This window comes from Aulostomus chinensis, chromosome 18, assembly GCF_037954235.1.
Source record: "Aulostomus chinensis isolate RoL2024-O1b breed Wild chromosome 18, RoL_Achi_v1.0, whole genome shotgun sequence".
NCBI classification, from domain to species: Eukaryota; Metazoa; Chordata; class Actinopteri; order Syngnathiformes; family Aulostomidae; genus Aulostomus; species Aulostomus chinensis.
In genome coordinates, this window is record NC_141337.1 from 20701718 (window position 1) to 20809217 (window position 107500).

The following is a 107500-nucleotide window of genomic DNA, read 5'->3' on the forward strand; positions in this document are numbered from 1 at the left end:
ATGTGTGTATTTGTATGTATGTGTATAGATGTATGTATATGTATGTGTGTGTATTTGTGTTTATGTGTGTGTATGTGTGAATGTATGTATGTGTATGTCTGTGTTTATGTGTGTCTGTGTGTGCACATGTATGTGTGTTTGTGTGTTTGTGTGTCTGTGTGTGTGTTTGTGTGGATATGTGTGTGTCTGTGTGTGTTTGTGTGTGTACGTGTGTGCATGTGTATATGTGTGTGTGCATTTTTGTATGTGTGTGTGTATGTGTATGTGTCTGTATGTGTGTATGTGTATGTGTGTACGTGTGAATTGTGTAAGTGTATGTGTGTATTTGTGTGTATGTTTATGTGTGTACGTGTATGTTTGTACATTTATGTGTGTATGTATGTGCATGTGTGTGCACGTGCGCGTACGTGTGTGCATGTGTATGTGCGCGTGCATTTGTGTGTATGTGCATGTGTATACATGTGTGTATGTATGTGTATGTGTATGTGTGTGCATGTGCGTGTACGTGTGTGCGCTTGTATTTGTGTGTGCATGTATGTGTGTATGTGTGAAAGTGTATGTATGTGTATGTGTATGTACGTGTGTGTATTTGTGTGTACGTGTGTCTGTGTGTGTATTTGTGTGTCTGTGTGAATGTGTGTGAATATGAGTGTGTATGTGCGTGTGTGTGTATGTATGTGTGTGTCAGTGTGTATGTGTGTATGTGTTTATTTATGTGTGTGTGTTTGTTTGTGTATGTATGTGAATGTGTGTGTATGCGTGTATGTACAGTATGTGTGTGTATGTACGTGTGTCTGTCTTTGTATGTGTGTATGTGTATGTGTGTATGTTTGTGTTTATGTGTATGTGTGTGTATATGTGTGTATGTATGTGTATGTTTATGTGTGTATGTGTGTATGTATGTGTGTGTATGTGTGTATGTATGTGTGTGTATGTTTATGTGTGTGTATGTATGTATGTGTGTGTATGTTTATGTGTGTGTATGTGTGTATGTGTGTGTATGTGCATGCTGCAGACTGTTCTCAACAGACCAAACAGCACATCAGTGCTGCGCTAGTGGGGGGGGGGGGGGGGGGGGGCAGCAGAGATGACAGGGGAAGGTGGAGGGAGAAATGAAGTGAATCTACGTGTGGGAGAAAGAGGGAGAAAAATGGGAGAGCACTAATGATCTGATGGTCTGCAGTCTTTTCCCCCATTTTGTGGAGCTCAGCAAATACTTGTTCTGCTCCTGGCTTCTCTCTTCCCTCTCTCGCCGGTGTTGGAGGGGCGATCTTGGAAAGGAAAGGAAAGGAAAGGAAAGGAGAGAGAGAATGGACGTGGGCGTGAAACACTTTATCATATCCCTCCTGCTCTGCTCTAATTGAGCCAAGTGTTTTAGCAGATTGAAAGACGGTGTGGAGGAAGGGAGTGATGCTGCGTTGGGGGGTCAAAGAGGACAGAGGAGAGCTTTCGTGAAGGAGACTCGTTTTCATGCAGGACACCAAAACATCCTTAAATACAGCGTTGAGGTCCTGAGCTGGCAGTACAGAAGGAATTCACAGTTACTCTTCAGTCCATCTTTACTCACAAAACAGGATTTTCCCTGTCGTGTTGTGACACATCAATAGAGCGGAATGAGTCCTGGAACCCGGAGACACGTGACGGTCACGGATCGTCTCCCGCCGCCATGGCAACGGGTCTGACGTTAGACACCTCTGATAAGGTGTACCTGTTCACACAGGTCACAGATAAATTTAATATGTTGTTGTGTAGCATTGGCTCCACCAGTAAACACCAGACCCGTGGGTGTCGGAGGTTCAGTTCTACATCAGATCCACCAGTAAACACCAGACCCGTGGGTGTCGGAGGTTCAGTTCTACATCAGATCCACCAGTAAACACCAGACCCATGGGTGTCGGAGGTTCAGTTCTACATCAGATCCACCAGTAAACACCAGACCGGTGGATGTCGGAGGTTCAGTTCTACATCAGATCCACCAGTAAACACCAGACTGGTGGAGGTTGGAGGTTCAGTTCTACATCAGATCCACCAGTAAACACCAGAGCAGTAGATGTTGGAGGTTCAGTTCTACATCAGATCCACCAGTAAACACCAGACTGGTGGAGGGTGGAGGTTCAGTTCTACATCAGATTCACCAGTAAACACAAGACTAGTGGATGTTGGAGGTTCAGTTCTACATCAGATCCACCGGCAAAAACCAGACTAGTGGATGTTGGAGGTTCAGTTCTACATCAGATCCACCAGTAAACACCAGACTGGTGGATGTTGGAGTGGTGGAGTCTTAAAAACCTGGGTTGCTAACAAGAGTCTAGAGGAGCCTACAGAGGTCATGGAGGTCATTAAAGGTCATCAGGGGAAACACAAGAAGCCTGAAGCTTATGAGTGGTGACCTTGAAGTCATGTGACCATGGTGTAGCTCCTTCACAGGCTAATGTTAGCTTAGCACTGCTAACCGTAGCATCCAGGCTTCCAGCATCATCAGGGGTTTCATTAGTGAAGATGATCCTGATGAACTACACCTGGAAGATCATCAACTTTTGTTCACCAGAGCTGATTTACTGATTCAATCACATGGAACGATCCTATTGGCTGCTGGGAGGAACCAGGAGATGCCCACTTCCTGTTGGTGGAGGAACCAGGAGATGACCACCTCCTGTTGGTGGAGGAACCAGATGATGCCCACTTCCTGTTGGTGGAGGAACCAGGAGATGACCACTTCCCGTTGGTGGAGGAACCGGGTGATGCCCACTTCCTGTTGGTGGAGGAACCAGGAGATGACCACTTCCTGTTGGTGGAGGAACCAGGTGATGCCCACTTCCTGTTGGTGGAGGAACAGGAGATGACAACTTCCTGTTAGACTACAAACACACCTCATCCCTGACATGACCACTTCCTGTTGGACTATGCAAATACCTCATCCGTGCTATACTAACTTTCCATTGGACAACAACAGGAAGTTACCACTGTTCGTTTGGTATGTGTAGTATAAAGTACTAGCATGTTCAGGATTTACAGATTGTGACTTTAATCTGAACTATATGTCGTGATAATCCAGTCAGGTCCAAAGTGATGGTGGTGGTTGGGGGAGACCAGGCTGTGTGTGAAGCCAGCAAAGGATGCTGTTCCTACCTGAACCTGTCTTCCTGCAGTCACTACTGGTTGCCTGGCAACCTCACAGCAATGACAAGGCTCCAAAGCAACCCTTGTATGCAGGTTACACGGTTAGCTTGGTTGCTGCTCCAGGCCAGATGTCCCCTCTTGTCTGCTGTCTTCTTACCACGCTAAGCTAACCAGCTGCTGTCTGGAGGTTGCAGTCAAGCCATCAGCAAGGAAGTAAAGTTGACAAGATGTCAGACTCTTCCTTGAGTCACAGCCGCGGATCATGAGCTGCACTGCTGCCTGCCGCGTTGCGGTGATGATGTGATGTTGATGAAGGTGACACATGTTTGGGTCATGTGCCAGGGCAGGGACCCGTCCTGTCAGCTGCTCTCAGAGGACACTCACTGTCTCTACCTATATTTCATGTACAGTTACTGGCGTACAGCTGCCGCACTGGAGGGTGAAGGCACTTCTCCCTGCTGCAGTGAGTCCCCCCTTTTCCCCCCTCCTCGCTCCATCTCTCGTCCCCTTCCTCCTCCCTCTCTCCCTCCCTCCGTTCTTACCCTCTCATCTATTTTTCTCTTCTTCCTCCTCATGCCAATCAGTGATAACGAGATCAAATGTTGGGATCAGCTGAACTCTTTTCCCTCCTCATCACTCTCTCTCTCACCTCCTCTCCCCCCTCGATCGGTACCCCTCTCCCCGTCTCCTCCCTCCACTGCACGCGGTCATCCAGTCAGCCATGTTGCTGCTGATGCTCTCCTCTTCAACAACCTTTTATCTCTTTCTGGCCCTCCTCTTGAATACGGACGTGTGTGTGTCTGCGTGTGTGTGGGCGAGAGAGAGCGAGAAAGAGAGTGTGTATGTGTTTGTGTGTGTGTGTGTGTGTGTGTGTGTGTGTGTGTGTGTGCGAGAGAGAGAGTGTGTATGTGTTCATGTGTCTCTGTGTGTGTGCGAGAGAGAGAGATAGAGTGTGTATGTGTTCGTGTGTGTATCTGTGAAATGAAACATGATGAAAGAAAATAAGTTTTCATTACTTTTATGTCAACTTCATATTGCATGAGTACTCAGTAGTAATTACTACTTTATGACCTTAGTACTTGGTATTATTGCTTCATTACTGCCTAAGTATTCAGCATTCATTTTTACAATATTGCTTGACGATGCTGTCTCGTTACTACAGTTTCATCTGAGTACGCAGCATTCATTACAATGTTACGATGTGTGTACTTCTCTGTCATTATTACAATATTAAATGAGTACTCAGAATTAATGATGAGATTATTACTTGCACAAACACCTGTGCAGACACACACACACACACACACACACACACACACACACACACACACACAGGCAGACACACACACCTATGCAGACACACACACATTTGTGCTGACACACACACACACACTCAGCTGTGAGCACACACCAGACACACCTGTGCAGACACACACACAGACGGGCAGACACACACACATTTGTGCTGACACAGACACACACACACCTGTGCAGACACACACACACCTGTGCTGAGACACACACACACACACACCTGTGAGGACACACACACACACACATACCTGTGAGGACACACACACACTCTTCTGTGCTGACACACACACACACTTGTGAGGACACACACACACACCTGTGCAGACACACACAAACACACACATGTGCAGACACACACACACACCTGTGCAGACACACACACCTGTGCTTACACACACTCACATACCTGTGCTGACACACACACACTTGTGCAGACACACACACATACCTGTGAGGACACATACACACACCTGTACACACACACACTTGTGCAGACACACACACACATCTGTGCAGACACACACACACACACACAAACCTGAGGACACACACACACACACACACCTGTAAGGACACACACACACACCTGTGCAGACACACACAAACACACACACCTGTAAGGACACACACACACAACTGTGCAGACACACACAAACCTGAGGACACACACACACACACCTGTAAGGACACACACACACATACCTGAGCAGACACACACACCTGTGCAGACACACAAACACCTGTGCAGACGCACACACACCTGTGCACACACACACACACACACACACACCTGTGCACACACACACACATACCTGTGAGGACACACACACACCTGTACACACACAGACACTTGTGCAGACACACACACAAACACCTGTGAGGACACACACACACACCTGTGAGGACACACACACAAACACCTGTGAGGACACACACACACACACACACCTGTGAGGACACACACACACACACACACACCTGTGCAGACACACACACACACCTGTGCAGACACACACAAACACGTGTGAGGACACACACACACTCACCTGTGCAGACACACACACACTCATCTGTGCAGACACACACACAAACACCTGTGAGGACACACACTCACCTGTGCTCACACACACACACACACACACCTGTGAGGACACGCACACACACCTGAAGACACACGCACACACACACAACTGAGGACACACACCTGTGCAGACACACACAAACACACACCTGTGCAGACACACACACACATCTGTGCAGACACACACACACCTGAGGACACACACACACCTGTGCAGACACACACACACACCTGTGCAGACACACACACACCGTGTGTTTGCATGCACATCGACACGTCTCCATAAATATACAAATATAAAAAATGTGGTTATAAATTTCAGCACATGCACCCATACATGTACATGTGAGGCATTTAACATGATCTTAGTATGAAGAGTGTGTCCGGTCCATGTGAGTCAATTGTCAAGTGTGTGTTGTCGGTTTGGTGAACGATGACGTCACGATGCGACCTCGAAGCCATCGACGCTGCGTTCGACCGTCAGCCAGAGCAGTTTTAACAGGAAACACTTCTGGAAAAGAGTGTAGAACAGCAAACGATGTGGAACCACAGAAACGGTGAATGTTCTTGATTCTAGGAGAGGACACAGAACACACCAGCTGGTCGTGGAACAGGAACGCTCCCATGTCATGTGACGAGTGTTGGTTGAGAAACCTTCAACGGCTGGTGATGAAAGTCGTTTCCTCTTTTCTCCTGTAAGTCCTCTTTTTTTTGACTGACGGGTTTGTGGTTGCAGTTTGTTCTTCTAAGCAGGAATGCACATGGATGGACAATGCATTAGCACATGAACACACACACACACACACACACTCAGTTAATTAAGTGAACATGCTGACTAAGGAGCTCGTGAGCTCTTTTCTGTATGAGAGTGATGGAGGAAGGGACACATGGACAGACATGAGCAGGATGAGACAAAGTCATCCTAGAGAGACATGCCAGCATGCACGCGTACACGCATGTGTGTGTGTGTGTGTGTGTGTGTGTGTGTGTGTGTGTGTGTGTGTGTGTGTGAGATCATCATGACAATCATGACCATCCTGTAGCTGATGACCATCATCTGCCCCTGTGATGGAGGCTGCACAGGTCAGACGAGGACGCGAGGTGAGAAAATGTTTCAGGCTTTCATAATCAACTACACCCTCAGCTGTAAATAAAAACACCTGAAGTCCTGAAGTGAGACGCCATGTTTTCACAGAGGCTACAAACATGGCGTCACTCATGTTTGCATGTTATGCAGAGGCTTTAGGACACTTGGACACTGCTGGTATGCACGCTTTTTATGATTTTATTACACATTTTCTTTACATCGGAAGAACAAAGGTCTGTACTGACTTTAATATCTCTGGAGACGATCAATCACCACCTTTCCTGTGGAAGTCCAGCAAAGTTTTGCAAAAAAAAAACTTCTTATACTATTTGTCCATCCATCCATCCATGTTCCCCCTCTTCTTCTGTTCAGGGTGGTGGGGGTGGAGCCTATCCCAGCAGCCTTCCCCCTGGACAGGTCACCAGTCCATGGCAGGGCCAACACATAGAGACAGACAACCATTGGCTCTCCCAGCCACGCCTACGGTCAATTTAGAGTCTGGATTAACCTGGTCCCCTCTTGATGTCTTTGGACTGTGGAGGAAGCTGGAGTACCAGAGAGAACCCAGCAGGAACAGGGAGAACATGGAGACTCACCCAGAAAGACCCTGTGCTGCAGCCGGGGCTCCACCCACAACCTTCTTGCTGGGGGCCACAGGGAGGACCACTGCTCCACCGGGACGCCTGATACTCGTTGTAATTTGGCCTGAACTCATTCATTTTTTCTTGCTCCCAGTTGCCATCACACCACACGTGCCAGGGTTTTCACAGCAGTGACAGTGAGGTGTGCAGGGTGTGTTGACCGGAGCCTCCTCTGGCGCAGCTCCTCACTGGGGCAGGACTCAGGATTGGGACGGTGTAAGAGTGCAGTGCTCCAACATGGACTCAACATGGACTCTATCAGTTGCATGTTTCCACTGTTGGAGATTCCAGTGATGACAGTGACAGTTGTTACTGGGAACCACCAGAGGTCACACATGGACATGTGACATCCAGCTTGACTCTCAAGACTGAATTACTTTCCGTTCCACGTCATTCCTCCATCTGAACTGGCTCCCAACGCAGCTGCTTCCTCAGGTGAGCTCCACTGGTAACCAGTCACACCTCACTGGTCAGTGAGCATAAACCAATCAGCAGAGAGAATGAGTATGGCCAGTCTGGAGCAGACATCCAGACCAGCAGTCCTCCGGGACCTTCACGTAATTCAGGAATCTGAATTACAATAATCAAGTTTTCATAGCATTCTTAGGCAACATGGACCCTGAGCAGTTCCTGTGGTCCCAGTGGATGGAGAACACAGAACCAGTGTTGAACAGAACTCTGACCAGGACAGACCAAACAAACCAGGACTCTTCCCATGGTGTGGTGATCCACGAGCCACAGGAGACTGACAGCGAATTCCGAAACAATTATTACTCTCAGCACTTGAGGTAAATGAAGGTCTGAGCCAGCATCTGAGGAAATAAGGAGAACATATTTAACAGCGGTTCTCAAAGAAAGGTTCTAAAAGACTGAACTAAATAGAAGTTGAGTTTTCCTGCTATGAGGAACTGCTGGCGGATGAAGAAAAGTCCAAGTATCTGAGACGCTGTCAGGGACAAACAAGCTGCTTGACGGTTTGGGGTTCGTGAAGAGGGTGACGGAGGACAGGCCTGGTAGCGCCAGATGATGATAACCTGCGTAGCGATTTAGCTGACACCATCTTCTGATGGTGTCAGCTGATACCATCAGAAGATGGTGTCAGCTGATACCATCAGAAGATGGTGTCAGCTGATCTGCTGCTGCTTGGCTCTATTTGATCACCTCTTCATGGGAATTGTGCGGTGGTTGTGGCTGTGGAAATGCTCTTTTAGAAATATGATAGCACCGATGAAAGCGCCAGCATCATAGTTTGAAACTGTCAAACAGTGACAAAAGAAAGGATGTGAAACTGTGAGGGAGAGAGAGGGGGAGGAGGGAGGGAGAGAGGCAGGGAGAGGAGGGAGGGAGAGAGGCAGGGAGAGGAGGGAGGGAGAGAGGCAGGGAGAGGGAGCAGGCCTCTGGTCTTTTACACTCTAGTGCATGGAGACCTCTACAGGCCAACGGAGAGAAATGCAGGAGACCAAACCACTGCAGTCCCCCACCTCCCTCTCTACCCCGCTGACCTCCTCCCCTCCTGGTTTTGTTTCTCACAAGGGCAGCTTCAGGGATGTGACCACAATCTATGGCAGAGAGGGGTGGGGTCGTCAGTGTCCATCTCTTGCAGAGAGAGGATGGTCCTGCATTGCCTTAGTCCAGACCCCCAGACCCCCTCAGAGAATCAGGGATGGTAGTGGAGGGCTGCAGGGCTGCAGGCTGCGTGGTGCCTGCTGCCTGGTTCCTACCGGTGGGAAGCCAAAGGTCAGCAGCCCGGTTTGTCCCCGAATACTGGGTGACCTGCTGGTTGTGCTAGCAGTCATTTAATCAAGAAGCCCAGTGAGACAGGTGGGACATGTCCCACAAACCACTACACCAACCAACAGTGTGGACACACACCACTGGGTCTCCACGCCATGATATCATGATGAGCATGGAAATCTAGCTTGAGGAGAAAGGATTTCCAAGATGGCTGCTGGGGGGTGGGGCATACTCTCTCTCTCTCTCACACACACACACACACACACTCTCTCCAGATAATCTTCAGCTGGGTGGGAACTCACCCCAGGGGAAGCAGAGTTGGTCAGTCAGGCCTGACCCCACCAGGGTTCATCCTGCCTGGTTCCTCAGTGCTGCGCCGGTGTGTCTCATCTCATAGAGGGAACCCCAGACACAGCACAGCCGCGACTTGTGTGTGTGCTCGGTACAACAAGCCAGAGACGGCTGCAGAGGTTTCTGGAGAGGTTCTGTTCAGTACCGGTCCAGCCGGGAGAAGTCATGTCCTCATGAAGGGTAGAGGGATGCCTACATTCTGTCATCGCTCAGTTTTTATTTTTAAAATTCCCCTGCATTGTGAGGTGTGAACGGGATTTGAACACACACCTCCATTGACTCCCAGTATCACCAGTTATTGCTGACATTCTGGATCTGACATGTTCTAATGCTTTTCCCACAAATACCTAATAAATCCAAGCCTCTACCATCAAAATACAGGAAAAACAGGTTTTAGGTGCAATGACCACCCTACACCACCAGGGGCAACAGAGCCTCATCAGATAAGGTCTTGATGGAGTCCAGGTTCTCTTACCTGGAAGAACTCAACAACATGAAAGAGCTGACCACCAGAAACGTGTGTGTGTGTGTGTCCTCTCTCCTACTGGATGCTGGTGTGTGTGTGTCCCCTCTCTCCTACTGGATGCTGGTGTGTGTGTGTGTGTCCTCTCTCCTACTGGATGCTGGTGTGTGTGTGTGTGTCCTCTCTCCTACTGGATGCTGGTGTGTGTGTGTGTGTGTGTGTCCTCTCTCCTACTGGATGCTGGTGTGTGTGTGTGTGTGTGTCCTCTCTCCTACTGGATGCTGGTGTGTGTGTGTGTGTCCTCTCTCCTACTAGATGCTGGTGTGTGTGTGTGTGTGTGTGTGTCCTCTCTCCTACTGGATGCTGGTGTGCGTGTGTGTCCTCTCTCCTACTGGATGCTGGTGTGTGTCTGTCCTCTCTCCTACTGGATGCTGGTGTGTGTGTGTCCCCTCTCTCCTACTGGATGCTGGTGTGTGTGTGTCCTCTCTCCTACTGGATGCTGGTGTGTGTGTGTGTGTGTGTGTGTCCTCTCTCCTACTGGATGCTGGTGTGTGTGTGTGTGTGTGTGTGTGTGTCCTCTCTCCTACTGGATGCTGGTGTGTGTGTGTCCTCTCTCCTACTGGATGCTGGTGTGTGTGTGTGTGTCCTCTCTCCTACTCGATGCTGGTGTGTGTGTGTGTCCTCTCTCCTACTGGATGCTGGTGTGTGTGTCCTCTCTCCTACTGGATGCTGGTGTGTGTGTCTGTCCTCTCTCCTACTGGATGCTGGTGTGTGTGTGTCCTCTCTCCTACTGGATGCTGGTGTGTGTGTGTGTCCTCTCTCCTACTGGATGCTGGTGTGTGTCCCCTCTCTCCTACTGGATGCTGGTGTGTGTCTGTCCTCTCTCCTACTGGATGCTGGTGTGTGTCTGTCCTCTCTCCTACTGGATGCTGGTGTGTGTGTCTGTCCTCTCTCCTACTGGATGCTGGTGTGTGTGTCTGTCCTCTCTCCTACTGGATGCTGGTGTGTGTGTCTGTCCTCTCTCCTACTGGATGCTGGTGTGTGTGTGTCCCCTCTCTCCTACTGGATGCTGGTGTGTGTGTGTCCCCTCTCTCCTACTGGATGCTGGTGTGTGTGTGTCCTCTCTCCTACTGGATGCTGGTGTGTGTGTGTGTGTGTGTCCTCTCTCCTACTGGATCCAGCATCCAGTAGGAGAGAGGGGACACACACACACACACCAGCATCCAGTAGGAGAGAGGGGACACACACAGAAAGTGCACCAAAATAAAGATGCATCAAAACCAGTGCTGTTATCCATCCCGGGCCGAGTCACGGCTGTAACACGTGGGGGGGGGGGGGGGGGGGGGGGGGACGACACTTACACCTCAGCTCTGGAAAATATTGCATATTTTGTTTTTCCTGTTGAGGGAAAAATCAGGGTTTCTTCTGACAAAAAGGGCATAAAAACACTTGAAAATAAATACATTTCTCCAGAGGTCCTCTTGAAAGCCTCACATTCCCACATGGAAACACTGAAGGAAATCAAGGGTTTTACCAGAATAAAGACAAAACTTTATTCAAACAATTCCACTGAACAGCAGAGGTGACATCACCAGGGCTCAGTGCTGATGGGAGGGAGGCTCACCCGCAGCACTACAAACACGAGGCACCTGAGTGAAGCGGGAACCCTGGCATGGCCGGTCCTCCAGCGCTGGCCAGCTTCCACTTTCACTTTCCATTTCATTACTTTTGAAAAAAAATTAAAACTGATATTTTAAATAAAACCCATTGGAAAATACCCGAAATGGCAAAACCTGATCCACACATCATGTCCACTTACTGCTTAAAGCCTCATCAAGGTTTCTGACTCCAGGAGGTAAACACCAGTGTCCGATCGCCATCGAGTGGCGGCTCTCATGTTGACGGCCCTGACGAGCCCACCAGTCGCCATTGGTTCCAAATGTTCCTGTTTAAACAGCAGCAAACACGCGTGTTGTGCATACCTGCCCTGATCTCTTCGCTCAGTAAAAATGTAGAAGACATGATTGAACAGGATGGCACCAGCTGGGGCGGAGAGGACAGAGGTCGGCGCCAGCGGCTGTTTCTCTTGATCATGATGACACAGAACTGCAAGTATGACACTGCCATGTAGGCAAAATGGTGACTATAAGAGTGAGAGAGGGCCTCCAGCAGCTGAGGGCTGAGGACGGGACGCCACGCCCGGCAGCATCCATCCATCTCAGCTGTGCTGCCTTCTTCCTCCTCCATGTTTTAGAGAGACTTTTTTAAATTTCCACTGTTAAAAACTCGTCAGAGCTGCTTCAACTGCTGTGATACCACGAAGAGCTCAAACCCCTGCAACCCTGGTCATGTCCGACTCCACATACCAGTGACCAGAGTGTGTGATTGGGTGTGTGTGAATGTGTTTCAGAGGCCTCTGCTACACCTCCAGGTGATGAAGCTTCCTAAAACCACGCCAGCCAGGAATATGATCGTGAGGTTGGCATAGACGTGGGAGCTGATCATGGACACCTGCTGCACGGATGATGTGGCCAGCTCAGAGAAGCTGTTGATCTGTGGACACACACACACACACACACACACACACACACACACACACACACACCGGAGTCATCATCACAGGAACCTGAATCCACACTGAACTGAGAATCAACAACCCTGCTGCCCTCCGACCCAAAACCTGGGGCTGTGAGGGGGAGGTTCTGCTGCAACAGGCACCCATAAAAGGCAGTGTGTGTGTGTGTGTGTGTGTGTGTGTGTTTTAAATCCATACATCTAGCGGTCCGTGATTTGCCATGTGTTGTATCAAACTTGTTTTCATAACCTTGTAACATTCCCTACCAACCATCAGTGAGGAGTCAGGTGACCACGTACCCATCCTCCATGCTCCCGGATCCAGCCCAGCAGGTTGTTTCTGAAGAAATCCACTGTCCACCTCAGGATCTCCTTCACCGACTGAGGGAGGTGGATCTCCACCATCTGATGGACACACGGATGAAGGACAGCACACGTGAAGCCGCACCCGATGTTCATATTAGAGCAGAACCCCTGATTACTGATGTGTGCAGTGGATGGCAGAGCTGGAACGAAAACCCCTTCCGGGTTCAGCCCCTAACGCCCTGGCCTTGTCAGGACCGGAGACCTAACAAGGCCTACCTACTGCTCCTGATGTGGTAGGGAGCATCAAACCTGCCGGGGAGGCCGGTGGCGAGCGCTCACACTCACCCGGACAGCCAGTTTGCCAGCGACGTAGAAGAGCACAGCGATCCTCTCCCACGTGATGCCGTGTTCAAACACTTCGGCGGCCACCTTGTTGAACCGGTCCCACTTGGAGCCGCCGCCGCGAGCCACGCCGTCTATCGCACTGTGACCACAGGCAGAGGCGGACATGTCCATGATGAGAAATCAGAGAGAACTTTCTATCTTGTCAGGGTAAAGAAGGGGTTTTCAAAGTGTTGGTCCGAGGCCCTCCTGGGGTTCTCAAGGGTCCTCAGCTAACGAGATGCAGCTTAGTTTCACTCTTGTTGGAACACATCTACTGAGCACAATCAGACAGTCCACCGCTCAGGCGCAGGCCACGCCCCCTACGGGTCTGACATCCCACACAACAAACTCACTCTTGGAAGGCTTTGTCGCCTCGGACCCGGTCACCGATGATGCGGATCATTATGCCCAGCTGGGTCACAATCTTCTGCTCCTGCTCATTCTGCACCTCCTCAGCCAGCGGAGTGAGAGGAGGGACTTCCTCCGAGGACACCTCCCGTAACTCCTCCTCTATGACCCTGGAGGGGAGGGACAACTGATGAATGTCCAACAAAGGACCAAGGAAACAGCAGGACCACGCATGTTCCAGATCTGAGCTGGACCCGACTGAAGTCTTACAGCAGCAGTAGTGCAGAGATGTTGGAGAACACACACACACACACACACACACACACACACACACACACACACGCACAGAGGAGCCGCCGCCATTCGCCAGAGGCCATAATGACTCTGTCACACATTGAAATGACCACTTTATTAGCGTGGTTAGTTGATGGGCCACCATGGAACGGTCACTCCCTAAACAGCCGGCACCTGAGAGGAGGAACGGATCACCTCTGCTGGAAAGTGGGAATTCAGAAGACCGCCAAGGGACAGTGGCTGTGACATCACACATCTGTCAGCTGTTCCCCAGCAACAGAGAGTTGGGCTGCAGTCATTAACCTGCGTGCCTGCGTGTGTGTGTGTGTGTGCGTGCGTGCGTGTTGAAAGGACAGAAAGACCCTGAAACAAAATGAAAAAGTCTAGTCGAAAGTGACGCAGACTGATGACATCACCGCACAATGAATCATAATGCAAGCAACTGATCCAGGATCAGGGCTCACACGCTCTTCACACCGACAGTCACGTTCCTTAATAGCGACACCCAACCATCTTTCAAGTCTGGTCTTATACAGCCAGCACGACACCCTCACGGACTGATGACATCATCAGAGGGGAGGAGCCGACACCAGACGGCGCTGGAATGGTAACTCTGACTGGACTCGACTGACCAGGGTGAGACTGGCAGGTCTGCTCCTGCAACACAACAACCAGCCTCTCACCTGGAGGAACCCCGAAGAGTACCTGTGAGAAACACGCCGTTTGCTTGAAGATGGGTTCTGGACGCGACTTTATCCGGACTGAGACCATGGACGCGTCGCACTGCTGACGGATTAGAACGATCTCAACTTGAATCAAGAGAAATGTAAACTTACTCTTTGATCAGGGCTTCTCCGATTCTTTCATCTGAGGAAGGAAACAGCAGACAAGGATGAATTCCGCCACGTCAGAAGCGTCAAGCGTGTGGACGCTAACTTTCCTAAACTTAGCCGCAGAGCAGCTTCACCTCGTTAGCTTACCGGAGGAGCCGTTCCCGCCACACGCCATCCGTAGAACACGGTCGCTTCAGCTCCGGTCACGGAAAACAGAACCTCGGCAGATGTTTCCAGTCGGTTCTTCCTCCAAGTGAACCTTTGAACGCCGACAATCAGCGAAACTGAAGAGTTACAGTCGCCTCCAACTTCGTTTTCTTCCTCGTCTTCGTGTAAGTAGCGACTCGCTGACGGGCGGAGCGCTATCGCCCCCTGGTGGCATTACGTTGAATCCCTACGGTGAGACTAGGGCTTTGCAGGTTAACTTAATTTACTCTGCAAATAATCGAATATTGAAGTGCAATGTTGGTGATAATTCAAACACAAGCAAAGTGGAATTACTGCACATTTAACAAACACAGTAAAAGTGTATTACACAGGACCTGGAAGTAAATATACTTTTCATAGTTATACTGAAATACAGGTGAAAAGAATATATGCATTGGAATATCAAAAATATGAAAGATATAAAACGTATAATATAAAAGTGTAGCTACGAATTCAATAGACAGAGGTACAGGTGCAGACCAGCCCAGCGCTGGAAGAGCTCAGGCCAGGCGTCCATGGGAACCTGGTAAGAACGGACGCCCCCCTGCCAGGAAACAAAGTTATTTTACATTCTTCTAGAAATGGCCCTGACGTTCTGGCATTCGCCCCGGATTGGTCAATTTTGGTTTTGATGTGTTCTGCCAGAGTGTGCAGATGATGTATTAAAATGTTGTGATTCAAACAAAGGTGTGTGTGTGTGTGTGTGTGTGTGTGTGTGTGTATATGTGTGTGTGTGTGTGTGTGTCTGGTTAGTGCTGGCTACACTCAAGGACATCAGCAACGTTAGTAAGATAACGGAAGGAGAATTGGAGAAATGCAGCTAGGAGCTTCACTCCTTCGGCCCATCGCTAATGGGACTTCAAAAAGTGCGCTTTAATTAAATATACAAAAATGAAAATAAGGAGGCCCGGTGGAGCAGTGGTCCTCCCTGTGGCCCCCAGCAAGAAGGTTGTGGGTGGAGCCCCGGCTGCAGCACAGGGTCTTTCTGGGTGAGTCTCCATGTTCTCCCTGTTCCTGCTGGGTTCTCTCTGGTACTCCAGCTTCCTCCACAGTCCAAAGACATCAAGAGGGACCAGGTTAATCCAGACTCTAAATTGACCGTAGGCGTGGCTGGGAGAGCCAATGGTTGTCTGTCTCTATGTGTTGGCCCTGCCATGGACTGGTGACCTGTCCAGGGGGAAGGCTGCTGGGATAGGCTCCACCCACTCATGGCAGTGACCACCTCTAAGTGTGTGTGGTTGGTGAGTTCAATGTTCCTCATTCCTCCATGAGGGCCTTTACTCAAACAAACCTTGTAAATGTCAGTTTTCATCGTCTCTGTTAGACGCCTCCATAAACTGACAGATGGGGTGAGAGTTTTCACAGCCACAGATAAACTGGTGTGTTTGGTGTCGTCTGATTGGCCCTCATAGAAACGACCCATCACATTATTTAGAGCCAGTATTGGTCGATTATAATCAGCAGCCAATCGATTGGAGAACCCTTAATTCTTGGTTCTATCTTCTCACAGCTCTATTTCTGATACCTGACAAGCAAGAACATTGATCCCTATCAGAAGTTAGAAATGGATGGTGGTGGTGAGAGAAGTCTCTGAATGTTGGAACGCTTGCCTTTGTCAGCATCAGCAACCTTCGTTTTCACAAAACATCAGAAGTGTTGCCTTCTGTGTGAAACACAGGAATTCTCAAACTGTGGGGATGCCCCCTGTGTGTGTGTGTGGGGGGGGGGGGGGGGCGTACAGCAAATCTTGGAGGACCGTTGGCCACCTGGCAGGTTAAGGTGGGACCACATTAATGATGTCATCAGGATCTGATCATAACCTAACAGCTGGAGCGCTGCAGTGGGACCAACCAGATCAAAGAGCTCTGGGTTACGTTCTACCTGCCATCCAGTACCAGAGAGAACACCTGCATGAGGACCCCCCCCCCCCCCCCCCCCCCCCATAAACGTACCTGCAGGAGGCATCAAATCTACTCCGGAGAGACACACGAGAGCCATGACGGCTAACGAGCAGCTTATTTTCAGGTAAATCTTAACTGAAATAGTTTGACTGGTTTGAAATATCTTGTAAATCCATTTTATTGAGGACAAGCATGTAAAATCCTTTAAAATAATAAAGGCCGTGCATGTGTTTGTGATGAGCTAGCTAACATGGAGTTACTCTAATAAGTAGTTAAGATGGAGTTACTTGAATAACTAGTTAAGGTGGAGTTACTCTAATAAGTAGTTAAGGTGGAGTTACTTTAATAACTAGTTAAGGTGGAGTTACTCTAATAAGTAGTTAAGGTGGAGTTACTTTAATAACTAGCCAACATGGAGTTACTCTAATAAGTAGTTAAGATGGAGTTACTTTAATAACTAGCTAACGTGGAGTTACTCTAATAAGTAGTTAAGGTGGAGTTACTTTAATAACTAGTTAAGGTGGAGTTACTCTAATAAGTAGTTAAGGTGGAGTTACTTTAATAACTAGCCAACATGGAGTTACTCTAATAAGTAGTTAAGATGGAGTTACTTTAATAACTAGCTAACGTGGAGTTACTTTAATGACTAGTTAAGGTGGAGTTACTTTAATAACTAGTTAAGGTGGAGTTACTTTAATAACTTTAAAACACCCACAGCTAAGTCTCTGAACTTGGAATTTTCACCGTTTTTCTTTCTTTTTTCTACAAATTTGCTCAGTTAAAAACAAGCAAATCTTTGAGTTTTACAATCAAGGTGATCTGTGGTGATGCGCTGTCTTTTTCCTAAAATGAGAACATTGCTACAAGACTACAATTCTGGCTGGAAAGCAGTGGCATGGCCTCGGAAGGCAGCAGGCCTAGTGCATTGTGGTTGTTGTAAGTTTTCTTCATTAAGAGAGAAAAAGATCCAGAAGGTGCCGATTTCAAAGATTACACCTCTGCTATCAGGTGACCCATGTTCACTGGAAGGATTAATGTCACGAGACACATTTTGACAGTCGCTGCTCGCAAGATCACGAGGTCCACCATGATCCACCAAGGTCACCATGTCAGAGGGAGCTCCACGCTCTCCATCCCTCCATCATCCCTCCATCCCTCCATGTTCCCCCTCTTCTCCTGTTCGGGTTGGTGGGGGTGGAGCCTATCCCAGCAGCCTTCCCCCTGGACAGGTCACCAGTCCATGGCAGGGCCAACACATAGAGACAGACAACCATTGGCTCTCCCAGCCACGCCTACGGTCAATTTAGAGTCTGGATTAACCTGGTCCCCTCTTGATGTCTTTGGACTGTGGAGGAAGCTGGAGTACCAGAGAGAACCCAGCAGGAACAGGGAGAACATGGAGACTCACCCAGAAAGACCCCGTGCTGCATCCGGGGCTCCACCCACAACCTTCTTGCTGGGGGGCCACAGTGAGGACCACTGCTCCACCGGGCCGCTCTCCCACGCTGTCCAGAGCACGGATGATTAGCAGGTCTGTAACTTTTTGTAGTTCATCTCAGAAAATGTTTGTTGGCACACATAAGTGGCAGGAAACCAAACCTTCATGTACAATCCAGGTTCTGAACCTCTGAACCCTGACATGTTGGTGATGGAGTCGGCTGTAACAGTGGTAGGAAACATACCGACCTTGGACTGGCACTTGTGAAAAAAATATTTATGTCCATGCTCGATTAAGAGGCTGACATTCAGAGTCAATTTCTTCTCTTTTTTTTTGAGGGTTCTTATTAACGCCCGGTGTGTCATGACAACCACTCGCTCACGTGTGTAGAATCACTCTGAGGCATTGCATCCACTCTAAATGTAGATGGCGTCCTCTGCTGGAATCAGGTGTAATTGCAGTACTGACTTGTGGTCATTGCCAGAGGGCCTGGTCATGCTGTACTGTGCTTATGTTTTCCATGTCTTAATATTTTGTGAATATTTTAGTTCGATCAACAACAAAGAAAGACCTTGTGATGGACTGGCAACCTGTCAAGTGACACCGCCTCTCGCCATTGACAATTGGGATAGGCTCCACCCATGACACTAGTGGATGGATGGATACATTTTAAAAACACCTCGAAATTTTAGTCCAAGATGGCGGCAGCGTTCCAATGACAGCGTCAAGAGGCAGTTGTCAACAATGCTCCAGACCATCCCTGCTGTCTAAGTCTCATCAACCCCGAGCTCCGCCCTCACCGATTTAGATGGTTTTAAAAGTTGTTGAAGAAGAAGTTTGTTGTGAAACAAGGGCTTGGTGGGGGTGTTGTCATGTTGTCATGTTTCTCCCTCCCCCCTGACATGATGGCTTCTCTTGTTATTATAATGAAGGTCTGGTTATGATGACCGTCAGGGACTCTCCTCAATACGTCCAAACCACGAAGACTTTTCTGATGATCTGAGGAATTCATGAGCAAAACTATGAGAGCAAAACAGGAGAAAGCATCATTTTATTCAAGTAGTGTTGAGGAGGAACACTGCTGGTTTCCAGACTTCCGTCCAGAGTCGTTTACAGAATTTCCCTGAAGCAACACAAGTAATTTTACTGTCTGTCATGTCGATGCAGCAGATAACGGAAGCCTGACGCAGACTCTGGAGTGGCTGTGGCCTGCAGCCTTCAGTGAGCAGGAGTGTCGTCAGGGGTGTGTCTGCTGCAGACGCACACCTGTATATGATTATGCTGCAAAGAAATGTTGCTCTTATGCTATTCTAATTCATTTAGTATAAGTAGAGCAAGTTTGTTCTGCAGTGCACCTGTGTGATACCTAAACCAGGACTCTATATGCTGGGAGAGCCAGGCCCAGCAGCGTGGTGCTGAAGCTGGTGCTCCAAGGTGCTCCACAGGTGATCTGAGCGTTTTCACCAAACACAGCCTCATGTATGATGGTGTTGCTGCAGAGGTTTTTGGAGACGCAGCCGAGCTCCAACATCGTACTGGAGCCTGATGTCGCTGGAGAGGGGGGGAGGAAGGAACACAGCACACACATGGTTTCAGCCCAGGAGAACATGTGATGATTCCAACATGTTTAACAGCCTCGTCACAGCTTCACGGTTACTGCTGCAGGTCAGGTGGGTCAGGTTTTACTTGTGGTGGCTGACACGGATCCTCTCCAACAACAAGCACTAATTACTGGGACCACAACAGGACACTGAAGATGAGAATTTAAGATTTAGAAGATCTCATTGTCGACACAGCAACCTGTGACAGGCGCTGTGTCGTAGGTTTAACCTCCCTAGTAACTCTGTCACTGTGTTTTCTAACATTGACTGTAAGGTACATTTCCTTGGAGTACTTGTTGCCTGAAAGATTAATAACCACGGTAATAAACAGGACAAGGACATGACGCCAGTAAATCAGAATGCAAATCATCAATGTTAACAGTGGAGGAGTAAATGTTTACTGTAGTTTACCTATGAATGTTGCTCTTCTACCCGAACGCTACTAAGTTTGATCATGTTACTGCAGGAACTCACTGGTGCCATTGAAGCAAATGTCCTCTGATCCCACACAGGCCACCGTGCTGTTGCAGGTCCCCGCCAGGCTGTCCTCAGAGGTGGCACACGAGGTGCACTGTTTCCCGTTGAGTGAAGGGTTGGGGACTGAAGACAAATAAAAGGTTATTTAAAGGGATTAAAGAACAGAGTCCTTCTGCATCTCTAATGTGACGGAACCAGAAACTGTTTACACGCAGTCTCTGTCAGAATCTGACATTGTAGTCCCACTTTGGTCCAAATATTCACTGGTGCTTGACATTGTGGACTGGAGTGTCCTAGAGGACATTTCACTGCTTGTCCAAGTGGCTTCTTGGTTCAGGTGGATCACTTCTGGATCCACCTGAACCAGTATTCATGTTGGTCGCAAGAGCCAGGTGGATCCAGCTGAGAATTCACACTTGGACCCAGCTGGCGTTGCTGCGACCAACATGTAAACTCTGGTTTACAGAGTTGTTAGGGTTACATGAGACTGGTTGACTCAGCCAGTATTCATCTACAGCATCTGAACCCCACATACGATGGGAAGCCTGTGAAGGGTTGGTGCTGGCTGTGACTTCCCACCAGTTAGCTAGAACTGAAGCCTTTTGGATTGGGGGTGAAACATCATCAAGACAACTGCAAAAAAAGATCCAGTTGCCTACAACACAGTACTTAAAACACACACACACACACACACACACCTGGTTGACTGACTGAGGCGTGGCTGCAGTACCAGAGGCAGGGGTAAACACAGGACCTACCTGGCATAGACCGGAGGTTGCAGTTGTCAGTGGCGCAGCACATTTGAACGTGGGATTCTTTCAAGTACCCTTTGTTGACAGACCACTCAGTCACAGCGTCGAGAGGAGTGAAACAGTTCAGCAGGGATGAACAGTTCTTCTCCACCATGATGCTGGCGTCGGGCGTGGAACCCTTCACTGGCAGGACGGATGAATGATGTTTTCATTTTACTTTCATAGAATATGACTATGATGGGGTAGAACACCAGCATCGGTGACAACCAACCTGAAACCTTGGTCTTGCAAACTGTACTCGTGACAGGACACTCGATTGAAGTCGCATTAGAGCAATGTGAGTTGGTACACTCGTAGCAGCGCAGCGACGTAGCTGAAAGTGAACAAGGTCATTAAAAGCATTTATCAACCAAGATTCAGGTCTGAGCCACATACCCACAGTGACCTCTGGGCGTCACGAGGCATCGCTGTGACCGGCCCTGTCCCCCTGCCCTGCACCTCCAGTGTCACACTCGCTAACACTGACGCTGCTCCTTGTTAAGAGGCTGAGGTCAAAGCTTTGGGACACACTTGGTGACATCCTGTCCACTGGAAGGTGTTGTCACCTTGGCTACAGTATGAAGGATCTAAGGCACTTGTGAATTGTTGGCTCTGGGAATGTGAGTGAAACGATGGCATCTCTGGATGGTCTTCTATGACTGCACGCACCTCTGTTGACGACTGTTCATCTGACTGACGTCAAGCATAGCGTGCGCAGTGCTGGTCCCCTGAGGAACAATGAGCTTGAATTCTGGGATCTGACACGACAGTCAGATAATAAACAGATGACAGTCTGTTTATTATCTTTCAGATGACAGACAAAGATAACAGACACGATTTGGGTTCGCTCTGATGCTTCCTGTCTTTCCTCTTCAGACGTTGCAAGAGTGATGTTTCTCTTGTTTGCCAGCAGTGTTTAGCACGTTGGCAACAAGACACTCAACCTTACCTTGTCAATCTGTTTCACATTAGCCTCTGATTTAGCCTTTTTTTGGATCATCTGGTGTCCTGGTTACCATCAAATGACTTAAAACCTTTTTGGCCCAAGGCCAGACTTCCTTGCCTGACTTAAACCCAGACTTAAAGGAACATTCCAAGTTTTGAGGAACTGGGCCTCTCATCCAATGTTCCCTCTAAACTGCACACTTGCGCAATCGCGCAACGCTCGCACATTCTCAGCGCACAAGAAAATCTCTGCAGCGCGTCGACTCAGTGAGTGACAGGTGTCCAGCCAATGATACGATACAGTTCACTTAGGATACGCAGCCAATCATAGCATTGGCAGCTCCTGCGTATGTGCCCTGCTGGTACGCGGCGTGATCGTGCAGTTTAGCTAGCCAACAACAGTGCAGCAGAGATAAGAGACGGCGACGGGCCAGAGCTGGTAGCTCAGCAGTCGAGAGGTAAACCATGGAAAATATTACAAGTAAACTAATAGAGACTGCTGCTGTAATTTGATTCTTTTAATAAGCCCAGTACCTCCCAGGTGTTGGACAGGTGTGTGCGAAGCCTGCACGACTCATGTTGATCACCGTGATCCTCAGTGTGCTCAGGGAGCTTCAGTGTGTGCCCAGACACACGTTAGAGGGAAAATTGCTCTCATCCATCATGTTCAGAGCCTGACAAGCAGGTAGACACCTCCCAGAACTCTTGGGTGGGTCACAGAACTCCCCCGAGGGCTGACAGCTGAAGTGGTCTAACACAGGACCAGTTAATGACGTCTCGTTACACCCAGTTGTGAAAGAGGCTGATGGAGCTCTCTGACACACGAACAGCTACCAAACAACATGTAGCAGGGTGCAGTTACCAGTCCCCCCCCCCCAAAAAAAAACTTGACAATTTCATGCATTTTCGAAACAAATCATGTAAACGGGGTTTTTGCTAGATGTTGATAAAAAAATACGGTTTGAGAACTTAACAAAGCTCTCACCTTATTAAAAAAAATCACTCTAAAAAGCTTGCAAACATGAAATAACTACAGAGAAGACACACACTAGTTTCAGTGATACCTGTGTGTATGTTTCAGAGGACTGGGATGAGTAGAGAGCGCACCTGTGCAGATGAGAGTCCAGGTGAGGCAGAGACGAAGCAGCAGATGCATGATGAACCGATGGAGCAGCAGTCTGATGCTTCCAGGTAGAAAGTTCAGCACTGAACTAGAGTTGCAGAACCTCCTGGGCTGGACAGGAACACTGGACCATGTGCTATCTATCTCTTATTGTCACTTGATCTCTGCTAACATGCAGTCCGACTGGTTCTATGAGATATCATCTTTGCAGTTCTGAAGCCTTGCAGATGCCATACCATCGTGCCCATGACTCACCTGACACAGATGCACATTAGAACAACACATCTAAGTTTCAGTCAGCATTCCTATTGGCCAATTTCCTCAAATTATGGAGCCAAGAGAGGGTTCCACCCACTTTGACTACAAAGGTAATGTAGTATAGAGGAGTCCAGGTCTGCACTCCTCTGAGGCCTGAGTGTTGGTCTGGTCCAGATAAGGGTGTGGAATAACCCCCATGGTGTCGGAGTCTCTAAGTGGCCCAGACATGACGCTGAACAACAGATCTGTTGTTTTTGTTTTTTTTAATCAACCTGAAAATTATATTTGAATCTATTTCCTGATGGTAAACTGGAAATGGGTGTGGCTGGAGCAAAAGGTGTTTGTTATTTTAAACCAAACAAAGGTTGAAGAGCCTTCATGGCCCCCATGTTCATGGAGAGTTGAACCCTAAACAAGCAGAAACTCTCTTTTTTTCCTCACTTTCTCCTATTTATTTGTAACTGAAATCAGTTTTTGTTGGGTGTTTGTGTCAAACAACGTTCTCAGCCTGTCAGTCACACAACCAGCAACCCCCCCCCCCCCACACACACACACACACACATTTTGTTTCATTCATACTCCGTCTGAAACTCCGAGTTTATTTATTTTGTGTTTAGACTGAGTGATGTTGAGCGTTATGTGTCTGGCAGTGACGCTGAACCAGCAGCCACGTCGGTGGCAGCAGAAGCTCCATCTGAGCTGTCCTGGTGAGAGTTGGTTTGGTCCTCTGATCAAAGACATCTGGAACCTAATCTGAGGGCTTCAAAATGATTGTCAAATAAATAATAAATATAGCAACTTCTGATCATTCCCCTTTAATTTCTCATAACAATTAAAAATTTGACACACACTTCACTGTTGAGCCACACCCACTTTTGGTTTACATCCCACCCACTTCTGTATAAGACCCACCCCCTCATCATGTCAGTGACTGTACAGACAGCGGTACTTGCTCATCTCTGGTGGCTTGGCCAGATGGAGGTGTCCACCTAAGGTGCCTCAGACAGGACACATAGCGGCACTGTGGAAGGGTGGATGAGTCATAACCTGGCCAGTTTGAAGCTGTGTGCTGTGACCACTCCAAACCAGTACATTACCACCATCAAAATCCAAACCAGAAAAAGAAGAACGCAGAGAGGAGCCGTTCCTCAATCTCTCTTTTCAGCTTGTCAAGAGTTCTCCCAAATGCTCCTCACACTGTCCTAGATCATTAAGATTATGGGACCACACTGACCAAATGGAAAGAATGAATGAACTGAAATGGAAAATTGTCGTCGTCGTCCTCCTCATCCTCTTATCTGGTTGGTCCAGGTCGTGGGGGCAGCAGCCTCAGCAAGGAAGCCCAGACTGTCCTCTCCCAGCCATGTCCACCAGCTCTTCTGGGGGAATCCTGAGGCGTTCCCTGGCCAGCCGAGAGATATAATCCCTCCAGCGTGTTCTGGGTCGGCCCCAAGGCCTCCTCACGGTCGGACATGCCTGGAACACCTCCTGAGGGAGGTGTCAAGGAGGCGTCCTCACCAGATGCCCGAACCACCTCCACTGACTCCTCTACATGGAGGAGCAGCAGCTCTACTCTGAGTCCCTCCTGAAGGACTGAGCCTCTCACCCTGTCTCTCAGGGAGAGCCCAGCCTCCCTGAGGAGGAAACTCATTTCAGCCGCTGGTATTCAGGATCTTGTTCTTTCAGTCATTACCCAAAGCTCATGACCACAGGTGAGGGTTGGAACGTAGATTGACAGGTAAACTGAGAGCCTCACCTTCTGGCTAAGCTCCCTCTTCACCACAGTGGACTGGTTTAGCACCCCCATCACTGAGGACGCAGCCCCAATCCATCTGTCAATCTCCTGCTCCATCCTACCCTCACTTGTGAACAAGATCCCAAGATACTTAAACTCCTCCACCTGAGGCAGGACCTCCCCCCGACCTGGAGTTGGCAAACCACCCTTTTCCTGCTGAGGACCAGGGCCTCAGACTTGGAGGTGCTGATGTAACATTGTATTCAAGCATTTTATTACACAAAAGTGTTGCACTCCAAAAATAAACTTCACATTGTACAGATAAAATATCTGAGGGGCTGACAAAGATGTAGGTCTGCTGGGACAGCAGCCAGCCGGCAGAGGGCTGAGGGGGGGGGTCGGCCAGCAGAGGTCTGCTGTAACAACCAGTGAGGGTTCGGGTGTGTCTTCCCCCAATCGACCCCCCCTTTGGGACCATTCCCTCTTCAATTTCCCTGCTGTCCAGATATGTTTGCGTTCTTTTGGTCCATCAATTCTTTGTAGTTATCTAACAATATTAACAAACAAGACATGTATATTGCACTGTATTAATTTAAGGGAAACTAACAGTTTGGTCAAAGATCATATTATGGCCAGATAAAATGAACCTAATTCAGTGTAATAATAAAATAAGAAGTGGACACAGGAGTCAGCTAACATTTTTAATCTACAATTGACAGGCAGCCTGCAGGGGCTGGGACTGCTTGCTGACAACCTTGCTAATGGTGGCTAACGCTTTACATCTCTAAGTTGCTTAAGTTTCTTCATGTCTCTGTGGTCTTAGCCTCGGGAATAACAGAAGTCTGTATGAACGCTCCTGTCACCCCAGCCTCAGTTCATTCACCTCATGTGAAGCTCAGACAGAGCAGAGTTTAACTCTCAGATAGGAGGTCAATGTTTGCTGGAGCTGCCGCTCCCCTCAACCCGATGACTCTTATGTGGTTGAAGATGGCTGGATGGATATGTCAATATTTCCTTTATTTATTTTACAAATGGTGAATAATGGTAAAATATAAAGATACAATAATAATTGAGAAAAAAAGCGATAAATAAGTTAAATATGAACCGTGCTGATTTGAACAACCTTAGAAAAGACTGAGAATTTTACCAGGTGCAAGTGAAAGCACAATGTGTGCTGGAGACCCCCTGGAATCCTCAGGCCCAGGACCCTCAGATTCAAGGCAGACCCCACCTTGAGAACTACTGCCATACAATAGAGGACTCATTAAAATCACAGGATTTTTAGTTCAGTTTTTTATTGTCACAAAGTTTTAAGTATGGAAAGAACACTTGATCCAGCAGTACAGCCCCCCCTCAGGCTGGGTCAGGGAGGCCTGACGATTAGGGCCACTATGACTACAGGGATCAAGGTCAATTCCAGACAGATGCTGGCTGTTTTCCACAGGGACCTTGTCTTATCTTCCGGCACTGCAGAGTCCACCTGCGGTTCAGGGGCTGGTGGAACAAGTTCCGCTCCTCTTTAAAGATTGAGGTCTGTTGCGGCTTCTCAGTCTCCAGATTCTTCTCCCTTACTTCAACTTCGTGAATCCCCATCTTTGCACGAGGCCTCACCTGGAGGGTGTCCGCCACCTCAAGAGCATATTTACACCAATTCCTCAACTCCTGATGGGGCCCTTTGACCTGTCCCAGCTGTTGTTCCAGGAGCTGCCCCCCTGTAGCTGTGGAGCTGGAACAGAGAACAGCCCGGAGCCCAGAGATCAGCAGTATGATCATATGGCTCCCCCCTCATCTGCTCAGGGGACATGAAGGCTGGGGTTCCCCTCTGAGACATCAGCTTGGAGGTGGGCTTCCTCATGACCCTGGCAAACCTGAGACAGAATGGCATCACATAGACTTATACTTGTAGATGAGGACGCTCACAGCCATGTTTCCTTCAACTTCTGAATCGACTTACCCAAAGTCACACGGCTTCGTCACGCCGTCGTCCCCCAACACCCTATTGTTCGTCTTCGCGACTCAAGGAATAATAGGACATGAGTGTAAATAGTGGGGAGCTGAGAGTAGCTGGCAGGTGAACTTCTGGACCTTGGAAGAGGGAGAGAAATGCAAATGTTGATGGGGTGAAGTCTCAGTGAGTGTAATGTCCAGCGTGACTGTGTAATGAAGGGGTACCTGGTCCTCTGGGAAGTTCCCGCAATCGTGAAGGGCCTGGAGCAGGTTGGAGCCTCCGGCGTACTTCATCACAAAAACAAGCTGCTGAAACAGTGGAGAGATTTGGTCACACAATGAGACGATGGTGCAGCAGATCCAAGGATCCGCCTGAGAGCAGGAGGCACTTAGAGGGAAGAGTAATCGCTATCTTACCCATTTTTTCATTTGAAAGCTGCTGAACGATGTCACGATGTTGGGATGGGGGATTTTCCTCATGATAATCACTTCCCTGTGGAGGATTCGCATCTCCTGATCTGAGCGACCATCTTTCTCTATGAACTTCAGAGCCACAATCTGAGGGACGCATTAGAGCGGATGCTGCCACGTGGAAACTCAGTCAATAACAACAGTGCGTCTAATCCTATTCCAGCTAAAGATACTTACTCTGCCAGTTTCTGTTTCCTTGGCCCTGAAAACTTGGCCGAATGCGCCCTCTCCCAGCTTAACCAGCTCCTGACAGGGAACCATTCTCAGTAGTTGGTAGTTAGTAAGTGGAGACTGAAGCTGATCACAGGCTGTTGTCTCTGACGTTGTCATCGCTACTGAACACTGAGATCTGGTTCTGACTGTCACCTCTGGATGAGACCTGGATCTCTGGGTTCTGGCAGAATGAAACCACTCTCCAGAACACCTCCAGGAAAGCTGCTTCCCCCAACACTGGATACAAACCCTCTCTTCTGGCCTGCAGAACCAGAACCACTAATTCCTGAGTAGTGAAGGTCATTATCCTGCTTACATCACAGTCACTCCCCAAAGAAAAGACAATGACGTCATCCTTTTATATTTCCAGGTGTTTCAGAGTCAGATTAGCATGATCACATGTTAGCATTAGCTACGCTGTAAACAGAGTGCTGCTGCTTCCTCCAGAGTGGGCGGAGCTCCATTATCCATATTAACTGGATGAATCAATCAAATATTGATCATCTAAATGGTTAAATTCCCGAGAGAAGTTTCAGAACTGACAAAAGAGACATTTTACAGCACCAGGTGATCGTTAAATCATTAATGGTTCCGAAATTCCAGTACGTCCATTAAGAAAGAGGACATGCGCTTTGGAACTACTCAGTCGGTGTCCAGTTATCAGGAACTAATTTACACCCAGCTGACAGCCAGCAGCCAATCAGATTCCAGCATTCACCCAGACCAGTTTCATTAAAGCAGTCAGAAACACATGGGGTTATATTCTTGTATATTTTTTATTATTATTTTTCACTTTGTTTTCTTCCATCGCAGTAAACGAGCTCTCTCTCTCTCTCTCTCTCTCTCTCTCTCTCTCTCTCTCTCTCTCTCTCACACACACACACACACACACACACCCCAGCATCGAGGGCTCATGCTTCTGTCAGACTCCAGTCATGTCGACCCTCCTCAGCACCACCATCTTCACGGCTGCCCTTCGCACTTGTAAGTACACACCGTGCCGTTACAACTTGTCCCTCCGCCGTCGGTGAGACGGAGGGCTTGTCCGGGATGTTGGGCTGAGGTGGCGGGTGCCGACTGAAAGGTACCAGGCGAATATCAGCGATGCAGCTCGTGGTTCACCTCGGCCATCCAGCAGAGGCGGTGCGGTGTATTGGGATTGTAACGGCCGTCATAGGCGCCGTTCACTTGTGTACCGACTTCCTCCTCAGTCTGTAGCATAAGGAAGGTTTTCATCGAGTGGCGAAGCTTACTTCTATCGTTTTAACGAGGGCATAACAGGGATGCAAGTGTTGCGTTCAGGGGCTGTCAGATTTCATGAAGACTGATGAGATGGTGGGATTTACACGCTGTTATTGATCCTGACGCTCTCTGGGGGGGAGGCCGCCGTCCCCGGCGGGTCCATGCCTTCCAATCCTTATCTGGGTCAGAGTCATGCGCCCAAGACAGGAATACCTGAGTGTATATCTGAAATCTGTACAGACCCCTCCAAATGTAGTGTGTGTGTGTGTGTGTGTGTGTGTGTGTGTGTGTGTGTGTGTGTGTGTGTGTGTGTGTGTGGCAGCCTCGGTTCTCTGAACCATAGAACTGCTTTCCTTTTTAGCCCCAAGTGGTTCAACTGATTGATGACTCCGGCCCCTGATACTTCTCCAGTAGTCAGCACTTTGATATTGAGGTTCATGTTTTTCTCGAAGCAGCATGGACACACGTGTCACCTGTCCAACACCTGGACCAGGCACACGCGATCAGGATGTATTTGTGTGTTTGAGAAGCCCATGAGGATCAAACCAAATCCCGAGTGTGTGAACATGTCCGTACACACCGCGGTGGGAGCCAGGAGGACGTTAGCGGTGCTCACCGCCATGTGTAGCGTGTGCTGACGTTAGCCAGAAAGAAGAATTCAATCAAGCTAGCACCTTAATACTAACACGGTATAGTACTACACTGTGGCAGACAGTCACTCAACAGTACTACTCATGCACCTTACCTAAGTACAAGGTATCTGTACTTTACTTGAGTATTTATATTTATGGACACCTTGTACTTTTACTCCATTACATTAATCAGTTTTGTAATCTTGACATCATGAGGACAAAATCAGAGCAGCACAACTGGAACACAGATGTTTTAACTTGACCTTTAGAGGTCAGAGGTTAGAGAACTGAACACTCCCAAGTACCAAGAGTACAAAAGTATCATGTAGAATGTGTAATTTTACTTTTGATACTTAAGTTTTTAAACTTTAGTTTTTCAAGCTGCTTCAGTGTGTACTTCTGTGTACTGGCAGCAGTCCCAGTTCCTACCACCTCTGTTCTTGAGCAGGTAACGTTTTAGCAGCGCTCAGACACCATGTGCTGCTGCTGCTGGCTAACTGCCTGCTAACTGCCGGCTAGCAAACGGCTAGCAAATGGCTAGCTGACACGCTTCATTATGAAGGAGGTGCTGCTGCTGAATGTTTCACTGCAATGTGGTTGAAATTACAGTCGAGTCCAAAGGCCTGTACACACACACACACACACACACACACACACACACACTCACACTCACACTCACACTCACAAGCCTCTGAATTGTAAATGAGAGGTCCTCTTGATACTGGAAACAGCATCATGTTTTGCTTAGTAATACAGTCAAAGTACCACAGGACGACTGCTGTTACTGTTGCTGTACTCCTGTTGGTAGAATATCCTGCCACACAGAACTGTTGCAGCTTTGGTCCTGGTTCTACCCCCTTTCTAACTCCATCTTGGTGATGGTAGTAGAGGGTCCAGATCTCCTTCACCAGTGTCTGCTGCCTGGAGCCAGCTCTCCTCCCCCCGCGTCCTCTGTGTGTCCTCATACGTCCGCTGTGGCGGCGGCCATGACAGCCAGCTAGCTTCAGCCTGATCAGCTGGTCTCTGGTGTGTTACTGTGCAAAGACATTCAGCAGAAAATGGAACCAAATGAAAAGGAGCAAAACCTCAGGAGCAAAAGAGGAGAAGAATCAGTTCGCTGGTTTCGAATGGGCTACCTCTTGTCAACATGCAGGTTCCAGAACAAAACAGAGGCTCTTGGAATTGTTGGAGCATCAAAAATATGGCTGTTTACTTTTCAGCCTGAAGAGTTGTGAGGACGAGGACTTGCTCCCTATGAAGGTATCAACGCCAGAATGAGTTCCAGATGATCTCACGCGGAGGATTCAGTTCCATATTTGAGTCCTGACAATGAACCATCCAGTTTAGCAAAAGAAGTGGGCAGGTCAGCAAAGTTGAACTACTTCAGTGTCAGTGTTCAGGTAACTGTCTGTCACCGCCGTGCAGCGTTCATACATGTGCTATTAAACATGTGGCCATCCTGAGTCACGTGGGAGTTTCAATGATGAGAGCAGCTGACCTGCCCCCCCCCCCCCCCATCCGTCCGTCTCCGTCCGTCCCTCGCTGACCTTTTCCCCCTCGCCTCCGCCTTCATCTGTATTAAGTGTGATTGGTTAGTGGTCACGTAACTTTGTGCCGCGACCCTCATGCTGCAGCATAGACACATTTTCTCTCACACACACACACACACACACAAACTGACTTTTCATTTCTGTGTTTTCCATTAAGCCATTCTCGTCCTAACGAGCTGAGGAGCAAAGCTACCTGGTAATTACCTGTCATCTCCCGTGCTGCACCCCGGAGGAGTCGAGCTCACGGCGGTGGGTGGGTGGTCTGCTCCCTGGTTCTGGTCCAGCAGGGTCAAGAGCAGCACAGAGCTTTGTTTTACAGCTGCAGAGCTCGTTCAGAAGGTACACAAGGATAAAGGGGTTTTGAAAGTACATTGTGAGAGTATTTGTGTGTACAGGTGTGGGAGGAGAGGGCAGAAGATGACCCACAAATACAGAGAAATCAGGGAAAACCTGGCCTGTGTGCAGCGATGCAGCGCGGCTGCTGCCAGAAGTGGAAGAATTTCAGTTGCTTCTTACAGAAATGATAAAAAGCCTGAGACTTCAGAGAAAAGCCTTACTAACCCTTTGTGTCAGGTCCTGTAGTTGCTGAATCTGTCCACGTGTCTGTTTCACCTTCTCCTGAGTTTGGCTCGCTGCCAGCTGCGACCTTTGTTACTGGGCATTTACAGTGAGAAATAAGCTGCCGCTCTCCCCCGGTGAGGCCTCGTTTGCCCGAACCGGACCAATCCACCCCCCCCCCCCACACACACACACACACACCCAGATGTTCATCTGACCTGAGCAGGATGATCCAGTCCCAACTGTCATGTAATGAGCAGAAGTGGAAATGTTCATCTGTGCTCACCTGTCACAAGGTCATTCATACGGAGGTACTCGACTTGGTCATGTGATCGGCCGACTTTAGCTTAACAGTTATTAGCAGAATCACAAAACTAATTACAGAGAGTTTTCTCAAGGAGTGGGAACGTGTCCCAGCTTATGGGATGATTCTCTTTAACACATCTGACCTTGTGAGAAATGTGTGTGTGTGTTTGTGTGTGGGGGTGCAGCCTCAAAGTTGATGTGTTCGTAGCCAGAAAGTGGGCTGGCTCAAGGCCCTGAGTGACTGCAGGTCTTCTTGTGTGGTTCTGGGCTGCCGTGGTCGGTACCAACCTGAAGTGGTCAGAGGCAGGACAGCTGGTGACAGGGTCTCTGCTAACAACCCTCCACTCTGGAACTGCAGGTTTGAATGAAATGCAAGGAAAGCACGCTAATGCTAACTACCCACTAGCAGGGGCTGCTAGCTACATTAGCTTTTGGTTTGTCTGACATGATCCTGTTTGACAGGACTCATCTTAGTTGGCGGGGAATTTCTGGATGATTTACCCACGTGAGGCTATGACTTACACAGCTATCAACCCTGCAACAGGCCTCGCTAACTGGGCCTCGCCGCTCGCCTGCAACCAGGTGTTGGGTGCTGTGATTGGTTACTGATGAGGACTCCCTCTTCAGTTACGCCCACGAGGAGCAGGAGCCTGGTGAGACTGGGTAATGACGTGAAACCAAATGCAGTTGCGTGTGAGTAACAGGCTCGATGTAGCGGCGACTGCTCCTGACAGGCTGGTCTCACAGAAAGGCGTCTGAGTAGCACGCCACTCCTGAAGTCATTTGGTGAGCTATTTTGATGCGTTTTGTGTTTTCCTGGTGTCACTGTTTACTTAAAGCCCTGATCTTTTCCTGAGCCTTCCCAAGTGATTTTGTGCCTGGACCTTCAACACAGCGCTGTCAAGCCCATCGTGAGCTCCTGGGTTTTCCCCTAAAAGACAAACGATATCTTTGATTGGCCGGTTTCTTGCATTGAACCTCTTTGGAAACACACTTCAGTGGACTGTTTGTTTGAACAAAAAAATGCGTGGACACGGCACGCCCAAAGTCCTGAGCAGTGGCGTGCTGTTTATACGCTCCATAACGAGGTCCCGTGGCTCCTCCACGCCAGGAGTAGCAGCTGGTGCTCCAAGCTGGTGAAGGAGGAAAGTAACAGTTTTACTGAGCATCTGTGGATACACTTTACAGTAAAGCTTCGAGTAGAAATGAAGCATGATTATAAACGCCCTTCGTGGACATTCACAGCCTCCGTAAATGATCACTAGACACGTCAAGTGACTGCTAACGAACACTTGATAATAAGAATAATAAACTTAAAATGCTTTACAACCAAGAGTCAAGAACATTGAAACCATGTTAAAGGAGAATATCAAGAAGAGAATAAAACCAAAGTTTATATCATGAGACGAAAAAAGATTAAAAAGAGTAAAATACATAAAATCGACAAAACAACAAAGTAAAAGCTACAGTAAAGTCATTTAAGTTTGGTCTTTGTGTTGAGAAAATCCAGCCAGCTGCTTCCCTGATGTCTGCTGCCCAGTGGTGGGGTGTGAAGTCAGAAGCTGACACATTCGTCCTCCTGCTGCTCTCAGGTCAGCAAGTCACCCTCAGAGGTCTACTCAAAGGTGGTAGAGACCACATGAAGTGCTGGAGTGGTGGATGAATGGTGCGATAAGAAAGAGCCTGGACGAAAAGTTCACTGTGAATATTTGAAGGTTTCACTCCAGAGGAATTAGCGCTTCATCCGTCTGTCTGGAATACTGACAAGAACTTTTGGGATATTTAGAAATAAATGGAGCAGAACACCAGTTGAAGCAGGCCACACTGTCCAGCTCAGCTGGCCTGACTGTCAGCTGACTGTCAGCTGTTCCAAGCCAGAAAGCTGCAGCTGGTGACCCACTTCCTTCAATTATTGGCAAACATCATTGAAGGCACCTTGTTTCAACCCTTTCAGAGGGTTCACACCAGGAATGTTCCTGTGAGAGGCAGCATCAGTCACCCAGTGTGGATTGATAGATGGGTGGATGGATGGGTGGATGGATGGATGATTGATGGATGGATGGATGATGGGTGGATGGATGGATGGATGGATGGATGGGTGTGTGGATGGATTGATGATGGATGGATGGGTGGGTGGATTGATGGATGGATGGATGATGGGTGGGTGGATGGATGGATGATGGATGGGTGGGTGGATGGATGGGTGGATGGATGGATGTGTGGATGGGTGGATGGATGGGTGGGTGGATTGATGGATGGGTGGGTGGATGGATGGGTGGCTATATGGGTGGGTGGATGGATGGATGGGTGGGTGGGTGGATGGATTGATAGATGGATGAATGGGTGGATGGATTGATAGATGGGTGGATGGATAGGTGGGTGGGTGGATGGATGGGTGGGTGAATGGATGGATGGATGGGTGGATGATGGATGAGTGGATGGATGGATGATGGGTGGATGGATGGATGATGGATGGGTGGTTGGATGGATGGGTGGATGGATGGGTGGGTGGATGGATGGATGGGTGGATGGATAGATGGGTGGGTGGATGGATGGATGATGGATGGGTGGATGGATGGATGGGTGGGAGGATGGATGGGTGGGTGGATGGGTGGATGGATTGATAGATGGATGGATGGATGGGTGGGTGGATGGATTGATAGATGGATGGATGGATGGATGGATGGATGGTTGGATGATGGGTGGGTGGATGGATGGGTGGGTGGATGGATTGATAGATGGGTGGTTGGATGGGTGGATGGATGAGTGGATGGGTGGATGATGGATGGATGGATGGATGATGGGTGGATGGATTGATAGATGGATGGGTGGATGGATGGTTGGATAATGGGTGGATGGATGGATTGATAGATGGATGGATGGGTGGGTGGATTGATGGATGATGGATGGGTGGGTGGATGGATGGGTGGATGGATGGATGGATGGGTGGATGATTGATGGATGGGTGGATGATGGATGGGTGGGTGGATGGATTGATAGATGGATGGATGGGTGGATGGATGGATGGATGGATGGGTGGGTGGATTGATGGATGGATGGGTGGATATATGGGTGGATGGATGGATGGGTGGATGGATTGATAGATGGATGGATGGGTGGGTGGATTGATGGATGATGGGTGGATGGATTGATAGATGGGTGGATGGATGGGTGGGTGAATGGATGGATGGATGGATGGATGGGTGGATGATGGATGGATGGATGATGGGTGGATGGAGTGATGGATGGGTGGGTGGATGGATAGATGGGTGGGTGGATGGGTGAATGGATGGATGGATGATGGGTGGATGGATTGATAGATGGATGGATGGATGGATGGATGGATTGATGGTTGGATGATGGGTGGGTGGATGGATGGGTGGGTGGATGAATTGATAGATGGGTGGTTGGATGGATGGGTGGATGGATGGATGGATGAGTGGATGGATGGATGGATGGTTGGATGATGGGTGGATGGATTGATAGATGGATGGATGGATGGTTGGATGATGGGTGGATGGATGGGTGGGTGGATGGATTGATGGATGGATGGATGGATGGGTGGATGGATGGATGATGGATGGATGGGTGGATGGATGGATGATGGATGTATGGGTGGATGGATGGATGGGTGGGTGAATGGAGGTTCATGTCCAGCGGCTGCAGGCAGGGACGTTGGTGCCCCCAGTGACTGCATCAGTGAAGGTATGTAAATCACGAAGTGCCACCCCAGCGAAGGATTGGCAGCCGACTAAATGCAGTCTCTCTCTCTCTCTCCTCGTCGTATGCTGTCGTCCTCAGTTCTTTCCAGCCCTTCTCCCTTCTCTCTGTATCTCTCTCACCCCATCCCCTCTCACTGAATTAGCCCTCAGCTGTGCTCACAGACACGGTGTTGTGTCCTCAAGGGTTCTCCTCTGACCTCTTTTCTCTTCAGTTCTCTTCAATTAAAGCAGAACGCTCGGCTCCTCTCTGACAGCAATGACGCTCTTAATCCTTAACAATATTTCACCCAAGTGGCTCAGACCTTCTTCGGTGTAAACGGCTCCTGCTGATGTTGCTGCAGGATCCCAGTTAGATAATGTCAGGAACGTGTCAGTGTTCTGTGGAGGCATCGAGGAGATCAGCTCCAACTGCAAAGCAGGTCAAACTAGAACATCTGAAGGCTGCAGATGCCAGTTGAACCGTTCATGCTTGGGCCTGTGGTGCCAGGTAGCTCTCAGGGCTCGTGATCACTCGAACACCAGTGGAAATGTTTGAGTGTCTTTCCCACACAAACGATGAAGGAAGGCTGTGGGGCTCTGTGCTAAACAAGACGGATTGTAAAAACCATACGACTGCTTGAGGTTTGGCAGTACAGCTACGACGCTGCGTGGTATTTCCTGTTGTCCTGACTTAGGCAGCCAGGCAGAATCCACCATGGCGGAGAACCTCAAATGCCTGGAAACTCTAAAGTTGATGATTGGAGGCAATTTGGCTTCAAACTGAAAAGATGGAATTAAAAAAAGAGGTTTAAATTTGCAAATCTCGTCTTGCTGCCATTAAATGTTCAGGGAACGCAATCAACCTGCACACTCGCCTCGAACGACACCACACCTGTTCCTGTAGGATGTCGCAGTTGATCTGGATATCGTGAAGCCTGTTCATTCTCTCAACTGGTTCCTTCAGCTGGTTCCTTCAGCTGGTTCATTCAGCTGGTTCCTTCAGCTGGTTCCTTAAGCTGGTTCCTTCAGCTGGTTCATTCAGCTGGTTCATTCAGCTGGTTCCTTCAGCTGGTTCCTTCAGCTGGTTCATTCAGCTGGTTCCTTCAGCTGGTTCATTCAGCTGGTTCATTCAGCTGGTTCATTCAGCTGGTTCCTTCAGCTGGTTCATTCAGCTGGTTCATTCAGCTGGTTCCTTGAGCTGGTTCATTCAGCTGGTTCATTCAGCTGGTTCCTTGAGCTGGTTCCTTCAGCTGGTTCCTTGAGCTGGTTCATTCAGCTGGTTTCATTCAGCTGGTTCCTTGAGCTGGTTCCTTGAGCTGGTTCCTTCAGCTGGTTCCTTCAGCTGGTTCCTTCAGCTGGTTCATTCAGCTGGTTCCTTCAGCTGGTTCATTCAGCTGGTTCCTTCAGCTGGTTCATTCAGCTGGTTCCTTCAGCTGGTTCCTTAAGCTGGTTCCTTAAGCTGGTTCCTTCAGCTGGTTCCTTCAGCTGGTTCAATCAGCTGGATGATTCAGCTGGTTCCTTCAGCTGGTTCATTCAGCTGGTTCCTTCAGCTGGTTCCTTCAGCTGGTTCCTTCAGCTGGTTCCTTCAGCTGTTTCTTTAAGCTGGTTCCTTCAGCTGGTTCCTTCAGCTGGTTCCTTCAGCTGGTTCCTCTGTTCTCATGCAGCGGCAACAGCGACAGGTCAGTATGGGTTCAACTCTGTAGTTGTGTTACTCTCTGGTCCTTGAATCGATCACCTACACTATCCTAGGAACTATATTACTGGAATCTCTCCTCCAGACGTCACCAACAGGTTCAGTGGATCTGGAGAAATCCTGAACAGATTCAGAACCTTTGATGAAAGAACTTCCTTTATTATGTATTTTCCTGATTTGTCATCTGAGCTGGTTTTGGACATTGAGCAGAAGAAATGAAACGAGACGTTTGCATCAACACTTCTGCTGCTCTGTGGTCAGCTTGGATCCTACTCACACTATGAGGATGATAAGCCAGCCCACGAGGCTTTGTGTTTAACCGCAGGGGATTGTGGGTAGTCCATTAATAAATGAAACTACCATGTGATGAAGACATATGGTCCTGGTCTGATCTGCCCTTGGCTGGCACCCTGCTGCTCTGTGAAAACGAAGAGGAAGTTCGAGAGAAAGAGACGATAGACACAAGCAGGACGTGGGCTCAGTGTGTGTGTGTGTGTGTGTGTGTGTGTGTGTGTGTATGATAGAGTTTGAGTATGTGTGTTTGTGTTAGAGAGAGAGACAGTGTGGGCTATGTGAGTGGGAGTTATCTGTGGAGAAATGCTTTGACCTCTCTCCCTCGAAGACTGCAGCTGTGTTTAGGCTCTACTTTTACACACACTAACATACACTAACACACACACACACACACACACACACACACACACACACACTTTTGAAGTCAGGTGCTGCACCATGATCTGTTGTTCTTTAACACTCAGGATTTGTCTGCTTGACACATATCGCTTGTATTTCAGACTGGTTCCATCTGGGTTCCTGGAGAACGTTCTTCGTACAGATCAGTACCCAGAGGTTCTGTCACACTAGCACTGATAGTCTTTATTTTACCTCCCAACATGAACAAACATTGGCCAGTAAAAGTGCACTGATATATTAGCTCATAGGCTTGTTAGCTGATTAGCTGCAGCACAATAACCAGAATGGGACCTCCTCCGTGTCGCTACTTGCAGGTTCCACTGTTAGAACATGCCGGCAGCCTTCATGTCTCCTTAGGCTTCTATTGTACTCATCATTATTTCACCCTGAAGACACACAGAGAACTGAAAGAAAAGGTATGTGTGACATCACAAACGTGTTGTGAACGGTCAGGCACTGAGTGAGAGACAGACGCTCTTGCCTGGAGCCAAAATCCCGTCTGATAGTATCGACACATGGGGACTTCAGTGCATCCAAAACACACATGGCCGACATGTCATCAATTTGACCATCTGGACAGATGTTCCTGTACAACATGCACACGATTATGTGGCTGTTCTGTCTGTGCTCTTCCACTTCCAGTAAGTGGAAACATATCATGTTCTTATGGGTGTGACTTCTCCTCCATTTAGCCCTCCAGGGTGAATACGTGATGAAACGCTGTGGACTGGAGTCAGGCGACGTGTGCATGCTGTGTGCTGCTATAACGGGCCAGAGCGGTCCTTGTAAAACCGGGTGGAGTTCATGCGTGAAATGTTAATGTACTGCAGAGCTGCTTCCTCCTGCTCTCATCTGCCTCGTCTCACGCTTCGCACTCCTGCAAATGGCAGAACACCAACGATCTGAAGAGGCCATCCATGCCCGTCTAGGATTACATGCCGTCAATCAAAAAATAAAAGCCTCGTGATGTCCATAGCTGCAGCTCTTCTGTTTCCCCCTCCGCTGGAAGCACTCTGTTTTAGCTCTTGTATAAGCTCCGCCTCCTGAGATCTCAGTCCGCTCTAATTGTTCAGTTCACAAGCACCGTCCACAACTCCATCACCTTCATATTATTAGCTACAGAACAACAGCTGCTTCAGAACCAAAACTAATCAGTAATAATTGTGATCAATCGAGGCAGCGCCCCTGACCACATTCCCTGTGCTGGACAAGTCCGTTGCCCCGCCACAGATCTCTTTCCCGTGGCAGGTCTCTTTGTGTTTCCTCATCACTTAGCAGAGATGCTGTAGAACTGGTTCTGTTTGTAAAGGGTTAAGCATCGCAGACAAATCCAGTGAAGCAGACAGTTAGCAAAACAGAATAACTGGTAGTAAGAACATAAATGTCAGAAGCAAAAAAAGCATTGCTTGGAAGTTTGAAACAGGCTGCCGATCCTGAGCCATCATTGAGCCGGTCCTGTAAAATGTCTTCCAGCTTTCTGGTCCTAGTGAGGGAATGTCCATCAAAGGTGAAGTGATCCCACTGGATGAGACTCTTAGCAGGCAACAGTAAGTTGGTCTGCTCAGGCAGGCGGCTCCAGTGGAGCTGAGACAGTCCTGACCTGAATCTTTGGTGTGACCTGGCCTTTACAGGCGTCAGCTGTCAGGTGCAATGGCAGCAGGCTCACTAGCAGGCGCCGGAATGTTGCCCATCGGCTCACTGGAAGCAGGTTCAGCTGTGTGTTTGGTGCAAACACGTCTTCATTCTACACCCAGCGAGAGGAAGAGGCTGCGCTCCCCATTTGTTCACATCTCAAGCCTTGACTTTTGTCTGGAGTCAACAGCCATTTTGACCCGTGATTGCTGATGTCACTGACAACATTACGTACCTGCAGCCTGTAGGTGGGCGAGCGTCCTGTGGTTGGCCGTGTAACGAGATCTTAATTCAGACTGGATCAGTTAGGCCTGTGATGTGTGGTGGTGCTAGCAACTGTCAGGTGGACAGCTAAAGGTGTAAAGCTGCCCTAAAGAACTACTTGAGCAAATGAGGGTCATAAGACAGAAGCCCCATCAGCTCACTGGTCTTTGGTGTCCAGCACACCGTCGTTGTTTATTTAGAAAGTTGGCACAAAGATTTACAGGTGTAAGAGGCACCATGAAGGACGCGTCGATGCCTTCAGTCCTGACTGTTGGAAGGCATTTCATTGGACGGGAAATGGATGATTGATCAGTTTCGAACGGCCCTCTGTGCCTTGTGTGACAGCCCCCCCCCCCCCCCCCCCGACACAGCAGATGCGTCATGATGTCGTCACTGGTGGTTTCTGGGAATTGTGTACCTTTGTAATTGTTCACTGATTCCTCACAGAAGCGTACACACGATGTTATGATCCTATATTTTACAGTAGTGTTGAAATCTCCCTCTGTCCTTGTGGTGGTTTCCCCTGTAACCATGGAAACCAGTAAGAGGCACAGGGCAGCAGGGAGGAAGTATGCAGCAGATGGAAAAGAGCAGAGCTGATGGCTGGTCGAGCCTCTGCTGCAGTTTAAGAACACACGCACACGCAAACACACACACACACACACACACACACACACACACACACACTGGCTTGGCTGAGCATGCTAACGGGGCTCTCAGTCTCTCTGCTCTGACTCCAGTCCAGGTTTTCTGGACTACATTTCCCAGAGAAGCAAACTGCAACTCTTCATTTCTGTCCCTCTCCCTCAGCTAACTGATGATGGATGTATTCGGCAGAGGAGAGCTCGGGTTGCTGGGAGCGGGAGAGGGGCTGAGAGATGACGTAGGTGTATCTGGGATCAGCTGGTCGGCCACTCAGCTGCCAGATGACATGTACCCGCCGACTGGATTGGCCTTCGCCGCTGCCTATCATGACATCAAGACCCGGCTGGCCAGTCTGGAGAGGGAGAACAGCAGCATCAAGAGGAAACTCAAACACTACGAGTTCAAGGTGGAGAGCAGTGTGCGCACGCACACACACACACAGACACACATACACACACACACACAGACACACATACACACACACACACACACACACACGTACACTCATCTCCTCTCCTCTCCTCCAGTTTCCTATGATCAGTAAATTTGGAGATGAGAGGACGCTGTGTTGTTCTTGTGAGCCCGTCATCAAGGATACCAGCGTCATCCAATCAGAGACCACCAACCTCCAACAGAGGATCAACTGTCTCAGTCAGGAGGTACAAACGTCACCCATTCACAACCAGAAACTGTGTTCATCCCACTGCTCTCGACTGTGTTGCACCTTTATGAGAAGATGAAGTGCAGTGTTGTAGTCTGAGTAATAACTGTTAATCTGGTCTGAGTGGTGGGGGGCTCTACCCTACTGCTATACCTGATGTAGGTGACCTTGTGATTGGTCAGAGAATCAATGATCACCTAACAAAATGTTGGTGAAGGTCCTCAGTCATCCAGGTCGTGGTCGTCTCAGCTGTTGGTGGAGCAGGCGCTTCACCTCTGGGTTATAGGTGAATCGTCTTCTACAGCAAACAAAATGGATGCCAGATATCCATGAAAAATAATTCAATAATTAGCCACAATTATAAACAACCTCTCAATCAGTCTAAGATCAAATACAACTCCAGCAACGTTGCCAAAGGACGTGGAGTTCTGTTACTCTGGGCTGTTGCCACTCACATGTTCAGTCCAAAATGGCGACCGCCCTGTTGTCCAGTCAGCACCAGAGTTTCCCTGCTTACGACTCATTCGGGTGGACTTCAACATCTCCGTCATGCTGGCTGACGAGACTCGTGTCCTCGACTGGTGGGCTCATGAAGGTTGGACCCTCCAAAAACAAGGTTTCAGCTCAGCTTTACCAAACCACGGGTCTAACTTGAGCCAGAACTATTCAGTGTTTGTGCTATGATAGAAGCTCTCGACCCAGGAGCACAGAAGTCACCCTGCTGCTAACACGCATGTCTGTCCTCAACTCGTCAGCTGATTGAAGCCACTCCTAAGCTGTGACTTTTTCTCTTTGTATTATTCATGAGTGGAAGTTTGAGATGATGCTTGTTTTGTGTGTGTGTGTGTGTGTGTGTGTGTGTGTGTGTGTGTGTGTGTCTCAGCTCCAGAAGAGCAAGGAGAGAGAGGAGCGGTTGGAGGAAGTCATCCAGGCCTATGAGAAGATTCACTTGGAGAAGAGCAACGTCCAGAGAGATCTTGACAAAATGGTGAAAGCGCACACACGCACACACACGCACACACACACACACACACACACACAAAGGCATCATAAACATAAAATGTTTTTGTGTGTGTGTGCATGGATGCGTGTGTGTGTGTGTGTGTGTCAGACCTCTCTAGCAGAGCAGCATGTGGAGCGGATCTGCAGTCTGGAATCGGCTCTCAGGCAGAGAGACACCACTCTTCAGAAGCTCAGCGCTCAACTGTGTAACAAAGTGGTTCATCAGCCTCACGCCAGCCTGGACGTGCCCAGAGGTGAGTCACCAGGCTGGCTATCATCAGCAGACAGGCTCCATTTTACCAGCAACCCCAGTTTGTTTGCTTGAATCAGCTAGAAAGCAACTTCTTTAGACCAGTGGCATTAGTGTTCAGAGGGAATCTGGTGTGGCAGCAGCTTGTAGCATGATGAGTAATCCTCAAACACTCTCACTAATGTTCTAGAGAGTTAGCACAAACACCAGATCGACACACGAAGCTGCGCCTAGAGGGAGGCTGTGTGATGATGTTTGGAGCCTGGTGTAGCCTGCATCCAGCTGCCGGCAGCTAGGGGGGCTCAGAGGACACCTTGGAGGACAGGCAGGTGTGAGTGATAGTAGTCCTTGAACTCCCTACCAGACAACTCTGGAGAAGATCAGCCTGTCAGTGTTTGCCATCAACCTCCTGAAAGTGACAGTAAAACCCAGCTCAGATGGCGGTACCTCCTACTGCTTGTACTTCGCTAGTGCTCCTAGTGGTGGACAAGCAAACAGACCAAACCCTTAAGTTGAACTCAGAAATGTCTCATATTTCATTACATGTTGGAGTGATTTATCAAATTAAAGCTGTCAAACACCAAACTGGTGTTTCCTCCATGGGTGGATACCATTGTGGAGCGCAGACGTGGCTCACTCTAAAGCTGTGGTCTGTGGTGTTGTCAGAGGGCCGCGGGCCGACGCTCCAGAGCTCCCGTAGTCTGGACGCGCTGTCTGATCTGAAGCTGCAGCGGCTGGAGGCGGAGCTGGAGGGGGCGCTGCAGCAGGCTGAGGGAGCCTGTCAGAGGGAGAAGGAGCTGAGGGTGGAGCTTCAGAGGCTGCAGCAGGAAGTAGCCCAGCTACAGGAGACACAGCGGCAGGTGAGCCTGAAGCCAGTGATGACATGTACAGTTTTCACACGAGTCCACCTCCCAAATAAACTCTAGCTGCCATCTTGGTGGCGGTGGTGGGGTAGGGGGGGTCCTCAACTATGCTAAAGATGTGTTCTTTACTGTTTTCCCTCATGATGGAAACAGTGAAAAAACAAGGCGCTGCATGGAAGTGAGATACTTTAATGTCTTTGTTGGGAGGGAAAATTCTGTCGAAACAAAAAGGTAATCACATGATGCACTATGACACGTTGCAGCATGTAGTCTTCATCCATGTGATCACCATCGCCAACTCCTGCCTGCCCTGATTGGCCTCTGACCTACTAGCTGGTCATGTGACTTGCTTTTTTGATTATGGTGTTTTTTGCATTTTTATGGACTGATATTGTGATGGTGATATGATTTTTACACTTTTGAGGGAATAGTAGGTTTTAACATAATGACTCTGATTATCCTTGAGGGACCCACTTCACCACTAAGTGGTGTTTTTGTGGGGATCCTGAATCAAACATGTTCTCCTCCATCTGTAGAACATGATGTGTTGGCACCACGTCTCTGCAGAACAACAATATTGAACTAAATCGGTATTTTGACTCACAATTGACCTTTAACTAATCTTGCTGTGGTATACATTTTGCACAACATCATACAGCGATTGTTGATTGATTCTGATTAATTTTGCTGCTGTACAATTTCCCATCAATAAGCTGTTGATGTTCCTGTGTTGCTCTTTTGTGTGATGTGGGTTTTAATCTATGTGTCATGTGATCTGCACTGTCATTGAGAGGATGTCCATCACCCAACCACACATACAGAAGCTGAATGGCTACTGTTGTGCTGTTATACTGGGAGGATGTGACCATAGTCCTTCACTCTAACTAACCGCAGCTCTAACTAACCACAGCTCTGACTAACCACAGCTCTGACTAACCACAGCTCTAACTAACCACAGCTCTGACTAACCACAGCTCTGACTAGCCACAGCTCTGACTAACTACAGTTCTGACTAACCACTGCTCTAACTAACCACAGCTCTGACTAACCACAGCTCTGACTAACCACTGCTCTAATTAACCACAGCTCTGACTAACCACAGCTCTAACTAGCCACAGCTCTGACTAACTATAGCTCTGACTAACCACCGCTCTAACTAACCACAACTCTGACTAACCACAGCTCTGACTAACCACAGCTCTAACTAACCACAGCTCTGACTAACCACAGCTCTAACTAACCACAGCTCTGACTAACCACTGCTCTAATTAACCACAGCTCTAACTAACCACTGCTCTAATTAACCACAGCTCTGACTAACCACAGCTCTAACTAACCACAGCTCTGACTAACCACAGCTCTGACTAACCACTGCTCTAATTAACCACAGCTCTGACTAACTACAGTTCTACCTAACCACAGCTCTGACTAACCACAGCTCTAACTAACCACAGCTCTGACTAACCACTGCTCTAATTAACCACAGCTCTGACTAACCACTGCTCTAATTAACCACAGCTCTAACTAACCACAGCTCTGACTAACCACAGCTCTAATTAACCACAGCTCTAACTAGCCACAGCTCTAACTAACCACAGCTCTAACTAACCACAGCTCTAACTAGCCACAGCTCTGACTAACTACAGTTCTGACTAACCACTGCTCTAACTAGCCACAGCTCTGACTAACTATAGCTCTGACTAACCACAGCTCTGACTAACCACAGCTCTAACTAACCACAGCTCTAACTAGCCACAGCTCTGACTAACCACAGTTCTGACTAACCACAGCTTTGACTAACAACTGCTCGAACTAACCACAGCTCCGACTAACCACAGCTCTGACTAACCACAACCCTAAATAACTACAGCGGTTGCTAACCAAAGCTCTAACTAATCTCAGCTCTAGTTAACCTCAGCTCTCTGTCATTGCAGGGGTTACCGCCTCATTGTGAGCATTGTGATGTCGAATGGATAAAGAAGGCTGGAGACGAACAGTAAGTCTTGTTTCGAAGAGCAGAATCATAGTAGCAGTCACATGTATGTATGTATTTCAGTGTATATTTATGTATTTGTTTACTCTGTCAGTGGCTCTGTGTGTTGCAGGGTGAACCTAGCGTTAGCCTACACTGAGCTAACAGAGGAGTTGGGTCGTGTTCGCAGCCTGACGGTGAAACAGAGCGAACTGCTGCGACAGTCCTCACAGGAGCCTGGTAGGTCATCCTACACAGGTTCTACCCAGAACGTGATGAGGTTCTAGCACTGCCAGCGCCTCAGATCCACTAGAAAAAACATGCTCAGCTCTGCTTCTGCCAGATAGCATTTCTGACTGGAGTTAGCTTCTTTACACTGTGAATGCTAATCTACTCTAATCTGTTGTGTAAGATGTCGTGTATTCTCTGGAGGGCTAGCATTTATTTACCCACAGTTGCATGATGGATGCGTGCTGGACTGGTTTATGATACTTTTGACAAACAGATTAGGATCACTTAGAAGACCAGTAGCCTCTTGTAAGGCATCTCCAGGCTAGAATGTTCCCAGTAGAACGCTTCTCGTAGAACATTCCCAGTAGAACAACAGTGGAATGACTTTTTGTAAACAAGCCCGTTCATCTTAAAACCCATAAATGGTGACTAAAACCTCCCCGTTAGCCTCTATAATTCTCTTTATTTCCTCGCCTGACATCCATTCTGGAAGTAGTATCTTCATTTTTGTGTCCGTTGCTCATCAATTCGACATAAATACTCGAAGAATGGGATACTGGACCTGCTTGAGTTCGTCCCCGAGCGATACGTCATTTGTCACACAGCATCTTATTCTTATTGATATAGGCCTTCTTATTTTTACTTATTTATTTTGAATAACCACATATTCCTATTTTGGCGGCCCGGGGGAGCAGTGGTCCTCACTGTGGCCCCCAGCAAGAAGGTTGTGGGTGGAGCCCCGGCTGCAGCACGGGGTCTTTCTGTGTGAGTCTCCATGTTCCTGCTGGGTTCTCTCTGGTACTCCAGCTTCCTCCCACAGTCCAAAGACATCAAGAGGGACCAGGTTAATCCAGGATGTCCCTATTTCATTTATATTTGTTGTATTGTTTTTCTCTTTTGTTATCTGAAGCTGTCAATTATCTAAAGATTAGTTCATGTTTGCTCTTGATTTGAGAGCATCTCTGTACTTCAAGCCCCCCCCCCCCCAAAAGTTTACATTCTGAATAAATGAAACATAAATGAAAAGAGGCGGGTCAGCACCATGAATCTTGGGTGGCGGGGATGTTCCAGGAAAGATTACATCACAAAAACACAATAGAAGTCCTGTTTTTTTTATATTTCGTATTTATTATAAAGGGATATCTGTTCAGCTGAACTACTGCTGTCTCTCTCTCTCTCACTCCCTCTCTCTCTCTCTCTGTCCTGAGTGTGTGAGGACGTGTGTAGCATGGTAGTGGGTGATGAGCGTTGAGGCTGTGCTGGGTCGTAGGAATGTACCAGTTTTCCTTCTGTCTTCAAACGTCCCATCGATGATTCTCTTCTCTCTTGCTTCCAGTTCCTCGTCCTCCCCCAGCTTCTCAGCGGTTTTCCCCCACCTCCCCCCAGCGCACCTGCCTCACCCCTGACAGGCTCCTCCCCACCCCCTCCCCTCCACTGTCCTCAAGTGATGGCCCCGCCTCCTACACCCATCAGCCAACCAGCAGCCTTCTACGAGCGAAGTTCAAGGGTCGCCGTAGTTACTCGGAGGTGAGGATGTTCAAGTGTGTTGGGATGGAAATGCGGACGTGTTCTTTTTTTCTGTAAACTTGCTGTGAAAGTCTTCTGACCAGCTGGCCCTCCCCCCTCAGGTGTCTGACCCCTCAGCCATCCAGAGACCCCAGGCCCGTGTGATGAGAGACCCCGTGTCTACGCTCCCCAAGCCCAGACCCCTCTTAGGGGAGACACAGGGTTACAGCCAGACCAAGTCTCAGCTCCGTACCACCTTGGTGGGCCTGGTCAGACCGGCATCAGCTCATGGAGCTGGAGGGGACAGAGGCGCCGGGGGAGGGGAGAGGGGAGGGGGCAGCAGTCTGAGCAGCAGCCCTCATCATTGTGCGCTGGATCTGGGCTTCCCCCTGGCTGCTGAGGTACCGGTGGAGTGCTGCTGTCTCACCTTGTAATGCTGGCGCGAGTTTCCTGTTCGATCACTTGTGTTCATTCATATTAAAAACATATAAAAACAGGTAATCAACCCACACGCATGTTGACAGCTGCTGTCTGTCCGTCCCTGGCGTGTAGAAAGAGTCACACTCATCCTGCCGAAGTCCACAGGGTGTCTGATGAAAAATGCCTTCAGCACTCAGAATAATCTGCACAACTTTCACAGGTTCCGCAGGGTCACGCCACTTTCCCCGAGAGTTGTTCAGCACAGAAAAACAGAAGGCAGAGCCGAAGCTCGCAGGCTCCTGTCAGCAGCATGAAGTCTGATGACTGGCGAGCGCCACGCGAGCGTTCTGGAGGTTTGACCTGTTTTGTCAGTGTCTCCTTGGTAGCAGGTGACATTGCTGCAGCTGGTGGCTGCCGTGGGAGGAGAAGACAGTTGTTTGACCTGGACGAGGACAGAATAGACAGAGGAAGTTCCACTGGTGTGAACAGCTACAGTTGGACCTCATCTACCAGGGTGAAGGTCTTTGAATTCCCACACAAACATCTTCATCATGTGGGAGCCTGAACAAGGTCTTGGTCCCTCCAGCCAGGACCAGCGTTCATAGAAGCAGGTGTGGAGCAAGACGGCTTCAGCGTGCGACTGGCCGTAAGTGAGCTGACGTAGACGAGTGGAAGGCGTCACGACTGTAATATGAGCGGAGCCAAGAGATGCAGATGGAGGGACGACTGGACTCAGGAGCTGCTGGCTTCTAAACATCAGGTGGCTTCCTGCAGTCCTGGAATCATGAGGAGGAAGAGGACGAAGATGATGAAGATGATGACGGTCTCCCTGTAGTCATGCGTGACAATGGCAGTGCTCAGACACCTGAGCTGTGGACTGATGGTCTGACCCGGAGCCGTCGGCCGCTGTCTGTTCCATTACTGGAACATCAGCAGTGCTAGCTGCATCAAAAACCAGAGTCCTCACCAGATCACGTCGACATCACCTGATGTTTCACCACGCCTGAACAGTGTGTGACACGTTCAGGATAACACACTCAGTCTCCTTCCACACGCGTGTTGCGACCCACAGTGAGAGACAACAGCTCCCATCACTTCCACTCAGCCATTGTCTGGCTGCTGTGCAGCTGTGTGTGATTGGTCTGAGCTCAGCGATCAGAAACCGATAAATCAATTGATCTTCTTCCTGCTGCAGGTCCATCACTTCTGTCGTCTCGATGACCGACCTGAGCCCACCCCCCTGGTGACACCCCCCCAGTCCTCTGACGATGAGGAGGTGCTGACTGGTTAATTGGTCTATGTGCCTCCCCAGCTTCACAGCTGTGGTTCATGTTGAGTCTGTCTGTTACAGGATGGGTGTACGTATCTCTCGCCGGCGGCCAGCCCCCCTCAGACCATCGGGGCCACTGGGATTGGCTCCTCGCTGAGGGAGCAGCCCCTCCACCCCTCGTTCCCGTCTCCGAGGAAACAGCCCCACCATCCTCCCTTCTCCGCCCCCGAGGGCCACGCCACCCGCTCCTGCCATCTGCCTCCCTACATCAACACTGAGCATGCTCAGTCATGGCCTTCCATTAACGTGAGTAGAAACACGGTAAAGAACCGACTCCATCACACATATGCAGTACATGTACATCAAAGAGTACTAATATCAGGGTGAGGACTAGCTTAGAACAAAATAAATGCGCCTTAGAACAAAGGGTTATTAGTTTTGGGTCATTGGGGGCAGAAGAACAAGCCAGACACAACGCTGGAATACTTCAGTGTTCTGAGGTGCAACAGGGAGTGTCCGTTCTAACAGGTTCTAGGATGAGGTGTCACGAGCCTGAGGGACACACGGAGACGTCTCAGGTCCTACAAGATGCATCATACGTGTGCTCATCATCGCCACACTCAAACTAGTTTATCGGTACATGAAATACCATTTAGAAGCCAGCAGCCAGATAGCATAGTTTAGCATAAAAGCTGTAGCTAGCTGCTAGCTGCTAGCTTGGCCCTGTCCAAAGATGGGTTGTTTTATTTTATCTTAAATTTCCTGGATGTGGAGAGCCAGCAGACCAAAGCTGAGCTGGTGAGTGTTGAGCTGAAGCAAGATCTTCCTCCAGTTATTAGAACGTGCATGAGACTGTTGTAGATTTACATGTCCTGATGGGTTGGATCAAGGAAGCGCTGCCTCTACCGATCGACTCCGAACCTTCAAGTACTGTCGACTTGTGATGGCAGAAGACTCGATTGCAGTTAGCAACATCAGTTCTACGTAGCTGCACTTCTCTACAGGCAGGTGGAACTCACCGTAGGCCCTGCTGGGTCGACGGTGCAGGTTGTCAGACAGCGGTAATAATGTGTCCCACGTGGCTGATCCCTGAGGCTGGATGCAGCAACAACACTGATACCTGCACCGACCCGGACACAGATTCAGGTGTGACCAGATTCACGGGACATGTTTGTCCCGGGTCGTGTCTGTGTACCTCTGACGGGTCCCGTTAGCTTCAGCGGCTAGGTGCCTGCAGCTGACCCAGTTAACCAGCTGAGTATTTCCCACGTCCACCAGTATAACTTGGTGCTGAGCAGCTGGTTTACAGCCAGGCAGAGAGAGGATGAAACTAATCAAAAGGTTCAGGAGGGTTTATGGTTCCCGGCAGCGCCTGCGGTTCAGAGATGACGCTGCGGTCTTCCTCTCTCTGCAGTTGTGGATGGAGTCTGAAGAGAATGCCGTGCGCAGCTGTCCTCTGTGTCAGCTGACCTTCCCAACCGGTTACCCTGACGATGCCCTCATCAAACACATCGACTCCCACTTGGAGAACAGCAAGATCTGACTCTTCTATCCGGCTCCAGCTGGACCAGTCCAACCATCTTGATGTAACCACCGCCAGTCCTCCGCTCTTCCCCGATCCCTCCATCCTCTCTGTGGGGTTGAACCGCCGACCTTCCAGTGACAGGGTGCATCTCTCTCCTGTCCCCAGGCTGATTTCCAGGTCTGGTTGCTATGTTCATCAATGACGCACCAACAACAGTCAGAGTGGCTGGCAACTTCTCCTCTGCAGAACTCGATGGAACAGATTGTTAATGCATGACTCAGATACGCTGATGAGCAGACTCCAGCGGCTGAACTGATGACATCACATCCTGTGAGAGAAGCAGCAGAGACACTCAAGCAAAAAGATCTCTTGACCTGTGATCAGTGGTTAAATAGTAGAAGAGTAGCGTAAATAAGTCAGGAGCGTGTGTGTGTGTGTGTGTGTGTGTGTGTGTGTGTGTGTGCGCGCAGGCTGAGGGAGATCCACAGCAAACACACTTCACCACTGATGTGTGCCAGGTACAAAGGTAAACAGCTGATCAAAGGACAACAGCAGCAAAAACTCCTCCTACTGCCATCTGCTGGTGAGTTGGTGAAAGTGCAGAACCTCGATCAGGCGTTTCCCAGGAGCAGGGCTGACGGCTCATGACCATGACACTCAGCTTAGCATCTCATAGTAAGAAAAAGCCTCACCGTTGTTTTGTAACATTTCATTCTGATCATTTGGATTTTGTGCTCATCATAAATGCATCAACCAGAACATTCATTTTCATAGAGAATATATTGTTGGTATCCCATGATGAAGAGGGAAGTATTTTGCACTTATGATGTACGTAGGATTGCTACTAATGCAGACTTTTACTTCATGATGACTCTCAATCACGAGAATGTTCCTCAGCACCCTGGGAAACCCAGTGCACTGACCAGGACGATAATTGTGATGAAAGCGAGTATGAGGCAAGAGAAAGACCTCCCAGTTTTCCTCTCAGGGTGGTCCTGCTCTGCTCTGTGACCCTGAGACCACGCCGTTGCATCACCGCCCTCCCGGGTCACTTCCTGGCCCTGCAGCCACTGGACCCCGGTCCTGGACCCTCAACTGTGGACGGCTATTCAAAGAGACTGAACGTGTCTTGTTAGTGTTTTCAGGATATAAGCCAAACTGCTGAAGCAAAAAAAAGTGACATTTCAGAAGCAAAAACAATGAGACTCCTCAAACCAGCCGGCGAGGGACTCCTGGGACGGCTGGGATTGTCGCGGGGTGTGTACAGCGTGATGGGCGGCTGGGAGGGCGAGACCTGCATGAGACGTCTTCCCAGGAATCCCTGGAGTTTGTACTTCTCGCCAATTCTGCATTCAGTATATTCCTGAGAATGCACGTGGTAACTGTAGTGGAAGTACTGCTAATGTGTACATTGTAACATGTATGTACCATGTAACACCAATTAAAAAGCTATGATGTGCACCCAGCACAAATACTCGGGTGGAACTGCAGTACAAGACATAAATACCGGATACTCTTTACTTTGTAGTACACACTGTCATGAACTGGCTCAACGATCACAGCTAAAAGGGGAACATTACAAACAAAGGATTCATGAAACCAAATGAGAGCCAATGAGGATCAAAGGAACGAATGACAAAATGAGAGGTGGCTCATCAGTAGGGTCAGTGGTGTGTGTGTGTGTGTGTGTGTGTGTGTGTGAGTGTGTGTGTGTGAGTGTGTGTGAGTGAGTGTGAGTGAGTGAGTGTGTGTGTGTGAGTGAGTGTGTGTGAGTGTGTGTGAGTGAGTGAGTGAGTGAGTGTGTGTGTGTGAGTGTGTGTGTGTGAGTGAGTGAGTGTGTGTGTGAGAGTGAGTGTGTGTGAGTGAGTGAGTGTGTGTGTGTGAGTGAGTGTGTGTGAGAGTGAGTGTGTGTGAGTGAGTGAGTGTGTGTGTGTGAGTGAGTGTGTGTGAGTGAGTGTGTACGTGTGTGTGAGTGTGTACGTGTGTGTGAGTGTGTACGTGTGATTGGGTGTGTGTGGGTACGTGTGTGTGTGGGTACGTGTGTGTGTGAGTGAGTGGGTATGTGTGTGTGTGTGGGGGTATGTGTGGGTACGTGAGTGTGGGTGTGTGTGTGGGTACGTGAGTGTGTGTTGGTACATGTGTGCTGGTGTGTGTGTGGGTACGTGTGTGCTTGTGTGTGTGTGTGGGTACGTGTGTGTGAGTGTGTGGGTACATGGGTGTGTGTGAATTGTGTGTGTGGGTACGTGTGTGCTGGTGTATGTGTGTGAGTACGTGTGTGCTGGTGTGTGTGTGGGTACGTGTGTGCTGGTGTGTGTGTGGGTACGTGTGTGGGTATATGTGTGCTGGTGTGTGTGTGTGGGTACGTGTGTGTGTGTGGGTACGTGTGTGCTGGTGTGGGTGTTTGTGTGTGTGTGTGGGTACGTGTGTGCTGGTGTGTGTGTGTGGCTGTGTGCTGGTGTGTGTGTGAACAAAACAAAAGGGAAAATCCAACCAGCAGAACCCACGCGGTGCCTGGAGGAGAAGAGAGAGAGAAGCTGAGTGACTGCTGGGGGTTAAATCCCCTCAGCGTCTCAGGGCCCAGGTGTGCTGAGGAGATCACTGCACCTGCAGGAGAGAGACACAAGGACACGCCCACCAGCCTACACACACGGCACAGATGAGGGACCCGGGCCATCGCAACACTTGTAACTTGAGTCTGAAGATGCAGTCGGAGCCCTGAACTGGCCAGAGAGAAAAATAATGTGTTGATGCCACAACATACAACCCGTTCCCTCAGTTTAATTATTTTGAGGCCACAAGATGTTGAGATACTGTAACTTGCTTGCAGCTTTGGTTAATTTGAGGGAACAAGTTATATCTGGTGGCCCCAAAGTTTGTGTTTCCTGCAGGGACAGGGGGTCGTGGTCTGGACCGGCTCCCTCCATGTTGGGACGTGCCTGTCAGTAATTGAGCAGATGAACGTTTTTGTCTCTGTAGCAGTGTCACGGTGGGAGCTCTCCACCTGTGACGGTGTTCTAACCCACCTGACCCGGGTCAGCAGCTGTGGGCCCCTCCCTTTAGAATTACACCTGTAACAGGACCTCAGTGCTGCCTGATACACGCCGGCCTCAGCGAGCTATGGCCTCAGGAGACGTCAGTGTTGCAGCATCAGTAATTGATTACTTTCTAGAAACTTCCTTGCTTCCAACCCTCCTGAGATACTCACAGGCTGCCGTGTACTTCTACTTCTCTTGTATCTTGATGCCACTGGAACTGATCTGTAGTTTCCTCTTGGGAACAGGTCATTCTGACACAAATACACCTGACACACTCGAACTGATGTTTAAAATGAACGGTACTTCCGTAGGCGTTCAGAGACCATGTGGAAGTGCCGCCATGTGGGTGGAGCCTAAACCTGCTCTTGTGCACGTCTGTCAGCAGAAGCATGACTCCCACTTACAAATAACCGTCTTTGGTTGTTTATCAGCTATAACCTCAATATTAATGCACTTTTATTAAGGATTTGAATGGAGGGCTGAAAACCTCACCATTACGTCACCGTTTACAGCACAAACATGGGGGCGGGGCTTAAACGACCCTGAAACCAAGAAGAGTAAAGCCTTTCTACACCTCAGTGGAGCTCTGACCTCCAGCAGAACCACACACAAACGTGATGAACCCGAACGTTTCTACCGCACTCTTATTGTTGCTGTACTTTAAGGAATCAGACGTCTGGACCAGAATCTCAACACAGGAAGATCTTCTGTTAGTCGAGCGGCTGGGACGAAGACGGCGGTCTGATGAGGTCACTGGTCCACGTGGAATCACAATTTACCTGCAGATGCAGCCTTTGTTTGTGAGCAGAACCTCAATGGGATCATTTTGGTTACGTGGAGCTTTCTGGAAAAATTAAGACATCGATGTCACGTTCTATACTCCACTATGAAGAACAGGAAGAGGTCGGGCCTGTTCCTGATGACATCACTGCACGCCGGCTGCTGTCACGAGACCAAACTCAAGACGTGATGATTGAACCTTTTATTCAAAACAAAACCATTGAGAAAAAAAAAACATGACTGGCTTTTTACAGAAGTCTCTTTTCCTTATTAAAATCTACTGTTGAAACATCAATAAAAATACGTCATCGCATCAACTGAAAGAATAAAACAGGACGTGGCGGTCGACTCGCGTCAGACAGCGACACCTGCAGGCCAGAGCGGGGGCTGGTAGAAGTGCTCGATTCACCCTCGACCAAAGTGACACCAACATCTAAAAATACCAAACCAGTAAGACCCGAGTGAGGAAAGAAGCAGGACCGCAGCAGCTCCCCAGCCCACCAACACCTGGCAGCACGCCGTCGCCGACACGTTTACATCGTCGCAGCCATCATAAAAATGAAGTTTACATATTTTTGGTCACAAACATTAGAATTCACATTCATCCCACAAGTATTACAAACTGCTTTATATACAGAGGAGCCTGACTGACCTCAAAGATTCTGATACAATTTTCTAAACAGCGAGTGGGGTTCTGGTCGTGGCTGCTGGATCAAGAGGTTCCGGTCCGGTGAGAGGTAGGCGGCAGGTTTGGGTCGGTCATCGTGTAGCGGCACTTCACCTCGGCTGTGGTGCCAAAAAGCCACACAAGGTTCATGTATGCCTCATGGTATTACCGTGTGCTTGGCCCCCACCTGGAGGGTTCTACCACAGGTCCAGGTTCTCCATGTTAGCAAAGCCTGGGTCCTGACGCAGCTTCCAGTAGGTTCCATTGAACAGCCAGACCTCCAGGCCGCTCTCATCCACCGCTTTCCTGGAAACGGAGAGGAACCTGTTTACCACCGTTTCAAAGGTAAAGACCGCCTGATGACCACTTGGACCCAGAGGCCACTTCCCTCGCCGTGGGCTCCAAGGTCCCATTCCACCTCCTCTGCTGCTCAGGCAGGCACCAGGCTGCTGGGAGGCCTCCCGCCGGCTACCAGAGCTTCTAACATTCAGGAGGTGACTGATCCCTTCAGCATCAACGTGTCAGTGACCCACTGAGGTGATCCACATGATCCTCAGCGGCTAATAAACCCATTTCATCTCAGTCACACAAACTATCTGGTAAACATGTTGATCAGAGACGCTGCTAGGAGAAGAACGTGTGTGTGTGTGTCAGGTCCCATCACCCGTCTGGGTGATCCGTCAGGGATGCTGTGAAAGGTCAATTGTGTGTCAGTAGTTTCCCGCTGTGGTGCTGCAGAGACGCCACTGTCATCATCACAGCTCAGGTGAGAACAGACAACAAGGTTACCTGCATCATCACCTAGGACGGAGGGGGAGAGAGAGAATCCTCCCCCTATGACTACGTCACTGAGGCACTCCCGAGGTTCCAAAGAACTTCTCACCTGAAGAACCGGGGACTGTGCTCCTCCCCACTCTTGGCCATCTCCTTCCTCCGGTCCCTCTGCTTCTCCTCCACCTCATCCTTCTTTTTATCGGCCTCTGCCACCTTGCCCTCCTCCAGCAGCCTGATGGCGAGAGCAGCAAGGGCTGGTCAACACAGAGGGCGGTGCACCAACCTGAGGTTCTAATGAAGGCTGGTGAGTTACCTCTGGTCTGGCCTGAAGCGCGTGTCTGTAGGCGGGAGAACCTCCCTCAGCTCAGCCAGCAGCTCGTTCTGTTCCCTGGCGTAACGAGAGAAGCCGTAGAACTGGAAGCTGTCGTCGGGCTGCACGTCTGAAAGAGGAACCGAGGGAGAACGTCACAGCCCAGCCTACTGGAGCTAGTCTCCTTAACCCTCAGCACACCATCAAAGCTTCAAACTCAAAGATGGAGCCAAAGCCTAAATCAACCCCAACTACCACGCATGACCTGCTTTACAAACACGGCAGCATCACACATGACCAAGAACACGGGTCGTCCCGGTCCAGTCAGGTGACTAAAACTCACAGTCTGAATGTATAAACGAGTCAAATGGCACGGCAAAGAAAAACAATGCTGAAATGAAGTTCAAAAGCATGGAACTTTAATAATTTGACAGCTTTCTACTGCCATTCAGGTTTGTGGTTGTTGGGTATCAATACATGTCTTTACTCAGACGAGGGGAGCCCCTGGGACAGGGAACCTTCCAGTAAACACGTCTGTCGGCCTGCTGCTTCAAACCCGGTCGTTGGGTATCTCAGGACCAGGGGTGGAAAGTAACGAATTACATTTCTCTCGTTACTGTAATTGAGTAGCTTTTTTGTGTACTTTTTAAAATCTGTAATTTTACTTTTACTTAAGTAATTTTTTTTCAAGCAACAGTACTTCGCTAGCGCGAGCCTCAGCCCAGGTGCACGTCGGTGACGTCAGCTGCTAACCGTGAGACATTGGAGACTAAACGTGTGACACAGAAACTTCAAAAATGAATTCAGCGGAAACGGTTGAAGTTGCTGAGGAGGAAGGCGAAGATGAACAAAACAAAATGAATCCCTGGCCATGTTGGACGGACATTTTTGAGTTCAAGAACAGAGGCGGGAGCAGCTTGGTGATGCAGGGTCAGCTTTGTGATCTGCGTTTAAAAACTCGGCATCAAACCTGCGCGAGCACGTACAGGTAAGTTAACGTTCCGTTAGATCAATCACTCAGTACAGGAGCTAGCATTGCCATTAACTTGGATGTTAGCAATGCTAGCTTACAGGTGGCAAACAGTTTGCCACACACACTCCTACCCCCCACCCCCCAAAGTAACTAAGTAACTTTTACTCTGAGAACATTTTAAGTGAGCTACTTTTTACTTTTACTTGGGTAAATTTTTACACCAGTGCTTTTACTTCTACTTCAGTAAAATTTCATCAAAGTAACAGTACTTCTACTAAAGTAGATTTTTTCTGTACTCCTTCCACCCCTGCTCAGGACTCACTGGGCTTCCAGATGCACTTTGGCGTCGGCAGTGTGTCACAGAATATGCCCTCGTGCCAGAGACCGCCAAAACGATGGACCACCTCTCCGGCCCGGTCCAGAACCACACCCTGGACCTCGTTCTTGCTGTTGTCAGAGCTCCAGTAGCGAGACTAGAGGACAGGGGACAGAGTCAGGACCAGGTCCAGGGGGAGGAGCGAGGAAGACTCCCACCAATGAGTGCCCTGACCTTGACAAAGGTGATCTTGCAGGTGCAGATGTCGCTCTCCTTGTTCCTGATGACCACCTCGCCATAGTGCTCCAGCCAGCGCTGCTGACTCAGCACATTGTGAATGCAGGTCACGGCCTTGTTCCATTCGTAGTGATCGCCGTACCTGCCAGCAGAGTCACAGCGACCCACTTCATCCCTGATACCTTCAAAACTGACCTGGATTATAAATCTAATTAATCTGAATTGAGTGGATTATAATCCAGGCACAGAGGCACAAACCAAACCTGGGTCCACTTCAAGAGGTGCTCACGAGACTCAGGTGCACTTGGAGCAGGTACACATGATACTGCACTGAAAGTACACTAGAGTATTGCCTCCATCGTGTACTCGCTACAGGACAACTGAGCAGGTGTTCAGGGACTGTGCGTACGGTTGGACGGCTCACCTGGGCAGGGTAACGTTGACCAGTCCACTGGAGATGATCTCCACCGACTTCCCCCAAAACTTGTTCTTCCATCTTTGATCTGAGAGCCGACAGACAAACATCATCAGCAGCAGCACCAGGCCACCCGGGTGACCCAGGAGCACCAGGCACTGACTAATCACTGCTCCTACCTTGCCAAAAAGTGAAGTTTTCAGACTCAGCGTGGCAGGCGGAGATGGGTGGATGATGGCTGACCTGGAAACAAACAGCATTAGAGGGATGTTCTAGAGCCAGATGTTCTACAAGCCCCCCCCCCCAACACACAGGTTCTTACCTGCTCGCTAACGAAGTGGAAGCCGCGGTCTTCTCTGAGACTCTCGTAGGTTTCACCCAGAACGGGGTTGAAGGGTTTGTAGCGGTTCCTCCACGAGGCCCAGGCGTATCCAGAGATGGAGAAAGCTGCTACATAAACCTGCCAGTGTCAATGTGTGCAGGCACAGTTTAAGAGAAGAAGAACCTCCGCAGTGTTCCCACTTCCCCATCATTGATACACTGAAAACAACAATGTATAACTGAATAAACTCTGCATTGGATTCACAGTCCCACCCACCATCCTCTCGTACGGGTCATCGGTGTGATTGGCGACGTCCAGCAGCTCGGCGTACTCCAGCTCCTCGCTCAGCCTCTGCAGCAGCGACAGCGGCTCGTTGAGGGCCACAGGCATGGAGACGCGCGACAGGTCTTTGCCAATGTTGTTGTACAGGATGGTCATGATACCAATGTGGCTGTTGTCGGTTCCTGGCGCAGGGAGGGCAGTGCGGCGACCTGAGTGCAGCAACACAAGTCAAACTAAAGTGTCCAAGTGCTTTTGGGGTGAAATCATGTGACACAGATGAGTCAGCACAGGCGAGGCGTTACCGGTGTCTGTGGGCACTGAGCTGGGTTTGTCCGGAGCGGTGCTCAGACTGGCCCGGTACTTGAGGGTGGCGCTGGCTGAGAACAAACAACAGGAAACAGAGTCAGCGGTGCCTCGTTCCAACTAGAAGGATAAGCAGGAGGGGCAAACAGTGGCACGGGGCTCAAACCGGAGGCGTGCGGCCGGTGGAATGTTCGGTGACAGGAAGTTAACACATACCGTGTCCTTCTTCAGGTTCTGAGGTGCTCGTGGTGGTGATGTCACTCAGGCCCGACTCATCCGAAGCCTCCGCCTCTGAAGAGCTCTCGCACACTATCACCTCACTGGCATCAAAGTACATGGACTCGGCCACCGAGGGGGCACGGTGAATGTGGCGGCTCAAAGATGGCGTCCTCTGGTAGGGGGAGGGGAACACGAGTGGTTCAAATCCTCATCACCATCCTTCCCGTGAATGAGAAATGAACACAAGAAGGCTCATGCAAAACACACACACACACACACTACCCTCCACCCCACACACACGCCATGCTGTCCGGCTCTCAGGTGAAGAGTTAATCCCTCGGCTCGACTGGACGACACCGACCGTGTGACGCTGCGCACTCGTCACGCTTCACAATCCAACATGCACTAGCGTGAGCTTGACTGAGACCCGTTTGAGATGTACGATTAAAAGTAAACCAACTTAATGGTGGAAAGTTCAGGAAGGCGCCACATGAAGAAGTAGAGAGAGACAAGCCTTCCTCAAGCTGGGGGGGGGGGGGTACACACCTGGTCCGCACGCACAGTGCAGAAGGATTCCTCAGTAGAGTCAGAGGACAGGGAAAGGGAGTGGACTTTGGTCAGATGAGACTGTATGTCAAGCTACACACACACACACACACACACACACAAACGAGGACAGACCAGCCATGCAAGACACAGGGAGGCGAAACAGAGGGGTGAGAATGAATGATCAGGAAGTCATGCAGGCAGAACAGAGTCCATGTGTGTCTGAGCAGGAGTCAAACTGTCCCAGCAGTTACGACTTTGAGTGATGCAAACTTTTGAAGTCCCATTCTGACTTGCTCCCTCCCCACTGGAGCCTCCACTTCCCATGATGCAACTACTCAGTGGCTGCTTTGATTTTAAAGGCCAGGCTTGTCCGGGAAGACAAAACCACGACTGAGAGGTTCTTACTCTCTTACTGCTACTGGGCAGTACAGCCCAGTACTAATAAGCACCCTCCAAACCAGTTTGCAGGGCTGGTGCTGTTACTGGTCTGATGTGAACATCAGCCAAGCCAGTGGTGAAATACGGCCCTCAGGGAGGATCAGCAGATCCACAGTTTGCTTCTTTTTACTTCTGTACAACATTGAAACGAATAACAATATCCATAAAGCTGGAGGTCACTGGGAAACCAAAATCTGGCAAAGGTTCAACTCCTGGGTGCCTCATCCAGGAGTTGAACGTCAGCGCGGGCTGACAGGCGCAGTGATGCTGGAGTTGGTTCATTAAAGGCTACGCTCACCTCCATCAGCAAAGACACAGAAGTGCAAGAGTGAGAAACTTCATGCAACGGCGAACAGGAAGCGTTAGGTCAGCCTAACAGGAGGAATCGGCTCAGTCTGAGTCAGCGAGGGAGGGGTGACCTGGGGAGCTTCCCATGAAGGCTGCACCTGTGACAGCTTGTCTGTCTCAAACAGCCCAAACCTGCTCAGCAGTTTCACCGCTGAGCGAAGGGTTGGTCTCCTTCCTGTCCCTGCAGGCTGATGCCAAGAGTCGCACCAACGATCAGTGTTTTAAAGTCCTTCTTTGTTTGCTGAGGAAGTCACGTCTGGAAGAGGGAGTGCTGCTGGGTGGGGGGTAGGGTGTGTGGGGGTAGTACCTCAGTCAAGGTGCTGCATAGCGTAGCCAGCTGCTGGGAAGTGTTCTGCCTCATATCGGGGCCGGTCCAGGCCTGCCGCAGTCGCTCTCTCTCCAGGGTCAAAACCTCATGAACAGACTTGAGGGAAGCATGAACTGCAACGCAAAACACAGACGCCGGATCCTCAGTAACTGAGCACCAGTTCACTTCCTGTTGCTGATCCTGGCGAAACATTAGTCATTGCTGCCTGCGAGTGGACGCTGATCACTTCTCAGCAGGGCCGTCATGATCAATTTAGCCTGCAGACTGACGCCATGCATCAGACGAGGTGGATGGTTCGGGTCAGCGGCTGGGAGTTATGATTCATCACTAAACTCCAACATCAGGATGAAACCTCTGTGTTCGTTGCAAGTGTTGAGCCGGCGCCTGCCTACCTCTCTGGGACATCGTGCAAATGTCCTGGTGCAGCTTCTGGGCCTCAGGTGAGGTGACCTGAGGGTTGGACAGCTGTGAGTAGACGTGGTCCGGGATGGACTGAACCGAGCTGAAGTTGGTGCTCAGGTGGCTGGACGTGAACTAGAGGACAGAGGAAGAGAAGCGTGACGACGTATGGGTGCTGCTACTAGAACCCGGCTGGAGGTTCAGATCCTCTCAGGTCTAGAGGGTTAGGACTTTATGACAGTCGTCTGTTTAACCTGATCTCCTAACAATGAGGCTGTCAGTCAGTTGACATCTTTGTGAAATCTAGTCAGAAATGGACAAAACCCTGTTGAGTGTGGTAAAAGCGACCCTGACCGCTTCACCTGGGAGTCGGAGAGGGATCTGAAGGAATCCACTTGAGGAGGAATGATCACGTTCACAAACAAGACCCAAGACACCAAACCAGTAAACAATCCCTACAGTTCCAGTCAGATTACTGGTCACAAGGGTCATGGTGATCAATCAATACCATCTATTATTTTGACCATGCATGTCACACACTACTGGCGATGGATCCTGCTTAAAGCGAATCAGGCTGAAGTTCTCCGGTTCTGGTCCTGCTCGCTACGAGGGTCACTTGACTTCGACGCTTTGATAAACTGGTTTGTCTCCGGAAGTTTGACCCATTCCTGGATTCAGGTGCATGACGGGCTGCTGGTGCGCGAGTGCTGAGGGGTCTTACCATTCCGCCCATGGCTTCCACGCGGGACAACGTCCTGGAGTGGCCGTACCCTTTCCCCGCCTTCTTCTTTGGTTTCTCCAGCGAGAGGTTCTGAAACAGACGGTCACGGCTGAACAGACTTTTCAGATGCAACAGACATCATAGACCGAAGTATGTCTGGAGCGGACCGTCGATCACGAATGTCTCAACACCGACACGCCAGTATTAATGAGACAAGGTCAGATACGCAGTCTCCTCCGATGGCACCGGCGAGGAGTTACACTCACCTGCATGCTGATGCGCATCTCCAGGTCAGTGTTTGTGACTGGGAATCCTCCCTCCATCCAGGTGAGCTTCTGGATGAGCCGGGCGAGTTCCGTCAGCTCGGTCTGACAGCGGGCCAGGTCTGCCAGACAAACAATCAGCGTTAGGCCGTGTCTGAGACGCCACATCAGGCCGGAGGTGCGCTAGCTTACACAGTCCTGATATTTAGAGTACAGAGACACTGCTCACCATTGGAGGTGGCGTCAATGTCATGCGTCTGCTGCAGCCACGCCGACACCTTGCTGGTCACGCCTGGGTGGGAGTCAACAGCCGGGGCGGGGCTTGCCAGCTCTGACTGGAACACTGAGGCTGAGCTGGAATACTGAGGCAGCTGTGGAGTCGCAGCACATCATCAGGAAACGACAAACACACAGATTCAACCTGCATCGTGTGATAAACACCAGAACGAGAGGGTCGAACACCATCAGCGAGATCCGCTGCGATCCTGGTGATTACGGAGGCTTCCCATCACGAATCCCACATCTCCCAACACGGGCATCCAGATTAAATCCTCATTTCCTTTTACTGATTTGAGTCAAACCAAATTTAAGATAGAAACCATAAATATAAAAGAGTTCACAGCCTCTTTCCACGTTTTTCCTGTGAACCAACAGCGTCCGTGGCGAGCAGCGTGGGCGCGGCCTCGGAGGGCAACAATCACTGTCTGAGGTTTTCTATATTTGGAGTACACACGAGTTCTAAAGACCGTTTCCTCTTCCTGAGTTTTTTTTGTCCAGTTTGGACGGATGGAGTCGACAAAAATTCGTTCACGATGTTTGATCCCAACATTCTTATATCCCAGGTGTGTACTGACTGTGGTTCTGGTTCTCTGAGGGAGACCAGACACAGGCGGCCCACTCTGGCCCAGGGAGAGAGCATGAAGGACCCCGCGATGGACACTCATGGCCTCGTTCTTCCTGTACACGCGGTGGGCGCACAGCTTGGTCAGCCAGATGTAGAAGAGATCGTGGCTCTTTGCCTGGGAGGGTGGAGGAAGAGAGAATCGAGCAGAACATCAGAGTTTATCACAGACATGAGAGTGAAAGGGCGACTTCACTCTCAGACATTATGAGTAGTACTTGTTCATAGTAGTAGTAGTACTAGTGAAACTTTAATCAGGAGCAGCGGGTGATCAGCTGCTGAGGGCAGGTTACCATGAGGTGGTAGAGGTTGTCTCCCGCGTCCAGGTCGATACGTTTGGACTTCTTGTTGATGGACATCACAGCCAGACTGACGTCCAGAGAGCCGTGGAGCTTCCCTCTCTGGATCTACAACACACACGTTTACCATGAAGTCTGACTGATGTAGGGGGACGCACACGGCGGCGCCACCTTGTGCATCTGCCCGTTACTTCCCATCAGCCGTGGTAAGAGACAGTGATGAGCTGGTGAGGTGTGAACAAAGCTAGGCTGACAAACAGGGCAGGTGATTTACACCAAGAAAATCCTGCAGTTACCTGTCCACCAGAGTAATGAGGTAGGGGATTACTTTTGACAGGAGTAACAACCCCCACCAGTACCAGCTGAGTCTGAGGGAAAGCTTAAGACGTTTTTCCTGCTGACTTACATCCTGCTGCGTCTTGGAGTACCTGAGGATTCCCTTCTCCAGCAGGAAGTATCTCTGAAAGGAGCAAATCACAGGGAAGTATGGGAGACACACACGATAGAGACACACACACACACACACACACGCACACGTGACAGAAAGACAGACAGAACCCACACACCCACCTTGTGCCAGCCCTTCAGCGGGTATTTCCTCCTCTTCATCAGGTAGCCTTCACAGATCCCAGGAATGCTGAGGTCCAGAGAGGAGCCGGGGACGGAGCTCTGTTCCAGCTGCTGCAAGTCGTCCATCACCTCCCAGTGACGAGACTGGAGGAGGACACAGGTGGGTTATGACCAGCAGCTCAGAGTTCATCCCAGCCTGCTGGTTTGATGTCTGGCAGCTAACGATAGCATCGCGGCACGGCGGTATCAGTTCTACGGCCCACATTTACACCAGCTCACGTTTACTCAAGTGTCTTTGCTCATCAGCTGTTGTCAAAAACTGAGGAAAAACAGCCGTCAATAAGATTTACAGGTTTTTAAATTTACAAAATGGACGTTTACATTTTCTCAATATGCAATAGGGACCCTCCAAACCAGTTTGCAGGGCTGGTGCTGTTACTGGTCTGATGTGAACATCAGCCAAACCAGTGGTGAAATACGGCCCTCAGGGAGGATCAGCAGATCCACAGTTTGCTTCTTTTTACTTCTGTACAACATTGAAACGAATAAAAATACCCATAAAGCTGGAGGTCACTGGGAAACCAAAATCTGGCAAAGGTTCAACTCCTGGGTGCCTCATCCAGGAGTTGAACTGCCTGAGTTTGGGGCGCGGGCTGACAGGCGCGGTGATGCTGGAGTTGGTTCATTAAAGGCTACGCTCATCTCCATCAGCAAAGACACAGAAGTGCAAGAGTGAGAAACAAGAACTCCAGGAGTGAGTTCAGCCCAAGACCGACCTGCTTGCCGTACTTGGAGGAGCCGGTGCTGCTGCTCCGTGAGTGACCTGGCTTGAAAACACTGGCAGGGGATTTGTCAACGCCGGCTATCAGTGACTGGTTACTGCTCAGTGGGGGCGGGCACACCTGAGGGTCCATCGGAGCGATGCAGTGAGGAAAGCGTTGCATGAAGCGAGAGGTCGACCTTCAGGGCAGGCGGATCATGGCCAGGTAAACAGCACTGCAACACACAGGTAAGCAGTGAGGAGGGTTGAGTTACACCTGCGTTACCTGGGGGGGGGGGGGGGGGGGGGGTCCACAGCTGGTAGGCAGGATATTGCAAATCTAGAAAAGATTGACAAGACTAAACTCCCAACCTGACCGAACAAGGGTAATCTGGACCAGACGGGACCAGACAGAACCAAACTAGCCCAGACGGGACCAGACAGAACCAAACTAGCCCAGACGGGACCAGACAGAACCAAACTAGCCCAGACGGGACCAAACTAGACCAGACAGAACCAAACTAGACCAGACAGAACCAAACTAGACCAGACAGGACCAGACAGAACCAAACTAACCCAGACAGGACCAGACAGAACCAAACTAACCCAGACAGGACCAGACAGAACCAAACTAACCCAGACAGGACCAGACAGAACCAAACTAACCCAGACAGGACCAGACAGGACCAAACTCGACCAGACAGGACCAGACAGGACTAAACTAGACCAGACAGAACTAAACTAGACCAGACAGAACCAAACAGGACCAAACTAGACCAGACAGGACCAGACAGGACCAAACTAGACCAGACAGGACCAGACAGGACCAAACTAGACCAGACAGAACTAAACTAGACCAGACAGAACCAAACTAGCCCAGACGGGACCAGACAGAACCAAACTAGCCCAGACGGGACCAGACAGAACCAAACTAGCCCAGACGGGACCAAACTAGACCAGACAGAACTAAACTAGACCAGACAGAACCAAACTAACCCAGACAGGACCAGACAGGACCAAACTAGACCAGACAGGACCAGACAGGACTAAACTAGACCAGACAGGACTAAACTAGACCAGACAGGACTAAACTAGACCAGACAGAACCAAACTAACCCAGACAGGACCAAACTAGACCAGACAGGACCAGACAGAACCAAACTAACCCAGACAGGACTAAACTAGACCAGACGGGACCAGACAGAACCAAACTAACCCAGACAGGACTAAACTAGACCAGACAGGACCAGACAGGACCAAACTAGACCAGACAGGACTAAACTAGACCAGACAGGACTAAACTAGACCAGACAGAACCAAACTAACCCAGACAGGACCAAACTAGACCAGACAGGACCAGACAGAACCAAACTAACCCAGACAGGACTAAACTAGACCAGACGGGACCAGACAGAACCAAACTAGACCAGACGGGACCAGACAGAACCAAACTAGACCAGACGGGACCAGACAGAACCAAACTAGACCAGACGGGACCAGACAGAACCAAACTAGACCAGACGGGACCAGACAGAACCAAACTAACCCAGACGGGACCAGACAGGACCAAACTAGACCAGACAGGACTAAACTAGACCAGACAGAACTAAACTAGACCAGACAGAACTAAACTAGACCAGACAGAACTAAACTAGACCAGACAGAACCAAACTAACCCAGACAGGACCAAACTAGACCAGACAGGACCAGACAGAACCAAACTAACCCAGACAGGACTAAACTAGACCAGACGGGACCAGACAGAACCAAACTAGACCAGACGGGACCAGACAGAACCAAACTAGACCAGACGGGACCAGACAGAACCAAACTAGACCAGACGGGACCAGACAGAACCAAACTAACCCAGACGGGACCAGACAGGACCAAACTAGACCAGACAGGACTAAACTAGACCAGACAGAACTAAACTAGACCAGACAGAACCAAACTAACCCAGACAGGACCAAACTAGACCAGACAGGACCAGACAGAACCAAACTAACCCAGACAGGACTAAACTAGACCAGACGGGACCAGACAGAACCAAACTAGACCAGACGGGACCAGACAGAACCAAACTAGACCAGACGGGACCAGACAGAACCAAACTAGACCAGACGGGACCAGACAGAACCAAACTAGACCAGACGGGACCAGACAGAACCAAACTAGACCAGACGGGACCAGACAGAACCAAACTAACCCAGACAGGACCAGACAGAACCAAACTAGACCAGACAGGACTAAACTAGACCAGACAGGACTAAACTAGACCAGACAGGACCAAACTAGACAAAAATAAAAAGTAACGTCATCTAGACTCAACACGACCAAACTGAACTAAACCATACTAGCCTGACCTCTAGAGGTTCTCGATGTGCTCTAGAAGAGGTCGACATGTCAGGACCGCGTGATGTGGTTCCACCTGAGAATGTTCTCTGAGCTGAACGTGTGAATCATTGGTGTGGATCTGAAGAAACGTGATGTTGGAGGGAAAACTAAAGCCGCACGGCTGCACTCCTCACTCGTCCATCTGAAAAGTTACCGAGGTTCTAAGACTCAGAGTGAATGATCGGACGCTAGTAGCGACCAACACCAGAGGCCCCACCCACAAACACTCCAACCACAGGTGCTGTCCCTGAAGCACTCCTGGCTCCATACACTGACCGCGTACGGCATCCCTGACACTGGCAGTTTGATGACACTTCTCACAACTCGCCACCGGATCAGGCGGCGCCTTCTAAAACACCAATACTTTGGTAAGTGGCTGCAGGCGTGGACCGCCGAGAGAGAGAGAGACGACAAAGTAAAGTGAGGCTCAGCGCTGCAGGAAGTTTGAGGAATGTAGTCAGCAGGTGAATCTGGCAGCCAACACTTGGATCAACTGATTGGTCGATGCATGACAAAAACAAACAAGATGCAGGTTATCAGGACATCAAGGTTCCAAAACCCCGTGAACAAAGTTCCGACTTAAACTGAGGCCTTTTGATCAAATCCTTCACGGGTTTCTCGAGAATATTTTAACGTGTCTCATTTCCTGTTTACATGACACAGTAACACACACACACACACGTCTCCTTCAACAGGAGAGAAGCCTGAAGACGGAAAAGTTTGTTGAAATTCCAGTCTGAAGCTTGCCTGATCACCTGACGGTGCGTTCAAAGACCGAGGGAGGTTTGTTCCCCTCCAGCTGGGGCGACTGTCCTGATCGCAGGACCGCCTGGAATATTTCCACTTGGTAAAACTCGTTTCTCATCAGTGCAAGCGCATTACGCTACAATCAAAACAGTATTTTTACTTTTTTCCAGTATTTAGAAAATACTCCCAGAAACTACTGTGTGACAAGCAGTACAAGTACATGAACCTTCAAACTCGTGTAAACTTGGTTTGTCCTGATCCGACTGGCTTTTCCTCCATGTGACTGAGTCACACAGGTTCAGTCCCTCCAGTCCCTCTCACGCACGCCGTCAGCAGGCCCCTTGAAGCCTCTGACCACTTCCTCTTTACCCCATCAACATTTTCAGACTGAGACCTAACAGCAGCGATGAAAAGTAAAGTTTACCTGCAGGAAACGCGTCCGCAACTCCTTAAAAATGTTCACTTTCAAACTCTGTACGATGTAAAATACTCTGAAGTGAAGAATGGCGGCGTGAACGACAGAGCGAGCCAGTTGGCCCCCAGTAGAGCTGCGCTGACTCACTGGGAGCCAGTAACACCTCAGACACACCTGTTTGGACCTGAAGTCTCGGTGCTTCCCCAGCCTGAAAGAAACGATCCGACTTCCTCTCCAGCGAGTGAAAGTGGAGCTGCAACCACCAGGTCTCCTCAACGCTTCCCTCCACTAACTCACTCAGGGGCCTCTGACAGCTGCTCGGTGAGAGACTGCAAGCGCCGCCACGCCCGCCTGACTGAGGCTGTGCTGGTCTGACGGGTGCATATCAAAGAGCCGCGGGTATCTGGGCGGAGCTGAAAGCGGCCTGACACACTCGACCTGACCCAACTGGCCCGCCGGCTCTGTCATCACCACAGCCAGCAGATCCACCGCAGATACTGACAGGAGGCGCGCGACTGCAGTCTCCTGCAGTCAGGACCCATTCTACCCGAGACCGCACGCCACTGCGCATCACAGCTGCAGCAGATTATGGTGGCTGCAGCAGAGGCGGGGACTCTTAGTCCCAAATATTTATCATCATTTGATATTTTATATTTGTACGCCAACCCAGGCCAAGAGCGGAGGCATCGGGATGTTCCAGAGGGTTTGGAGAACTGGGATGACTTCTGTTGGGTACTGCAAGCTAACTGGAGATTAGGGATTGGTTCTCGTGCTGGCACCTCAGACTGGGCGATACTGGTGGTGGTCATTAGTCAGAACTATGTTCACATCTGTAGCTGCTCACTTTTGGTTTCTTCATCTCTGCTGATATTATGATGTGAAAATGAAGTGTAAGTACATCAGTACAGGCTCTTCCTACGGTTCCTGAAAAAAACAACTTTGTTTATTCACGTGTGTTTGTCAGTACTCAAATATAAAACTGGTTTTTACACCAATACTGGTGACATGGGTAAACATCAGCAAAATCAGATATAAAATATCAGCCTAGTGATCATCCCAGAGGGAACGTCGCCGTCCGGGTTGGCAGGAAGAACGCGGCGTGCACCACCACAACAGTCCACTTCAGATAATCAACACAGTTGTCTCCTGACAAACACTCCGCCTCTGGAGGCCGTATTGTGATACGAGGGTGAGTTCTGGATTACAGCTGCTGAGCCGGCCACATCTGGCGGCTCCTGCCTCCAGGGAGTTTGGGGACGATCAAGGAACACGAGAAACGCCGTGTTGGTTCGTCGCTGGTTTGTTCCCACTCCATCCTGCATAAATTGAGCTGCTGCTGAAATATTCACTCAGCAAATCAGGGCCATCGATCACTGGCGCAGCCCCGCGTTAACAACCGCCTGGTACTGTGGCGTCTAACTGGGTCAGTAGGTGACCGCGGGCTGGAGAGCCGTGGGTCGCCTGGAGCTGCACAATTAGCAGAAATGTTTAAAATAACTTATCAACTAGGAAACGAGCCAGTACATAAAAAGTGAAAATCCCAGAAATGTCAAGAATTCCCAAGTTCATAAATGCAAAAAAACAAAACTTGCCAGAGGCCAAAATACCACAAACTCAACAGAAAGACACTGAAAATACTCCATCCTCCGTGGTACTGCATGACCCTGCAGGCCAGAGGAGCAGCAGGGCCGCTCAACACTCCCAGCAGGCTTTGCTGATGCATCATGATCATTTGAACGCACATCCTTGCCACACAGCGACAACACGATTGTTGTGTTGCTGACATGCTCTTATATGGAAGCGTGACACACGCTCAGGCTGGGCAGGAAACAAAGACCCTTATTAGGAGAGGCAGGGGCCGGGTTTGCAACATCAGGATGTCTGGAGGGTGGAAGGAAGGTTGTCCAAGCCCTCATTTGAAACATTTAACCACTTCATTCACGCCAACACTCCTCACCGTGACAGCGAGTGGCGCTCGACCTGAAGCCTCCTTCCAATCACAGCATTAACAATCCACCTGCAGTCGCGGTGACTGGACGTCTTGCCGCTGCATGAGCACGCAAACCTAACTTCAGAGTTGTCATAGGAACCGGCATCAACTGGAAACGGAATATTGCTGGTTGAGGTCTGAAAAATACCCTGCGAATGAAAGCCAAGCCAAATGTTTGTCGGCCCACAGCTCCCATTGGGACATGCAGCAACGCTGAGAGGACGCAGGTGAAAGGCGGCGTGTCGTGACACGGCCACCACATCAGTGCTGCCACTTCAGTGACATCAACGTGGCGGCCGCGGTTTCATCGGTCATCGTTAATAAGAAACAAATCTGATTTATGGGCTTTAAAAAGTTCTTCAAGTAAAGAAAGGAAAGGTTTTCAAATTCAAAATGTTGCCACACATTTTCACTGCACAAAATAGGAGTTTCATATAAATTTGATGATGTCAGTAAATATTAGAGGCTCCCAGCTAATCTGCATTAATCTGCAGGTGTCAAACCGCAGGATGGTGCAACATTCAGAACGTATCAAACAAATTTAAACATCGTGGTGCAGATTCAGATCTGCAGACTTCAAGGAGTCCAATCTGATCCTATCGCAGTTAAAGTAGCACAGATTTGTTGGACAGGGTGGAGGCCTCATCCAAGAATGAAAGGACTTAGACGAACCACCTCTAGTTTTCCTTCGTCTCTTGATCTTGAATTAGTGAAGGGGCCACGCATCCACCCGGGGGGGGTGTCACCCACCTGCCCGAGACAAATACCTGCCAGGTAACGTCAGGTCCTCGGTACGACTCCTCTATGCTGAGGAAGCCAGCAGGTATGCGGTCCTGCCAGCGAGAGGATTATCTAACAGATCACCGGCCTGTAGCGGAACATTCCTGGCAGGGTTCAAGGTGCTCGCACATAAGAGCTTTGGAACCCAGGTGTCATCACACGGACCTCCATGGTCCAACTAGACCTGGTTCCAACAGCTCCTAGCATGCTACACTGATCCTGGACTGCCAGGCGACCCGCTTCACATCTGGAGCTGAAACTTCTACGATGGCGAGTCAAGACCCAGCCAGCGGATGCAAGCTGGGTTCTGGTCTCTGAAGGAGAAGCAGGAATGTGGTGTCCTATCACATCTACTGACACCCGACAGACTGGTTCCTTTGCACCCACCATCTTCCACGCCCTCAGTGCCTCCAGGAATGTGCCAGAACCACATGTGGCTGAGGTAACACTGTTTACACTCCAGGGACATCAAGTGCGTCGCACTGCGCACTGATCCACTGATATCAGGGCAGGCACTGGCAGAACCTCCCCCCACAGCCGACGACCCAGAAGGGAAACGTTAAGAGCTGCGGCGCCGGCGTGCCTCTGGCTCCAGGCTTGGCCCGGGACACGCCAGCGTGTACTACGTGTTGGAGTACGCAAATTCTACTTGAAAATTTTAAATCGAGCTGAAAAACAACTTGCAGTGAATTTGCAGTTCTCCATGGTTACTGGTCAAACTGGATGCTAGCAAACGGAATTCTGTCCCATTATTCTGACTAAATGTTTGTGCTGTGATTTCAGAAGGTTCTGTAGGAACGCCGCCGCCGCAGCAACGCAGTAGTTATATGACACCACCGTGACATGCAAAGCCGCACTGAGTGAGAACTTTCATCAAGTCGCCCGTCTGACCACATGACAACCCAGAGGGTCCCTGACTGACGGCTGCTGCCCCTCTGGAGGCGCTGGCAGGCTCAGACGCACCAGATGGTACCTGGTTCCTGACCATCAGGCCAGAGTCAGAGGTCAGAGTGCCGTTGCAGCTCAAACTGCATCCTTTATTTGAGGCTGATGCATCTAAAGAACCACACAAAGCGGCCGAGCAGCTCAGCATCAACCTCAGGAAAAAACTCGTCACATCTCAACCGGCTGTTCAGTGGAAGAGAAAAATGACGTTAAGTACCAGCCACAATTAGAACCATTCCCAGCTTCACCTGAGGCTGGCCAGCAGGTGGATGCATTGGTGGGGTAGCTGAAACACTGATTGGTTCCTTTATTCAGGTAAGACGTGACGTCATCCAGACATCAGGCAGGGTGCATGGAAGAATGAACCAGCACATGACAACAGAACCAGCACATGACAAGTGAACCAGCACCGACAAGTGAACCAGCACCAACAAGAAGCTCCACCTTCCTAGAGTATAAAGCAGGTTCCGTGTCTCTAACGTGCCTCTGCCGGACCGAACCTGTCCCAGGGTCCTGCTGGAGATCGGTTCCGTGAGAAGGCTTGCAGCCATCGGCAGACTCGAGGCTGGACGTCAGCCTCCGTGTTTGAGTCACGAATGCGTCCAACCTGGCGGCACCGTGACGATGGAACAACAGAAGCCAAAGAAAAACGTAGAACTTCACAACAAAACGTCGAGGAAACCACGGACGAAAACAAGTGGAGGTATTCGTTTTCATGACGTCATTACTCTCAAATCAATTAGTCTCACGCGGAGATCAGACGCCAGGCGTGCGTGACTCAACAGGTGGCTCGCGGGACGTCGCCGAACGACGTTTACAAACTTTTTTCGTCCTGAGAAGACGAATCACCGTCAGCGGAAGCACTCGAGCCCACCGACAGAAGCTAGAACGGAGAGAAGCTGAGAGCCACGCGTGCGGACGCTCGTGGCGGCGGAGCTCCGACTCACCTGTGCGGCGTCTGGTGCGAGGCGGCGTCCTGCCAGAGTGGCGCAGCTTCTAAACCTGCTGCAGATTGGACAGGTGCATCATGGGAGCGGCCACCTTGTGTTCTCGTTAACGCCTTGATTTCTGGAATATTAGGAACGCCTTCGCGGTGAATGACGTCAGCAAAAGTGAAAGAAGGTGAACTGATTTCTGTTCGTCCTCTGATGAAGATGAGGTCTCAGAGGGAGGAAGTGATGTCAGAACGGCCTTCAACATCATTCTACCTCGGTGTGTGCGGGTAGTGGCACCTCTCTTCTACAGGTAGATGTCTTTCTAATGACTCAGGTGTGACGTCCTACGATAATAACCGTGAGAAGAGAAAGCAGAAGGAAGAGTTGCTCGTCAGACCTGGGAGAGCAGGATTCCTCCTCCGTGCTCCAGACGTCTTCATCTTTGCTGGTAAGAAGCTTGGAGACATCACTTCATCAGAGGACTCTCCAGGGGGAGGGGCCACGTCTCCAGGCTGGACCCCCAGTCAGAGCTGCTCCGAACACTCCGAGAAGATAGAGGGGCCCTGCTGGAGCTGCTTCCTCGACGCAAGGACTCATGACAGAGATGGATGGATGAGGGATGGGTGGATGAGTGTTGGTTGGATGGATGGATGGACGGATGAGGGATGGGTGGATGAATGGATGAGGGATGGGTGGATGAGTGATGGGTGGATGAGTGATGGTTGGATGGATGAGTGATGGTTGGATGGATGTGGGATGGGTGGATGGATGTGGGATGGGTGGATGAGTGATGGGTGGATGGATGAGTGATGGTTGGATGGATGTGGGATGGGTGGATGAGTGATGGTTGGATGGATGAGGAATGGATGGATGGATGAGGGATGGGTGGATGAGTGATGGTTGGATGGATGAGGAATGGATGGATGGATGAGGGATGGGTTGAGGAGTGGATGAGGGATGGGTGGATGAGGGATGAGTGGATGGATGTGGGATGGGTGGATGGATTGATGATGGACAGATGGATGGATGGGTGGGTGATGGATGATGGGCGGAGTTCGGAGGCTGACGGGCTCCTGCAGAAGCTTGTGGTGTTGGTCTGTGTGTCTGAAAGCAAGCGTTGAACTCTGCTCTGGAGCTCCCCCGGTGGTGAAGCTCTGGGAGTGCAGGCGCTCCTCCATGTTGGCAGCTCATCCACCAGCACCTTGAGTGTCTCTGTCTCTGTCTGGCTGTGGTGGACACATGAGTGAGACGGACACAGGGTTTGTCCTGAGAGGCTCCAGGTTCTGGTGACATGAGAAGCAACACACCAACAACTTCTGTTGAGTATGAGCAGCTCTTTCATCTTGCAAGAGGGAGGTTCCAGGACCAGGACCAGGACCAGTACCAGTACCAGTACCGGAGTCTTCAACATCTAGTCGTGTTTTGTAGGAATGTCCTGGAGGTCTGTCTGTCAGTGGGTGTGCGTGACATTGGGGATACACCTCTTCCTGCTCTCCTCCTGCTCCTCCTCCTCTCCTCCTGCTCTCCTCCTGCTCCTCCTCCTGTCCTCCTGCTCTCCTCCTGCTCTCCTCCTGCTCCTCCTCCTCCTGTCCTCTTGCTCTCCTCCTGCTCTCCTCTCCTCCTGTCCTCCTCTCCTCCTGCTCTCCTCCTGCTCTCCTCTCCTCCTGTCCTCCTCTCCTCCTGCTCTCCTCCTGCTCTCCTCCTCCTGTCCACCTGCTCTCCTCTCCTCCTGCTCCTCCTCCTCCTGTCCACCTGCTCTCCTCTCCTCCTGCTCCTCCTCCTCCTGTCCTGCTCTCCTCTCCTCCTGCTCGTCCTCCTGCTCTCCTCCTCCTGTCCACCTGCTCTCCTCTCCTCCTGCTCCTCCTCCTCCTGTCCACCTGCTCTCCTCTCTTCCTGCTCCTCCTCCTCCTGTCCACCTGCTCTCCTCTCCTCCTGCTCCTCCTCCTCCTGTCCTGCTCTCCTCTCCTCCTGCTCGTCCTCCTGCTCTCCTCCTCCTGTCCACCTGCTCTCCTCTCCTCCTGCTCCTCCTCCTCCTGTCCACCTGCTCTCCTCTCCTCCTGCTCCTCCTCCTCCTGTCCTGCTCTCCTCTCCTCCTGCTCGTCCTCCTGCTCTCCTCCTCCTGTCCACCTGCTCTCCTCTCCTCCTGCTCCTCCTCCTCCTGTCCTCCTGCTCTCCTCTCCTCCTGCTCCTCCTCCTCTCCTCCTCCTCCTGTCTTCCTGCTGTCCTCTCCTCCTGTCCTCCTCCTCTCCTCCTGCTCTGCTCCTCATCCTCATTAGAAAGCCAGGTCAAGTACATCTGGAACAAAGTCAGACTGAATCTTCACTGCTTCCGTTCTACTGAAGGAACCTGTCTCCTCAGCAGCAGAACCCAATGGTTCTGTCTCATTCATCTCATCTTGGTTGCCTTGGTAACCCTGGAACCCATCGTCTCGATAAACAAGCAGGTAATTGAACCCCTGGTCTGGCGTCCCTGCTGCATCCTAACAGAACACGACCGTCGGACCTTTAAAGATTTGATGAATGTTCGTACGAAAACGTCACCTCCGTTTCCTGAGCCGGCGGTTGGCGTGGAGCTCTCACAGAGCGATCACATGATGGTCTGGGGCCAAGTTACGAGACCTCTGGTTTTCAGGCTGCTGTCTCTGGAACTCTTGAACCCCTCACCTTAGAGACCAACGCTTCTAACAGAGGTCTCAAACACTGGCATGGACAGCTGCTGCTGGTGGACCGTGTTGTTGCCTTTGATACGGAGAGAAGCCTGCATTCTTTTGGGTTGAACTTTTTCTTTCTGTCTTTTCAGTTCCATCTTTTCTAAAGCCGCAGGTGGCCAAGACTCAAAACACAGCATCTGGTTGATTGCTGTGTCCACATCAAATAAACATCCACCCATCCCTCCATCCACCCATCCATCCATCTCTCCATCTTCTCCCTCTTCTCCTGTTCAGGGTGGTGGGGGTGGAGCCTATCCCAGCAGCCTTCCCCCTGGACAGGTCACCAGTCCATGGCAGGGCCAACACATAGAGACAGACAACCATTGGCTCTCCCAGCCACGCCTACGGTCAATTTAGAGTCTGGATTAACCTGGTCCCTCTTGATGTCTTTGGACTGTGGAGGAAGCTGGAGTACCAGAGAGAACCCAGCAGGAACAGGGGGAACATGGAGACTCCACACAGAAAGACCCTGTGCTGCAGCCGGGGCTCCACCCACAACCTTCTTGCTGGGGGTCCACAGTGAGGACCACTGCTCCCCCGGGCCGCCCCTGTTAATTATTAAATACATTAAAGTGCGTTCTAAATGCTTACAAATCTTCTTCTCAGTCGTCAGCTATCGAGCTGAATGACTTGTGACAGCCAGGATGACGATCAGTGAGAGTGACATCACGCACCTGTCCAGGTGAGCAGCCCCCCCACGCAGACCACATACTTAGAAGGCCCCCACACAGACTGAAGAAGACCTGGTCTCAGACTGGACGACCCTTCTCATCTCCACGTTGTTCACAGGTACAAGTTTCTTCAAGTTTGGAGCAAAATGTCTGGAGGATAAACATTTAACTGGAGTGTGTAAACGCCAGCGGCCCTCTGGGTTCTGGGTCTGATCAGCAGCAGCTGCCTGGAAAGATCCTCTCCTGGACCTCCTGGCTGGAGTCCTTCATGAGAAACCAGGACGCTGTAGCACTGAAAACCTGATCAAGCTTTCTGGGAGGAGAGGAATGAGAGGCTGAGGGACCAGGACGCCGTCCCAGAACCAGAACAGAGATGTGACAGATGGCAGTGCAGGTTAAACGTTGCGGCGTCAGTTTGTTGTTGTGTTGGAGTCCCAGGTTTTAGCGCGGGGACATTCATACCTCTTGATATCACTTTGGAAATCTGAATCAAAAATGAAACAGGCGAGAGAAACCGAACAGAAAGAGTGGAGGCATTCAGAATGTGATGAAACTAGTTTGATGTCTGGACATGTTGATGGAGGGTCTGGAAAAATGGCTGCCAGATCTTAAGACAAAAATAAGACACCAAGGAAGAATCCTAGAATTCAGGCATGAACCTGCATCACATGACATTCATGCTTCTTTCTTTGTTTGTTTGTGTGCTTCCTGAAACTTTACGAGTGAACACGTGAAGGAGGGAAACCTAATCGGGATGCGTATGAATGGACGGGAAGACGCCAGCATCTGTCAGACATTCTTCACCGTGTTGGATGAATAACCAGCTCTCTCTGCCGATGTCGTTCGCTTTTCAAAGATCAAAACAAACAAGGAGACTTCCCTCGGCCGTTGGGCCTCTGATAGAGAGACAGGAGGCAGGAGAGGGACGCTGGGGGGAGTCGGACTCGCTGGTGAACACGGACACAAGCACAAGACCCACAGCAGCTGGCCTCATGTTCAGGCGCTGGGGGACCTCTGGTGGGCGTCTGAGTGTTTGACCCGTTTACACGATCCGGTCCTGGTGTGGAGCTCTCAGGCCTTCGCCACCACTAACCAGGCAGGTGGTAGTGGTTTGGCAGCTGGTCTAGTTAGTAATCGATGAGGGCGATCACATTACTGAGCACAAAGGTGGTATTTGTCTGTCTCACAGCACAATCACACCAAACCAGTGAGTGAGACAGGCACCAACCCTGGTGGAGGGCTGCATGAGGGCCCAGGACCCCTTGAACCTCCGGGCGAGTCGTGAACGTGTGGTTAGGAACTACATTTGGTTACTCTGCGTTATTTCCTGGCCCTCTGAGGTGCTGCACATATGAAGCAGCTGGGACTCTCTCCTCATGGTGGTGGCAGAATTTATCATCTCTCCACAGGATGAGAAGAATGTTGTTGAGCTGGACCCTCATGTGAGATCAGCCAATCAGCTGCCAGCACCGACGACACACCAGCGGTCTGCTTACCTGCCTGGTCCTTGACTTTGAACGGAGCTTCCAACAAGAACAAAGCTGAAATGTGTGATGTCACAGTACATCGTGCAGGTCAGAGGTCACCTCAGATCAGTCCTATTCATGTGTATATACACGTGTGTGTATATATACAGATGTGTGTATATATACACGTGTGTGTATATATACAGATATGTGTATATATACACGTGTGTGTATATATACACGTGTGTGTATATATACAGATGTGTGTATATATAAACGTGTGTGTATATATACACGTGTGTGTATATATACACGTGTGTGTATATATACAGATGTGTGTATATATACACGTGTGTGTATATATACAGATATGTGTATATATACACACGTGTGTGTGTATATATAAACGTGTGTGTATATATATACACGTGTGTGTATATATATACACGTGTGTGTATATATACAGATGTGTGTATATATACACACACATCTGTATATACACACACATATCTGTATATATACACACGTGTATATATACAGATAGATAGATGATAGATGGATGTGTACAGCAGCTACATATGTACATATATATATACACACATATATATACACGTATATATACACACATATATATACACACACGTGTATATATATATACACACATATATATATGTGTGTATGTGTGTGTGTATATAAATAAATGTATATATCTATCTTCTCTACTTTCTCTAAGTATTCCTTCCAATCCTACCGTTGTATTACCAGTATTTGCTGACACAGGAACAGTCGGTTCCAGAGGTGAAGGTCACAGCTCTCATTCATTCAACTGTAGGTCAAACATCTGCTTCTGTTGTTGTTGTGGAGGTTCGAGGTCACTGAGAAATACTTACAGTGCAGTATTTTTAGATTAATGTAGTCCATCTAACGACCTGGATCTGGCCCTTGGGATCAGGTCTCAGGTGTCAGGTCTGCTGTCCATGAGGATTCAGAAATGACCAAGTGCAGCCAGGCGTATCAGGACTCAACAACATTTTATTCGATACTTTCCAGAACATCTGTACAATACCAACATAATCAAGACCGGGCAGTGATGGCGTGACAGCCAGGAGGGAACCCTGCTTTCAGGAGCACAGCACAACAGCGACTCGCTCTCTTCCCTCGGGAGGCGTGCAGCAGTCCATATTTTGGCAATCACATATCCTGTGCAACAGAAACGGTTCCAAACTGCTCTCCATCACCCCGACATGGCTGTCGAAGCTACGGGCAAACACCGGAGCACCGTGAAGGCAGGGAGGACAGGAAACAAGCAGCAGTGGCTCCCGCCAGGTCCATCTCCGCATGGTGACGGAGGCTGCTCCTCCGCGTCTGTGTTCGGCCGTCACGGATCCACCTCCACCTTAAAGTTTCGGGGTCTAGGATGGAGGACAGGCCAGCGACAGGAACAGAGTAGAAGCCTGGTAACGGGGAGTCATTGGTGTCCAATGACCTGAAACTAAGAGAGGTGTTTGTAGAATCAGCCCTTCACCCACAGGGGGCGTGTCCTCTCCCCAGGAGCCCGCCGTGTTGACGTTCTCGGTCACAGCCTCACGGCAGCCGCTCTCTTCTTGTTCTGTTGAACTTTTTACTGCTCGCACTGTTAGAACTGCTCTCCCTCAGCTTGTGAAGACGGTCCTATTCTGTTTTCCGGTGTGTTGCTACCATTTTTATTCAACTTGGTGGCAGATGTTGCGTGGAAGCCTGTCGGTTGACCAACAGCTGCTCAGCCACATTCAGGACCACAAACCCTGAACCTATTCAGTTACATTGCGTCTGCTCTGACATTTTAAATCCACAGGTTGTTATGAATATGCATAGTGAGCGCCCTCTACTGGCTGAAACGCTGCATTACGGCAGGGACGCTGCAGGCTGATGCGGTGGCGGTGATGTCGCCAGCGTCTCCCTCCCCTCTGCAGGCCATCGGCCGAGAGTGAACGGCCTCCCAGATGAGGAATACTAGGAGGGTCGAGGGACTTCAGGACGTGATCCTGACCCAGCTGGAGGTGTTCTGGCGACTCTACTTGGCTCTGCAGAGACGGCACATCCTTACAGAGCTCTTCTTCACATGAAGTGACACTGGTCTGGATGTTCTAAACCTTCACTTATTGCCCATTTTTTATAGTATTTCTCAAACAGATGCAGCGGCTGCAGGTCGGCTCAGACGAGGAGGTTCCATTTCTCCACTCATAATAATTCAATAAAGTTTTCTTTTGTTTTCTGTGTCTGTCTCTGCAGACACCAAATTTTACAAATGCAGGATCACACGTGAATGATCCACGGTGGGTACAGGGGTCGGGTTAGGCTGCAATCTACAACTTCACCAGCAGAGGTCGCCACATCCTACGAGTTTGGAGAGGCCAGACTAATCCAGGACCGCACACCTGCTGATGCCTCAGCGCAACAGCAGCAAAGCTCCAAGAGCTTCCTGGACACAGCAGCTGCTGCTGGCTTCAGTTTGTTCAGATTGTTGCACACAACGAGACGGGAGGGAGGCCATCACACTCCACAGCTTCTCTATGAACAAGAGGACAGAACCACTTGCCTGACTTGCTGTCGTTGAAAGGACTTCCATGCCTGGGGACCGCCAGCACTGAGTCAGACTGTTTGGCGAAACCCAAATCTGTGTCTAACCTGACATCTGTGGTGGAAAGCACACGTGTGGCGCTGCAGCTGCAGGGTGGCACAGATGATTTTCATCCATTCTTAGTGTCCGGTAACAGTAACCGTACAGAAACGAAGCGCCAAGCAGGAACAAGGAAGAATCAAACCTTTGATCCAGACCTCATCTTCATGGATCAGAACGATAGTTACCGTACTCACAGGGTGAACACAAGGAAAGGCACCTTGAAGGTCCCCGTGCCTGGTTAGTTTACCTGGATCTGGCGGATCCAGGTGGATCTAGCTAGAGAGCGGATGGCTTAACTGGTGGCTTGATCAGGGCTGGGTGTCCAATTACTGCAGTAAAACTGAGTCATCATCTAATAAACTCACTCTAACAGTTTTAGTCCGTATCAAAAAGGATCGATCAGGAGGAGAAGCCGAGGCGACAATAAAGGTGGCGCCGGCTAGGATTTCGGAGCGCTGCCGGCCTGAGTGGATGGGCCCCCCCCCCAGAGAACAACAGAGTTTCTTGATAAACTGAGTAGCACCGCAAATTAACTGCTATTCTTCCTAACCACGTCTCATCAGTAAAGGTCCGTTACATCACAAAAGTGCTAGACTTCCCTTCGGCTCCTCCTCAGTCTAGAAGGAGAGCCTGCAGACGCCAACTCCCACAGTACAATGTCGCTTTGCTTGGCCCAATCCACCTGGACTTCAAATACAAAATCAGTCCCCCCCCCCACCAGATTCCCCAGAAGAAAGAGTATAAAAACATTTTTGAGCCATGAAGACTAGATTTGCGTTTAGGCTCCTGGATCAGAGTGGAACCTTCGAGTTTCCATAGGATACGTTCAAAGGTCCTGCAGCTGACCTTTGTACCCAGGAGGGAAATGGCTGCTGAACTCTACATCTATCAGGAGTGCGCACGGCCATCTCCAGCTTTAGAATCAAACAGGAGGTCAAAACGTTAGCTGCTTAGCTACAAAGTAGCACAAACACACAGCCGCAGGCCCAAGTGAAGCATGGTCAGATTGTCCACTTCCTCAGTCTGCAACATCCACACCACAGAAGCTCGTGTCCAACTATCTCCTCGGGATTCTGTCGTAAGCAAAACAAAAAAGGGTCCTCTGACTGAGGTTCTTAACCTGGGCAGGAGGGAGTCAGGGCTGGGAGCTGCCCTGGCTGTCAGGGTCCGTCTCCGAGGAGCTGGTGACTGAGTCAGAGTCGTCATCATTGTGGTTGTCCTCAGCCAGGTTTTTCTCCCGTATTCGCCTGTGAATGGCACTGAGGCGAGCCAGCAGGCCCTGGTAGTCAAAACGGCCACGCTTCTCCCCAAACGGGTCCTGGGGGGCATGAGGAGAGAAAGAGTGAGCTGAGTTTGGGAGGTGCTGTTCACCACTCCATGATTCTCTGGGTTAACTTTCACTGCCATGCGCTAGCGAGTGGTGTCCTGCAGCAGAAGGCGCGACTCTGCACCTCGTGCTCCTCAGGGGGCCTGTGGTGCTGCACCAGGCCCCCTGAGGAGCACCTTAAGGGGGCAGAGGAGGACGGAAGCTCTGATGGCCCAGGGACCGGGATCTTAACTGTAGTTTATTTTCATAGACTACAACACCAGTGACCTTATGGGTGTGAGAGAAACACTCCTAACAAATAAATCCATGTATCAAATAAAAATGCCCCCAGCAACGTCGCTGGTGAGTGTTGACAGAAGGAGGATGACGCATTCACAGGGAAGCAAGCTTGTAAAATGGAAGCAGGGCTGTGCTCGTTCTCCTGATGGGTTCAGGTTTTTTCATCGTCATTGTGCAAATTTTCTGGATGTCTTGAAAGATGTTGATCATTTTAAAGCTGCAGTCATGGCAACTTTTCTCAGAAACGCTGGCAGGGAAGGAGTTACCTGACGACAGTGAAGATGTTCCTATCAAATGTGTCACGTGAGCCAGGATGCACAAGAGCCCCGCTTGCACAGAACAGCTCCCGACGAGCGTCACCCAGGGGGGAGGCTCACCCTGGGGTGGCTGCTGGTGGGGGAGGAGCTCAGGAGGACTGTGGAAACTACGTCCCGTGTGCGGGGGCACAAACTTGCTCATCTTGAGCTGGTCAGTCCTCACATCCATCACTCATGCCAGTGACTCACAGCACCCCCGCTAACAGACGCTGCCTCAGCTCTGCTCACATTCTCACTAAACTTTTGCCTGGACTGTCGTCTCTACAGAGGTGAAGCCAGCGCTCACCTGCATGTTCTGGCCCTGTAGATGGAGCCTCTCCTTGCAGACGCCCTCGTAGAAGTCGTAGTATTCTAGGAAGGACTTTTCCATCACGCTCCTGGAAACACAAACAGGCAACGATAACGGCTTCACTCCTCACGTCAGTAAAGTGGCCGCTCGATTGGCTGACATCAAGTATGTTCCCTTCCTAGCGGTGGAGTCACGACCGCGAGTCTTAATCAGAAACTGACGGAAACCAACAATTTTGAAGAAGAAGAAGAAGAGTGAATGTCCTACCACAGAGCCTCAGGGCAGGGGATTTTACCCTCCAGCATGTCACACACAGCAACCCGCATGGTCTCATGGCGGATGCACTCGTTGTAGTTCTTACTGTCACCTGGGTGTCGCTCCTGACACACACACACACACACACACACACACACACACACACACACACACACACACCAATAGTGAGTCAACAGCTGATACATGCAGGAGTCAAAGGAGGTTAGAGGTGGTACCAGCCGGGTCTAAACACCAGTCCCTGACGTTGGATCGTTCAGCTCCAGGTCTGAGAGAAGAGGTCACATGACAATAGACGCCAGAGTGCGTAGCCTCCAACTCCACGTGATAGAAACACATAAACCAAGAGACAACGACCAAACCAAGCAGGGGAGCGAAACGTAATGTGAAACTCTGCTGATGGGTGAGCGATTGTGAGGGGGGGCGGACATGAACAGCTTCACAGCCGGACCATGACGGAGGCGCACCCAGGAGAACACCAGGCTCTGTCCCCCTCAGGTGAGTGCAGATACCTTCTAGCAATCTAGCAGACAGAATTCTCTCACATCCAAATTCCATTTCTAATTTCCACGCAGCGCTAATAAATGAACCCGCTTCACCTGTGCGCCCTAATGCCCCGTAAGCACGGCGGGTCAAAGTTGCTCCGTCATGGCCGCAGCGCAGACAGAACGACCATCGCATTCTTTCTCATGTTGTTCCAAACATCCTAAAAGTGAGAGGTACCTGCTCAAAGCCCGGTTCGTTGTGGTAGGGGTTCTCCGTCATCAGAGACTGGATGGAAATGAGGACAGACGACATACTTTGGGCTGGACTCCATGCTGGGCCTGTCCACGTCCTAGTCTCACACACACACACACACACACACACACACACACACACACACACACACACACACACGCGTCAGCCAGTGTGTTTGACACTTCTCGATGTAGAGAGATGAAACACAAGTGAATTCGTCTGTCGCCTGCTGAGACCTCCCAGGTTCAAACACCATGCAGCACCTTCAACGCCGTACGTGGTGTGACACAGGAAACACGTGTGTAAAGTTTGGCTGCGTCACTGCTGGGCCGTCGCTAACTCTAGAAAGTTCTACAGCTCATGTTCGTTACCAGGTGTTTGAGGTGGAGCTTCAGTTATTGGCACGTACCTGACAGCATCACCATCACACGCAAGAGGAACTCCTTCACATCATCATTGTTTATATCAGAACCAAGATACTTGAATATTTGAGAGCAAATGATTCTGACTTTTCAAAAACTCTACAACCACAAACTGAAACTTTGTAATGTGTCACGGTGTCCAGGTTCGTCCTGAGCGTCGACCCTCAGGTGGAGGACGAGCGGCGACCCGTGGACTCCCGACCAACAGAACCCTAATCACCATTACCGACATCAAACAACAACTGCTGCTGTTGGCTGATCCGGTCTGGTCTGTCAGCGAGGACGGTGCCGTCAGCATCTTTGGAGTTTGGACAGTTGGTCAAACAACACGGGACATTTTAAATGTCGGAAATTGTGACATAAAAACGTGAGTTTACAAGCTCAAAATAGAGGAATTTTCCTCTGGAGTTTCCCTTCCTTTTCTACCGTCACACGAGTTACAGATGAATCTGCCCTCTGTCTGCTGTTCCTTCTAATCTGGAATTACAAGGCGACTCAAAGACCAGCAGTGAGACGTGTCGTCACCCGTCTGACGTCATCAACCACCGACAGCCAGAAGGGAACGTCAACAGCCATCAGGCAACGTTCGCTTTTAGACTTTTAAAATGAAGTGAAACTCGTGAAAATGTGGTGATTCATTGTGTTGCACTCACTCTCTCTCTCACTCACACACACACACACACACACACACACACACACACACACACACCCGTCCTACACCATATAATCATCCTTTCTTTCTTTCCTGGGTGACACAGACGGGGGGGAGGGGAGCTGTGTAGGACTCACCCCAGGATGCTGAGGCAGACTTTGCCGTTCCGGTAAAAGTTGGGGTTGAAGCGGACTGTGTTGTGCCCGGTGGTGATGAGTTTGACCCGCGGGGGGTGGATGGGGTAGTTGGGGGGGCAGCGGAACAGGAAGAGGAAAAACCCGCCCTCATACGGTGTGTCGAAAGGCCCCGTGATCAGGGCGTGGATCTGAGGGGGAGGAGAGGAGCCAGACAGTGAAGCAGGCAGCAGAGACTTCAGACCGACATGGGACAATGGAGAGACGATGGGAGACAGACAACAGGAAGTGGATTGGGAGACTTTCAGAAGTACGGCACCAAAGAGAGCTGGACTCACTGGATCATGACCAGATCCCCAGAATCTACTCAGCGATTTCAGTTCCGCTGGGGGGTTCCTTTTATTTCCAAACCCTGAATGTCACAGAAGCGTCACCTGACTGATGACATAGAGTTTAAAAGACGAGCGGCGTCACATTCTGCTCTCCTGACCTTTGCCAGGACCAGCTGGCTGGACTGGTAGCTCCGTCACCGCCAACAGCGGAACTGTGACGCCAGCCACCAGAACCACTCTGACTGGGAGACGAGCTTCATGTCAGTGGAGACTTCATAAGAATTCACTGCCAAATTCACCTTCAAGGAGGGAAACCTCATTCTTCCATATCAGATGAGCTCTGTGGCAGCTCAGCATCCGTCCAGCGCACGTGCCAGGAGGCAGTGACTGGACAAGTGAGCCCTGGTCTTTTACCTTGGTCATGTCTTGAGGATCAGGGACAACAAACATCCCGGGCGGAGGCTCCTTGTAGATAGACATGATGTCCCTGCAAAGACAAATGGAAACCAGCAGGTCACGGCCCAGACGTTTCACAGGGAGAGGAGCAACGTCTCTTTGTTGAGCTGAAAACAGATTCAAAAGAACAGCACCAAGACGTGGCGGCCATCAGTCATCACATGTGGAACCCTTCACACTGCCACGAAGTCCTGAGGATTCACTTATTACGTCATAGTCCCTGTCACCGGCTCATTTACCAAAATATCACAACTGTTGTTATAAAACTGATGTTCGGCCCTGCCAGCGCTCCCAGTCCACAGCACTGCAACCTGAACCAGTCCGAAAGGTCCCGGACGGAAGCTGGAGGAGCGCGTGTGCTGGAGGAAACTTTTTGAGGACTTTCACTTTCGATCTCACGCGAGCTGATATTGTGAGGCCACTGCCACGAGCTCGTCCCACCTACCTCTTGATCCGCAGGATGCACTGCTGGGAGGCTCTCTCGTTGTCCCAGTCCGTGCTGAGGGTCGGGTCCCAGGAAGTGGGGTGGATTTGGTTCAGCAGGCCCGCTCCGGCTACCCCTCCGACCCCGAGTCCGACACCCTGGAGAGGCGTGGAGGTGTGGACGATGGGAGATACAGCCAGGATCGGTGGCGATGGGCCGGGTGTGAATGTGCTCTCAAAGCCGGCTGCAGTGGCAGACACAGCGGACATAGCAGGGGCCACCGCGGCGGTTAGGCCAATCTGCGCGACCGCAGCGGGAGGAGGGGAGGCCGGATTGGCGCTGGAGTGAGCACCGCTGGCTGCCGAGTGCGCACCCGGCAAAGAGTTGGCCAAAGTCGGCAAGATCGAGGCTCCGCCGCCCTGTGCGGTGACGCCGAGACCAAGGGCACCGCCGGCGAACTCCTCTCCGATACTGTCCGCCATAGCTCGTCAGCTAGGAAGCTACGTTACAACGTCGGCGGGGACCGATTTACGGCGCCGTTAGCTGCACTTACAGCCGAGCGCGAAGCTAAAGTTTCTCCTGCTGGTTCAGTGGGACCGGACAGCGGGCGGCCCGGGGGGAGACAAGGCCAGAAAACACGGCATTCCTACCACGACATCGCTGGTTATCGTTAGCTTAACCGGGTCCGGGTCCCGGCCCCCAAAGTACCGAGGTGGCCGAAAATGAGCTCGCCCGCCTTACAGCGTCCGACGAGCCGACTCACCGTCTGGAGGTTACCGGGCCGAACACGCGCAGAGCCCCGAGGTTCGGTTGCATACGAACCTTCAACCTGTCAGCCTTCCTCGAAACGCAACTTCGAGATTTGACTTCCGACCAGTCAAGTTGATGGGAAACGACAACAAAGGCACTTCCGGTTTGACATTTCAAAGTAAAGGTGTGTGACGTTTCATGATGACGTTTTTTCGGGGGGGGGGGGTGGTGGTACAATGATGATCCAGCCGAGGACGTCACTGCCTTGTAAGCGTCTTTGACCAGTAAAACCAGCAGAGATTGAATGCTTTTACTGGGTTTTGGTCACATGACTGTGTGTTTGATGTGGCTTCCTGTATCATGTGACACTGTTGACCAGTTTAGTTATGGATGGATGGATGGATGAATAGATGGACAGATAGATCGATCACACAGCCAAACAGAAGTGCTGGATCTCACAGAGGCGTGGGTTCAGCTCGTCAAGACCTGCAGGTGATCAGGTCATCCAAGGGTTCAAGTGTCTGCTGTATTTGAACCGTTTCAGATCACAACAAAGCACTTTTGCCTCTCACTGATTTTCAACTCCCAAGCAGATTTTTTCCCGTTGTTTCGTTTTTTTACTTGAAGTTCCAGGTCTCTGCGGTATCTCAGCCACGGTGGCTGACACCACATTTACTTTAAGTATAACGAGGGAACCAGCAAGCAGCTTCTCTTGCATGTCGAGGACATGCAGGATGGCGTGAAGCTCCAGTCGGGATCGGAAGTAGAGAGGCCCTAACCAGCAAAGGCTCCTCCTCCCAACCACCTGGGTTGGTCAGAACCAGTAGGTCGGAGCAGTGGACGACAGCACAGCCTCTGTTTCTGATCACCCACCGGCCGGCAGCGCTCCTCCCTGGAAATGTTTCAGGACATCCGGTCGCTTCAAGAGACAGGAGACATTTTGTCCTGTTAAACTTGATTTTTTATTCCTCCTATTGACCCTTTTGCTACTGGCAGGTTCCCATTGATTCATATTTTGAGTGAAGGTTCATTAAAAAAAGTCACCTCTGGCCTGTTGCTACGAACAACGCGACACTCCGGCTGACGACAGGCCGAGTCTGGGCCTGGAGCCCGGAGCGCCGCTCCAGCCATCAGGTCTGCTTGACTACACTGCCAGTCGAGTCTCAAGCACCAGTATCAGCCTGTTCTCAAGAGAACAAACATCTCGTCTCAGAAATGAGGACGGACAAGAGACAGTGTCGTTATCCCAACCATTTATTTTAGACAGAATATTTTACCAAGTGAGGTTTTACATAAAACTCCAGAAAAACAAGTGTAGGACCATAAAAACGTCATTTGAGGTTTTCCAGCCTCAGGTGTGGCTTCCTTGGATATCTCTTGCAGTGGAATGGCCTGTCAGCTCCTTCACCCCCAGTGTGACAGGAAGGGAGGGGGAAAGAGGAGATGGGGGTGCGTTACATGGCGAAGAGAATGAGGAACGCCACCATCAGACAGAAGAGACCCATAGCCTCAGACAAGGCGAAGCCCAGGATGGCGTAGGAGAAGAGCTGCTGCTTCAAAGAGGGGTTCCTGTGGAGAACGCGGAGAACCAGCTGAGTGACTCCGCCATTTGAAAGGGCTTTTATACGACGGGACTCAAAATTCACACACACACACGCATGATTTAAACATGACAGGACTCACATACATGAAACAATGATTCAACTCCATGAGATCAGAGTGTAAGTTACTTGTCACGCCATGCGGCATCTGGCTACACCTCCACTCCATGATCAACTGTTTCACTAAAAGTTTCCTTTTTAAATCCATCAGGACCAGGAACACAAAGCAGCCGCCTCAGACGCTGAACACGCCACATGTAGCCGCTGGAACACGTGACGCTGTGACTGACGCGCTCTGACATGACATCTTCCAGTGATGGATGTACCACCAGTGTCCTTGTGCCTGCACACCCACGGGCGGATGAGCAGGCAGACCATTCAGACAGAAGCAGAAGAGCTTAGACCCACAACTCTGCTGCTTCACTCCAGCACCAAGGAGTTTCCTCCCACGACCTGAGTCCAAGAACTCATCTGGCACAGCAGACCAGGACTGGTCTGATCACGGCTGGGCGTTACAAACATCCATGACGACATGACCACAACCCCCCCCCCCCCCCCCCCCCCAACAGCCCTGGTCAGACCCAACAACACAGCAGGTAACAGACCTCAACTCTCTCCTCAGACGTGTTCCTAACTGGGCTTCTCTCTCCTCCTCCTGTCCTCATACGTGTTACTAACTCCTCTTCTTCTCCCCTCATCCCAGATCCTGGTGCTGCTGGAGGAGGCTCCAGACCTGAAGAGGCTCCAGCTGCCACCCGTAGTATCGCATCAGTACGAGTAGTATTTATATCAGTATTCTCAGTACTGTACTTGGACTGTATTTGCTTGCACTTAAATGATCAAGTCACCCTGAAGCTGAAGCTTCAGTCACCACTAGATGTTGTTCTTGGAAGCCATTGTCATCTGCTGTGTCCTTTGTCCTTCTCTCTGCTCATCTTTCTCCTTCAGTTGTTCACAGCCCCATCTGTCTGTCACTCTCTCCCTTCTCTCTCTCTTTTCTGTCCCTCTCCATCTTTGTCTCTGTCCCTCCAGCAGGTCAAAGCAGAAGTCCGTCCCCACTGATCCTGGATCTGCTCCACCTTCCTGCTGGTAAAGGAAGGTTTTAATCTCTGCCGTCTCAGATGTGCTTTTTCATGGAGGATTGTTGGGTGGAGGTTCTCCACCTCCTCCCCTAGGAGTGAGGTTCTCCACCAGCTCTGATGTCATCTACTGGTCAGACCAGGCTCAGTTGAGTGTCCTGGTTGGGATGAGCGCTGCTCCAGAACACTGAGCAGTAACACCAGAGGGCGCCTGTGAATGGGTTACTTCTTAAAGCAGAAATAACCATCAACTTTAATATGTGAGGGCTGCACGGTGGTGCAGTGGTCAGCACTGTGGCCCCCAGCAAGAAGGTTCCGGGTTCGAGTCCCGGCTCGGGCACGGGATCTTTCTGGGTGGAGTCTCCATGTTCTCCCTGTTCCTGCGTGGGTTCTCTCTGGGTAGTCCAAAGACATCAAGAGGGGACTAGGCTGATTGATACTCTAAATTGACTGTAGGTGTGACTGTGAGTGTGAATGGTTGTCTGTCTCTATGTGTTGGTCCTGCGATGGACTGGCGACCTGTCCAGGGTGAACCCCACTTCTCACCCGTAGATGCTGGGATAGGCTCCACCCCCCCATGACCCTTAATGTGTAGGAATAAGCGGAAGATGACGATGGATGGACTTTAATATGAAACAAGGTTCCCACGTTCTTGGGAACTGAATGAAGGATGGATCACTAGAACCTCCATAAACCTTCAGATTACGGACACACAGGAAGGAATCTGGGACGCTGCGTGTCTTCGTGTCCCTGGAGACAACGGGAACAAACTGCAGGTGGATTGATGTCTCTTCTCTAACATTTCCAAGATCAGAACCAAACGGAACCATTCCTGATGGCACTCTGGTACCATCCATGCATGTGAATGACGTGAAGGACAGTGACAGCCAGAAACATCTCAAAGACTTCGAGTTGCTCTCATCCATCCAGACGGTCGAGTCCAGAGAAGCTTACCTGGCGTAGCCAATGATGAGGCTGCCGAACACCGTTCCGATTCCAGCTCCTGAACCGGCCACGCCCACTGTGGCAGCTCCAGCACCAATGAATTTGGCGGCAGTGTCGACATCCTGAGAGATGGCGCTGGTCTGGAAAGAACGGGTCAGGACCGCAGACTGGCTGACTGGTAACAGGGCCTAGGGAGAAGAGGAAGGATGACCTCCAACTACCTCGCCACAGCAACTCTCTTTAAAAGGCCAGTTAGGAAATATCTTGGCATGTGAAGGGTTATACCACAGTAATTATTGTGATGGTCATTTCCAGATAGATTCAAGTCATGCCTGGTAATGTGGGGGTTTAATGGCAAAACGTACCATGCTCTTATTTTGAAAGGGTGCTGTGAATTGTGAGGAGGTTGGGTGTCATCTATGAGTGACAGGGGTTCAACAAAATGAGCTGCGATGAAGACACAGCAGCAGGAGGACCAACGTGAGGGCTGAAGCAGGGCTGAAGCAGAGCTGGGCGACAGCGCCTCAGAAAACCTCCCCTTGATTTGATTTTTAACAAGAAAAAAAAATCTGATTTGAATCGATTTTTCTGTCCAACTTAAACGCAAACAACAGATGACAAATAAACGGCTCCAAACAAGTTCTACCTTTATTCTGTTTTACTTTAGGGTTCAAGTGCTGACAAGCCAAAAACACGCTTGGAGGCGAGATGGCGGACCGCCGTCGAAAACACAAGTCGGTCTTATTATCATCTCTCATCTCAACCTGGCAACGACACAGCACACCTTCGACCGTGGACGTTTTAAAAGGTGTAATTTTTGATAAAACCAACAAAATAATGCTGAAAACCCTCGGCTGCGTGCCACTGCTTAGGTGACGGGATGACTTTGCTGCGCTGCTTCCTCCGGTTGCAGCAGCTCTTCCTCACGGCGAGCGCCGGTCGGTTCCAAGTCTGACGCAAAAAAAAAAAAAAACACGAACCAGTTCCATACAGCAGATGTAGCAACACCTGACTTTGGTGCAGGCTCCGCTTCCCCGTCGCTGCCATGTTTGTGAATCAAAAATGCTTGGGTGCGCCCTGCTAACGTACCCCCGTAGACTGCTGGGGGACATTAGTTCCACATTAATAAGAGATTCTCATAAACGCTTATCCTCCTGAACTGTAAATTCCAATTCATCAAATTGATCGATCCATCGCGCAGGTCTAGCTTGCAGACACGGGGGAGCAGGAGCCTGTCAGCTGAGACAGCATCCAGTTTGTCTCCTTGTGCAGGAACACTTTGTTCCCACTGTAGTTTCACCCCTCGTGATGTTTTCTAGCTGAATGACCTCAGCAGATCCTGAGGAACGCCAGACGCCATGCTGGTTAAAGCCAGAACCGGTAACTCGCCCTACACGTGCAGGCCCGTAGTCCAGAAATTAAGCTTGGAAGGTGTTTAAGTATTTTAGAATTCCATTTTAGGGTGAGACTAACAATAAACTGCCTTAACTGGAGCGCAGACACCCCCCCCCCCCCAGCGGCCCAACAACCAGGGATTAACAAAAGAGGAGAAAAGGAGTCAAAAGATCAACTGGCAGATTTCACCCTGAGAACTTCTGGCTGTTTTACCCCTGAAAGGAGAGGACGAGGGTGGAATTGTTCTCACCTGCTGCTCCACTCTGGCTTCAGGTCTGTTGAAGAGGGAGACGGAGACTGGCCGGGCGAGGACTCTGGACCCCCCTCGCAGCTACACACACACACACACAGTCATGACGATCAATACACACACACACACACACACAGTCATGACGATCAATACACACACACACACACACAGTCATGACGATCAATACACACACACACACACACAGTCATGACGATCAATACACACACACACACACACAGTCATGACGATCAATACACACACACACACACACAGTCATGACGATCAATACACACACACACACACACAGTCATGACGATCAATACACACACACACACACAGTCATGACGATCAATACACACACACACACACAGTCATGACGATCAATACACACACACACACACAGTCATGACGATCAATACACACACACAGTCATGACGATCAATACACACACACAGTCATGACGATCAATACACACACACAGTCATGACGATCAATACACACACACAGTCATGACGATCAATACACACACACACACACACAGTCATGACGATCAATACACACACACACACACAGTCATGACGATCAATACACACACACACACACAGTCATGACGATCAATACACACACACACACACAGTCATGACGATCAATACACACACACACACACACACACAGTCATGACGATCAATACACACACACACACAGTCATGACGATCAATACACACACACACAGTCATGACGATCAATACACACACACACACACAGTCATGACGATCAATACACACACACACAGTCATGACGATCAATACACACACACACAGTCATGACGATCAATACACACACACACAGTCATGACGATCAATACACACACACAGTCATGACGATCAATACACACACACAGTCATGACGATCAATACACACACACAGTCATGACGATCAATACACACACACAGTCATGACGATCAATACACACACACACACAGTCATGACGATCAATACACACACACACACACACAGTCATGACGATCAATACACACACACACACAGTCATGACGATCAATACACACACACACACAGTCATGACGATCAATACACACACACACACAGTCATTACAATCAATACACACACACACACAGTCATTACAATCAATACACACACACACAGTCATTACGATCAATACACACACACAGTCATTACGATCAATACACACACACACAGTCATTACGATCAATACACACACACAGTCATTACGATCAATACACACACACAGTCATTACGATCAATACACACACACAGTCATTACGATCAATACACACACACACTTCTACAAGAATCTCAAATCTGAGCCAAGTTTCTCCGTGAATGGCTTTAACCCTCCAGCTTGGAGGTCTCTACGCCTCTCCAAAGGTTCCATTTGATGGGAGTCAATGACGCAGACATTATTGACCTTCAACTACAAAAACCAGGATCATCAACACAAGCGGAGACCTGGGCCGATTGTTCGAGCCGGAACAGAACAGACGTGAAAGCTGGACTCGTGATTTGATGCGAGGGACGACAGGTTAATCTTGAGTTGTGTTTTCTGGTCTGCAGGCGCCGGCGCTGACGAGACTCTCCGCTGCTCGGCACGATCTAAGAGGGGCACTGATGCGTCGGTGCAGCTCCAGAGACAACGCTTCCGCCAGCGGCTGGCTGACTGCACGCGTGCAGACTTTTGATTGAGATCCGTGACGCGGTGCATTGCCAAGCCCCCAACTGAGCAGGACCTCAGTGGACCTGTGGGAGTTTAGCTAGCATCAATTCATGAAGAACTACATTAACCAGTTACAGTTTTACAGGTGACCAATACTACTACATGTCCCAATTTGACTTGCAGTATTTCTGCATCAGTGTCTGTCACAGCTCGTATCCGTTAATATTCCGCCTGCTCTGACGACCTCACCGTCTGATATAAATATGGAACCGCGTACTCCATGATGCCTCCATGACTGGGATGCCCAAAATGCTACAGGGTCAGCTGACATGGAAATGCCACCAGCTGAGCATCCATCATGAGGATCCATAGATAGAACATGGCGGCCATCTACCCCTGCAACAGCAGCAGCTCGTTAACGTGTCCTTGACACACGAGGATGCAGGGAACCTCATCACTGGGCCACCACGGTGGTAGCACACCGATAAGATGCAGTGCATGACAGGCCACACCTCCATCGGCTGTTGAGGGTCCAACATTCAACCACCATTCAGAACTAGAAACCAGACTTCACCGTAGCATCCACAGATGAATCAAGACTGATATTTGAAGATGCATCAGCTGACGTACCACAGCAGGAGAAGTGACAAACTTAGCACAGGCGTACATGGCTGGAACCTGCAAGACAAGGAGACAGAGAGTTAGACCATCAGGCAGCAGGTTCAGGTCCGAGCCAGAGCCAGATGACAGCTGCCGCAGGAGCCAGACCGTGACCCGACACAACTACACAGGTGCCAACGCTATCAAAACACTATTTTGGGTGAAATCTTGTGGTGCTACAGAGACGTCCTGCTTCCACAGACAACACGCCTTTGGCCACGGTTCTGATGAAGTTCCTCCACAGTCAGTTGAATGTGAGTCACATTTAAACTGAGTAATGATGCTCATGCAGCCCAGCCTGTGGGATGAATACAGTTTAAGATTCTCAAAGAAAACAACATGTCATGTTGCCACCTCTGGAGGACTTTCATGTCTTCTCACTTTTAGCTGTGCAGCCTAGCAGTGACAGGACAAACGCTGCAGCTGCAGCCGCAGACAGGAGAACACGGGTCATGCAGAGGTCAAGTCTCACACCGAAGCGATGGACGGGTGCAGCTCGGTGTGTGCCAGTGGCTGAGAGGCTAATCCCGGTGATTTTACTACTGCAAGGATCAAATGAGCTTAACTGCTGAGTGTCTGCACATGCTGCGTTAGGAAGGCCTCGACGTCCCACTGAGGCTGCTGCTTTCGTGTCGGCTCGGACTTCCGTCACAGCCATCACACGGAAGAGATGTCAATCACCGCAGACCAGGGGGAGCGGCATGATGAAGCCCCGGGTTTGCCTGGCTGTCCTCGCACAGGAGGCGGTTCACCAGAGCTATGCTAGCGTCACGATGCTAAGCTAACGAGGCTGCAAACTTGAAGGTCAAAAAAATTAAACACGGTCACACTGGGCCTGGAAATCAAGGATTTCTGGCTCAAATGACTTAAGACGCCCTGAACTACAAAGGCCGAAGCGGCTCCCTCAGTCCACGGTGTCGGTGTCCCTGCAGCGGTGACTGAATCCGAGCGGGGAGGCCCGGAGTGTCAGACATTTTACATTCAGATGTCTGTCAGTGCAAGTCCTCCTGACCGCGCAGCGCCGGGGCAGTGATCCGGTGCTGCGCGGCAGCTGACGACCGGAGAACCAGGCCGGGACACGACAACCGTCTCTGCTGCTCACACATATCACGAAGAGTCAAACTGAGGAGCAGAAAGCCATCCCTGGGAGTCGAGTCCCTGAATGGCCGACCTAGCTCGGAAGCTAGCAAGTGTTAGCAATACCAGCTAGCTTCCCGACAGCAAGCGAGTTATGATGTCACCCACGCCGGGAGCCACAGGCGGACCACCGGGAGCAAATCAAGATGGGAACACGTGAACTTGGTTCCTACCGGTTCGTTTCAGCTTTCGGAGGGTCGGGGATCTGCGGCTCTCGCTCCCAGCGGTAGTCAATGAATGAAGACTGAGGTGGGAAGTCACCTTGTGGTTTATGAGCCCGGCGTCTACGTCCTGAACGGCCATTGGTCGGAGAGACCCGCCCTTCCCTCATCATTGGCGCTCCAGCTTGTCAGTCCCGCCTTTCCGGCCTATCGGGTAGAGCTGTATGAGGTAGGAGGTGTGTGATTGGCTGCAAGGTTTACGCAGGCGCGACTAGAGATGCTTTCATTAATCTTATTGGACAGTACTGGTGGTGGTGGTGGTGGTGGTGGAGGGGGTCAATGGAGCGAGGAGGGAACTCTCAAAGTACATCCAGTGTCCTCTCCACCGATTGGTCTGCAGACAGGAAGTCCCGCCTACCGAATTCAACAGAAATAAAGAGTATGGAAGGGGTGGGACTTAACCCTATGAGGTTATCAGACGTCACACCAGGGTTCCAGTGTAAGTCAGTGGACCCCGAGTGTGAGTGTGTAGTGTGTGTGTGTGAGTGTGTGTGTAAGTACACATATGTGTATATATATATGTATACACACATATACAGTATATCTTATATATATATATATATATATATATATATATATATATATATATATATATATATATATATATATATATGTGTATATGATGGATACATGTGTGTGTATCCATCCCTCATCCACCCACCCATCCCTCCATCCTTCCATCCATCCACCCATCCATCCATCCCTCCATCCATCATCCCTCCATGTTCTCCCTCTTCTCCTGTTCAGGGTGGTGGGGGTGGAGCCTATCCCAGCAGCCTTCCCCCTGGACAGGTCACCAGTCCATGGCAGGGCCAACACATAGAGACAGACAACCATTGGCTCTCCCAGCCACGCCTACGGTCAATTTAGAGTCTGGATTAACCTGGTCCCTCTTGATGTCTTTGGACTGTGGAGGAAGCTGGAGTACCAGAGAGAACCCAGCAGGAACAGGGAGAACATGGAGACTCACCCAGAAAGACCCCGTGCTCCAGCCGGGGCTCCACCCACAACCTTCTTGCTGGGGGCCACCGTGAGGACCACTGCTCCCCCGGGCCCCCCCTGTTAATTATTAAATACATTAAAGTGCGTTCTAAATGCTTACAAATCTTCTTCTCAGTCGTCAGCTATCGAGCTGAATGACTTGTGACAGCCAGGATGACGATCAGTGAGAGTGACATCACGCACTGAAGGATTTCTTATTGATCGGTCGACTGAGTTTATTGATGGAGGTCACATGAACAACCTATCAGCAGCAGCGTGAACGTCACCATGCTGGAACGATGATGTTGTCCTCTGTCATGCCAGACCTTCCTTCTGGACTGTTTGATGTTCCTCACAAGGTTTGGTGGGTGAATTCCAGCCTGGTGGAGGTCTGCCCCCCCACACAGACTGAAGAAGACCTGGTCTCAGACTGGACGACCCTTCTCATCTCCACGTTGTTCACAGGTTCAAGTTTCTTCAAGTTTGGAGCAAAATGTCTGGAGGATAAACATTTAACTGGAGTGTGTAAACGCCAGCGGCCCTCAGGGTTCTGGGTCTGATCAGCAGCAGCTGCCTGGAAAGATCCTCTCCTGGACCTCCTGGCTGGAGTCCTTCATGAGAAACCAGGACGCTGTAGCACTGAAAACCTGATCAAGCTTTCTGGGAGGAGAGGAATGAGAGGCTGAGGGACCAGGACGCCGTGCCAACAAACAGAAGCGATGATGGACAGAACTGTGGACGTTAAACTCCTTCTCATGGTGACTTTTTGGTATTTTCTTTGGGACCTCCTGGTTGCCATCAAGGCTCAGCTTCCCTTGAATGACGTTCTGATGTCCACTGTAGTGCAGACATGACAGTGTAAGAATATTTTTTTTATTTTTAAATCATAATTACCTTGCAAAGGTAGGGGAATTTAAAAAATGAAATTGGACAATATGTTTTTCCTGGTAGTCAGGAGGATATACACACACATGTGTGTATATATATATATATATATATATATATATATATATATATATATATATATATATATATACACATACACACATTCACATGCATTCATACATTTATTTATGTATTTATGAATATGAATAGGACTGATCTGAGGTGACCTCTGACCTGCACGATGTACTGTGACATCACACATTTCAGCTTTGTTCTTGTTGGAAGCTCCGTTCAAAGTCAAGGACCAGGCAGGTAAGCAGACCGCTGGTGTGTCGTCGGTGCTGGCAGCTGATTGGCTGATCTCACATGAGGGTCCAGCTCAACAACATTCTTCTCATCCTGTGGAGAGATGATAAATTCTGCCACCACCATGAGGAGAGAGTCCCAGCTGCTTCATATGTGCAGCACCTCAGAGGGCCAGGAAATAACGCAGAGTAACCAAATGTAGTTCCTAACCACACGTTCACGACTCGCCCGGAGGTTCAAGGGGTCCTGGGCCCTCATGCAGCCCTCCACCAGGGTTGGTGCCTGTCTCACTCACTGGTTTGGTGTGATTGTGCTGTGAGACAGACAAATACGACCTTTGTGCTCAGTAATGTGATCGCCCTCATCGATTACTAACTAGACCAGCTGCCAAACCACTACCACCTGCCTGGTTAGTGGTGGCGAAGGCCTGAGAGCTCCACACCAGGACCGGATCGTGTAAACGGGTCAAACACTCAGACGCCCACCAGAGGTCCCCCAGCGCCTGAACATGAGGCCAGCTGCTGTGGGTCTTGTGCTTGTGTCCGTGTTCACCAGCGAGTCCGACTCCCCCCAGCGTCCCTCTCCTGCCTCCTGTCTCTCTATCAGAGGCCCAACGGCCGAGGGAAGTCTCCTTGTTTGTTTTGATCTTTGAAAAGCGAACGACATCGGCAGAGAGAGCTGGTTATTCATCCAACACGGTGAAGAATGTCTGACAGATGCTGGCGTCTTCCCGTCCATTCATACGCATCCCGATTAGGTTTCCCTCCTTCACGTGTTCACTCGTAAAGTTTCAGGAAGCACACAAACAAACAAAGAAAGAAGCATGAATGTCATGTGATGCAGGTTCATGCCTGAATTCTAGGATTCTTCCTTGGTGTCTTATTTTTGTCTTAAGATCTGGCAGCCATTTTTCCAGACCCTCCATCAACATGTCCAGACATCAAACTAGTTTCATCACATTCTGAATGCCTCCACTCTTTCTGTTCGGTTTCTCTCGCCTGTTTCATTTTTGATTCAGATTTCCAAAGTGATATCAAGAGGTATGAATGTCCCCTCGCTAAAACCTGGGACTCCAACACAACAACAAACTGACGCCGCAACTTTTTTTTTTCAACAATATGTTTATTAGTTTTATATAAACATAGACATAACAACACATAACAAACAAAACAAGGCGATCAGGGGTTTTCAACAAAGGCGATAGTTCACGAGAGTCCATTTAAATGTTCCAGATGTTGCAGTACAGTCCAAAATTGAATAGATTGAGAGTTAGTGGCCGCGGTCATGCAGAGGGCAATTCCTCTGATCCAGGTGCGATCATCAGATGAGATAAGTCATTGTTCTCTGTGTAGTGAATAAACTGTCCCCACACTTTCTGAAACAACTCCTGTTTGTCCTAAAGAATGTATGTGATCTTTTCTAATGGCAGACATGCAGACAATTCTCCGAACCATCGACCAATCCCAGGCCTGCCCATCGTTTTCCATGTTAAAGCAATCACTCTTTTTGCTTGTAGTAGACACAGGTCAACGAAAATTTGTTGGCAGGGTTTTAAAGTGTGCCTAGCTGGATAAAGACCCAGCAACACAAATTTAGGCTCTAATTGTAATCTGATTGAGAGAATATCCTGCACAACCTTAATAACTTGCTCCCAGAATTCCTTTATTCTTGGGCAGAGCCATATACAGTGAAATAATGTACCCTTATCTTCACCGCATCTAAAGCAAGTGTCTGGTATGTTTGGGTTGAATTTATTTAGTTTTTCTGGTGTGACATACACTCTCATTAGCCAATTATATTGTGGGAATTTTAATCTTGTATTACTCGTTCTTGACTGGGCTATTTTACACGCCTTGTTCCACTGTTCTACTGTTAGTTCCTCCTGTAAATCTGTTTTCCATGCATTCATTTTAGATAAAGATGAATCAGGGGAAAAGTCCACCAACAAATTATAAAATTCAGAGATTATCCCCTTTCCCAAAGGGTTTTTGTTAAGAACTTTCTCCAGTGGAGGTAGAGGAGGGCAAGATAGACAATCGTGTTTTTTCTTAAGAAAACTTCTTAGTTGTAAATACTTACAGAAATGTTTACGAGGAATGTTGTGTATTCTTATTAATTCTTCAAATGTTAGAATATTCCCATCATTTCCAAAAATGTATTTTATTTGTTTAATCCCTCTATCTGCCCACAGTTTAAAACCAGCATCTGCCCTGCCTGGGACAAAGTAGTTATTACCCCAAATTGGGGCAAGGCTGGAAAGAGGGGGTGAATCCTTCAAATGTCTCCTAACTTCTTGCAATACTCCGATCATGTTCTTCAGAATGGGTTTGTCAGAAAGCTTTTTAAGGTTTTTAGGTTCATTTGAATATAGATAAGAGGGCAGAGTAACTTTTAGTGAGTGTGACTCAATATCTCTCCATGATAGGGGTGCGTCAGAAGTGTCGTAAAACATCAGCGTTCTCAATGGGGATGCCCAGTAATACCAGCGCAGATTAGGGCATTGTAGCCCTCCCCTATCGTAATGCAAATATAGGAGGGACAAACGTAGCCTGGGGCGCCTGTTGTTCCATAAAAAATTATTAAATACTTTTTTCATTCTGGGGAAGAAATAAGGTGGAGGTGGCAGGGGGATGCTTTGAAAAAGATATAGGAGTTTCGGGAGAATGCTCATTTTAAGTATATTCTTCCTACCTATCAAAGAAATTCGTAGATTCGACCATCTGTCAATTGTCTCATTAATATCTGAGATAATTGGAGTATAATTGACCTCTGCAATATTTTCTAAATCAGGGACAATACGAATGCCCAAATATGTGAAATTATCAGCAATTCTGAAATGACTAGTGGATGTTGGTGGAGTTACCCTCTCGTTCATGTTGAGTAGCATTATGGAGGATTTTGTATTGTTGACTTTATAACCAGAAATATTACCAACGCCGCAACTTTTAACCTGCACTGCCATCTGTCACATCTCTGTTCTGGTTCTGGGACGGTTCTGGTTCTCTCCACAGGATGGGACGGTTCTGGTTCTCTCCACAGGATGAGAAGAATGTTGTTGAGCTGGACCCTCATGTGAGATCAGCCAATCAGCTGCCAGCACCGACGACACACCAGCGGTCTGCTTACCTGCCTGGTCCTTGACTTTGAACGGAGCTTCCAACAAGAACAAAGCTGAAATGTGTGATGTCACAGTACATCGTGCAGGTCAGAGGTCACCTCAGATCAGTCCTATTCATATTCATAAATACATAAATAAATGTATGAATGCATGTGAATGTGTGTATGTGTATATATATATATATATATATATATATATATATATATACACACATGTGTGTGTATATCCTCCTGACTACCAGGAAAAACATATTGTCCAATTTCATTTTTTAAATTCCCCTACCTTTGCAAGGTAATTATGATTTAAAAATAAAAAAAATATTCTTACACTGTCATGTCTGCACTACAGTGGACATCAGAACGTCATTCAAGGGAAGCTGAGCCTTGATGGCAACCAGGAGGTCCCAAAGAAAATACCAAAAAGTCACCATGAGAAGGAGTTTAACGTCCACAGTTCTGTCCATCATCGCTTCTGTTTGTTGGCACGGCGTCCTGGTCCCTCAGCCTCTCATTCCTCTCCTCCCAGAAAGCTTGATCAGGTTTTCAGTGCTACAGCGTCCTGGTTTCTCATGAAGGACTCCAGCCAGGAGGTCCAGGAGAGGATCTTTCCAGGCAGCTGCTGCTGATCAGACCCAGAACCCTGAGGGCCGCTGGCGTTTACACACTCCAGTTAAATGTTTATCCTCCAGACATTTTGCTCCAAACTTGAAGAAACTTGAACCTGTGAACAACGTGGAGATGAGAAGGGTCGTCCAGTCTGAGACCAGGTCTTCTTCAGTCTGTGTGGGGGCCTTCTAAGTATGTGGTCTGCGTGGGGGGGCTGCTCACCTGGACAGGTGCCTCCCAGGGACCCTCCCTGTGGCCCCAGCAAGAAGGTTGTGGGTGGAGCCCCGGCTGCAGCACGGGGTCTTTCTGGGTGAGTCTCCATGTTCTCCCTGTTCCTGCGTGGGTTCTCTCTGGTACTCCAGCTTCCTCCACAGTCCAAAGACATCAAGAGGGACCAGGTTAATCCAGACTCTAAATTGACCGTAGGCGTGGCTGGGAGAGCCAATGGTTGTCTGTCTCTATGTGTTGGCCCTGAGATGGACTGGTGACCTGTCCAGGGGGAAGGCTGCTGGGATAGGCTCCACCCCCACCACCCTGAACAGGAGAAGAGGGAGAAGATGGAGGGATGGAGGGATGATGGATGGGTGGAGGGATGGAGGGATGGAGGGGTGGATGGATGGATGGAAGGATTATTATTATCAACCCTTTTGAAACCAATGATGGATTCTTTCTAAAAACAAAAAGACCAAAAACCTTAAAATCTAAAAAAACTACATCTGCCATGGTTCTGACCTTCTTCTTCTGGTCCGTTATAAACACAGACAGTTTTGCTGCTTCCTTCTGGATAAAATCAACACATCACCTCAGAGCTCAGGACCGGCACCGACATGTCCATGGACCCGGCACTCAGGTGCTGAAGGAAAAGAACGTTCTGCTCAGTCAACAGAAGATCCAGAGGATCAGGTGATAGCTGCACTCTGGAAGTCGTCAAGTTCATTTGATTTATGAAAATCACAACCAAAGTTGTGGCCTGACACGTTTCTTTTTATTAACCCTGAAACAAAAGTCAGAAACAAAGACGTATCTGCCAACACTGACCAAAGTGCGAATGTTGCAACCACAAACAAATGATTGTTTGTTCATTTGGGACCGAAATGTTCTCAGGTTTGATCTGCAGCCGTAGAAATGACAACCTCCGCCCCCTGCAGGCGGCGCGCCGCGAGAACCGCCTCTAATTAATTGTCTGTGTGTGCCTGTCTGTGTGTACATTAATGTTAGGCTGCTTTTGAGTATGTGTGTGTGTGTGTTTATGTGTTTGTGTGTGTGGTCATGTGTTTGTGTGTTTGTGTGTGTGTGTGTTCTTTCTTCACTGTGGTAGGGTAGTAAAAGTGGGAGTGCGTCACACAAAGAAGTAATGAGATTGCCTGTAAAAATCTCATAGCCACCACACGCACGCACACACACACACACACACACACACACACACACACACACACACACACACACACACACTGACATTCCAATAAGCGCCATCTGAATGATACGGGATGATTGCTATGGTATTGAGTTCTCTCTGGGTCAGTTTATGAGGAAGCTGGGGGGGTTGTGTTGTGGGGTGGGGTGAGTTTGGGGGGGCATTAGTGTAATTGTCAGTGAAATCTCAGTTGCTGACATCCTCACTCCACATAGCTACAGAGCAGCAAGGCTGCACACGAGTCTGCTCTGATGAGCGGGGACAGGCTCGGTCCTCTGCGGGAGTTGAACTGTTACCTTGGACAGGGAACACACGTTTTAGCTGAAAGCAAGGAGATCATAAGGCAGATGACATGATGGTCTTTAGAGTTTGCAAACTGATGTTTGAGGACAATTTTGCTAGTTGATGTTCGTTGACAGTTGATGGCTACGGGGCACCGTTAGCTTCAAGCTAAATCCTGAGTCACAAAGCAGCGACGCAGCAGATAAAACCCATGTTTGGAAGTACCTGAAATGCTAAATATGCCTCACGTTTTAGGGGATGTTTCACTGTCACAGCAGAGTAAACAGCTCATCATCAGACTAGTTAGCAGTCATATTGTCTAGTAAGCCCCAACATATTCAAATGATCAGTTCCCATTCAGAGCCAGAATCTCTGGGCAGAGAGGAGGACCGTCTCTATGGCTACCGGACAGACATATTTTCCCCCATGAATCCCTTCATTCACTGTCCCAGGGTAGCCAGTGGAAGCGCTACTTATGGCCCTGTAATTAATCTACATGATTACCCTGCTGGCATGCGTCGCACCTGTAATTCACCCCTCTGTTCATGGTCCTACATTATTACACAGCTTCTGTGGTGCTGATCCCAGTCCAAGCCTGCACAAGTGTGGCTGCCCTGGCGAGCACCTGTCCAGGTGAGCTGACACTCAGCACAGGGTGTCTGAGACGTAACAGCACACCTGCTGCTCACACACACACACACACGCACGCACGCACACACACACACACCAGCTACCAACTGTATCTGGGATTTCCTACAGAAAATGGATGACCTCACTCAACATCAGAGTGACACCACGCGTCAGCTTGGCTTTGACCCTGTGACTTCCATTGATCTCTCAATGAAGCACCAGTTGCATGGAAACGTCCCCACAATTCCCTCATCGTGTCGCTTTGATGACTCCAGTAAGTTGTCTTGCGCATTAGCGTTCTCCTGCAGTGTAGTCACACGTTTCTCGTGGTTGTTCGCGTTGAGAGAGCTTCCTGGGCAAGATGAAACCTAAATGACCACAAGGGTTCATCCTATGGGACAAGGATCTCGAAGTGGGCCTTGGGACCGCGACGGGTCCTTTAGGGTCTGTCAGGTGGCCCTCAATTAAATTGTAGTTGTGCTGGTGAAGAAGTCTGAACACCCTCAGGTTCTGGCCACAGGAAACCAAAAGAAGGGTGAGCTTTCCCAGGAGGTTCAGACATGAAACAGGACTGGAAGCATTCTGGGGTGAACTGGTGCAGGAAACTGTCCTGTGGTTCTGACTCAGCCCAATCATGTGACCATGCCAAAGGTGAGCATTTACACCTCAGCGCTGGTCTGACTGGGTTGTGCTGCAGTTACACGCCTGAGACACCATCAAACTGTAAAAAGTCACCAGTAACCTGACTAGTTACTCTTGAGTCCTACTGGAATCTTTCCTTTCATTGATTTGCCTCATCAGCTGAGGACTTGGCTGCAGCCATGTTAAAATCCTTTATGTGGCCATCACGCTGAGTGCAGTTTCCTCTCGTTGAGCTCAGACTGGAGTCCAGTCCCCTCTGTCAGGCTGCATTCTGACTCCTCATGGTTTCAGTGCTGGCTGGGTGGGTCATCAGTGTGATACTTTGGTCACTTGGATGTGATGTCAGGACAGCAGAGGTCAAAGGCCATCACAGCTGCAGCTCTCAACATCTTTGAGGGTTAATGACTCACCTGGAGCAGCCGACAGCGCGATGGATTGTTCTCTTCAAACCCGACCAGCCTCCTCATCACTCACCCGTGCATGCATGAACTAGCCGGCCTCTCCGTCTGCTCTTCAGACGTGGCGATTTCAATCTCATAATCTGTTTATTGCTGCAGTGGAAGGTTTGTGTGCCGTGACTGTAAAACTCCCGGGAGCTCAGAGACCCACCAGTCAGCTGGATTCTGCTCCAGGACATCCACGTCAGTCGCGTAAGCAAAGCAGATTCATCAGAGGTGAATGGTGGAAAGTGCTTTTAGCTTCATAAACATCAAGTTTCTGAATGAAGGATTCCTCCCTTTGAGGAGCAGCGGCAGCATTTTGAGTTAAAACTGTAACAAAGAGAGCGTCACTGTGTGTTGCTTTATTCCAAATCTCTGAGCAACTAACAAACCGTTTGTTGTGGCTTCTGCTCGACATCAATCTGGAGGAAAAAGTTGATTTCAGAGACAGTTCAGAGGCAAGATACTCGGAAGTCATGTCCCGCCTCTCTGTCATGTGGGCGGGGCTTAGCCTCGACCCTGCAGTCAGGACATGCGACCATGTCACCTCTGTGAGGAGACGAGAGGTGGATGTAGTCACTCCCTCTCTCTGGACTGCCTGTAATAATTCATCCTTTGTTACATGCTGTCTGTTATGAAGTCCTGAACTGGTGAAGTTGAACTAGCGTCCCAGTGGTGAACGGACACGTAGGAAAAATGTAGCTGTGTAGATTAAATTAAAAAACAATGCAGACAGGCACTGACAAGACTTTATGGAGTGGTTCAGTCCTTCACATGTGCTTAGAAAACAGAAGTTATTCTCCATCTTCTGCTTTGGAAAGCAAACTGATCAAAATACAAAATGAACCCAATCATGCCTGCACAACCAGAGGCACACAGGCCACAGTTCTAGTTTACAGCCTCTCAAGTCTGAAACATTGGTGTCCTCAAATACTTTGTTACACACTTAAACACACACACACGCTTGAGTTGTGCGTAGCACGTTTGATCTCCCTGGCGTGACCTGAGCACACACGGGAGGCGCCCTCGTATCAGGGGCTCTGGGCGTGGCATCAGCGGCAGACAAAGCGCCTCTCAGTCCGACTGAGTTTTATGGCTGAGGAAAGGATCGAGTGACAGCTGGTTTGATGTCACATGCACAACCCTCTCACACGTCAAGTGTTTGTTTTTGCATGTTTCACAGTGAGGGATGACACAGTCACGTCGCCACACAGCAGCTTCCAATGCCGCTTTTTCATTACAGACCAAAAAAAAAACCAGCCTGTCCTTTGGAAGTTTATTTCAAATAAAAAAATCCCAGGAGGTGGAGCTTAGTTCGCCATCACCCAGCAGCAGACCCTGCTGCCGGGCTACCTGAAAGTCTTTTGAGTTCCTGTTTCTTTCCTGGTCCAGGCTTCATCCAGCTTCCTGTCATCCCGCTAAGCTAAACTTCCTGTTAGACACTGGATGAGCATCTCACTGGTGGATGAAGCAAATGGCCTCCTGAGCCTTGAGCTGCTCCTCCACACGACCCAGAGACACGTAGTGCAGCTACAGATGAACGGTAAAGGGTTGTCTCTCAGTGTCCCTCCACCTCTTCACTAAAGCCATCTTACACAATAGTATCATCGCTGAATCAGGCTAGAAGCTGTACGCATCGCGCCGGGCCTCCAGCTTCCTGTCCAGATTTACATTGTGACAGGATCAGATGTAAACTACAACCTCCACCCTCCCTACACCCAAAACAACAAAACCTCACAGTGACCGCTGCTTCCAACTTTACAAATACATCAAAAAGTAGTCAGAACAGACAATAAAACCCCACCCAAAACCATAACAAGCACATTAAAATCTTCTCTTCGCCTGCGCCCTCCACTGGCTGCCAGCACGGCTCCTAACATCATGTCCCCAACCAGCCCTGCAGCCACAGGCGCTCCAGGAATCCACAGATCTACAAGCTCGCTGGTTGGCGTTCACGTGCAGACACGCCCACCGCCTCACATGAGTATGCAAATCAAAGCAGTTGATAAAGGAACCACGGAGCTCAAGTTTCCTGTCAAGGCAACACAACCATGTGGTGAGAGATCTGGGGGTCTGGACGCTCACTGGGGGGCTCCACCAGCATCGACTCCTTTTGATGGATACATACCTGGGAGCCTTTGAATAAGCTGAGAACGAACAAGCAGGATGTACTGGGAGATACTGGGAGACTGTGGGTGCCACTGCTGGAACTGACCACTGCAAACTGACTGATGTAGCTGAGTCATGACAGGGTTCTCACCCCTGACACACTGTGGGTGAGAACCCTGTCATGACTCAGCTACATCAGTCAGTTTGCAGTGGTCAGTTCCAGCAGTGGCACCCACAGTCTCCCAGTATCTAGGAGTCCAGCAGCAGCCTGGTTCTACAGAGTCCATATTCATCGTCTGATCTGACCCCACTAGATCAGACTCATCTCTCACTGTGTTTATGATCGTTCAGCTCTCACGATCACATGATCTTCACCATCGACCAGCTCAAGTCTGGCTGCAAAGAAACCAAATGAAACACGTTGACACAGCGGTCCAGGAGTTCCCTGTAAACCCGATGTGGGACGAGGACTTTGTGTCCATGTGTCAGTGTCTGGAAGGCAAAAGTGTCTCCACACCTGTGAGGTCAGAGGAGAT

At 49.7% G+C, this 107500-nt stretch overlaps 8 protein-coding genes and 1 long non-coding RNA gene across 17 annotated transcripts in view; 2 read left to right on the forward strand and 7 right to left on the reverse strand.

The window, feature by feature from the left end:
- Positions 1-11319: 11319 nt before the first annotated feature.
- Positions 11320-14911, reverse strand: LOC147245630 (apoptosis regulator BAX-like). The gene is made up of 6 exons (XM_086184512.1): positions 14678-14911; positions 14534-14564; positions 13409-13573; positions 13017-13155; positions 12666-12770; positions 11320-12344 (listed from the first exon to the last, which is right to left on the reverse strand). The coding sequence occupies exons 1-6, from the start codon at positions 14703-14705 to the stop codon at positions 12198-12200; spliced, it is 615 nt and encodes a 204-aa protein (XP_086040638.1). The 5' UTR covers positions 14706-14911; the 3' UTR covers positions 11320-12197.
- LOC147245631 (TANK-binding kinase 1-binding protein 1-like) lies at positions 14155-51710 on the forward strand. Of its 4 annotated transcripts, XM_086184507.1 has the most exons (15): positions 14155-14862; positions 24583-25249; positions 28539-28621; positions 40719-40959; positions 41081-41212; positions 42098-42202; positions 42326-42470; positions 43133-43326; positions 45264-45325; positions 45435-45541; positions 46869-47059; positions 47161-47439; positions 48654-48734; positions 48810-49034; positions 50143-51710. In XM_086184507.1, exons 4-15 carry the CDS (start codon positions 40726-40728, stop codon positions 50269-50271), a joined length of 1884 nt encoding a protein of 627 aa, XP_086040633.1. In that variant the 5' UTR covers positions 14155-14862; positions 24583-25249; positions 28539-28621; positions 40719-40725; the 3' UTR covers positions 50272-51710. The 4 variants fall into 4 exon arrangements, with proteins under 4 accessions (XP_086040633.1, XP_086040634.1, XP_086040632.1 ...); XM_086184508.1 differs by lacking the exons at positions 14155-14862; positions 24583-25249 and having other exon boundaries at positions 28376-28621; positions 50143-50314; positions 50419-51710; XM_086184506.1 differs by lacking the exons at positions 14155-14862; positions 24583-25249 and having other exon boundaries at positions 28377-28621.
- Positions 19170-23156, reverse strand: LOC147245632 (uncharacterized). Of its 2 annotated transcripts, none has more exons than XM_086184510.1 (5): positions 22998-23156; positions 21178-21279; positions 20913-21089; positions 20152-20277; positions 19170-19627 (listed from the first exon to the last, which is right to left on the reverse strand). In XM_086184510.1, the coding sequence occupies exons 1-5, from the start codon at positions 23044-23046 to the stop codon at positions 19443-19445; spliced, it is 639 nt and encodes a 212-aa protein (XP_086040636.1). In that variant the 5' UTR covers positions 23047-23156; the 3' UTR covers positions 19170-19442. The 2 variants fall into 2 exon arrangements, with proteins under 2 accessions (XP_086040636.1, XP_086040637.1); XM_086184511.1 differs by lacking the exon at positions 19170-19627 and adding an exon at positions 19651-19826.
- Positions 26475-28244, reverse strand: LOC147245633 (serine/threonine-protein kinase 36-like). Of its 2 annotated transcripts, none has more exons than XM_086185453.1 (5): positions 27602-28244; positions 27371-27511; positions 27179-27259; positions 26961-27091; positions 26475-26874 (listed from the first exon to the last, which is right to left on the reverse strand). In XM_086185453.1, exons 1-4 carry the CDS (start codon positions 27752-27754, stop codon positions 27023-27025), a joined length of 444 nt encoding a protein of 147 aa, XP_086041579.1. In that variant the 5' UTR covers positions 27755-28244; the 3' UTR covers positions 26475-26874; positions 26961-27022. The 2 variants fall into 2 exon arrangements, with proteins under 2 accessions (XP_086041579.1, XP_086041577.1); XM_086185451.1 differs by having other exon boundaries at positions 27179-27262.
- Positions 51711-54255: 2545 nt separating the features above from the next.
- Positions 54256-72806, reverse strand: LOC147245634 (oxysterol-binding protein-related protein 7-like). Of its 3 annotated transcripts, none has more exons than XM_086184197.1 (23): positions 72681-72806; positions 64479-64698; positions 63703-63846; positions 63539-63592; positions 63127-63240; positions 62787-62951; positions 62162-62303; positions 61936-62054; positions 61670-61759; positions 60942-61083; positions 60529-60662; positions 59433-59525; positions 58884-59058; positions 58667-58741; positions 58359-58573; positions 58083-58220; positions 57940-58003; positions 57770-57848; positions 57343-57487; positions 57115-57265; positions 55823-55949; positions 55619-55741; positions 54256-55041 (listed from the first exon to the last, which is right to left on the reverse strand). In XM_086184197.1, exons 2-23 carry the CDS (start codon positions 64644-64646, stop codon positions 54933-54935), a joined length of 2766 nt encoding a protein of 921 aa, XP_086040323.1. In that variant the 5' UTR covers positions 64647-64698; positions 72681-72806; the 3' UTR covers positions 54256-54932. The 3 variants fall into 3 exon arrangements, with proteins under 3 accessions (XP_086040323.1, XP_086040322.1, XP_086040324.1); XM_086184196.1 differs by lacking the exon at positions 72681-72806 and adding an exon at positions 68193-68380; XM_086184198.1 differs by lacking the exons at positions 59433-59525; positions 72681-72806 and adding an exon at positions 68193-68380.
- Positions 72807-78534: 5728 nt separating this feature from the next.
- ube2z (ubiquitin-conjugating enzyme E2Z) lies at positions 78535-86727 on the reverse strand. Its single transcript, XM_086183798.1, has 7 exons — positions 85842-86727; positions 85355-85427; positions 84612-84799; positions 83386-83497; positions 82657-82769; positions 82387-82477; positions 78535-81495 (listed from the first exon to the last, which is right to left on the reverse strand). The coding sequence occupies exons 1-7, from the start codon at positions 86300-86302 to the stop codon at positions 81313-81315; spliced, it is 1221 nt and encodes a 406-aa protein (XP_086039924.1). The 5' UTR covers positions 86303-86727; the 3' UTR covers positions 78535-81312.
- LOC147245636 (uncharacterized) lies at positions 85812-90982 on the forward strand. 2 transcript variants are annotated; one of them, XR_015109930.1, is made up of 4 exons: positions 85812-86754; positions 88383-88767; positions 88875-88942; positions 89120-90982. It is a non-coding gene; the product is annotated as an uncharacterized LOC147245636 (long non-coding RNA). The 2 variants fall into 2 exon arrangements; XR_015109931.1 differs by lacking the exon at positions 85812-86754 and adding an exon at positions 86848-88291.
- On the reverse strand, positions 87807-95613 carry atp5mc1 (ATP synthase membrane subunit c locus 1). Its single transcript, XM_086183799.1, has 5 exons — positions 95505-95613; positions 94165-94212; positions 91841-91921; positions 90205-90383; positions 87807-88139 (listed from the first exon to the last, which is right to left on the reverse strand). Exons 2-5 carry the CDS (start codon positions 94201-94203, stop codon positions 88025-88027), a joined length of 414 nt encoding a protein of 137 aa, XP_086039925.1. The 5' UTR covers positions 94204-94212; positions 95505-95613; the 3' UTR covers positions 87807-88024.
- Positions 95614-107181: 11568 nt separating this feature from the next.
- Positions 107182-107500, reverse strand: part of eve1 (even-skipped-like1) — a 6917-nt gene continuing 6598 nt past the window's right edge. The window contains exon 3 of the mRNA XM_086185017.1: positions 107182-107500. This exon is cut by the window's right edge and continues 1166 nt beyond it. The gene's annotated coding sequence lies outside the window, so the exon portion shown is untranslated.

Excerpts from the sequence above, each read along its gene's own strand:
- LOC147245630 (XM_086184512.1), bottom strand. The coding sequence starts at position 14,705 with ATGGCGTGTGGCGGGAACGGCTCCTCCG. Across the intron at positions 13,574-14,533 it reads GGAGAAGCCCTGATCAAAGA|GGTCATAGAGGAGGAGTTAC; the intron begins GTAAGTTTACAT and ends CCTCCCCTCCAG. Across the intron at positions 13,156-13,408 it reads GGCGACAAAGCCTTCCAAGA|TGCGATAGACGGCGTGGCTC; the intron begins GTGAGTTTGTTG and ends CTGTGGTCACAG.
- LOC147245632 (XM_086184510.1), bottom strand. The coding sequence starts at position 23,046 with ATGCATCTGCTGCTTCGTCTCTGCCTCACCTGGACTCTCATCTGCACA. Across the intron at positions 21,090-21,177 it reads TTGCAAGACCAAGGTTTCAG|TGAAGGGTTCCACGCCCGAC; the intron begins GTTGGTTGTCAC and ends CCGTCCTGCCAG. Across the intron at positions 20,278-20,912 it reads CAACCTCCGGTCTATGCCAG|TCCCCAACCCTTCACTCAAC; the intron begins GTAGGTCCTGTG and ends ATTTGTCTTCAG.
- LOC147245633 (XM_086185451.1), bottom strand. The coding sequence starts at position 27,754 with ATGACAACGTCAGAGACAACAGCCTGTGATCAGCTTCAGTCTCCACTT. Across the intron at positions 27,263-27,370 it reads GCTTTCAAATGAAAAAATGG|CAGCTTGTTTTTGTGATGAA; the intron begins GTAAGATAGCGA and ends CCACTGTTTCAG. Across the intron at positions 27,092-27,178 it reads GGAACTTCCCAGAGGACCAG|GTCCAGAAGTTCACCTGCCA; the intron begins GTACCCCTTCAT and ends CCCTCTTCCAAG.
- LOC147245631 (XM_086184507.1), top strand. The coding sequence starts at position 40,726 with ATGATGGATGTATTCGGCAGAGGAGAGCTCGGGTTGCTGGGAGCGGGA. Across the intron at positions 45,326-45,434 it reads AAGAAGGCTGGAGACGAACA|GGTGAACCTAGCGTTAGCCT; the intron begins GTAAGTCTTGTT and ends TGTGTGTTGCAG. Across the intron at positions 49,035-50,142 it reads AGTCATGGCCTTCCATTAAC|TTGTGGATGGAGTCTGAAGA; the intron begins GTGAGTAGAAAC and ends CTCTCTCTGCAG.
- LOC147245634 (XM_086184197.1), bottom strand. The coding sequence starts at position 64,646 with ATGCAACGCTTTCCTCACTGCATCGCTCCGATGGACCCTCAGGTGTGC. Across the intron at positions 62,952-63,126 it reads ACAACCTCTACCACCTCATG|GCAAAGAGCCACGATCTCTT; the intron begins GTAACCTGCCCT and ends CCACCCTCCCAG. Across the intron at positions 58,742-58,883 it reads AGAACCTGAAGAAGGACACG|CCAGCGCCACCCTCAAGTAC; the intron begins GTATGTGTTAAC and ends GTTTGTTCTCAG.
- ube2z (XM_086183798.1), bottom strand. The coding sequence starts at position 86,302 with ATGGCGGACAGTATCGGAGAGGAGTTCGCCGGCGGTGCCCTTGGTCTC. Across the intron at positions 84,800-85,354 it reads ATCCTCAAGACATGACCAAG|ATCCACGCCCTGATCACGGG; the intron begins GTAAAAGACCAG and ends CCTCCCCCTCAG. Across the intron at positions 83,498-84,611 it reads GTCTGCCTCAGCATCCTGGG|GACGTGGACAGGCCCAGCAT; the intron begins GTGAGTCCTACA and ends GTGTGAGACTAG.
- atp5mc1 (XM_086183799.1), bottom strand. The coding sequence starts at position 94,203 with ATGTACGCCTGTGCTAAGTTTGTCACTTCTCCTGCTGTG. Across the intron at positions 91,922-94,164 it reads TTGTCACTTCTCCTGCTGTG|CTGCGAGGGGGGTCCAGAGT; the intron begins GTACGTCAGCTG and ends GTGTGTGTGTAG. Across the intron at positions 88,140-90,204 it reads CTCATCATTGGCTACGCCAG|GAACCCCTCTTTGAAGCAGC; the intron begins GTAAGCTTCTCT and ends CGTTCTCCACAG.